Below are 124,338 nucleotides of genomic sequence, written 5' to 3'. Positions count from 1 at the left end.
CTTCTTTTCAAATGCAGCTCAAATTCCCAAGCTCTCTGAAATGGTGAGTCATTAGGAATGTCATTTCAAAGACTGTTTTTAATCTCTTTATCTTTTCCCACAACTGATTTACCCAAGGGCACAAGTAAAGCACATGTAACAGATTCCCCAAGGTCCAAAAAATCATCATTTCTGTCCTATCTAGCCTTATTTTATTCGCACTTTATTTAAAACCGCCCTAAAAAGACTCGTCGAGTTGGTAATTTTAACTATGAGGTAATGGGTGGCTTTTATCACCACATAGATGTAAGACGATAACTGGCTCTGAATTTTGTCTCCTCCGCTTCTCGTTTCCAACATCTGACCCGCAGCCTGGTCTCCTGGCTATTTCTGCTGGCTTTGGAGTACAGGCACATAAAGCTCTTTTCTTTTCTGTCATTATATTATTTTTTAAAGCCTTCTCCCTGTGAAACCATTGGCTAAGTATAGACAATGTGAGGTAAGGTGTTAATTCACTGAATTCGTTCAAAATAGATATTCAAGTCGGTGCTGAAATTCCAGCATAAAAATTATATACATGAATCAAAGATTTAACTGATTTCTATTCCTCATTTTAAGGTCATTTTTAAGAACATCAAGGATGCTCTATGTAAACTACTCAGAAATAACAAGAAAAGGGCAAACTTCTGTATTTCCAAGACGTGGTTAGAACGATGCTTATTCTTGCACTGTAGTCGAAATACATTTTTTCACCACCACATGAAAACTCTGATTAGCCTCTTCCATGGCCTTTTTTTGGCTTTGGAATGCCAACAAAAACCTTCCAAGGGCAACCAGTCTCCAGCTGTCCTTCTCACGGCTCCTGCCGGGCAGGGTTATCTCCCGTAACTGTTGATGGCTCCCACTTGGGAGCCTGGGGGCTCTGCCACCACCATGCTTATGCCTAAATGGCCACATGCCCGACCACCAGCACATCCTGAAGATATTCTAAAGAGGAGAGGCAAGCCTTCTGTACTAGGAAGTTGGAGAAAGAAGGCAATTGTAACCCACGAAGAATCTTGTCTTAATAGGACCCTCAAGGGAAGATTTGTCCATATTTATAGCACCCATCCTTTCAACCCTGGTGGTCCGAACGCACTGCGTATTTTTATACCACATCCTCGTTTTAAGTCTCAGTGCCCACCAAACCGTGAAGCTCAACCCAAGCAGTGCTGACACATCACTTTGTGACCAGTACCATAATTCACAGGACAACACTGTTCATATTGTCTGCAGCACATCATTTTCCATGGGCTGGATGCGTACAGGAACACAAACCGACCTCTAAGACTGCACACAAAGCACAGGCTAGAGAAACGAGGAATTCTGGGGAAAACGCTTTACATTTTTGGCTTTATCCAATTAAATTGTTCCACCTGGGCATGAAGCAGTCCTGGTCCATCTTGCACTGAGTGGATCTTTGGGCGTACTTCTGTGTTGTCTCACTCCTTCCCTTGGCTGTTCATGCTCATGCACAGAAAACACCCCTGTAAATGTTATGCTCATGCTGTGCTAGGACAGCACAGTGAATCACTTCAGACCGAGCAGTCTTTCTGCACTTACACATGGAAGGGAAAGGTATCATTAGTTCTTTCTCCCAAATTTTCCCCAGTTGAGCCATTTAAACTCAGCAAAGCCCTTCCTTCTTTGAGCATTGGGGCTGACGAGATCAAATTGACTTCAGCAGTCTTCCTAAAAAGAGCCCACAGATACCCCGGGATGCATCAACAGCAAGAACTGCACCAACCTCTTCTCCCTCTGCTCTTCCTCCACCTGTATTTTGCTCTCTTATGCTTTTTTTTTTTTTTTTTTGGACAGGATTCCTCATTAATCTACAGACAGACACCGTCTTCCTCCTGCTTCATTAGGGCTAAGCCATTCATCCTTTTCATCTGAGAACAGCAAAGTTCAAAAGCACAACTAATTAAAAGCAACTAATGACCGGGACGGCCTTGCAGGCAATGAAAGGAACCATTTGCCTGGGGACATTTTAACGATGCCTGACTTCTGTGCTCCAAGCAGCCCAAAAAACAGTTTATGATCAAAAGCTAACTTGTTTTTGGGCTCTCTCTTTGTGGATCAGGCAGATAGCGTTTCGGATGCACTGAAGTCAGCTGTTTGCTATCTTCATGGTTTTGGGAATGGCCTTAGGCACTGGCTTGAAAACTGGACCACTATCGGGCCCGTGGAAGTGTCTTAACATCACCCACGTGAATATGTGCTAGCAACTACTAATAACACAAGGGTGATGCTCTATGCTCCAGTACTACAGAAGAAACTGCTGGAAATACCAAGTGCTACCTTGGATCTAAGTTGAGAGAAGCTGACTTTCAGGAACCACTTCAACCTATTCCAACGGGGTTGGTTTTGACATCAAATGGATGGGTTTTTAGATGGGTTTTTAGCTCCCTGAGGATTGTTACTATGACAGACTCTTATCAACAGACGGGTGGTGCAGGTATGACCCAAGAGGCACTGCTATTCCAAGGTTCCCAGCTGGGTACCGATACCTGGATACACCTGAAGACAATCCCAACCCCCTTTTTCTTCCATTTCCTCTGGGCAAAAAATATGCATTATTACAAGATAAAAATATAGGTAAGCTATAACTAGAAATTAATACTAGAATTTACCACAAATAGAAAACTGTAAATGAATTTCTAACATTCGTCAGTTTTAGTTGTCATTTTGGTACACAGAAGTTGCTCAGACTTCTGTTATTTCTTTAGGAAATTCTCTCTTTGAAGGGGAAACCATGGTGTATCTCAGCTGTTGTTTCTATTTTTACTTCTAGATTATTTTTTTTATTATCTGATCTCATCAAGATGAAACTTGGTCTCAATAGTAAACATTTTTTTCCCCTGGCATTATTGCAGATGGACGAGAGATTAAATTTTTAAGGCAACTGAGCTCTTAAAACGTTGGTTAACTAGAGTGGAAAGGGCAGTTCTTACTCTTCTATGTGTAAAAGCAGTTCCTTACTGTCCTCTAGTGGAGTAGCACTATCCTCACGAACAACAATGGACTTTCAAAAAAAGAAGTATCGATAAAATATTCATTTCACTGTATGTTGTTCACTCTTCTGTACCCAAAACCTCCGCAAGCTGCCTTTTGTATTTCAGTTGAAATACTAGCGACCTTTGAAGTAAGTACAAGGTACTATCAAATGGCAGAGCCTAAATAATGGGTAATTTCTGCAAGCTTTACATCTGTGGATCTGTGGATACAGGGGATGTGATGCATATTTAGCAGTGTAACTCTGAAGCATAGCTCAGGAGGCAGACACAGACCGAAAGATGGGGTACAGCACATTTTCAAGGGGAAATGGCATCTCTAGTAAATACTCTGTGGAATTTTGGCAGTATCCTAAGTGTAACATGAACCTAAGTACAGCTATACTGAGGGGCACATACGGAGACAGATACTTCCCCTAGGATACTCTCCCAGTTTCCTGTAACCCAGACTTCAGGAATGCCTGAGGCAGCAGTAGTATCTTTAACACATTCCATCCTTGATGACTTTTTTCCACTTTATATTCTCTTTTTAACCTGCCCAGACTTTTTGTATCCATAATATCCTGCAGTGGTTCCATAGCCTAATCCAAAATTCAGCTGGATATGTAGAGAAATGGTCCCTTCTGCTTGCAATTGAGCCTGCTACCTGATGCCCCTGATGAGCAACTCTTCCTGTTTACAGATTCCACGCTTCAGGACTTCATTGGCATCTGTCATAGCCCTTGTTATGTATTTCCTGTTCAGATTAAGTCTTACCTTCTGCTTTGCAAAGTGTGCCCTCGCCCTTGTTTTTCTATATTCCAGTTCTACTGGTGTCCTCTTTCACAGCAAATAATTTAGTCGACTTTCTACTTTGCCTTTCTTTCCTTCTCAAAACACTTAGGCTGAATGCAAGAGGTTTTACAAAAACTCTTATAACCTCCTCCCTCTAAATGTGCATCAAACCTTCACAAACAGGTATAATCTATGAGGTAACTTCTCTTATACCTGCTGTGAGCAGAACTCTGTTTTGACACCTTCAAAGAGATAAAGACAGGTCAACTCTTTGCATATTTATCCATAGCTCTGCAAATCCTGCTCATCATATTTTTTCAATTAGCTCACTGTTTTCAATGAACCATAAAACTACTCATGCTGCATCTCCACTGATCTCTTGAGTCTTTAAAAATCTGGTGGCAGAACAGTCACTCTGTACTCCTCAAAGAGCAAAGCTGTTTTTACGCTACAAATTCCATGCTATAGCTAAGGGGTCAGCAGTTTCCTCGCTTTTGAGTCCACAGGAGTACTCCCCAGTGCCACCAACTTGCTGACACTCACTTTACTGATGTTTTCTGCCACTTCACTTTACAACAGCTCCTCTTACCTTTTCTGCAAAGAAAGTTCCTTAAGCACTTCTGTAATGAACATCGGTCAAAATAAAAAGAACATCACTGCAAAGAAAAAGAATCCAGCTGTCATCTTATCCTTTAAACGTTCATATTACAGTGTGATCATTTACTGACTCACCGTAAACTTCCCTGTCTGACAACTACTTATAAATATTGTTTTAAAGAAGAAACTTTTCATATAGCCAATTTTACAATGAATTTTAGGATTTGCTGTGTTATAATAAGTCTCCATTTCTGTTGTGGACGTAACTTCTTTCGCATGGATTCTACCAACTGCTCCAAGAAATGAATACTGTTTACAGTTGTGTAAACATCTGCTGTCAGCACGTGTTAGTAAACATAGAAATGACTAATGATTTTCATTGTTATTTGGCTTTCTGCCATTGCCATGCAATAGGACGTTCCTGTGTGATGCTAAGGCAACAAATCAATCAACCAGGCAGGTAGGATGGTGACAGTGCCTGGGGATACACTAGTCTATTTTTCTGTAAGGCCTACGTTGTCAACCTAAGAGGGTTCTGTGCTTCTTCATGCAGCCTAGATTTTTTTTTTCTCTTTTTAGGGATATGCCATAACCTCTCCACCAGCAGAACCTACAGCCACTCCTGTAATAACTGCATGAGGAATTACATGGTCCCATCCATCAAATATTTAAATACATTTTTTTATAAACACACAAACAAACGTCTAAATAAACTAAATACATGAATAAGAAGATATATTTATGTATACACACACTACATATAGTATATATGTATACAAATAAATGTATCTTCACTTCATACGAATATATAAAATCTATCTATACTTTCTATTCTTGTATTTTGGTTTAAGGAATATAAATATTTGCTTATTTTATGATCTCATTTTAAAAAAGTATTCTCTTTGGTTGAGCCTATCCTTGGTTGCATACTGCTTGCACATTTTATTCTTCTCTGTCCTAGAACACTACTTTATTCCTAAGTATCATCTTTGGCCTGTGTAATAGCATTACACCTTGCCTCTGTGATACCGTATGTTCTTACTCTCCCATAAAACACGTCTACAGAATCCTTCATAATCTAGTGGACAGCAATCATCATTGCCTAGTAGAACTCCGTGCATGGCTGTCATCCAAATTTAAAAGTAACAATCCTTATCTTCTTATCAGTAAAGCACAGAACTGAGTACAAGCAGATGCAAATTAAAAAGAGAAAAATTGGATACTCCAATTTAAACAACGTAGAAACATGATGCTATACATTTTGCCCCAACATTTTAAGTAAAACGCTTAGACTGTATGGATTTCTATACTTCCAAACTATTAACAGTAGATACCTTTCATATTTAATCCAGTTTTATTACAAGTAGATAAAACTATTATTGCAATAAGAAAAAGGTTATATAAAAAAATCCAGTGCAAAATGAAAGCACCCTACGAAATCTGCATTTCTGTTCCCATCGAGAGGCGTTTAAGACCTTGCAAGAACAACTGTGATCTCGGTGACTTCAAAGAAGTTACTTAATAACACAAAGATCAGACAGGATTTGCTGAAGTTGTAACCGTTGACTTCAAAGAAGAAAAAAAAAAAGGAGACTTGTTGTTTGACAGGTGCAAAAATTAATACAAAATGTATTAACACAATATGAAACAAACTTACATTAAATAGTTTTGTTTCCCGGTACATACTTCAGATTTTCAAATGAATTTTATAAAATTTACATATTTAATGAAATGATTTATCGTTGTGGAAAACACAGTTCTCTATTTCAAGTTTATATTAACTATAAATATCTAAGGACAGGAAAGATGCTCTTCCAGTTGCCCTACTTCCCCATCATTTATGTCTTCTGCTCTTTGGCTTTCGGAGAGAACATTACAGCATAAGGTTGCCGCCTTTTCGGACGTTGACAGGGAGCAAGATCCTCTTTAATATATCCTTAGAAGAATAAGAACAAAAATGAGGCAATCAATACAATATAACAACATACATAGCTTCTGTTTCATTGTTTGTTTACCCTGAAAAAAACCTGATTATGCCTCCCCCTACCCTCTCTCATAACTGGTTCTCACTTGAGAGAAAGTCGGAGATCCCAGGGTGCAGTATCATTAACGAAAACACTCAACTGCTTCCTGATAGATGACTGCACAGTAATGCTATACCAACAAGTAAGACTGAAGAGAAAAATGGAGGCTACAAACTGTTCATCTAAGTGCAAAACCACATTTTTAATTTTCTTCTGAAAAAGATTTTATATAACGTAAGAGTAACAAGTATATCTGTACTGCAAATTCAGTTGGCAAAAACAAACAAAAAGCACTTAAAAATGTATTCCCTAGTCACAAAGATGAAACTTTAAGCACATGCATTTCGTGGGTCTGAAGGGTACATGTGTCTGTTTTGAGAGCATTCTTTTTTATTAGACTTGTCAATCTGGAAGAAGCCAAGCAGTAACCTACAGATCAAACACCCTTTGAACAGCTCTCTGATAAGGGAAGCGTATAGGAAATTTCTGTAACATGCTCGACTTCGCTAGCACTGACAGTAAGCAGACACTTTATGCAGATCAGTTACAGCATCTGGCTTTTGTCAAACCCTTACTGTTTATCAGCAATAGCATCCGTTGAAGTAAGAGGAGTAGATTCTGACTTCATAGTTGGAAAATACTTTCTTTACAACCCTCAGTTATTTTAAAAAATCCAATTGGTTCAAGATACCACTAAGAAACAGAAAAAACACCCTACATCCCCCCTACTTCTGAGTGACAACTGCAATTGTTCGGTAGCCTCTCTAGTGTCCTTGCTGCACTCTTGTACAACATGTTTTTTACGAAGAAAGGGCAGATGTAAAGTCTGCCTTTAATATGCTGTCGAGGACCATTAACAACTAAACAGCTCTTATCCTAGCAGAACAAGAAGATTGCTCAGAAGCTCATTTTAACAAGCATGCATCAGATTCCAAATGGGTAGTAAAAGACAATTTCCCTAACACGGTACCTCGATTGCCTGATGTTATAAATTGACATGGCTTCGCATTTAGACCAGCTTCCTCACTGGCTGCAACAGGCACAAGGCAACCAAGATCGGAAGGACTACGATTTGTTCATCTTAAAAGATAGTGATCAAGAACCAAAGAAGGCTCTACAATGAAACTTCTATCTTGTTACCTAAGGCAAAAGAGGAACGGACAAGCCACAGCCAAGCCCTACCTAGCTGGACACAGAGGGAGGAGAGAGACAAAGCACAAAGGAAGCAGTGATTCAGCAGTGTTCCTGCTGGACTGATGGATTCACTCTCCCATATGCGATCCCAGAAAAAGATTTATGGGCGAGGGGAAACTTTCCTGAAGCCTAACCAAGCCCAAGGAAACTTAATGGCCTGCCAATTTGGTAACTCTCTTAACCCTTCACATTGGCTACATTTTCCTTCACCTGACCTGAAACTGTTAAGAGAATGGGTGAAGATAAGTGAAGATTAATGTTTCGCAACCAGCATGAATAACATAGCTCACAGACAGTTCCTACAGGACTCCGTATCTCAGACTTTCACCACTTCTGAAGAAACGTACATATAGTACAGTACAAATTCACCATGTTTTAAAGCCATTAGTGAAACTAATTTTTGTACCAAACTCCAGGATTTAAAAAAAATATTTAGGGAAGAACAATTTCTCTTGAGAAGTTAAAAAAAAGTTAAAAAAAAAAAAACACAAAAAACAGCTTTTGAGTTTCACTAATAACCAGGATATATGCATCTAATCACATCTGACCCTCAACTTCTCAGTTTTCATTTTGTGCTAAGGAGCTCTCAAGATACAGAGGAAGGAGATCAGTGGTGCTGCCTGTCTCTCCTCACTAAGTTCAGCCTTTGCCTCTGAAAATGTTGACCCTGTTCTTGCTTTGCTTCAAAGACAAGTAGAGCTTTAGTTCAAGTTCCATAACAATTCCAATTATTTCTGCCTTCTCTATCTAGGTTCTGAGAAAATTTCTCTATGTTCCCTTCTTCCTAGTAGTAAAGGTGCTGCTAAAGAGAGACAATATTCTTTCAAAATTATGGTTGCCGGTAAGGAAACAGCTCAGAAAGACTGGGTGAGAAAGGCTGCTGTATGAACTAGAGACAAATCCAGAAAACCATTTTAAAAAAATCAGCATTAAAAAGTGCTTTATAAGCCATTTTTCACACTAACCTCTTTCCACACAAGTTTGGGTGGAAGGAAATCCAACCTCCCAGAAATTTTCAGGTGTGTTTGGAGGAATGTAGCGAAATCTGTGTCTTGAACAGGCAGCTAGTTTCTTCTCTCTCTCTTCTTCTGGAATGTCTGCATAATACTGTGGGTTAGAAGAAGAAAACTCCAAGTTAACACATTTATACATACACAGCAACTGCTTTACATAATGACACTGTCAATCATTGTTCACCAACACAGTTACCTAAAAATAAGGGTGAGGATAGCCAAGAGTAAAGATTTGTTATCCCCATGACAAACATCTGGCCATTATCCTAAAACTTTACAGGATTTTCAGGTTAAGCATAGCCTTACAGTGGCATGTTTGTTAACTTCATATCTTTTAATATACCACAGGTACAAGGTTTTGCAGTGTCTATAGTTGCTTATGTCAACAGTATGACTGACTGATTTTGTGGAGCTGTGACACAGGTGTTGAATTAGATAGGAATTCTCTAATAAAGTTTCAGTTTACAGTTTCAAATAAAACAGAAAAAAAAGAAATACAATGCTAAAAATTCACGCTGCAAGATTATTTGCAGTATCTAAACTTACCGAGCTTTTAACAAATCAAAATGCTTCCTGCTTTATTACCCTCAAGTTAGGTGTGCATAAAGAGCCAGTTTAATGTATGGTGATGGACCTCTGGGACTCCAGAAGCTACCTGGACATTCTCTAGAGCATGCTGTAAATTGACTAGCTACTTCTCCCCCAAACACCTTATTTCTTTTTTTAAAAAAATCTGCGTCAGCAGAAAAGAGAAAAAGTATATATACCACCCTCCAAGCTTCTTTGCTGTGTGTTCCCTTAAGTAGCATCTTGAAAAAACAGATTTTTTTGGCGCAGTTCTTTAGCTTGGGATTTTAGTTTAGCATCTCCTAACACAGCAACCTGACACTTAGATACCACAGGGTACCGTGGTATTTTCAAAGCCAAAAGCATTGTTTGGTTCAAGTGGCAAGCCAACACTCAGAGTCAGGGTTGCACAAGAAACCTGGCCCTCCTAGAAGTGGGGAAACGATTCCACCAAAATGATAATGTTATGATTCAAAAAATGCAGAATTAAAACCTCATTCAGTCAGCTGGAAAGCAATCTAGAGTGGGAAACAGGAAAGGAACAGAATTTCTGTCAACAGAGATTACTTCCTGTCTCCACCTACTGGTAGTATTTCAGAAAAACCTATTTGGAATAGGAAAAACAACAGGAATTTATTAGTGTACTTTACTAACAGATAGCAGGTAAAGTAAAAAATCTTATTTTGTGGAGGAGGGCTTTTTATTCCTGAGATGTAACTATTGAAGATCATGTAGATAAGAGAGCAACCACAGGTCTGAAAATGCCAGTGACTACTGTACAAACCAGGAAAAGTAGCCTTGGTTCATCTTAGGATTCTATAGTCTGTGGGAATTGCAGCTTTTCCCCCAGTATCAGTTCAGATTTCTCACCTTTCTACAAAAAGAGTGACACCAGAACATATTCTGCTCTAATAGCCCTCATTAGTACAGGAAGCTGATCTAGTAACATGTGGGTTTCCTGAAGACAGCTTACTAAAAATCTGCAGTGTACTGCATTGGGAAAGGGAGGAGTTAAAAGTTTATGATTACAAGGGAATATTTGTGGATCGAACAATGAAAAATACAGCAGAGTTTCTGAGGAAAAGAAAATGAGAAAAACACAATCAAGCTAAGTGTGCATTCAAAATAAATTTGAAAGCAGGGTTTTTTTTGTTTTTTTTTTTTACTTCAGCTTGTAATGGGGTTGGCAAAGAATGAAAGTTACATATATGTCTGCTCTACAGAAAAGTCTGCTGTTTTCTAGATTGAGATCACTATTCACAGCATCTGCAGTCATCACAAAACATTTAAGCTAGGTTTTTCTACATGCGCAAAGTCTCATCCTGTGGTACCTTCACCATGGAAGAGTTCTTTACAGAGCTCCACCTTTATCTGCAGTCTCAAAAAGAGAGCAAATCCTTCAAACACTAGTCACTAGTTTAGTAGGTATTTACTCATTTGTGTAATCTAAACTTATATAAAAACATCTGACTCATTCTCCTGCTTAAAAGTGTAGCTAGACTTAATCACACTTACTAATGTTACTTTTACAAGCAGCGACTCCTCCATACAATTGTTCTCTGATCTCATCACAAAATCATTATAACAAGGCAAGACATCGTATCACATGTTTTACACTGTGAAGTGAATGAGATGCTTCCACCACGTTTTGTGATGAGGATTTAAAGGACTTAAGTAACTCTTTGCCAAGGCACAAAGAGAAGTGAAATCTCTCATATCAGCTCAGAAGGACAGGTAATCCCTCCCACTCTCACACTGCTTGTAGCACACGGCCGGAACAATTTACTGATTTTTACCCACTCCCTAAACATTTCCTTAGACTTCACACACTTCTCAAAACCTTATCACTAATAAGCCTAGACTTTTTTAAAGCATCATTTACGCTTCGTCTAACACTCCTTTTTTTCACAGGCATTTAATGCCAAGGTAGTTTTGTTATGGAGCAGTGATATAGCCAAGCATTACGCATGTTGTAAGACGTTCATCTTGAATGGCCTAGACTAAAAAAATATTTTCTGAAGTTTAAAGTAGAAACCTAATATTGTAAAAATCAAAGCTCTTACTGTTTGCAAAGTCACCATTCTAATTAAGATGCCAGGAAGTAACAAGACCTGGATAGACTGATCTATAGCTTACAGAAACAGGAAATTGAAACAGTTAACAGGTGTCTCTAAGCCCCCAAAATAGGCTAAAGTTGTTATTGTTGTTTTGTGGGTTTTTATTTTTTCCCCATCCCTTCAGCACCCTGTTTTCTTTCAAACTTTCTAAATTAAACACCTTTTTTTTTTTTTTTTCCTGAAAATGGTATTTATAAGTTGACTGTAAAACTTTATTTTTATTCAATGAGTTTTACCAAAGATATTTTTCAGGAACATATTTTTGTCCAAAATGCACTCCAATAAATTTCTTCAGCTAAGTAAATATAACTATAAAGTGAACAGCAGGAGAATCTATGAAAAATGTTGGTTCCATACAGGTGTGGAAATTATATGAAAAGACTCCGGGTATAAGTCACACTTGCAGCATGTTTACTTATTACATCATTGCCTAATTAACTCCAGCCCAAAAGTCTACTGTAACCAAATACAGTACCAAATAACCTTACTATACATGGAACTGTGTCAATATTTTATCTTTATACAAAGTATCTGAAAGCAGTTCAGTAATTTTAAAGGAAGGGAAAACTTACGAATGGAAAACCCTAAAATCTCACACTTTTTCCCTGCAGAGGCAAATATTTTTTTTAAAACATTTGTATGTATATTTACATTGGCACCTATGCTGGTTTAACTATCTGAAAACACAGACCCCTCAGAAAACAAGGAACAAAACAGAAATCAAGACACATGTGTATAACAGGAAACAGAACATACTTATTCCAGTACCTGTGAATTTCACTAGATTTTGTTGAAGTACAGAAACTTAAAATCATTCTTTGACTAGTTAATGTATCTTTTAGTAACAAAAACTGGTTCAACAGTATGGAACTATACTGTGAGAAGTTTCTAGCTTCATACAGGCATTAAAAAAAAAGTTATATGCAGTTGCTACAGTTAAAAAAACAACAAAACAACTTGATAAACAGCTTTGGTGGACAATTTTTTGCTCACTTATGCACTGAAGATGACAACCAGACTCATAATTTCAATATCACTTCCTAACTTAGATAGCAGAAGAGCTGGAAGACCAAAATTCAGAGCAGTACTTACTATTTCACATTCCTTACAAGTATGGCCAGGCAGTTTTCTTCTTTCTTCTTTCTTACGAATAACCTCAATATGAGGAAAATCTAACACAGTATTCTTTCTGAAAAGCAAAAATGTTTTCATATGATTGTACATTCATTTCCTCTGTACATCTGAGAAATTCCCCCCCCCCTTTTTTTTTTTTACAGTACAATAATGGATCGTTTCAAGAATGTATAGTTTCAAAAAAAGAAAAATCACAAAATATCTACAAAACCCAAACTTACTGCACTTCATACTTGAATAACATTATTTCTGTAAGGAAAACAGACCAAAGGTTTTTAAAATATACTATGATCCTTAACATACCCCCAGATGTGTCTCAGATTTTTATGGCTTTTCATAATATGAAAGTAAGTAACTTGATCTAAATTACTCAAAAAATACATCTTCTGAAGAATACATATTTTGTCTGGGACACTAAAGTTCTGACTCTGATTTCTGAAGGTGGAATATATGTTCTGGTTCAAGCACTGAACAGATTTACTTCTTTACATGTATTTTTAGCCAATGTGCTCTTTTTCAAAACCAGAACACACTAAACAAATCTTCCTCTACAAAGAAAACACGCTGAGGTGTTAAAAAAAAAAAAAAAAGAAAAAGCAAAGCCAGTAACTATTTAACTGATGGCCATCATATCATTATGAAATGAGGATTCAGACTACCAATGATGATTAGACAGAAAGGCAACAGAGGAAGCACTACGAGGTACAGTTGCTTACAATTCCTCATTTATTGCCTAGAGGAAGGGGAAGAAAATGCCAGAGATAAGGAAGTTTTTATTTGTACAAGCAACCCCTAGCCTCTTTGATGATAAACTCGTGCATGGCTACTTGCCTGTAAGAAACCGCATGGAGTACAAAATGCTTCATTCAACAGGGTTATAAAAAGCAGAAATACCATTCCTTTCATTTCAGCAATTAGGACAGAAATACCTCTCAATGTGTTCAGTCGTATCCCCCCCCTTCATCTTTTATCTAATTTACTGTGTTTTACCTGTGCATCTTCAGCTGCTAGTAAGCTACATACAAACAGCTTTGTTTTATGGAAGAACAAGTTCTCTATAGGGAGGAAATAAAGAACCTTAAAATTCCTGCTTTAAACAACCTATTTTTATTTCTATTTTTATTAGGCAAATTACCTTTCATCACTTTTGAAATATGGCTCCACAAAAGCTTTCTGTTTGGCTTTATCTTGTTTATCCTCATGTTCTGTAAATATATATGAAGAAAAAAAATTACACGTCACATAAGGTTAACAGACTGCCTAGAGAAATGTCTGCAAAATGATAAGCTGGAAATTATTAAGAACTATAAAAATGCCATGAGCACACTGCTCTGAGGCAGCAGATTCAAAGAAAAAGTAGAAATAATAGAATTGAACCAGTGATCAAAAAGCATTAGTGGAAGAGAAGGAAAAGAGCAATGGACAAGCAAAAAAGATGAGCAGAATAGCAAAGGAAAGGTTGCTTAAAATACAGAATATTGAGAAATCTCAGTGTAGGCAGGGGAACAAAGGAAGCAAGCAATTACAATCATAATTTACAGCCAAAAACTGGTGATTCCTTTAAGAGTTACCTCACCATACAGCTTCTATGTCAACTTCCATTACATCTCCCATATTTGTGTGCATGCAATGTAAACCAACCAACAAAATAATTTTCAGGTTGGTTGGTTATGCCATTACAATTCATGAACTTACAAAAAATGAACTCAGAGTTTAAGTGGCATATTTGTTCTCACAGAACAAAGCCTGACTTCAAATCAACTCTCGTAGTTTGATCAGTCTAACAAAGACAAAAAAAAATATATCCCACTCTTTAGTTTCTTGCTTGCTACTGTTATTCCTTTATCCTGCTCTTCTTCATGAAGAGTTTCTTTTTCATCACACGCAGAAGGACCATCTTCTGGTAAGCATGATTCATATTCTTCATCATTCGTCCGATCAAACATTTCTGTTATGGTATCATTCATTTTTTTTTCTCTTCCTATTATAAAAAAAAAAAACACAAAACAACAACATAATGAACATCCACATCAGTCTCTCAACAATTTAAGAAAGCATATTTTGACTGAATGGATATCAAGAATTAGCATCCACTTCCAACTCCAGGAGTGATTAACTTAACAATACTGATACATTTATTCTTTCTGCAACCTTTCCGTGAATCTTTTAAATGTGTACAAAACTCAAATTTTTCATGAAGATATCTTGATTCCATTTCTAAACTTTGATTAATTGCTGAATCTCTTTCATATACCTTTAACCTTAGAAGTACATAGATGAGATTGTTGTAGTTGCAATTCCGGCTTAAGCCAAGCAGAGGGAAATATTTTCTTTAGGTAGGAAATAAACTACATAAATGTGATCAAGCTGCAATGGCTTAAAATAGAAACAAAGAAAAAAAAAAAAAAGAAAATCCACCCCAAAAAACAATCCAAAACACTGTGGCCCACCCATGAAAAAATCCACAACCACTGTTGAAAGTCACTGCCCTGCAGCCATGATTCACCACTTACCATACATTATATGTGATATAAATACACCTGGACTTACTTGAAATGCACTAGTTCCACTTGTATACTATTAAAAATGAAACTGGTCTTAGAAATTGGTCATAGAAATCCTGATATGATTCCATGGTAAACTTTCCAAGCTCTTACTTGTAAGCATGTTCACTACAGGTCAGAACATGGAAAGTATTTAACGTCTTAAACAATATAAAAGTACGGTACTAGCTTTGTCTCAGAACAAACCTTATTTACACAAGGAAAGTTAAAACAAACAGACACCATTGATTCTATTAGGAAACAGACTTATCTTTGTGAACTGAAAAATAAATACGTGTCTTTTACTGTAAACCACTTCCTATAATCTAACCACACATGGGGAAAAATATCCTTTATTCTTTACTGCTTCACAAGAAGTGAACCAAAGAAGAAAAAAAAGTCTTACTTGGACTGCTTTCCTGGTTTTGCTCTTGATTTTTCATTTTTATTAGTACACTGTCACTAACATATGTATAATCCATATCAACTTCCCCTCCAATTCTTGACTGAGAACCATCCTGAATAAAAAAATAACGAAACAAGATAATTGGACTCAGAAGCAACTGGTATAGTCATTATCATTGCTATGTATATAAAATCCTTTCATAACCGTTACTGAAAACTTTTGGACACTGTGGTATTTTTTTCCTGCAGTAATGTATTTAAGATAAAGATGTAAAATAATAATAAGAGAATAACTTGTTTTGAAGTTGAAATGGGAAGTATATAGTGGGTGAATAACATTACTTGATACTTGATAGACAATAAATTCCTTGAAGTTTTCATGTTAAAATTCTACAAGGAAAAAAATAAGTAGCAATGAAACACTGACGATTTTCGAAATAGTCAATCTCAATTCAAAACTCTTTGATAGCTCTCAAGCTAGACAAAGCAAACAAAGTTCAGGAAAATTCTCAGCAATCCCATTAATTCTAATAACCAACGTGCGCCCAAATCAAAGAAGGATAGTAGTTGTGATCTGTACATCTTCCATTACTTAGCATGAAGATAAGTCACCAGGAATGCTTTCAATGGAAAAATTATGAGATTTAGAACATTTTGTCTTAACATAAACACCTAAATACCCTTAAGACCATCCATTTCATACTGAATACCACATGGCAAAGTTTACCAAGTACAAGACGGGTGAAATGTTTTAGGATAACTGTACTGTATGTACTATGCATAAACAAACGTTTTAGGAGTGCAAACAAATATCAAAGGAGCAAAGGATTTTTGTTAGCAAGTGGTTTTGAACTGCCCAGAATAAAGCTCATGATATTACAGAATCCCAGAATGGCTGAGGTTGGAAGGGACCCATCTGCAGAGCTGCTTTCCAGCAGGTCAGCCCCCAGCCTGTACACGACATGGGGTAAGTCCTCCCTAAGTGCAGGGCCCTACACTTGCCTTTGTTGAACTTCATGGGGTTCCTCACTGCCCAGCTCTCCAGGTCCCTCTGAATGGCCCCACAGCACTGTGGTGCATCAGCTACTCTTCCTGGTTTTGTGTCATCACTACTTCTAGAGGCTTTTTTTCCAATATTATGGAACATGCTGACTTGGTGCAAGAGATAGTTTACCTTTGTATCAATCACAGTAACGTCCATTTTGTACTGCGAAAGGTCAGCTCCTGGGTCTATGCTCCACTGAAGGTTTTCTAAGGAAGTTTTATCTTTCAGATCTGGACACAGAATATGACAAAAAAGACTAATGATTAGAATTAAACTCTGGAAACAGCGTCTGATAGTATCTAAAAACACAAGTTGGCTTTCTCTTCATTGATTCATCTTTGGTTTTAGGGACTGATTTTTCTCAAATAATAAACATACTCATTTGGTATAAATAATTTTATCTGAAGATTCAGAAATACATCTTAAGCTTTTTGCCATATTGAGGGAGGACATCATACCTTTGTGTTTGTATGTTGTATGTAATATTTAACAGATACTCTTGCAGGTAAAATCTCTGTACTGTGCAAATCAAGTGATATTAAAATTGGATAGAGCATTAGATCAGTAGGACCACGGAAATTAAGTCTTAGACCAAAAGTGTAGAGAAGTGTCTGGAACAATGGTTCCAGAGCTGGCTCCTCCTGATTTGTGAACCAGAGGCCTAGATTACAAGATACATGACAATACCAACTGCTTAAAGATTTTTAAGCTTATAATGCAAGTATTTCTACATAAAATATGCAGCATAACACTTTTAGCTAAGGAGTACTGAGACAATCCCAGTTATAAAAATACAAATTTTGAGGGAAAAAACTCAGGGAAAGAACATAACTTCTAAAGCAAGTATCTGTCAGAAATCTGTTCCTCACTAAAGGCACTAATAAGTCATTGGGAATCTTGAAAGACATGATGGTTCATTATTATACTTAAGGACAGTTTTCAAACATTTGATGTAGGCAGTTTAAACTCAAACTTCCTGAGATTTAATTTCAGTATGTTATTCACATGCTTCAGTAAGACACCGTGTGCAGCAATAACAACACCAAATAACTGAGGAAAAAAAGGTTTCCTAACTTGCCGAGTTTACAGCTGAATCCCTATGATATATTCATTATACAGGGGAGGAAGAAGGAAAACTTTACGAAGTACAGGAAATTATGATACAGGTTGAAAAGCCGAAGATGATCTTGAGAAGTGCTGAATAGAATGAGACTAAATTGAGAAAGTTATTAACGTGGGAGGAAAGAAGATACAAAGAACTCAGACACTATTCAGCCACAGCATAGGTTGGCAAGGTTAGGGAATAAAAGGAACATTTTTGTTAAGTTACCTTGTTCGTTTTGCAGTGCTTTGTTTTTTGATAGTCTACAAGGGTTTGGCTGAAGCACAGATGCTGGTTCAGACTCTCCATGTCCTATTCTTGCTTTCTTTCTGTTTGGTACATGGCCACTGGGAACCTAACAACATATTGCAATTTCACTATTTCCCAAAACTTAAAAATACCATTTCAAAGGAGAAGGAAAAAAAAGTCAGAAAACTATACCTTTACATCATCAAAAAGTTGCTCTGTGTCTACAGTACTCGGCAGCGGTGCAATTTTGAAGGGAGGGATTTCTTCTTTCATTTGGATCTGGTTTTTCTTATCTGGAAATGTTTTTCCCAGCATTGCCTCTTGTATGTAGGGTTCCTCTCGTAAGTCTCTGCCAAACGAAGAGCTCTCATTGTTGGCATTCTGAACAGAGGGTGGACCCTCAGGAAGGGGCTTCCTTAGCTGTGAAAAAACATCATGCAGAGTCACCTGTTTCAGTCTGTTTTTACAGGTCTCCTCACTCCCTTGTTTTTTCTCTTGACAACGAACTGCAGAGAAGCGATCAGACAGATCCAAGGGCTTATCAACCGTGTGTTCCCCGTTAACATGCTGAATATCTGATTGAAAGGGTACAGAGTTCTCTTTGTTGAAGGATGTTTTTTCACAGCTAAATGCATGCTCGTCTTCAACTTTCTTTCTCTTAGCACACCTGCCTTCTTGCTGCTTCTGGTGTACGAGAAGGAAATCACTCTTGATCACCTCACTTTTAGCTGCACAAGTGTTTCCAACACAAGTTACAGCCTCATTAGCATTCTTTTTCACAACCATTTGCCTGTTGATAGAGGCCTGGCTGATAACTGAGCTGATTTCAGTTCCAAGATTCAGTGGCGCAACAAAAGCAACATCTTCAGATTTTGATCTGCTTTTATGAGATCTAGAACTGGAAGGATTGTTGAAGAGGTTGGTTTTGACATTAGGCTTCAATCCTGAATCTAAAATACAAGGGGTATGACATGTACTTGAGTTGTTCTTCATGTTGCTAGAAGCTCCAAAAACAGGAGAAGCTACCTGAGAATCCCAGTCAACATGTGGTGGAGTATTCTGAGATGCATCTAAAAAACTGAATACAGTGAGACATTAAATAATTTTCTGGTGTATGCAGGGGGTTGGGGGAAGAAAGAGGGACATATAAAAACTATACATTTCCTATCAATGTTCTGCACTAAAGCTGTTAGAGTATTAACTGAAATTATTAACTAGCATTAACTGAAAACAGAAGGAAAAAGAAAAAGGGAAATTTTTGGTCTAGGAAGTAAATATTGTTGCACTTAATGATGTAAAAGGCAAGTAAAAACAGACCTTGTCCTTCATTTTAGCACGGTGAGAAATTCTATTCCACATTCAGCTGAGAACCAAGGACAGAATTAAGTCTACCCAGGAATCTCTCCTGTCAAAGGGCTGCCTACCTTTCAATGCAGTGAAATGGAGGAAAATGGGAATGGCTGTGAAAGCAGTCTATCTAGGCTCTTGTACAGATCTTATAACCATGACAACAGATTCTCAAAGCTTCTGCAAGTGAAGGAAAAATCTGCAAGGTATTTTTTTTTTAATACTCTTTTTTACTTGTGAACAATAAAACAAAAGAAATCATTCAGGGAGTGACTGCGTACATAGGAAGCCTGTATCAGAAGTTTGAGAGCAAAGTCCACAGTTTTGTATTTTATCAGTTCCAAATTACAACTTATTTACTTGAAAGAAACCCATATAATACGAAAATACTTAGTTCTGTGTCTGTAGCTTTAAAGCAAACTGCTGTTTAGAACAATATTATAATTGAGTGGAAACACACCCTAAACTGTTGTCATCATTTCTTGATTCAGAAGCTGGATGTTGTCTTGAGTCTTCAGACTGCATGCTCTCTGGAGCTTGGTTCACAACAGTACTAGTGCGGGGAGAATTCAGTACAGACTGGGACTCCTTGCGAGTGGTGAAGAAAAACAAAGAACAGAAGCATGAGAAGTTATTTGAGTTAGAATTTACAGGTATGCTAGGTTTGTACATAAATATTCCTAAGTCCCATTCAAACAGAACTATTCCAAACTTTGAAAAAGTAACAAATGAAAAGAGAAAATTTTCACCTGTGGCTTTTAAAGAAATTTTACAGAAATTCAAAAGTTCACTTATGCAGATGTGCACACAAAGACATTTTGTCTAAGAAAAAAATTGTCTGTATACCATCACCTTCCCTGTACTTACCAAGCAAAAATTATTAAATAATCTCACCTGAGTCACCAGTCTTATCACCAAGTAAACTTTTTTAGTGTGTTAGACGTCACTGCTGCACAGAGGCTAGCAGACCCAAGGATTTACTCCACTGTCCTTGTCAAATTTAAAAGATGTGTACATGGCAGGAACCATGAGCCTCCCATTTCCCTAGCTGCCAGACAGGTGAGCTCAGTTACATCTGCTCTTGCTACAGAAATTCTTAAGTAAGCAAAAGCAAACTAGAGTGAACTTACTGGAAACTTTGAATACTTTTTGCAGAATTTTAATGCAAAAGAGAAAAAAAGTGTTTTCAAACAACTGGCAATAGAAGTTGATTACATGAGAAATTTGGGAATATTACTTACAGATTCATCCTGAACAGCAAGTCCAATTGTTTCTGCAACAACTGCAGCCAAGTTAAAAGATGGCTTTGGAACAGGATAGCCTCCCATCCTTGATTTACCTTTATAAGTAGAGAGAAGATCACGTAATGAGTTAAATACAAGTTATACGATCTTATTCCACTTACACAGGCAGTATAAACTCAGAACTAAAAAGATCACAAATTAAAATCTGATCATTATGGAAATAGTTTGACCTGTATTAGATAAAATCGTACCTTGAAGCGGTGAGTGAAGCAGAGGGGTAAAAAATAGAATTTATGCCGAGGGCAAACTGCTGCATTTTTAAGGAGAAATATACTTCCTGTTTGGGTGTGGTACCCCAAAATTAAAATACAAAAGACAATTTTATGTAGAGGTTACATTTCAAATTCACAGTCCAGGGCAGGAGCAGTATGAGAGCAACATGTAGAATACTAAAACTGAATATTTATAGTAAAATGACTGTGCAGTATATTTCCAAGGCGACACTTTTTATTAAGAAAATAAAAGAGATGAATTTCCATTCTTTCAGGGGTTTAACATTATTCAGTTTACTTAAGTGGGGTGAAGTAATAATACAATATGAAATTACAGCAATTAGAGTATGACAACCCTGACCTACATGACCAATTCCAAAACATTGACTCTCTCTGTCATCTATAGTTAAATACTTCACAGGAAAAAAATAAAATAAGATCAGGGATATAGAAAGACTTTAATAAAGACTACATTAAACACTTATACCAATTTACAATTATAGAAAAGGGAGAAATTAACAGAATCACTTCCAAATTTTATATACTTGCTTCAGACTAAGTGCAATTCTCAGAGTATTTTAATCTTATTGTTGAAAAATCTGATATAAGACAATTGGATGAGTTGACCAAAACAAAAGAAATCAGCAGGAAGAGCCACACTGAGCTTCTTTTTATTTCTTGACTCTAAGCCCTAGCGCGATGCCACCAGATCACATATCTAGTGGCACAGAGACAGGATAGGCATCTCAGAAGCAGTTGTAATTAAACGTAACTTCCTTTTAATCTCAGTTGTTGATGACCCCTCAGTTTTACAATATTTTCTCCTCATTTTGAATAGAATTAGTACAAGATCTGTTAATATACTTACTTGGTATAGGGGACAGTTGTGGATCACAGGTGTCTGCCACTAGTATCTCTTCTCCATGGTGACTGTTCACTTGTGTGGAATAGAGAGGAATTTTTCCAAACTCTAGGAAAAGTTGTATAAACATTATCACACGGTGAAATTCGATATTCTGTTCTGACAGTTGTGTGTAGACATAGACCATGATCCTGATCTTAACAGCACTTAAAAATGAATTTTGGTACGTAAGTAGGTCCATTCATCTAAGCACATCTGCTTATTTTTATTTTAAGGTGACCAATTTGTCATAGTGATACAAATATTTCATATTAAAACTTTGTCTCACAGAGGTGTCCCCAGTCAGTCAGCTGTAACATACTGCTGCCACAATTACATCACTGTCTACACAAACTGCATAAGCACTAGGTATTTGATCTATAGTTCATCTGTTAACATAGCATCAAACTACTGAAGAGTAAATTGTCCAAGACAATAAATTTTTGCATCAGCTAAGGTAATGAAAAAGTGAAAAACATGAGATTTGAATCATGAACTATTTTGTTTTTGCCATGTCGTCCTTTCCATCCGGACACCAATAGTTTTCCTTAGCTATTCATTAACTGAGAAAGGTACTTACACCATTTCACACATTTTAATTTAGTAGCTCAAGTGTTGTTAGTGTTAGTTTTTGTGTGTGTGTGTGTTTTGTTTTTTACTCAAAAAGTACAGAAGTAGGCATGTTTAGAAAGGGTAAACTTCACAGCACCAAACTTAGATCCCTAAAATAAAAGGCATTAATAACCAATCCACCCTTTCCACCCCATAGTTGTACTACTTCTATTGTTGTGAAGCTTTTAGTCAAGGCTTATATTTAGATCTAATCACATATTTTAAAAAATACTTTATTATTATTATTATTATTATTTCAGAAGATAAATTAATACATTAAAAGCACATGGATTGTTTATTGTATCTGCTGTGTATCATTACAATACAAGCCATTCATTAAAATACTTCTTATGGTTAAAACACATTAAAAGCTACTTCTATGACATTAGAGAAGCAAGTCTGGAAATTAAATGTGCACAATACTTCTGGACTTAGACACAAAACAAATGCAAACAGCGTATCAGTACTAGAAAAAGAAAGATCACGTAGCTACTAGAATTAAATATCTGTCAGTTTCAGTAATATTCAATTGCAGGATAATTGCTGAATGTGCCAAAACATTTATTTCACTCTCCACTAGGTGGTGATGTAGCTTTGTACACACAAATCAAACCCTAAGTGATTTTTGGGTCAGTTTGGAGTTAAATAAGCATTATGGGCTTAAAAAACTCTGTTGTATTTACATGTGGATGTAGAATAATAAGAGGTTAAGACAAGCTCTGAGCATACTGCTGATAAAACAGATGCTGCTAAAGCCGTTCTTCCATTGTCTCATATTGCTGCATAAATGGAAAAAAAATAAAAAAGACATGCAAAAGAATTACTGAGACTTTTTTAAAAAAATGTTTTTACCCTTTGCAATCATGTGTAGGTGTCTTTTTTCCTTGAAAATAATTTTTTAAGCAATAAAATGTATTAAAAACCCAGTAATACTCTCTTACCACTGTTGCTCTCCTTAAGTTCCAAATCTGGATGCGTATGTTCTGTGTATCGGATATGCCTGTTCTCTTTTTTCCTTCTCATACGATTAACCATAGAAAATGAAGAAGTCAGAACTGGAGAATCTGGAATGACTCCTTCTTCTAATTCCAATGCTTGCTGTTTTTGCTCCCTGGAGTCCAAAGTAGGAGGTCAAACAAAACCCGAGTCAGTGAAATGAAGAGCTTTAGCAAGCAGGACAAGCATTTCATTTAAGAAAGCAACAATTTAGAAGATACAGCCATCCCAATAACATCTGTGCATAAGAAGTAATACTACAAGAGAGCTTTTAACAACAAATTCAAAATTGCTCCATCAAAACCAAGAATGGCCTGCAACCCTAGCTCTTCACAGTTGACACTACGTTACAGATTCAGTGTAGAAAAATCAGCTTAACCGTGTATTCTCTTTCCAAAAACTCTATCTAGACATAGCAAGAAAGCAAGAAAAAAATAATTTCAGTTTTTATATAAACTTTATAAATAGAGTTTGTTCAGTATTTAATGAGGGCATCGCTCCCTGCCATATGGTGGTGGTAGTGGAGAATGGAAGAGGCAGCAAAAGAAGCATGAGGAAATCCAACTCTGCCTGCGTGGTCATCTCTGGTAGCACTTTTCCCAATGACTCCCAAGAGAAAATATGGGCTGAAGAAAATTTCCTAACTATAAAGAGAAGGATGGAAGGTTTTCATCTAAGGGAAGAGGAGGCAATATAGATGTTTCTGTTTGCCTTGAAATGAACCACGGTATCTTGCATAAAATAAGTTAATCATGTCATGTTTAACTGTCAAAGGTATCTGGCTTGAGACAAGCACAATTCTTACAAAGTTCAGCCTTTTACTGAGACTGTGAACGTTAGTCAAATAAACATCGATGCATTTATTTGCTTCTCTGACATCTTGATGTATTCCATTGTGCAATTTTGTAATTCCTCTTTTCTAGCACAATTACACAGAAAATACCGTAACTGGAAGCTGTGCCATCTATTGAAAATATCTTAAGGAACAGATCAAAACACACAGAAAAGCAGTGAATTAGTCCAGTTACATCACAAATTTAAGTTAGCTGACAGAGTTCTCTTTAAATTTACTGGCACAGCCTTGTATGATATATTAGCCTGCCTAAAATTTTTTCGTGTAAGACAAGGGATAGTTCTTAAATGCCACCAGAAAACAAACAAACAAACAAAAAAACACTTGCCATATATACATCATAAATATGCATTAAATCGTTTCTGAATTATGGAAGCATTTGAGATTACAGAAAATGTTTTTGTAGAAGCCTTCTTGCTCTTTCCAACCATAGATAATGAAATTCTGATCTGATAAAGGAGCAGATAATGCAATTCTTCTGAAAGTTCACTTTTATACAGGTTTCTTAGATTTTATTTTAAAATATTAAGCCTTGGGAAAGGAACACACAGTATTGCAAAATCCTTATTTTGTGTCACACACTAGAAACAACCTTCTACCTCGCACCTATTTGATGGTTTTATCTTGCTTTATTTAGACTGAACAACTTAGATCAACAGGCCACAACCAAATGCGGTGGCTCTATTACAAACAGCAGAACCATCCTTGTTAAATCAATGAATCCACACAACTCTGTGCTCATTTAGATATCCACTGAACATGCTGACCAAATAATTTGGTGTTACGTTGATCATTCTCAGCTTTCCTACAGTGGCCAGAGATTTTTACTGGAAGCTAAATTGCAAGACTAGGGATCAAACTAATAAACTTGGATGGATCTGTTTGTCATCAATTAATATTTTTAATGCCACTTCCTAACTGCTTTGAAGCTACTTAGCAGACCCATTATTGAAAAGGAATCATAAAGTGAAAGCATACAGAAATTTGTTACTACTTGGTCTTGAAGAGGAATATTTCCAGTGTTATCAAGTATGTTCTGGAAAGATGAAATGCATACAGAAAAAGAGTAGGATGATTAAGGTGCAAGAGATGGGAGACAAACAGAGAAATACAAAAGGAATAGAACCACAGGCCTTTTAAACTATAATCTAACCTTGTTGTCTGAGTAAAACAACTTACTTTCTAATGAACATAAGAAGAAATTATAGGCCGAAAAAAACTTACCATACATAGCCCCTACATCCCATCCCACTCCCCCTGCCTGCATATGTGACTTCTTCACAGATAGCCGAAATTGAGATAAATTTCACATCAGACCACAGATAGACAAGAAAAGAATACAACCTCTGCCTTACAGAGTGTACAGTACTTGCTTACTAACTATAGCATTATACAGTACATTCTTGGTAGCATACCAGAGTACAATCTGACAGTCAATTATTTGTAGCTCACTATTTTTATGACTTTCTTTCAAAGTTTTTTCTTCTTTTTATAATTTTAAGATTATCAGAAGTTCATTTCAAAAATTTATTGAAAGATCCTGGGGCTCTGACTACTAGAGAAACTACTTTTCTAAAGCCTTACCCTAAGAGGAAACAACTGTTAAAAGGGTCTACAAAAAAAAAATAATAAAAGAATGAGAGGTAAGGTTTTCCTATGAACTGCAAACAAGCAGAATCATTTTGAGAAATTAAGTCAAACAGAATTTGTACAACAGATTTATCCACCTCTTTGCATTTACACAGTTAAAAAACAATTCTGCAACACAAAGATGCTAGTTTTACATTGTTAATACCAAGTGGCATTAGGCTATCTTTTCCCAGTCAATTAGAAAAGAGCAAAATGAAGTTTTAAAGACTTAAAAGCTACTATTTATATCCCCAGACATTACTAGCAAGATTAAAACCAAAACAATTCTCAAAACTTACTCCAATTCCTTCTGCAATTGCTGGAACTGTTCAGCTATCTTTTTATTTTCGTCCTGCAAGTTGTTCTTTTCATTCACTGCAATTAATGTATAACAAAATCAATTCACACGTGGTAACATCGTATCAGATCTCATTTTCTCAGGTCTTCTAAGGAAATAGAATCAGTTCTAAAACCCTAATAGCACATATCTTCTGCAGCTTTCCAAAATGAGTATTCAAGTTCATCACTAAAAATGTTATGATTGTTAACAATGGCAAAGGCATCATAGCTACTAGATCCCAACATTAGTTCCACACAATCATTAATTAATTTTGCCCACGTGCATGCAAGTGTTGTAAAGATGAATGAATTGTTCACTCAGCTCTACAGACAAAAATTGCCACAGGATACAAGCTTGACGCAGGTAATTTTTGTTTGAATTTGCTATTTTGTCATCACCAGTTACTTCTGAAGCCAGGGTTTCCTTAGAAAACCTAGCTGTCAGTCATTTTGTGTCTTGACTCTAGGAATAAACAGAAGCAGCCACATTTTAGGTCCAGTAACTACCTTACAGTGTAAGATTTTCCACGTAATACGATTTCAGTATTAGCACTTCAATCTAAGGTGGTTCAAATAACTAGTAATTGATCTGTGTTAAATTATTTTCAAACTGTAGAATTAAGTACCCCCTGACTGAACTTCTTGGACTTTTAGAAAAACATACCATGTATAAATTCTATCAAGTTACAGGAATTCATGAAGGATGAGTTCACAAAACATACTGTTTTGTCTTCAGCCTCATGGACAAAACTTACTAAGCTCAGTGATGAGTTTAAGGTTCTGCTGCCGGATATTTTCAAACTCCTGCTGTTTCTTTCTCATATGTTCTTCAGTTACAGCACAACGATCACATAATCCTGCTCTTAACCTACAATAAAATTAAGAGGGAAAAAAAGCTTTATAAAAATACTGCCATGTGCAAAACAGATATCCACGCTTAACTGGCCTTTTGAACAGTGAAAACTAGAAAATTTCTGACAACTCTGCAGAACACCACTTTGTTGTAAGTACTGCAGATTTATGCGGGGACACAGCTGTATCTACACGCACTCTCATTTGCATAAATGGCTGTAGGTACCAGTTACTTCTCAAACAACACATTTGTGGTACTTTCATGGAGTGGAGCATCCTGCACCTTGCTGCTGAAAGACTGTCAGGTAATACAGGTAAGCTAATACAAATTCGGTCAGATATAAATTAACATTCATTATAGGAAAAGTTAATTAAGCAAATACAAATAAGCAATTGTTTTTTTTCCTAAGAATTATGCACAAGAAGAATATATTGCTGCCATTAAGCAAAGAAATTAAGGACAAATTCACAGTTCAGTCTGTAACAAATACCAAGTAAACGTGAAGTCCTTTGTCTAGACACCAATACTTAGAACTGGATCCAAAAGGCTCTCTAGACTAGATCAGTTGTTTAAGACTCACCTGTGGTCAGAAAAGGACTCGTAACAATCAGTACATCTTACTCAACACATTCATTCATGCTGTGAAATGTGTGTTCATTTTACAGATGTTAACTAAACGGTATTTATTTGTGGTACACAGCAAGAAGTAATAGTATTGTCAAAGTGAAGGCCAGATTATTTGCCTGCTACGGCAAGATACCAGTTGGTTAAGAGTTCTGCTTTGCTGCTGTTAGCACATGAAACAAAAAATAGCTAAATGTCCAATTATGCAGTTTAATATTGGAAATAAAAGCCATCTTGATTTATGAGTATTTTAATATTGTGGAATTTGGGAAAAGGTAAAATACTGAGATGCCTCCTCATGTTAGCTTTTCTGATTGCATAATAAACACACTATTATCATCTCCCTGAATTAAGCAATTTTTAATACTACTTTTTTGTTTGTTTGTTTTCTAGTACGTATTTCATCTGCTAAGGGATTAGAAAATTCCAGCCACCGTGGAAATGTCTGTACCTGTTCACTGTGAAAGCTTATTACCTGCCTGGCTACAAGTTTATGCCTACTGCCTTTTACAGACAATCAGAGCTAAAAGCAAGTTTTGAGTATCACAGCTCTGATGTTTGTGGTAATGCAGGAATGTGAGAAAATAATTTCGTATGTAATGATCTCCAGTTCCCAGAAAGCTTTTAAGAGCCTAACAAAGGCAAGTTTAACAAACATTCGAAAACAAGTATCATTTTTTTAAAAGATGAAAAAATGCACTGTGATTTCACGTCAATTGGTTTTGGTTTGCTATACCAGATTAAACAGAAGCAGATAACGGAAAGGGAGAACAGGTCAAAAGGTGATCAGAATGGCTGAGTCAGTGGCAAGAGACAGAACCAATGATTAAATTTAATATAAAACAGACAAATGGAGTAAGACCCCAAAACTGAAAGTTTTCTTAGTGAATTATTTCATTTGTTTCAAAATGTATTGTGTAGTTCACCTTTGGGTTTTGTATTATTTCTTGACTGATACCAAATTTATGTCTAAAAAAATGAATGAAAAAGAATGCGTCTGTCTGCCTTCCAGGTTGATCTGCTTAACTTCCATTTGTCTTTACTGAACTAAATGCTAAGCACTTAGAAAATAGTAAAATAATAATTCAGTCAGAAGAATTCAATTTCTATACTTCTCTTTAAAACACACTATTTGGAGTGTATGCGAAATGGACTGGTTTACAAAAACCAAACATTCAAACCTGCAAAGCATACGGAGCTATTCTGGAAGAACAAAACACAACAAATCCCAAAGCTAAAAAACACTGGTTCACCTGTCTTCTAGAACCTTGATAGTGTCATGAAGCGCCTTTTGCTGTTCTCTGAGCTGTTGGTTCTTGGTGTAAAACTCTTCAAGCCTCTCTGCATCCCTAAAATCAAACAGAGAAAAAGCGTTACCTCTAACTTTAGGTTACAGCTTCTATTTTTTCCAATAAAGAATTCTTTCATTCTCTTGGGTAATTCAATTGATCATCAGCAAAAAATAGCAAGTTGAAGAAAAATGAAGCAAATGTTTCTGATGAATAGTAATTTAGAGATGCGTGAGCTAGAAAAGTAGCAGCTAGTTTCTAATTCCACAGCTAGAGTTGACCTTCTATAAATCTGATCTTTGCTCAGGACAAAAAAAAAATCAGTTGATGATAGCCAAGGCATAAAAGCTAATGGTATTCTAGTAACTTCAGGGAATGTAAGCTCAAGTGCTTCTTAAGTCACTGTCTTGCTGAGCTGTTGGGGAGCTAACTGGGGGCTTTTGCAGCTAGGTCATTTTGCTCTTTTTTCAAGCAGTGAGTGCAACTTGTAGCACGGCAAACCACATCAGGTTTGTAAAGCTGTAATAAATCTCAAGAGCCATTGAAGGTTTAATTCCTCAGGCAGCAATTGCCAGGCTACAGAACATGAATTCCCAGAACATGAATGGGAAGCAAACTCTCTTCCCAAACATCTCAGAAATAGAAGAACTTCGGTAAAATTTCTTCTCTACAAGACAGGAATGTTGAATTAATGAAAAACATCTCCTCCTCAGAATAGTTAAGAAAAACTAGCAACATTAAATTCTCAGCTTTAGCTCCTGTTACATATGGAGTGGTAATTTGTGTTGAGAAGATGGTTGATATTAATAAAGAAGGAGGAGTTGTGGGAGTGTGGCCATGGGGGTCGGCAAGCCCCATCGTTGATGAGAACATCAGACTCTTAATGACGAGGCCATCAGGAATGTAAAAGAGTTTAGAGGGAACAAAGAAGGGTAAATCAGGAGACTCCATGCAGTCTCCAGTTTCTTGTTCTCCAGTTGTTAAGGCATGGAAGTTTCTGGGTGTTTGCTGTTGCTATTATACACAAAGTTATTTGACCAATGAAGAGTTGTTTTGAAAAGAACTGCTGTGGGGAGAAGGGTATAAGAGGGGAGCCTGCCCTCAAGATAAAATAAAAAAAAAAAAAAAAAAAAAAAAGCAACGCGATGTGATGAAGTTATGTCATCAATAAAGAAGCAGGAAAAAGGAATGAATATGGACCGGCTGGCAGAATGGAGACCAGGGTGGGAACAGGCATTTCGATTGCCTCATGAAAATAGGTTTAGCCAAACTCAGCAAACTGCTCAGAGAAGCTCGTACTGAAAGTCGCTAGAAATGGCACACGGGAGCTGGGAAGAAGCTCAAGCAGAGAGAAGCGGACCTGTGCACACAACTGCCCCTCGCTGGTAAGCAGCTGTGCATTATGGGGAATCACACGTCCTTAGGAACAAAGACTGTCCTGGTAACCTTGCAGCTTATTCTCCTTATTAACAATCAGACAGTTTAGGGTCCTGAAATATGGGACCAAACTGAGGTCCAGGTGTTGCCTTTGCAACTAAAAACGACAAGGTTGTGGTGGGATTGCTCAGCACCTGGTGAGCAGTCTCTGAGGCCTTAAAGAGCCATGTGGGGCCACAGTCAGAAACGTGTGGTTTGCCAGACAGTGAGGGAGCTGCGGGCTCTTTACTGATCTGACTGCTATGCCATGGGCCCCTCTGCTGCTACAGCCATCGAAGGCTTTTGCTGTTTCGCTCCCTGGTGACCTGGACGTGCCTTTTGACCCAGGCCTCATTGGCCTTGAAAAGGAGATGGATATGCTTTTCTTCGATCCGGGAAGAACGGGATACGTAAGGCCCGAAGACCGAGTTGCTTAGCAACTTAAAGCAAGACATATTGTTCCCATGACTAGCCCTGGAACTCTCCAGTGTTTGTAATCAAGAAAAGGAATGAAAAATGGAGACTGTTATAAGTCATGGAAGATATGGGAGCACTTCAACCAGGCCAACTATGCTCCCCCAGTCACGGACATTGATAGTAATAAACTTAAAGGATTGTTTGTTACCTTTTCTGATTGTACATATGCATAGGTGTACTTGGGTTTAGTATGTAAAGCAATGTTCTGTATATTTAGAAAAAGTTTGATGTTCATGTGTGTGTGTTGGTGGAGCGTAGGCTCCCCGCACACCCAGCGCTGTTTACTTGCCTTTTATAAATATTCCTTTTATAAATATTACTAAATTCAGATTGAGTTGAGACTTCATTTATAACACTCCCCTTGACATTTATCATCTGACCACAATATCCCTTCAGGATGCAAACACAGTATAAGCAACAAGCACATGATATTTTTCTACAAATTAACTTTCAGAAGCCCAGCAGCTGAACCTATGCAACATGACAGTATCTAAGTTCTGAGAATTCATTCCTAGCTCTTCTTTTTACCACGAAAACCTTTGTATATTCCAAGAAAGTTGGTGTTTTCATCATGCCTGAGATGAATTATTTCAGAAAACCATGAAATTGGCTGACAAAAGACAGCCAAGGACAAACACAAGTAAAGAAAACACATTTACTAACTTGTTGATACAATTCTTTTACAAAAGATTTACTTTCACACTCCCTTTAAAATATATTAATCAAACATTTGCATATTGCTGGTATTGCATGATTATTATAGCAATACAGAAAAGTAATAATCATGGGCCATAAAGTGAATGGGACAGCTGGGAGGATCTGCAGCATACAATCCAGATGTATTTTATTAATTCTGAAATTTAGAAGTGGGTATTTTTTCTGCACTACCACCCAGTCCACTATTGTCCTTTTCAACTGCCTATAGAACATATAAAATGGTTAAATGTTAACAGCGTGCCGGACCATTTAAGGCTTACACTTTCACATGAGAACAAAGTGTTGAAGTTCTGTTACTTCAGTTCATTAACCATGTAAAGGCAGGCTTTGGTAAAATGTTAAGTCTGAAAAAAGCAGTCTGTATTTTTCTGATGCTTCTGACAAAAAATTCTAATGTTTTTCAGTTTACTAAAATTACAGAAGTCCTAATATTCAATACTAATGCTCCCACTCTATTTTAAAATCCTTTCTCAAGTTGCCTTTAAGACATACCTTATTCTGTGGCATTGATTTATTTGTAAAAAATACATAATATACACTAATACTCCATTCCTTCCACTTAAATCCTGCAAAATATCATCAAGATATTAAAATGACAGGAGAAACAAGGCTTTTTTTTTTTTTTTTTTAAAGCCAGTGCAGCCAATAAACCCAACAGACATTTTAGACTACGAGGCACTCTTCTTAATGAAGAGTCTCTGACCTAGCATTTACAAGTCATTAGCTCCAGTGCTGAAGTGGGGTACAATATAAGGCGCTCATTGTCAGCTGATTACAAAGTCTGAAACTTTAAACCTCAGGTATTCAGATGCATCCAGGAGAACAAGACCTACTACATAAAGAGTATTGTATTGACAGTGTGGTAATTGGAGAAAGATTCCAACAAAGAATAATTAAAACATTTGCTATGTGTTCAGTCACATCACTGATAACAGTCAGCATCTAGAAAATTAATCAAGTAATTTAAGATTTTTGGGATACAGAAGCATGTCATGACATAGCAGATCAAGTTAACAGTAAACAGCAAGAGATCTTTTCACCCTTTCAGTTTAGAAATGTAATAACTACTTGATTAGAGAATTGTACATTAAAAATAACAAGATGTTAAACTGACCCATTCTCCCTCCACCCCCCCGAAAATACATGTAACCTGTTAGTATAAAAACACAGCACCAAATATTTGCTATCAAAAGTAATCTAATAACCATGATGGCTCAGCCATCCATCCACAGTAACAGAGATGGATCTCCTGTGATACTGCATTATGAATCTCAATGTTCAGTAAGTTTCTTTAAAATATAGACAGGTATGCTGCTTGGTCTTTAATGAAGGATCTGACAAGATGCCATGATACATCCTGACATCTTGGTAAAGCCCATATCAATTAATAGTTCCAATTGACTAAAAATTTGCTGACAGACCAAATAAGCAGTTGGACTCTACTGCTACATTATTTATTTATTTTTAAATCACAGTTAAAGAGCAACTACAAAGAATATATACTGTAGTAGTAGCAGTCTAGTGCTTGATTGAACAAGCAATACAAAAGTTGACTAACCTTGATCCTTAGGAGCAGGTACATACTGGGGGTAGCTGGGAGTTAGTAATGCTAGTACCCTCAGGATCTGTAAAACCTGCTGTGGTGAATTGCTACAAAAATGCAGAGGATCCTCATGGTACCACAGTAAGATGGATGCTGTTGTGGAAGTGATTAATCAACACTTCCTTTTGTGATCCTGTCCTGAACTATTCCTTCAGCCGCCACTGCTATCGCCTAGCAGCTTCTCTGCAACATTTAGTCCTCAGAAAGTGCAGAGAAAACATTGTAGCATCTGCTTAAAGCATCAAATGACACCTTATGGACAAGTCAAAACCATAGGCAGGAAACCTACAGCCTTCACAGATTAGATCTTTATGAAAGCAGCTGAAATGTGAGAAGATGTGACAATCTGCAGCCTCAAAGCACTACTGCAGATTACCAAACACCAGCAGGATTGGCATCATTTTACTGAAGTACGCAAAACACACAAGCCTTGAGGAGGTTCAAACCTAGGGGAGCCTTATTTGTCACTTACACAATTCAAGAAACCAAAAAAAAAACACAACAAACAAAACAGAAAACAGACAACTAAGAAACCTAACAGGAACTAATAAATGACACGATAATATAAATGTCACTTACTTCTGTAAAAGCACAAACTGAACACAGCAAGACAAGCTTGCTGTCTCAAAACTAGGACTGCACCTCTTACTGCTTCAAATAGCCATGCTGGGAATGTCAATATGTAGTATTTTTTGTTTATTTTAAGAAGGGTTACATTTTATTTCTTTAATATATCTAAGACAATGATATTGTTTTCCAAAGTGGAAAGAGACAAAGCGATTTATTTTTATTCCTCTCATACAGCACTTTCGATTGCAACTCATCATATAGGACATTAATCTTGTAATCCACATTTTTTTCCCGAAACTGCTTCTAATGAACAGAACAGGATTAGCAGTAAATATTTACTGCAAAAAGAAGTCACATTTGCCTTAAAAGTATAAGAAGCGACTGAAAATTAGCGAATTTTATTTTTTTTAACCAGAATCCTAACTGAATGACTAAAAGCTGGGTTAAGGCACTTCAGCTGATATTAATGGCAAACATCTAATGAGGAGAAATATATTAAAAAGTTATCTGTAAAGAGATGTAAGTGGCAAGACAAGACTTGACCTCAATTTTAAAATGTTTCCCTAATCATCTTTTGTTTTAGAAATGCCAACAGTGTTGATGGGCATCCTAGAAATAGCATAGATAGGAAAACCTTTCCAGCCATTTGCTGAAGCAAGACAAACCTAGCGTTCAGGTGACACATCCTACAAAGAGTTATCTACATCTTTAAATGACTTCAGCTGAATTACTAAAATGAGCAGAACTTCCTACATATCTGAAAGGAGATATCCACAAGACGACCTTAATTGATTTTACAGGAATTCCCACTCATTAATCGTACTTAGACTCTCCTTTAATAAATCAGATCATAAGGGTGAGTACTTACAAGCATCTTTCCTTCTTTAACTTAGATATTTTCAGTTGTAAGCCTGAAAGAGGAAAGAAAAAAGATAATTGTTATACAATTCTGATTTAACAAAAGCAGTGGACATAATAAATAAATTCTCCTTTTGCCAATGATATCTGCAACAGAGAAAGAACAGTCACTAATTTGGAGAGGAAATGGTTCATTCTGGATTTCTTGGGTATGTTCTGCAGTATCCTGGAAACCAGTAAAGCTATTACAATCCCAAGGAAAAAGGGACTTGTTAAACAGTCAGATTTACACTTAGATATAAAAACACCCTCTTTGTAAAAAGGAAAAAAAAAAAACACAACAAAAACCCACACATGCTAATACCAAGTACTACCAATATATTTTCATTGACTATGCATATATAGAGCAAAATAAGTTGTGTACATATAAGTTGTGTATATATAAATCCATAATACTACACTTAATGAAGCATTAATCTAATAATGTATTAGATATGTATAAAGGAAAGTTATTTAAAACATTTTTTAAGGCTTTAAGTACAAAAGGACAACATGTTCTGTTGGAGGTACGCTACCAGAACCTCTCAGCCAAAGCTTTTTTGGAACCTCTTAAGGTAGACTGAGGAGAGATCATTTCATCTGTGGCCCTTCTCCCACTAAGGAATACACAATCCAAAATGTATGTTCCGTGCATGAGTAAAAAGGAACCCAAATCCAAATGATGCTCTCAGGCATGAGTGGCCAGCTGACAGCCTGATCTAGAGAGCAGCCCAGCCAATCTGCTTGCACTGTTTTGAGTATTGGATGAATGTGCACAGGTGCAGGAATACAAAGGTGATTTAAGTAGGGCCTGGCTTAGGTGGGATACAGTGAAATTTATGTGATATTAACCATATGCAAGCTGGACATACCTATTCTGAAAAAAAATGGTTGGAAATAATCAGAGTCCTACCGTATTTTCTTCAAACGGTGAAAAGTAGTGAGCAACCTGTGTCTGAACATGAGGTGTCTTGTGCGTTTTTGCAAAACCATTAGTCTTTTTTGGAGGATATAAACTTATGGCACCAGAACACTTTTAGACAAACTTCTGACAATTTTAAATTTAAACCAAAACACATATCCAATACATTTTTTAAATAGAAGATGCTGGCTAAGGCAGCTTGTAGACTTCTTTTACCTTCCACCTACCACACTTAACTGGGATCAGCTCAAAGGGCAAACTACTTGCTTGAGAAGGTTCATTGCTCAGGACACTTAAAATGCAATGGTCAGATCAGCCAGAGTCACTGAAACCATGCCACCGATGGCTACAAGGTGCCAGTGAGACAATGAACTAAGAATGCAACAATTGCTTAAAAAATGTAAGGGTTATTGGGAAATATAGCAAGACTTCTTTCATGTCTAGGTGTTCAACACCTGTGAGATGTTGTGTTCTATAACGCAAATCAGCGCAGAAAGAGGGTTTATTTTTTTTAAAGTAGTTGCTATTCATCAAGTCAATTAGGCATCTGCAATTAGAACCCCTATAAAGCATGCTTTAATGCTGCTCCACACCCATCGGAAGGAATGAAGCTGCGCAACAATGCATCTCCTGTATGAACAGGTAGTCTGTTCAGCGAGGATTCAGGATTGTAACACTGGCAACCTGAGCCACAAATTGCAGAGGCAGCACTCAAAAGGCGCAGCACTGTGCTGCAGGTAACACTATCTCCCCTCTCACCTGAATGCAGGAGCAACCTAACTGGTTATTTACAGGTTGTGTTTTTTCTTAATTCAAATGATTGCAATGAGAAGGCAGGAATCCAGTTTGTTACATTTATCTAAGAACACTGGATTACTACATTAGGTGTAATCTCTTCCTTTTGCTTTTCCAGAGCATGGGCAGACTTTAACCAAACTAATTAAGACAACTTTTCGTTTTCTTTTAAACAATGAGTTTTCAGATTTCCCCAGTTAAGGGTCTAGTAAACATATAAACATGTGCAACTACACTGTGTACATTCCCAAGTCAACTTCCTCTCTTACACAATAATTCTGTGAAATAGGCAAGCTACAGAGTACATGAATCTACATTATGTAAAGCTCATAAGCGTTCTAGTAAATGACACTGTCTCTATTAAGATGATGGAGGCTTTCTTTAAACTATCATTAGGCAGATTAAACACACAACACTATCTTAGGAAAATTGCAAATTGATTAAATTATGTCCTTGTAATATTTCAGTTAATAGATGTGACAATTACTGTGCTGATTTTTCAAATGCAGTAATCTTCTGAAAATCCACAGGGCTTGGGAAAACAGCAGAATCACTGAAGTTCTCTAGGAATTGGTTAGACAAGCTTCTGTCAGCAGTGACACAGACGAAATCCTACCTTGAGGGTACAGAAATGGATCGGATGGCCTCCTCACTTCCCTTCCAGCCCGTTTTTTTTTTTTTTTTTTTTTTTTTTTTTAACTTTTTGAAGAGTTTTCAACCATTTCCTTTCCTACAGCAATAATGAGATTGCTTTCCTCATGGTTTTCCCAGCTTCTAGGACTACTGTCTTTTTCACCCCTTTACCCTATTTCCCCCAATACCATTTTTAGAATCAAGGAATAATTGAAAAGAATTAAAGCTATTTCTTGCACACAAAATTCTCTTCTCTCATTTCTACACTGAAATATGGTTCTTTTTAGTTCTTTAGATGTGAATTTATCCTCAGGAACCACATTGATAGGACATGCATCCAGGAAGTATTCATATAATTATTTTGAGCTAGATTTAAATGTTAGCACCTGCAAAAATTAGTCGCTTTATAAAACAGCATTTTTAAATTCCTTTCTGACCTGCGTGAGCTATGTAAGTGTTTCACACATTCTACACGTAGGAAATGGAAGCAAGAGTATTTTTAATAACCATTAATCTGAGTTGCTAAGCATGCTTGAATCCCATGAAAAGTCAGCCAACATTGACCATGCCCAATCTCTTTGGAAACTGGGTTGTAGATTGTCACAATGAATTTGAGAGAAATGCTAGGCTAGCTATTTTGTCTAAAGAGAACCAAAATTTGGAGATTCAGCATTTTTTTGCAAACAGTCATGTTAAAAGAATAAAAAGCTTTCACTCTCTAATGAGGTTGCAGGACTGGGCGTGTTTAGATAACATGGAGAAAAAAAACACAACACTCTTTACAATACAGTAATTTAAAAAATTCAATGCAACCCATTTTGAAATGTGTGAGTTTATATACTTACAGAATACAGACTACAGAACACTTCAACTATTATAACTTGTATAATACATCTGATTGTTTCAAGCTTGCTCTTCATAAATTCTGCTTTTCATGGACTTGTAATGATTAGCAAGAATAATTCCACGATGGTAGCACCCTGTGCATTGTACTTGCAAAAGACTTTCTCTCCAACTACTAACTTTCCCCTAATCCAACTTCCACCATCTTTAAAATAATTTTTTGCTGACATTTAGATTGGAAACTCATGAGTCAATTTTAATTCTTATTTATAGACTTCAGAAACAAGCAAAGTCCAGGCAAGCCTGTGTTTGATGTTTCTAAAATATCTTCCAGTGCCATTTTCTATAAGAGGATCCCCACCTTTTGAAAAAATTAACTATCCTTCAGGCATGTCTTTGATGTTATCACGGAAGACCTAATTTTACCTAACACGGTGCGGGACATACTGACAAAGGGCTAGGCATGAAAAAGTCTGCCTAGTGGCAAAATTATCTGGCCCCACCCAGCACGCGTTCTGAAGAGTATCTTTACATGCATAAAGAAAACCAAAACGTTAGATCACGTGCTGCACATCCCAAGGAACTAGAGAAGGGGTCACTTAACATTACCCTCTACATTAGAGCTTTTTGGTTTTCAAGTTTTTGTTGTTCAGACATGCCACAGATTGCCAGATCCCATTCTGTCAGTAATTCTGCATGTTATCTGTAGCTGACATCACGCCCACTCTGAAAAGAAATATCAAGATTAAAAAAGTAATCCTCATGAAAATCATGAAAATACTTTTTTTGTGTGTTTTGAACACAATATAAAATTGTGTATTATATGGCTTAATGTTTCATTTTTAAATGTAACAATATCATACTAACTGGTACATCTCTCCTTTCAGCTACCAAACCAATGGAATTTTTTTTAAAAAAAGAAAAAAAATAGCTACTAACACAAAGAATCAAGGCTTGGCATTGCTAATTGTTGAGCTAATACTTCTATGGCTTTTAGCATGAAGTGTGAAGCATCCCTACAGCTCTTAACTCACAAAAAAAAAAATCACCTGCTTTTACTCCACATGAATAAAAATACTTTTTCATGCATAATAATGTGTTTGTTGAAGATGCTGACAAATATTACTCTAATCCATTCAAAAAAGATGGATTGTGTGCCTTAAGAAAACAAAGCAGCTTGCTTCCAAAGTATTTTAGCAAAACATTTTATGAATACTACTTCTGAAACAGTATTATAAGAACATAAATACTCAGTGCAATAATTCATCCTTGAGTGTTATTAGTTTCCTATACTGCTGAAGAATGGAAAGACACTAACAGCGAACCATAGTAAAATTAATAACATGCAGATCATAAAGTGTAGCATAAAAATAAACAACATTATTATAAATTCTGCTGAGAAATTGTTGACCACTAAAAACCGAAGAAATGTTTTTCACTTCAGTAATACAAATCTGCAATGGGATTTGGCATATGTCAGGGGACATAATGCAAATGCTTGTCCTGGCCTCCGTTTTAATATATCCCAAGTGACTAAACCCAAAGGAAAAAAATACATTTAATAACTTGATTTGGAAACTTAACCGTAACCATTAAAACTAAGCCAACATTTGAATATTTCCTACGCAAACACAGATCCCATGGAACATTGTGTTATTCGCCTCTCAAGTGACCTAGCAAATCATTTTATACCTGTAGTTTAAATCTGATCCTGTTAAGCCAGGCTTAGGTGGTCAGTCTATAAGGCTCACTCATAATCATTCAGTCTCTCATCTTGGCATAATATAAAACTTTAAAAATGTATTTAGTTCACATGGACAGAGTGGTATTCCGGTTCAAAGTTCTGCTGTGGCAAGAGACAGCTTTCTGTGAAATCAGACTTTACTTTTTACCTTGTACTTCTTTATCGTGACATTCTTTCAGCTTGGACCACAGCTCCTTGAAGAAATCTCCAGAAGATTCTGCAGAATTAGGGCTCCCACAAGTTCCTCCAGATGCATTCATCTTGTTTCTTCTGCTCTCGACTTACTTATTTGCAGAACTGGCTCGCTCTCACACTAAGTTTTAAATAACATAGTTATGAAGCTGTTCCTGAAGACAGGTGTATGCCTGCAATGACAGATCGACACCACTTATGTTTGCATTTATCAGAACATAACTCGCAGCCAGAGATGAAACACAAAGCACACTCATACTCTTGTCAGGTTGTACTTATTTACTGACAGCCACCCTGAAAGTATGGAAGATGGCAAGGATTTTGCTGCAAGTAATAATAAAATAACAGAAATTTGTCCACTTGTACTGTTCCCCCACCCCTTCAACAGCTATCGACTTACAAATAGATTAAAATACTTGACAGTCTTTAATATTCCTCCCTGTAAACTACCGTTACACAGAACTTGATTTCTAGAGTAACACGTGCTTCCAAAATTTTGCCGTCGGAAAAACTAATTTGTGAGAAGTTTTATCAAAGATAACATTTGTGTACATGCTTTCTTTACCTAGATGTGGATAAAAATGAGAGATTCTACAAAGAGAAGCCCCGATTTCCTTGAAGCCTTCCTGATTCTACAATGAATTTATTCCTACTCCATGATGCAAAGGAACTAAATCAATTTCAGAATTCCTAAGTCCCCAAAACGTCAGTATTTTAGGAGAACTCTATCAGAGTCAGACAGCTCTGCCTTAAAAATCAGACTGCCTATACAATTCAGATGGAACAACCTTACCTGTAATTCCTCTTTCTTTTGAAGGGTTTCTTAGCACAGATGATGCCCTCAGGTGATCTACAGGGGAAGCGTGGTACTCAGATCTGGGTTTGAGCCAAGGTGATTCAACTCTAATAGGTGCACTGAGTGTCCAATATAGAAATGCTCATGTAATCTCTGCCCTTTGGTTCCCTGGGTATGCAGCTACTGGTTTAACTGGTCACCACAATAAACTGTTTAGGCCACTGGTCAACGACCTTGTCTAGGATCTGGAGGCCTTGGTTCCTGTCTCCTTTCTCAAATCTCCACGTATAGTCTTAAGCAAGTCACTTTTATTTCAGAATGCCCATCTTTAAAATGTAATAAGAAAAAGGGAATTAAGCATTATTTTCAACAACACAGGAATACTCAAACTGTATGTTTTTTACTCTGTAGGAGTAAAAAACATTGGTAATCATTAGGTACCTAAAATTTTGCTTTACTATGCTACGTCTCTAGAAAATTCAGTGCCCATGTCAGCACCTGATTTCAACCTAGCTTATATCCTTATTTCGAGAATAGTCCTGAACAGAAAATTAATTTACCTTTTCAAACAGGAATGCCTACAGTTCTTCAGCTGAAGTTGAATGGCACTTCGCTTGCATCTTCAGGGCTGAAATGCTTCGCTTTGTGTGCTGTCACATTAAGCCATCTTACAACACTTCTTTGTGGAACCAATTGCCTAGTGACATTAGGAAGGTCTTTTAAACTCTTATTTTTCTACCTTCAACAACCACAGGCTGATATCTCAGAAAATATCTTTTTCTCTGTTGAGCGCTAGGGCAGTGAAACCAACAAACTTGCTCGTGCTTACTGCCTCAGGTTTGAGTATCACCAATCAATTACTCTTAAGGAAAGTGCACCTGACTCCAGAATTAATATGAATTAATCTCCAACGGTTTCGCTGTGCTTTTTTCCTCCCCACAAAAAAATATTGTAAGAAAGAAAAAAGGAAAAAGGTTGCTGGAAACGATCAGTACCGCTACAAACTGGTAAAAATTAAATGGATTTTCCCAAGCTTCACCTGCCTCAAGATCCCAAAGCGATACTTTGCTTTCTACAGGTGTTCCACCTGCCTTCAAAGAGAGGGCCCCCAACAAGTGTTCAAAGAGACCCCCTGACACTACTAACCCACTAACCACGTCCCCAAGCACCACGCCCAACCTCTCCGTCAACTCCCCCAGTGACGGTGCCTCCACCACCTCCCTGGGCAACCCGTCCCAGTGCCTGGCTGCTCTTTCTGAGGAGAAATGCCTCCTTATTTCCAACCTCAACCTCCCCTGGCACAACCAGCGCGCAATGAGGTCTCCCTGCACCTCCTCCTCCCCAGCCCAAACCCCCCCCCCACTCCCCCATCCTCCCCTCACAGGGTTGTGCCCCAGACCCCTCCCCAGCCCCACAGCCGTTCCCCAGACACGCTCCAGCCCCAGAGCCCAGCACCAGGGCTCGATCCCCTTTCCCTGTGCCCCACCCTGCCGGCCGCCACACCACCCACCCCTGCCACGAACCGGGCAGCCGTTGGCCCCAACGGCCCCCGCTCCATCTCGCCTCAGCCCCGGGGAGTTGGGGGGGGGGGGGGAGGGGGCGGGGCGCCGTTACCTGATTGGCTCCCGGCGGCTCCGCGCCAAACGGCGGGAAAAGGCAGCGCCGCCGGCCGCGGCCCAGGCGGCAGCGATCGCGGCAAGTCTCGCGAGAGCGGCGGGCTGAGGGGACGGGAGCCGCCCCCCCCCCTCCCCGTCCCCGGCTGGTGTGGGGCCGTTATGGCGCCCGGTGAGGGCAGCCTGAGGGGGCAGAGGGGTGCGCAAAGCGTTAAACGTTAAACATTAAACATTAAATCTTAAACCCGTCAGGCACGGAGCGACACGGAACAGCCAGCGTTACCGTGCTGCCTCGGCTGCTGGAGCCTGCTGTTTGTGTCACTTGGGATTTTCGCCAATGCGATTTTTTATCCTTCCCCCCCCCCCCCCCCCCCAAATTACAGATCAACGTTATTTAGTGCTTTGGGACCAACCCTCCTGTCTGCCATGAAGTAAAACCTCTTCACCTTTAGTTTGTAGCGTGCCTTAGTCATGAAGTAGAAGCAAAACGCTGCTCTCCAGAAATACTCTTCCTCCACATGCTGCTACTTTACCATAAAAACACATTCGCAGCTCACTGGCGTCCTGAGAGGACACACTGGTGTCCTCTGGCAAGGGCCAGTGCTGCAGGCATACACTTTCCACTCTTAATTGTGGTATTTAAAAGATAAGGTGTTCTGGTATTTAATAGATGTTAGTAGCTTCATCTTATTCTTGTCCTGTTACTCATACCACTCAAATCCCCGTAAAGTATCATTAATACAGAGCTACAGAATAAATGCAATTGTATCTGAAATAGAATTGTAATATTTCTAAAAAAAATAATGAAATTCTGTCAGAAAGGAGTCTGAACTGACCCATGATTAAGCAGGCTTTACATCTGTTGTTCAGCTTTGTCAAAAATACTCTGAGTTTCCCATTAACTGTATACCTTGGATTTTGAAATGTTTCAAAAATCTTTGTTAACTTTTCCACTAATTCCGTACCGTTGTTTAACCATTATTTTCCAACTGAAATAAAATAAATCCATTCTCAGCAGCATATTACTTACGCTGATAGTTTGGCATACCATAATATCAGTATACATACAGTAGAACTAAAAGTAGATGCATCTTATGGAGGAGACTGTCATCATAGGTTGCAATAGACACTCCACTATTCTTAAATAACCACTGCAAGAACTGTCTCATTGACAGCTTTTTATTCTACTTTTGAAGGTTCTGTAATCTAAAATGTGGGAAAGTAATTATTTCCTTGGGGTTAAGAGAAACGGATGTTTTAAATATGTGCATAGACCTGATAAGTAGCAATAAAATAGCCTTCTTTATTGTTCAGTTGTTTACCACAAGCCAGGCTTTTCTTTCTGCTTATAGGAAGCACTCTAGATAATAAGAATGTCACCAGTTTTATTTGCCAGTAAACTGCATGAGCAGCTTAATCTTGTATTTGCTCATGCTGAACTTTACAGCAATGTAATTCCACTGAGTTCTGCAGTGCTATCCTTATCTGCTTAACAGTAAGTGATAATAGATTAAGACCAGCAGTGGAACTTTGCCTTTATCTCCTTCCCAGATTTATTTATTTATTTATTTATTTTTGTATCCCATAATCACATATTTGAGCACCAATTATTGCATTGATCCTTGGCTCATTAAACATACTAGAAAACTACCAAAAAGTCTTGTATTCCACATCCGCTTAATATGTCTTAAGCTGACTAGTCTAACTGGAACTCATCTCATTCATCTCTTAAGAGTAAATGCCACACCTAGACAATAAAACTGTGGGAAAAAACAAACACCTCACCACTGTTCAGTTTGAACAGAGGCAATGCTTTTTGTAGAGTTATGGCTCATGTCCAGTTTTCAGAGTAGCCCTTAATATGACATATTAAGCTAGGTGACAGACTACTTACTTAGCCATGAACAACTCTGAAGAAGGAAATCTAATTTAGTCCCAGCCCATTTTAGACCTGGCTGGTCTGAAATGTTTATCTTTACTAATAATATGTGAAGCTCTTGATTTTCAACCACTATTTAGTGGTAATGCCTTCTTGTTGACCGGCCAATTCACCAGCATATCAACTAATGACTGAATTTCTATTTTAAGAGTACTACAGTGTTGCAACACAGATAAAACAAAAATTAAGAAAAGCCTTTATGCCTCACCCACTTCTTTTTTTGGTGATGGAGACTGCATCAGTGTTTCTAACCATGCAGATAACAGTAGGTGACCTAGCCCACTGCATATGCATACAAAATAAGATTAAGAGAGATTAGCAGATAGTTTTTTTTTTTTTTTTTTTTTTTTCTCCCATTACTTCAAATTTAGATACAAAGATTAAAACCAGCTTTGAATTACACTGGGAACTCTAATTTAAATATTTAATTGCTTTAAACACAATGATAAATATATCACTCTCTTCCTGTGTATATAAATATATATACAATAGTTAAGTCCTTATTTATTTATGTAAGATTTAGTAGGTTGCACATATACACACAAGGCCGGTGTGCTCACAGCCTCCCCGACTGGCAAATCTGCACGGAGGGATAAATATATTGCTCAATTTCTAGGCATGTGCATTTCCTGCACTTTATGTTGCAGTTGCCAGTAAGGGCATCAAAGGCATGCAGCTTCAGATGCAGCAAACAGGAGCATGTGGCAGCTCAGCTGCTGCCTCAATGGGCTTTAAATCGTGCAGGAACTGGCAGTCCTCCGACTGGTAGGTTTCTTACATCTGGGAATGCGCACAGAGCATACCATTGCTGTCTGGCACTGGTATTTGCTTTTTCTACCACTCCATCACCCCCCACTAGTTGAATTTCATTCTTCTTGAGCTGCTTGCGTAGCCACTTTTGAAACCCAGCCAAGATCAAATTCCCTGATGCCAGCAACAATGTTCACTTTAAGAGACCCTCTTCTTTGAAGTGCTTTCACTGCTCCTCATCTGTAGTCAGAAACAGCCAGGATTTGTTCAACTGAAACTCTCAGGTCTCTTAGAGATCCTTGATGGAGAAAAAAAAAAAAAAAGAAACCTGAGGGATGCTGTTTCAGGACTCCAGTGCAGCGTTGCTGGTCCTCAGACTAAGGTGCAGTACCTGTGTGTGTTATCTGCATGTAGGAATGTTTTGCTCTTACTGATGTTTCTTGGGTTGACATGAATAGTCTTGAGTACTTTTTTTGATATATATATATATATATCAGCCTTGGAAGGTTATTTCAGCTTGGAAGGCTGAAGTAAATGTTTACATGTCTGCGCACAAAATCATGCCACCTACCTTTTGGTGTAGCGAATGACAAGAATTCAGGACAGGAAAACAAGTGGAAGAGAAACAACAAACAGGAAACAGTATTTTACTTACCTTTTGAGGAAAAAATTCCCCAAACGATAGCCCCTGCCTGCCACCTCTAGCCCCCCCCAAAACCAAACAAACAAACAAACAAAAAAAACAGCAAAGGAAAACCCAAATAGAAAATCAAATTGCAGAAGCAGAAGATGGCAAGCAGTATTTTTTTTTTTATTTGCTTTGAATGTTATCTTTTTAAAAATGTACCGTGTTCCCATCTATAGCTTTAGAAATCAAAGCTCCCTTGTGGCATTTTATAGGTTCTACACAGTCTCTGCTCAAACCACATGGTTCAGCCAGTTACAATTTTGGCTTTTGAGAATCGCTTATTCCTTAGCAATTTGTCATTCTGTATTTGACAGGGAAACCAACTGCAATGATAAATTCTTTTTTATTTTTTCTGATGAACACTTGCAGCTTCTGTGGGAGTGCTAGACTTTCCCTATGTTATTTTCTGTGTATACCCCACACCTTAAAGAACAATTTTAACACAGAGATGCAATGCTGCTAATGAGAAGGTCTTTTCAATTTTCTGTTCATTGATTTTTTTTAGCTGCTCAGGAGGCCTTTTTATTGGCGCTCTACAAGAGGATAATGTTCATTTTCACATCAACCTGGAAATAGCAAGCAGTAAACACTTCCTTAACCCAACCTTCCTGTTATGTGACTACCATAAACTCTTACCTAATCCCATATAAATCTTTTTGTATCTAGTGGTTTATGTCCACTGGGGACACTGATTTATTTATTTATTTTTAACATCATGAAAGAGAACTTGTAATTGTTTCACTTCAAGACAGACTAAATTAAGATTTCCAAGGAGATGGAAGTACCTATGTGAGGGTTTTCAAAAATGTGGTTACACGGAGGGTGAGAAGATTCTCATTTACTTAAGTTAAAGAGTTATTTTGTCCTAACAGGCATGACAAAACCTGTCTTCATTCCTTTCTATTCAGCTCAGCAAGTACTTCTGTGCTCCGGTAGTTAATCAGTTACCAGATTCCACAGCTTTTGTTTTCACACTGTTTAATTTTTCTTATTTGACACCATACCTGTGAATGGATTCAGTTGCAGGTACGGGCGCAACCTTCAGGTCTGCCTGCTCTTTGTGACTAGGACTGCTTTTCGTTACCACTGCCACCACCGTTACTCATTATTTTCTAAAGAGGAATGTTTCTAAGAAGTATGCAGAAAGAAAGCAGTAAGAATGACAAGTACATTTCCTATCTTACCAAGAAGCCAGTTCCGAGCATGTAACTCTAGGTTTAATTAACTCACTTCATAAAACTGAATAATTAAAAAAAAGCCTAGGTAGAATTAGTAACCAGACGTCTTACTGGAGTGGCACTCTGCCTTGTCACAAGTGTTAGTGTCAGGCAGGGATTACAAAAACGCTGTATAAAAGAGAAGAGCAAGAGGCAGCACTTCAGTGGCATGCTCAATACACTAAGTCATTGGCAGGGAAGCTTCTCTCATTCCTGCGCTTAGCTCCTTAGCTGTCTCTCCAGTCAGTGCTCCTGCAGCCAGATGCTGAGCTGCACACAGCGGGGTCGGAGAGCCGCTCTCACGAAAATGCTGGCAGCGAGCACCGCAGAGACTGGCGGTACCCGGGCACGTTAAGGAGATAGCCATTATACCACTTCAAGCACAAGATACATTTTTGCTTAAGGTTATCTTAAACGAATTTTAAAGAAAGACTTTCAAAACTCACCCTTCTGTTTGAATTGTGAAAAGCTCAGTTCTTGATCGGGGTGATAAATATTTACTATTGACTCCCCCTCCGGCTATAAACCTCAAGTGTAAGTGAGATGCGGAAGCCACCGTGGACCACACTAGAGAGTGCCGAGCGGAGAGCTGCCGCGCCTGAGATATATACAATGTGCAATGGATAACCTAATCTGCCTCTCATTTAACTGGCCGGGCAGGTTCCTGCATCCTGGGGAGCGTGGAATCATACCAGAATTTGTTGGCACAACAGCCCCGTCCGACCGGTTCATGGGGCGCTGGGAACCCGTGCAACCAGTTCGCATCAAAGGCCGGGCCCAACATGCTGCGGCTCAGCTCACCGCCTCGCCTCGCCTCGCCTCGCCTCGCCTCCACGGGGAGGGAGGCTGCGTGTGCACCACACGGGGAATTATTCACGCCTCTGTCAGCTCCCCGCTCCGGGAGAATGATGTAGCCTGCAGCAAAATAATTCACTGCGGGGTGGGGGAGTGATCCATCCTCGGTACATGGAGCGAGATCGTATTGTTAGACGGCTTCTTTCATTTTAGGTGCTGATGCACTGGGCTAGAGGTCTTGCTCAGCATAAGTGCAGAGGGAAACGGGCAAGAAAATACCATTTTTAGAGTACTAACCTTGCACACTTCTTATAGTCAAATAACACCAAATCTCGAGTGTGACCAGCAAAGAAAACAACAGCAACAAGCACACAGACAAACAAAAGTCAGGCTCTAATTTCACCTAATTTCCAGTCCTGCTCTAAGTGTCTGAGCATACCTACTGCATGTGTAGGACTCAGCACGGCTTTGTTACGTGCGGGCGAAGGGAGCCGGGGAGCTTGGCGCGTGGAATGTGCACCTCGTGCCTTCGCTGGAGCTCTGGGTCAGTGGCAGCTCGCCCTGAATTACCGCACATGATATTTCAAGGTGAACCAGGTCGGAGAACATGAAGTGTCTGGGACATGCTTCCATAACCATGAGGAACTACTTGTGAGGCAACACCCTTCTCTGAAGGATACAGCAGCTGCCCTGTTACAATAGCACTCGGGCTGTAAGCAGCAGCTGCGCTGCTTCGTATTCATGGCTGGGGGGCAAGAATACTTGCACCGCAGTCCTGCATATAGCATATTTATTCAAGCTGTAGGCAGGATATGCCCCAACAGAACCCTGCATCTGTGCAAACTTATTACTTTCTTTCAAATACAAATATAGACCATAATTTTCAGATCTCCTGCTGTGATTGTTGGAGATGTTGACTAAAATCAGTAGGAGCCGCAGAAAGTTAGTACTTTTTTGGAAATGTGATCATACAATCAGTCTGCTAAACCTATGCTTAGGTAAATTCCTTAATCTTTTATTCATGCACTTAAATTTAAAAGCTCTATCTTGACACATTTGTCTCTACTTAATGTTGTCAGAGACTCTAAGTGACCTTTGAAACCTGTGTTTGTTCCTAAAATGATCCCACAGTGGTATAATTTATCCTTTTTTAGGTCTTCATCTCTTACTTACCCATTTCAATAATAGTTTCCAGACAACTAGTAAGTAGTCACAACAGGAAGTTACCATCAAACTCTACCGGTGTTGTGCAACATGGGGAGCTCTTTCATCATTGACCAGAATAGGTAAAAGAAAAAATGCTGATATTTATATACGCTCTACTCAGATTATTGCGCTACTATTGCACTATAGTTACCCTTCTTCTAAGACTGCATTTTCTGACAGCCTTGAAAAGGCTTAATTCTGAAGAAAGCAACTGGATTACTAACAGAGCTGAAATGACAGATGTACCCTGTTTGTGCTTGCAGTCACACCACCTTAGGGTATGATTTCATACAACCGAGCAGGGCTGGGCTTGGTCAGTATTGGAGAAGTGATTTACAGGAGAGTCCTTTGCAGGAAGTGGTTTTGGTGATTCAGTGGGCTATACTGAATGATTGGGCATCGGTGCCAACTGTGATGGAGATACTGGTTTCTAGATATGCGATACTTTTGGTGCCATGTGAAACTGAAGTTATTAAAGACTCCAACCCCTTTTCACAGCCACTACATTTGGAACTGCAAATTCACGTCCAGTATGGAAATACTACGTCTGGAAACACTGCCTTCAATTTGTTTTAATGGGTGTCCTGTAATTGGATAAACTGCCCAACTGATTAACATAGGTAAATTACAACCCCAAATAGCTGTTAGACTATACAATGTGGAAAAGGTTCTGCTTGCCCAATAGACTAAAGAAAAGCTGTTGTGCTTCAAAGTTGGTCTACTCCTTCCAGCTGTATCAGCTGGCTTCATAAAAGATGCCATCTGAAATTTTTCCTCTTGCATCCTGAGTTCATCACGCCAACAGCAGGACTGAGGGGAGAACATTTGGACCAATTTTAAGTGGATATAATAAATGGATAATAGTGGATATAATAAGTGCCAGCTTTCTCAATACCTTTTCTCTAGATTAAACCTGGTGCCTTACAGCAGATCCCATACCAGGCCTTTAAAACACATTTGGCCTGCGATTTAACTGCTTACTGGAGCCTGAAGGGTACAGGGACAAAAGTGATCTTTATTATTTGATTTGATTACTTGATCTGGTACCTTAAAAAAGAGTTAGAACACCTTTTCTCATTTCCAAATCTAAACCACCATGTACACACTTTACACAGTCAGTGGGGTCTTCTCATGTATGGTTGCTAGCAGGGCTGAGGCCCTAAATTATGCTTTTATGGCCTCACTTCCATGAGTTTCAGATTTTTTTATTTTTTAATTTTTTTTTTTCAGAATTAAAAATCAAAGGTATTAGGGATAAATGTAATTGTATGTATCAGTACAGCTTTGGATAAGCATCACTTGACCATTGTTCTCAGCCTTGTAACTCATGACAGTTCTAAAAATACATATACCATGGAGATAAATATTGTACTATCAGATTTGCTCAGAGTTGTCTGTGAAAGAGATTTCTTTTCCTCCTGAAGAAGTAAAGAAATCTAAATCCTTTCTTATTTCTAATATAATTTACCATAAGGGGATCTTTTTCAAATCAAACCTATTATTAAATGCTTTTACAATTGAGAATAAATTATATATTTTTTTCTCATCTGCAACTTCAGCTGAGAAAAGTCACATAATGCTTGTCTGTAAATTCTTCCAACTTATACAATGATCACATAAAATCTTCTTTGGGAGAAGAGACTCAGAGAGATGCAATTCTGAAAAGTAAGACAATCTAAATGGTGCAGGCTTGAACTTGTTCTTATAGTAAAGGTATGCACAAACATTCATGTCTACAAGTATTCATTACAGAGAGTTTACAACATACCTCCCTGTAGCTATCAAAAGCTGCTCAGTGCTTTCACAAACAAATTCAGATAACGCATATGCCCCCACACCCTATCAGAGTTAGGTAATATCTCTCTTCTTGACTGGTCGTGTAGCAGTGCAAGGACAGTGAGACCTTTGGTTCATAAACAGCAACCTGAAAAACAGACCAAGTCCTATCTTGGATGGAGCAGGCAGGCAGGTAGGTAGCAGCCAACTGTCTCTAAGTGGGCTGAAGGATGCAAATAAAAGTATTTTCTGATGCTTTTCTGAGCAAGAACAGTTTTAAAAGTTGTTACTACTGATTTCCTAATGACATGTTTGTTACAATGTCGAGAATTATAAAGCATGAAACAGAAGTGGCATTGCTGTATTTTTTTTTTTTTTGTCTAATTAATAAATACTTTTCTGTTATTTTTCTTCTTTTTCAGATGATACTGTCTTAAGCAGCAGGCTTCCTACGCAGAAGCGTGGGATATCAGGGACCTCAGAGTAAGCCTGTGAACCATAGATGCGCTTGGATCAGTTCAGCGCATTGCCCAAGAGATCACTAACCAGCTGTCACCATCTACTCTGGTGAATTTGGTTCTGTGGGAGAGGTGTAGCTGCGTCCTGTTGCAATAAGCAGGAAAGCACACTGCGTAGTAATGCCTTGTGCTCAGAGAAGCCTGTTAAGCGGCAGACTCCCCAGCTGCGTCACAGGTTTTCTCCATTGTGCCTCTTGCCTGCCAGGTAACACCATGTGTCAGACGTGTCCTTTTGCCTTGACAAGCGTTGAGGTACTGTGCTGCATGTCAGAAAAGAGGAATCATAAGAACATTTTTAAGGAAATGCAATTCATCATATTTAGTGGATTTGCTTCTGTACTGGTTGCTCTTCTAAGGTTAAATGACAGTAACTTGTTGAGAGCTATGACTGTATATATAGAATATACAGAATAAGACCAGTCTTCCTTCACCAGTCTGTCTCCAAAGTAGCTAATCTGCTTTTTCATCCTCTTCACAAGCTACAACATAATTAAGTTAAAAGGCACCGCAAAAAGGGATGCTGAATCTGGTTATCTGCTTTTGTTTCGAAAGTAGTCACTCTCAGATCAAATGAGTAACCTATAGAAAACCGATAAAAACTGGTGTGTATGTAGCTCATGTGTCTGATTCATTAACAATGTCCTCTGTTTCCCATGGATATCCATAATAAAAAACAAATGTGTTATGTTCTCACGTTCTCATTTTTTTTTTTTTTAATTTAATTTGTTCTTTATATAAAGAGGAAAGAACCTGTGTCTTGTGACAACCTTTCTTTGGTCCTATTTGTCACTGTTTCTTATATTAAGTTCAATACCTCTAACAGGTATCCACTGTCCCCAGGTGTCTGAGCAGTTCCTTAAGTCTTGGCTTAATCACACTGAACTAAATTAATTTGTGTTAAAGTTAATGGATCCCACAGGGAGATGAATTGGGTCTACTTGTTTCATCCAATCTCCTCTCTTCCAGTTGTCGTTCCTCAGCTTCTGTCATATGTGGTCAGTTGTATCTATTCTGCACCTACGAGAGTCATGTCACAGAATCAGAAGATAGCTGCAGTGCTGGCAAACCTGGACAGGGCAGGCAAAAGTGATGGGCCCACTGTTAAACAAAGTCTATGCTTCATTTTATTACAAAACCATCAGTGGTAGTGTGTCTGAGGGGCAAGTGCTCAGCCCTTTTCAATACATAAAAAGGATCAAAATTCTGGAACCTGGCACATACCTAAAACCTTATTCCTGTAACACTAATGTTGTTCAAGTCTTAATTTCATGGAGAAACTCTATACTGACTTACAGCTACCATGCTAGTGCATTGCTGGACTAATTCTGGAAATGATACAATACATTTTCTTCATTCCTAAACTGTTTATTGCTGAAGAGGTGGGATCAACTAAACAAACAAACAAGCATAGAAAATGTAATTGTGATTTAACAATGTCTTCTGTGTTAGATTTTCCTCCCTCGGGAGAGCTGTATGGCTAAAACACAAACTCTTCACCTGCACAGGAAAGATTTTTACTTTGAAGTGATTCTTCGTTACACGATGCCGGTCAAGTTTCTTTTTTTGCACTGTGGTTACGGTGCTGTGCATAACACCACTGTATTTTCTATGCTCTAGTGATCAAAAAAAAAAAGAAAAAAAAAGTCAAGTACAATACAGACACAATGCAAGTATTGTTGCTACCCTAAGTACTTTGAGCTTCTGAAAATTCCAGAGGAAGTGGGAATTTACCTTAAAGAAAGCATATTTTTTTCTGGGTCTACCATGAGCTCCTGCGAGAAGACAGCTGTGTCAGGACTGGCTGCTCAGATAGCCTTTGTCCAAGTCTCCACCTGAAGCAAAACCAGGATCTGGCCTGTAGTTCTTCAGGACTCTGAGTTGTGCTATCTGAGAAAAAAGATGCCACTGTATTTCATTGTAGAACAGCTTTTGGAATGCTTCAGTTAAGCTAAACTAATTTCATCTGCAGCCACTTGTGCTGATTTCCATCGGTAGTCAGCTCAGCTAAGCTAGGAAGTCTAGTCTGAATGCAAACTTCAGTGATCAGACAACTTTTTGGGTTTGTTCAGGGCTATCAGTTTAAAATCTCATCTTCAACAGTTTGTCTGACAGGAAAATTGGAGGGAAGTAAGCTAAGGTGTGAATTTACAGCTCTTTAGCTACTTTGCCCTAGTTCCTTCTGAACTAACACTTGTAATAAGCATAGTTTGTCTTACTTTCAACATGGACTGACTAGTGATCCTCGTGGCATTCCCTAGTCCACTCCACAGGAATTGCCTTGTATAGCTGAGACCTGAGTTACCTACTGAAACTTGCTCATATCCCATGTGTGAGATTCATTTGTATTCTTCCTGGGTTAGCACTAAGCGGGCAGAAATGTCATCAAGGCTGACCTGGAGCACCTCCTCTAGTATTGGTTCTTATAAAGCGTGTGAATTAGGTGCCATCTAATTCAGTTATCTAAAACGGATTTTCCTACCATGCCTTGTTCAAGTTCTCCCAGTAATTTCATCTTAAGGAACTAAATCATATTTTAACAAGTGTTTTATAGAAAGCAAAATGGTTGGAATTTGATCAGGAGTTATAGAAATGGACCCACCTGTACGGTTTGCAGCCGTGTGGTTTTCTTCTTATGTAAGCATCTAGAAATACAAAATCCAAACATGCTGGTAAAGCCATTCTTTGTTTGGCCCAACACTGCATAAAATAATTTTGATGCACCCTCTAGAATTAACATAACCACATCTATGAGGGGAAAAAACACCACCCTGACAATCTATTTCTAGCCAAAACTAACTGGGTAACCATCCCTCTCCTGAGCTGGCCCAAGCACAGGTTCTCCACCTACCTTCTTATAACTGGGCTGACTCATACACAGGCAGGACTAGGCAGTATGCTGCATAAAATGGTGGCAAATAGGAACCTAAAAGACAGCGAAGACTATTGCCTAACAAACTATTGAGCTAAGTAAACGAAAATGGGTAAGCTAAATAAAAATCTGAGAGAATACCTTCCCCCACCCCAGGCAATTCAAAATGTACACAGAATAGTGAACAAACAGTGTATAGGTACTGCCTGTCATATTTTCTTCTGACACTCATGTTCAAGCAAATACAGAAATATGATTAATTCTAAGAATAAATATCAGAGACTACATATTTCAGTTAAGCTTTATATGACACAGGAGGAAAAGCGTAAGGTATTAAACCACATCTGAGGTAGGATATAGGCTCTGTTACCTCTTAAGCAGATTTTCTTTGAATATATTAAGGTACAAAATATTCAACTAATGAAATGCATGTATTTATTTTTCTAGACTAAGGTGGATGATCTCAGTGTACGTATGGGAAGTATTTGCCCTGTTGTGCTTTCTGCTTTTGTTGATCTGTTGCTCTTTAGGTTTTATGTTTTAGGATTCCTCAGAAAATTGTCTCAAACTATTTTGTGGTGGCAGACAGAACTGAGGGATGAAACAGGTTTCATAAACTGGACTGGCGAGGGGCCTGCTAAGTCCCTACACTGGAAGAAACTGGAAGTGCTTGTTGCCCAAGAAGAAAATTTCTGTATCCCCTGTGCAGCCAGGTATCTAGCTGTTTCATCAGCAAAAAGGCCAAGGAAATAGATGGATGGTGGCTATTCTGGGGAGAAAACTTCTCTCCTTGTGGGGGCAAACACTACTTCCACTTTCTTCACTGCAGCAGCAGGGGTTAAACCATCAGCTACTGAGTGTTGTCGGCACAGGTAGCATACTGTGTCCTCCTTTTTAGGGTGCCAAAATCCGATCTTGCCTACATGCTGAGAAGCCCTGGGACAGCCCAGTGTCATCAATGCTGGTTTCTAAGAATTCGACGCACTTATATACTTACTGCTCGGATGATATCTTTGTTGTTTTTCCAATCGTGTCTGCCTCTTGTATTTTAATCAGAAAGCAGTACAAGGATTAATGTAAGTGGAATGTGCATATTGGAACATGGCCTATTTGTTACAGGAAACTATTGTCACGCGTTGCTGACAACCTGACATAGACTCAATTGTTTGAATTGCAGTGTAAAAAGGGAAACTTACATCTGAGGAAATATAAACCATTTATCAATGGCTAATCTCCAGGTTGTTTTCTTACTGTTAGTGGGAAACAATAATGCAGTGACAGAGAGAAGTTGTTTTTTTGTCATAGGTACTCTGCTTGGGTCACCAATAATACCAGGTGAATTTTCTTCAGAAAATAGTTTTTTTTTTTTAATTACTTTTTTGTTTGTTTGTTTGTTTGTTTTTCATCAGTCATAGCTATTTACAATGCTAGATAAGAGGAATAGCACCAACAACCAACAAAAGGCATTCTGGTCTCGATGAATCTCATGGCACAATGGTGTTGATTTCAGCTCATACTATAGTTGGTTTAAAAAACAAAAGCAGTCACTTCAGTTTCCCCTTTCATCTCTTTTTGGAAATTTCTAGGCTGTGTTTGGCCCATTCATGTACTCTGAAAGAAAGCAAAATCTCAGTTTTGCCCTGGCACCCTGCTACCTTGTTTGCTTAAAAATAAGGCAGGATCTGGCCCAGTCTCTTCCATTCGCATTAAGATGCCCTTTTTAACATAAAAATAATTTTATTTGGGGCACAGAAGTTACCACACTGGATTGCCTCACAAAGTTTCTTTTAAGGAACACCAGAATTACTGAGAATTCAAGTTACATTTATTTTTGGCAAAACCCTGAGAGTTTCTGGCTGCCATAGGCATGACAAAATGGTCAAACTGAGGCCCTGGGAGCAAGGGATATCAGGAGTGATCAGGTACAGAAAAGGTGGACAAGGCACTACGTTTTATGTTCTGCTTCAAGGCTCATAGCAGTCCTATTGCACCTCTTCTTGGAGGGCTGACATCCTCTCTTCTTCGGTTGACCTTAAGAAATAGTCCACCTTTCCTTTTGGGGTGTATAGGGATGTGTTGTAGGAACACAGGGAGCACCGTCAGTGCTGAAAATCTCACTGGGGATGAGAGAGCACACTCCAAAAACACTTGCCTGTATGGCAGCACTGTGTGCTGTGGTTTTTGGCAAGCGTTGTCAAGGCCAGGGTTGGAGAAGGGAGCAGCTGACACCGGTAGTAAGCATTTAGGGTGTGAATAGGAAGGAGTTCATGTGAACAGCAGGGATGACAGAGACACAGCACCTTCTGCTACGCATATTGCACTCCTCCAAGAAACCAGACAATTCCAGCACCTGGAAAACAGGAACAAGAATGCTTCCAGTCACCATCATTTACAGCAGGATCAATCCAGCAGCATGCTAAGAAATCAGGAAAACATCTTTATCCAAGCAACTTTTTCTCATTTCAGTTCAAGAGTTAAACCAGGCTGAATATGGCCCTTTTGTTTGTGGTATCTGTACTTTTTGTGCTCTAAAGCCCAGGGTGACACCTGATATTGTACTTAGTCAAAGCCTTTCAAGCAGTTCTCTCTGTATCAGATTAATGATGCTCTGAGTTACACAGGCAGCAAATCAACCAAATCAATACACAGACAATAGTTCAGGTGGCTTTTTGTCAGAAGAATGAAGGACTTGCTGTGACAACAACACCGGAAAGATAGAAATATGTGGGCAGATGGCAGTAGGGCCTCGTTAGGACAAGTGAACAGACTGAACCGGTGTCATCTCACCTGGCATGTGACCTGAATTTGGCTCTGAGTTCTTTCCTCCCTTTTGCTTGGCCCTTTGTTCATTGTCTCCCAGCAGTGACTGATGTTTGAAATCCATACGTTACTGCTGCTTACAGAGCCCTAGCACCAGAGGACAGCAACCTGAGCTTTAGGTACACTTCAAAAGCAAAAGGACATAATATCTATCTTGGGACAGCCACTTAGACTTTTTTTTTTTTTTTTTTTAATTAAAGGTCTGTTCCCGTTAACATGACAGTTGGCTAATTTTGAGCAACCATAACCTTCCCTTTATTTTGAGGAATTGCTTGGCTCAGCTGGAATCTTTGCACTTCCATTAGTGCACTTCCATTAAGCAGGCTAGCCATCTCAATACCTCAGGAAGTAAAAAATGAGGTGCAAAATACTTATAAAGATATCCCGATGCAAGGAGGAAAAAAAAGAGAGATGAAACTTCCATTACATTTTTTTTATTTAAATGTTTGGGTCAGAACAAGAGGAAGGATCCTGTCCTGTGCTGACAGCTTGAGGAGTTTGTCTGTCTCTGCAGGGACAGAGCACAAGCCTTTCATAGAAATTTGGAGGAGGTCATTGTCACAAATGCTAAATTTTGTTTCTTTTCTTTATTAGTTTTTGTTTGTTTGTTTGTTTTTAATGTAGAAAGATTTAAAGGCATAAAGCACCATGAAAGAAAACTAGGAGAAGGTGCAAGTGCAGAGAACCTGTTAAAAGTCTACCAGGTGACTGACCTCAGGCTTCTGTCTGGGTCTGGGATTCCAGGGCTAGATCACAGAATCAAAGAACCACAGAATGGTTTGGGTTGGAAGGGATCTTAAAGATCACCTGGTTATAACTCTCCTGCCATGGGCAGGGACACCTCCCACCAGACCAGGTTGCCCAAAGCCCCATCCAGCCTGGCCTTGAGCACCTCCAGGGATGGGGCATCCACAGCTTCTCTGGGCAGCCTGTGCCAGTGTCTCACCACCCTCACAGTGAAGAATTTCCTCCTAACCTTTAATCTAAATCTACCCTTTTGTAGTTTAAAGCCATTTTCCCTCATCCTGTCACTCTACTCCCTGACAAAGAGCTCCTTCCCAGCTTTCGTGTAGCTTCCCTGTTTAGGCACTGGAAGGCCGCTATAAGGTCTACCCAGAGCCGTCTCCAGGCTGAACAACCCCAACTCCCTCAGCTTGTCCTCACAGGAGATCAAGAGAATTACTTGAACTGGCCTCTTCGGAACAGCAGACAGACAACAAGTGGAATGTTGTTTCTGTGCTTATTGTCCTTGCACAACATATTAGAGACAGCTAACAGCATGGATGCTGTTTCCTCAGACGGAGCATGCGTGAGGACAGAAGCTGGCTTCCTCTCTGCAGTACTTTCCCTGATGAGCTGCACAGCGTGACAAACAGAGGAACACTTCCATGACTTTCATGCTTTATAATACATAAATACATGCTAACATTAGAATCAAGGCCAAGTGCCAAGACAGTTAATTAATCCCACTTTCCTGAATTGCACATCAGGTTTAGGTTATGTATGCCAATCATCTCCTTCATACTGTTAGGGGCGCAGAAAGTGGCTCTCATCTGCCATCTCCCTACCTCACCAGAGCTGCACTGTGGCAGGGGAAGCAAACCCTTCTGTGTGTGCCAGCGTGAGCACGGACAGGGCTGGCTTGCTCGTGTGGTGGCACCGCCATGCCGCGTGGTCCCGCTGTGCTGGGCGGTCTGTGTGGGGGCAGCTACCAGTACCTCCCTTCCTGCGGATTTGCCCTTCCAGGAGATGAGAAGAGGGAAGGTAAGATGCTGGTGTACCACCATCCTGGCCGGTGTACAGAGGAAGAGCAAAGAGAGAGCGAGATGAAGTGGCCCTGGGTCACCATGAAGAGCTGGGGTTGCTGCAAGGAACTGAATCCCCCATTTAACCCACGTCTCCATCCCAGGAGCTACCCACAGAGCTCTGGGTTAAATCACACAAATCTTGCGGTGGGCCCAGACTTCTTTTACAGTCTAATTTCCTCATGCTGCTAAAACAATGCCAGTCCCTGGCCATGCTTGCTTTATGTAACTTCAAGGGCTCCAGCAACTTAAGCAAACAAGGAAAACCACAATCAAAGGGCAAAACATGCTACTCCTTGCTTGGGCTTCTAGTCTTTTTTCTTTCTGCTGAAGGTGCCTGGTTGCTTTTTAATTATCTTAATGGGATTAGCCTTTGCTGGACCTGACGTATGATAATGAACTGGAACTTGAACCTAAGAGCCTGAGGCTGCTGTGTGACTGTGTAGGGGGGTAGCACCTTCAAGTCTCCTTGCAGGACGCATCAAAGAGCCTCTGTGCCAAAGCTAGTGGACTTCACTGGTTCTGGTATTTCATGCCAACAGATACCAGATATCCTGAAGTGTGTCCCACAGCCCTGACAGCTTGCTAAGCCATGTGTTCTGGCTTCACCACACAGGGCCAATGTACTTGTGAGACTCCTTTGGGCTGCCTGGTTTGCTTCAGTGGTTTATTCCTGGGTTCCTTGGCAGATTTCAAGACACAGCCAGCTCTCTGTCAGCTTACAAGATAAAGATAATGTATCGGGGCCATCTGTAATACCTAGACCATCATCCATCCCAGCAATTCAGAGTAAGTGGACAAACCCAGAGGAGAGTGTACAAGCAGGTGACGAATTTGAGCTCCTCAGGGCCAGGCAGCAAGGGGCAGGTATTCTCACAGGACCACAGACTGGCTGAGGTTGGAAGGGACCTCTGGAGGTCTCCTGGCCCAACACCATGCTCAGGCAGGACCACCTGGAGCCAGATGCTTAGGACCATATCCAGGTGGCTTTTGAAGGTCTCCAAGAATGCAGACTCCAAATTCTCCAGACCACAGCTTTCCCTGCTGGTTAGGACATACATGGCAAGGCGGAGCAGTAGAAATCCAGCTCAAAGCATTTAAAGCTGGGGTCGTTGGAGAGGGATGTAGCTATAAAAATGCATGCCCTAAGCCTACAAGGAAAATAAAATAGTTAATGGTGAAAAATTAGGGTGTTTTTACAATTGTATTTAAAACCCTAGGGGAGCCTATAATGGTCTAAATGGACTACTTAAGAGAAAAGCCTCATGTTTTCCTCTTTTTTGTGTGTGTTTTAATTTACTGTGTGTAGCTGCCATTATCCATAAACCAAAACTTACGACTCTGTTACAACAGGAGAAAAGAACACTTTATTGTCTGCTGTTGGCAGATCACCCAAAGTCCCCTCCCAACTTAACAAGCGTTAAGCTTCAATAAGACACAAGACACTTCAGAAAAAAAACATCGCCACAAGGCTAATGATGACAACAGCTGCCAGCAAACTTTCCATTGCAAGCAAGTAAAGACTTGAAACAAATTTTCGCTCAAGTTTTGTTTTAGTAGCATCAGTGACATGTCTGTGCCGGCAAAGGCTCAAATTGCATTCCTTAACACTAGGACTGTAGACCTATCTCCTGGAGTCATTACATTGCAACAGCCTGGTAGTCATGGGTAGAGTTGTGAAGCCTTTAACAAATCTGACCTTCCGTCTTTTAAGAAAAGGTATTTATACTCCAAAAGACCAGTGAGGCGAGTCATTGGATCATATAGATGAGAATTTCTGCATGCCAAAGAAAGTTCAGGTACCATTTATGTTTGGAGGAGGGCAAAAGGAAGAGGTTGTGGGTCTCAGCAAAGCTGGAGAATCAAGAACTTTGTAATTCTGTTTTCTATTCTGATATTATTTTTCTTTCTAGCAAGACATTTAAAACCCATTCTGCTTTGGAGGCTACATGAATAAGAGACCTGTACAGCATGCATAGAAGAAATCTGACCTCTAATTTTCCTCTTAATTTTTCTAATCCATAGTGCAGTGCCAATTTTATTTGTACACCTCTCCCAAGTGACAGGACCATGAGGTTGCTCTCAACAGAAACCCAGGAAGATAACTGGATGGAAACAACAACCCCAACCCTTGGTAAAAGTAAAATGTCTGAACAATATAACTGCAAGATGGTACAACACACATAGTGTTGTACCAACTGTTTAGCTGGAAGAAGAGTTCACACTGTCTGTTGTTGGTGCAGTCTCCCTTCTCAGAACAAGTGTTGCCATTTTGTTCAGCATCTTCAAGAACTGTGAAGAAATAATCAACAGCAGACTGGAAAGCTCTTCTGACATCCTGGCTATCTTTTCCATCTTAGGAAAAACATGATTTAAAATGGGAAGTGTCTTGCAGAGGTGGAGTTAACCATTGGGTAAAAATGGCACATATTTCACAAATCTGCTCCCTGTGCCACAATCATGAACTTTTACATACCATTTTTCTGACTGAAGTACATTTTTGGTGTGTATAAATGAACTCAGAGGTAGAGTTTGCTTTTGGTCTAAGAAGAATCAAGAAAATCTGGTAGGCTGCATCTCCCTTACTTGGTGGTAAACCAGAAAGCACAAGCCAGAAAACTGCCTGAAACTAAACACACTTTGTGTATCTGCCCTAAAGTATGGTTCTGGTCCTAAAGTATGGTTCAGCAGCCTCCATAACCTATAGTGTCTTGCTGCAGACACCAGCTTATTTAGCAGGCTCTTGGGCTGACTTGTTTGTGTTAAGATTGACAACATGTAATGTTGCTGTGAGCAGCAAACTTGTGCTGAGTTTACACAGGCATGTGCTTGAATCTGGGTTAAGGGATAGAGTGACTTCAAACCTCTGCTTGTGTGAAGCTCCTGCAGTTTGGGTGTTAATATTCAGAGACATGAAACAAATTGGAGTTCAAGCATGTGTTGGGACCTAAGCTTGAAATGCAGTCTAGAAGTAGCCATGGTGGTCATACCCATGCCAACTATGTTATTGAAGCTGCACAGGGGTATCAAGATCTGATCTTATGCTTTTTGTTTATTTATGTCACATGTAAACTACCAAGGTAATATAGCTTGGCCTTTATGCCCTATACCAAATTTGTACCATGTGAGGTTAGAAAAATAGTTTTTAAAGAAAATTTACACTAGAATATTAAGTCACTAAGTGATCATAAACGCCAAGCCCCATGTTACTATTGTTAGAGTAATTTTTCAGACCAGAAATGTACTATAGAGATCAATTTTGCATCTGGCCAACAAACAGAACAGTATTTGAGAAATTGGCATATTTACCATGTAAAACATTTACCCTACCAAAAATACAGTCCTTCTAAGGGGCTTCCACAGACCTTCTAAGGGGCGTCTACAATGATCATTTATATTTATGGTCCTATCAGCAGCATGCAAAGAATGGTTCAGGAAAAAGGAGTGTGTTGTAGAGGGGCTTATACTGACTAAAGTAAAAAATAATGCTGACTTTAGAAAGTAAAGAAAAATATTGGATTTGAGATTTTCTGAGCGTTGTATATAGAAATCTGTATATTAAATCTGCACAGAGTTCTCCTCTGTATTTCAGGGATGTAGTCCTGGTTACTTATACACAAAACATTTGTCTGTCTTGATTATTTAGGATATATTTCTTAAATTAATTTATTTTAGAACAGAACAAGACCAAATTCCTATGTTTTTTCTTCAAGGCAAAACTCCCACATTTGGCCTAAATGAAACAGACTTGGCTTGATTTAGCTTTTATTTATTTTCTATGGGACATGTTGTGGTATTAATTTAGGCGGGACACTCCTTATTGTTTTCATTGGGGAGTTCTGCTTAAAACATGGCTCCACATTGCACCATTCTAATGATGAACTTGGAGTGAGTAATCAGGTCTGAAAGAAGAGACAACCTGATCTTGGAAATCTGTTACTTTTTATGCATGCTCAACATAAACAATAAAAAAGGGGGGGAAAAAAAAGAAGAAAGAGAAAAAGTTTGGTTTGAATTCTGCCACACAAAAGGCTCAGTCCTTCCTATTTTCTGAGAAGGGAGGCTCATGTGGAAAAAAAAAGGGGGGAAAGAAAAAAGAAGAAGAAGAAGAAGAAAAAAAAACGAATTGCATCCTCCCACGAGGACATTTAATTTAATAAAGCAGCCTCCTTGGGATTGCTCCACTGTTGCTCAGGCGCCTCGGGGGGAGGATTCTTCCTCATGAGGGGGAGGATCTTGGCCAGGCATGAGGGAGACGCTGAGGCTGGGTGTTAGGGAGTGGATTTGTCCCTGAGGGCAACGTTCCCCTTTCCAAACAGCTGTATGGATTTCTGATGCAAATTCTGCCTTCATTATGCGCGCGAGGTGATTCAGTTTTTAGGTAGATCAACAGTTTCACGCTCGGTTCTGAATTTCCCTGGTGAGCATATTCAGCCTGGCGGTTTGCAGAGCTGCCCACCCCACGTCCCGGTGCCTACCTGCTACCCACCTCCAGCCTTGTCCCCAGGCAGCGGTGTGGCCAATGATAACAACTTGAAGGAACTGTTGGCAAGATACCAAGGGTCATCAAAACTCTGGTGCGCCACTGAGGGTAATCCCAGGGGGGATAATTTAGTCTTTCCTTCTTTCAGCATGAGTGGAGGTCCCAGCTCTATTCATAGCTGGCGTCTGGAGTGGTTTTGCTGGCTGCTGCCCCATCACCAGCCACCCACCCACCAGCTCTGGGGGCCAGAGCTGCTCCTCCTTGTCACATCACTATGGCCAGAACCTATTTCACCATCTGTTAACGTTCTCAGAAGCAAAAGTCATCCCTAGAGAAGTTAAAGCCCATTGAGACTGACATCTTGTGTGTCAGCCTCAGCACGAGCAAGACTGAGATGAACCCGATGAACCCCCCCAGTCTTCCCAGTTGTGTGAAAGCCTTTCAAAATGTGCAATGGATGCCTGCTTTTGAGAAGATTGCTGCTTACCTGTTACACAGTGCCTCTAACCCAGAAAGGGCAGCTGTTCAGGAAATGGCAAAGCATTATCTTTAGTTTTACATACACAAATAATGCCCTTTTCTATCTAGGGGGACTATGTTATGGAAGTAAAATAAGACATTATTTGTTAGTGAAACATTCAGACCAAACAAATCGAGAATGGAATCTGGAAGGAGGACACTTGCAAACAAATTACATGGACAAAAAACCTTGCTAGGTTGTCTGTGTTCTTGTGCAGCATCCTAAACATTTTCCTGACTTTGGGGAATAATATGGAGGACAACTCTTTTGCTATTTTTTTTTCCTTTTGCTTTGTCTTGTTTTTGTTTTGGTGGTGTGGGAGAATATATGGGTATGTGATTTGGATTATTTGATCTTCTCTGTGACTCCCATCTTCTTTTCCAGTCACTTTTCTGTGACTCTCTGGTTTGTCCTACTTGATTCAGGTTTCAGAAGGCAGCACAAATACAAAGCCAAATTGCTGTGGAGAAAAGGACAGAAAATCTCTCTCACATCCAGCAATAGGATTCATTTAGCATTATGTGCGTGCCTTTCTCTAAGCCAAATTTTCTCCGCTTAAATATTTTTGGCCCCAAGTCAGAATTGATAAAGACACTGCGTATTGAACTCTTTTCAAAAAGTATAATGAGAAAGGAGGGAGAATACTATTTAGATTAGAAAATCTCAATGGCATTTTAATATGCAACTGCATATTGTAGTTATCTGTACTTATTCGAAAGTGGGATTGCTGTTGAGTGTCAGGGTCACATAAGACTCCGACAGAAAAAGCAGCTAATACCGCCAGATGGCGCCGAAAGCACTAAATAACAGCAAACCCCCCCAAAACTCAGTCCTTCCAGTGCCACCTAGTGCCCTCAGGCAGGCTCCTGCTGGAGCCAGGCGCATCCTGACCCGAGGGCTGAGTTTTGGAGGAGAGGAGCACTTTATGCTGCATCTGCTGGGATGGGGAGTGCTCCTGGAGGAAGGATTACCTTGCGGTAATGTTCTGCTATATTGTATATCTGTAACATTCTGAAATGTTAATGTTCTGGTATATTATATATCCATAATATTCTGTCTCTGTTCTTGCCCTCCTCTTAAAGCATCCCACTTGCATGGGCAGGATGCTGCTCTTGTGGCACTTTTGGTAAAAAAGGAAAAAGTATCAGTGCAGAGAGGTGGGCTGTGAGAAAATAAATCTCTTCATTATCCTTTTCAGAGTGATACGTTGTATCCTTATAAGCCTCCAATAAAAGTTTTACAAATCTTAATGAGTTTTTGTTATAGCTGTAGCCATCACATTGTTTACTACCCCTCACCCTGTACCAGTGAAGCAAGGGAATGACTGTGGGCAGTAATTTTTGAGGATTCGTTTCAAGTAGCAAATCCCCAGTTCCTCCTGCCTTGCTGCTGAGCTTGCAAATACTGGCAATCTCCGTTGTTCATCACAGGGGGAAAATTTTAAAGCAAATGAACATCAAAGAAGTAGTGAGAGGAGAAGGGTTGGCAGTTTCCACATTAGACTATCCTGTGTTAAAAAAAAAAAAGAAAGAAAGAAAGAAAAAAAAAGTTGTTTTATCTCTGAATGGATGGGACTTACTCATCTCTCCCCAGCTGCCTACTTTATACAGTCCTCCAGCTTGCCTGAGCATGCATGTTCTGAGTGGGAAACGTCCTGTCCTGTCAGCTCCTTTTCTCCTGAAAAAGGAGAGCTAACACTAACACTCTTCTCTTTTAGACCTATGATTTTCTGGGCTATGATTTTCCGCCTTTAGTGGCTTTATTGCATGCTGAATACTTGCCATTTCTAAGAGAATGAAAATCTTCCTAATGGTTGAAGCAGGTTAATTGCAATTAATTAATACAACAAATGCTTACAGGCATTGCCTATTAAGTCATTATTTTGCGCAGCAACCTGTTGGTCTTATGATGTTGTTCTCCTACCCATGCCAGTTCTCTGTTCCTCCCATGGATCACAATCATTTACCCACAAGCAATAGGCAAATACGGGCGTTGGTTGCATTTTCAGGCATTTTTTTTTCACCTCTGGGTGGTTGCGGTATGCTTTCTCTGTAAAGGACACCTGAGCCACCTAGAGGGCTGAGGGCAAGGAGCCTTCCCCGGGGCAAGGTCAGCGAGGAAGAAGAGGTTTTTACATCCAACGTGAGTGCCCCAGAGGCTCACTGGGACAGCCAGGGTCAGGAGGACACAGGGACACAGGAGTCTCCTGAGCCATGTTGAGTATCTCTTGCTCTGAGTTTTGAGTGTATAACTAAGGGAAGAAGAAAATTCCTCATTAGGTCATCTTGAAAATTATGACCTCCTAGCGGGAGGTAGTAAGTCTTTCTTGCCATCATACCATATTTTTCCTTTGCCCCCTCCCCCCCCCCCCCCCTTTTTTTCTTTTCCCTCTCTCTCTATATATGAAAGGCTCTATTTGCTCTGTAATTTATATGCATTTTTTTAGCTCTTGGTGTCAAAGTTAAGTGCTATATAGGAGTCTCAGGTTGCTCTGGTTTAGAAGACAGTGACAAACACAGAGGTTCCTCTAGCTTCAGTGCATGCATATTAATTCTCAAAATTAATTGCATGCTGGAGAGTTTGGGGTTTAAGCACTTCTGTACAATGAGGTCTCCGCTTCAGTATTTTTCTGAGTTGAGGCCTGGGACACATGTGGACCCGGCCTTGCATGTAAGGCAAGGACACCCACTAGAACACAGGCACAACTAAGAATGTATTCCCTCGAAGACACTTGGAACAGCTACTTGTGCCTGCAGTTAAGATTGTCTGATGCTTCCCAGTGAGAAAATGGGGGCAGGGTAAGTGGGAACAGATGTGGGGATGGAGAGAGAAGCCAGGGAGAACAAGAAGAGCGGAGTTTCCAGCAAGAAAATAAATTTTTCTTCTGTGATGGAACTGTGCTTTCCCAACTTTCATCTTTCATTTGCTGTCTAACAAATAGCTTTGAAATGTACTCACTAAAAATCTGTCTCATCTCCCTCCCGTGGCTGGGCATAGACAATAGTCTTCCACTGTGTCACCAAATACCCAAGTAGATCAGGACAATCGTAGGCTGTGCTGTGGATCTAAGTTTTTGGGACCTGATGACTACCCATGAAGTTTTCCAGTACTGTCTCACTTTTTTTGTTTGTTTGTTTTCATCCTTTAAGGGAATTGCGTATAAAAACTACATTATTTAACTTGCAAGTCAAGCACAACAAAGTTACAAAATATCAGAAATAATTTGTGTCACATTAATTTGTCTCTTCCTTCTGTGTCCATGACATTTACATGATTTTTTCCCACATTGACCCAGCTACATAGGATGGGCTCTGTTCTCAGAACAAATCATATTTTTGTCTGTCTGATCTTTGGGAAACTGCAGAGGATGGACCCAAAGCTATGGTATGAGCTGCTAAATGGCTGTAGTTCGCTTGAGTAGTTCTGTTTAAATCCAGCTACAAGAGAAATTCGTATATGCTGGAAGCAAAAGTAATCAAATGCTCACTGGTTTTCATCTCCCTTCTGTTCTGAAACCTATAAAAAATGTGGTTTTGTTTATAGGTTTTTAGCCAGGCAGGTGGTGAATTCCCAAGTTGATTGTGTGTTGTCTGAGCCCTCTGCTGTTTGATTTAGCTGGTAATTAAAATCTTGGTTAAATTACATGGAAATTTTGTGCTGACTCATTCCTCTCATGGCTTGGGTAGTCCAGGTGGATCAAGCAGTGGAAAAGAAGCAGGGGCTTCCCGTCAGATGGGAACCATTAAAACCCATGGAGGTTGGTACTGGTGCTTACTGGTTCTTTGCAAACAGCACATAAAAAGCAGAGCCCCTCAGGTGCTCATTTCCAATAAGTGGTTTTAAAACCTCAACAGGAACAATGCGAATTGTATTTAATTCTTTAGTCTTGACCTTTCTGGGCCAGTGGGGCCAACTAGGTGTTAGGCAGGTGACAGTTAAAAGATCCCATTTGGCCTTCCCTGTTTTACATTTTTTGGAGACACTTGGAGTGGTTATCTCAGAAAGATCAAACAGCTAATCTTCAGGGGTTCCTGCATGGGAAGCCAGGTGCCATCTGAGATTCCTCAGAGACTGGGAAGGACAGCATGTCTAAATTCAACTGCCTCTAATAGTCAGGAACAAAGTCCAACTTTGAGACCCTGGGTTTCGATCTTGTCAGGGCGGACTTTCATTAAGTCTTTTGATACCTTTTTCTCAAAGAAAGCTGGAAGGAAAAACATTGTCAACAGTGTTGAGCTGATGACTGGAGCTTTTTTTTTTTTTTTTTTTTTTTTTTTTTTTTTTTTTTCTGGTCAACCTCTGCATCTCTGTGCAAGCTAATTCTCACTTAAGATTTCATCTTAAGAGCTTCCAAATATATCCCTAGCTCCCAGCCAGATGCCATGAGCCAACAGTAGAGGAAGAAATGGCCTCCCTAGGAAAGAAATAAAGAAAGGGTTATGGAAGATAATTGGTTTTACTGACTGAGGTAAACCATAGTTGCAATATGCATGATCTCTAGTGCCTTTTTTTTTGTTTGTTTGTTTTCTGACATAGTCAAGATCTGTTAAACTCACATAGTTGTGGAAACTCCTGTGGCAAAGAGATATTCTTACGGGTTTGGTAATCCTTCCCCATTATAAAAGTTTGTTTTACCAGATGAAATACTTTGAATTCATTAGATGACTTTAATTTTTGGAGTATATACTAAATTATTGTTTGAGTAGGCAAATAGGACCCTGGTGTTGCCTTGGCATGTCCTGGAAGGTCTTTGAGGCCTCATCCACTCTTAACAAGGTTTGGCTGTACAGCCTTTACCACTGCTGTACTGATGTTTTATGAAAGCACTTTTTGAAGCAAATATAGCTGCTCCTCTCTTCTTAAAAGTCGATGTAGCTACATTTTGGGTAAAAGATGAGCAAGGACACAATTTTTCTGAGACAAAAATGCTGAAGTGTTGTCTGTCTACTAGAATGTAGACATAGCACAAGAAGTACATGGGCCTATTAGAATGAGTACAGAGAAGGGCTGTGAAGACGATCAATGGGTTGGAGCACCTCTCCTGTGAAGAGAGGTTGAAGGAGTTCTTTTTTAACTGTTTTATGATTCTATGATAGACTCCATCAGCAAAAATAAGAACTAAACTAAATAAATTGCAAACTCTTCAGGGATTCTCTCATGCTCTATGTGAACGCTGTTTCTTTAAGTGGAAAACAAGGGATCTAGGGCAATGTCAGGGATACAGGGGGATGCATTTTCTGCTGCAGTCTTCCCTATATAATCATAGAATCACAGAATGGTTTCAGTTAGAAGGGATCTTAAAGATCATCTAGTTTCAAACCCCCTGCCATGGGCAGGGACACCTCCCACCAGACCAGGTTGCCCAAAGCCCCATCCAGCCTGGCCTTGAGCACCTCCAGGGATGGGGCAGCCACAGCTTCTCTGGTCAACCTGTGCCACTGCCTCACTACCCTCTGAGTGAAGAATTTCCTCTTAACCTTTAATCTAAATCTCCCCCTTTTTAGTTTAAAACCATTCCTCCTTGCCTATCCCTATGCTCCCTGACAGAACCCCTCTCCAGCTGTCCTGTAGGCCCCCTTTAGGTAAGTCCTCCACAGAGCCTTCTCTTCTCCAGGCTGAACAACCCAAACTCCTTCAGCCTGTCTTCGTAGGAGAGGTGCTCCAACCCCCTGATCATCTGTGTGGCCCTCCTTTGGGCTCACTCCAACAGGTCCATGTCCTGTGCTGACAGCCCCAGAGCTGAACGCAGTGCTCCAGGTGGGGTCTCACAAGAGCAGAGGGGAAGAAATACCTCCCTCAGTGTGCTAGCCACACTTCTTTTGATGGATACAGTTGGGTTTCTGGGCAGCAAGTGCACGTTGCTGGCTCATGGTGAGATTTTCTTGTCAACGTATACCCCCAGGTCCTTCTCATCAGGACTGCTCTCAGTATCCCAGGCTATTCACTGAATAGGAGGGCTAGAAATTTTGTGGTGCAGAGGTGATTAGCTCAATCAGACCTCAGTGTTCATGTAGGAAAAGCAAAAACTTTCCTATTGTGCATAAGACATCAGCGCTCTGCTCTTCCACTTCCCTCAGACCACTGTTTTCCTGCTGCCAATCCAAGAACATCAGCATATCTTGAAAAAATGGCTGCTTAAGCTAGCTACAGGAATTGTCTGTAGTGAATACCAGTTTCACAGACCTTCTGCTCTCCTCTCTTCATATGCCTGTGCTGGATTCCCTTTCTCCACTGTTATCATAGTTGTTCTTATAAAAAGAAGACACAGCTTGTCTACACATATAGCATCTCATATGCAAATCTGCACAAGGGAAAACTTGGTCTGAGACAAAAGCAAGTGCACCCAACATATTTGGACTTCTAACCTACTTTCATACAGAAATGCATATTATTATAATGCTGCCTGTGTCTTTGTCTTTCAGTCCTCCAAAACTTTTGAATTTTCAGATTAATCTGTTTATATGTTTTTTAAAAAAATTGCCCCATTAATTTATCCTGTGTGTAGTGAAAGCTGGTAGCTGAGCAGAGTTGATGGGCCTGCCTTATTTTTCTGCTGAGGGAAAAACTTTGTTACAAGCAAAACATTATTACTGGACATCAGAAAATCCACATGGGAGAGAAAAAGAGCTGATAGATGCCTCAACCACAGGAAAAGTTTCAATCTGAGCTTGCATCTTATTAGACTCAGGATAATTCAACCACAAAACACAAAGCCACAGGAAACTGGACTTCATTTTCTGCAGCAACTTGTTTTCTTAAATCAGATTGTTTGGGGTTTTCCTCTCTCTTCACTTCCAGAGAATTATTACTGCACTGTGATCCTGGACTTTGAACTTCCATAATCTTTATTTTTTTTAATTGTAATTCCCTTTCTATTATTTTTAATACCCTATCAATACAAAAGCTAATTGCATAAAATGTGGATAGTTAGCCTGAATATGAAAAATGTATTTGTGAGGTCTATCTGCTGATTAACTGTAGAGTGTCACAGTGTTTAAAAATGGTAAGTTAAAGTACTTTTCCCACAACTGATTCCATTTTCTGAACAATAATGTGTGTGCAAATTGTTTGGAGTAAATGCTATAGTTATCATTACATCAAGATTTCACTGTGGCTCTCAGTTTTCAATTCCCTGTGAAGACAATTACACTTGTGAGTTAAATTGCCTATATTTGTTCAAAGCCCCAAGTATTAATTTACTTTTTGGACAATGTTTTTGCTTATTAAATTATTTATTTGGTTATTGCGTTATTTATTTAGCAATATCTGTTTTCACTGTTGGCTTACGAAAGGAAGAAAGAGTGTCATTTTGAAAACAGAAACAGATGAGATTAAAAATCCTTTGGATGTATTTCTTCATTTTGCTATCTATGTCATTTCCTAAAAGAGGCAAGAAGGAAAAAGGTAAGACTTCTTCCCAAGCTACTACCCATGGAAATTGCTTGATTTACTCTCTCTCTCTTTTTTTTTTTTAATTATCATTATTTTTTATTTTTTCTTTGCTGCCAGTAGATTGGTGCATGGCATGCCTCTTAGCACAGTAAATGCAGTTCAGTCCAGTTCAAATCACTGGCCATTTCAGTACTGCCATTTAATACTTAAGAAGCAAATTCCTAGTCATCCCCAGAGGAAGCAATGTAGTCAAACGAAGCTGTTCTCAGCCTGAGGAATTATTGTGAAATAATGGATATTCCATAATCAGGAAATGGTGGAGTGGAGAAGGCAAATACTCGAAGCCTTGTGAAGTTTTGAAATTAACATTTGTATCAAAATCTAATTAATACTTCCTTTCTAAACTCATTTTCCATTTAATTGGCCAAGCTTTGATTGGGAACTGGAAATGTCATCTGAAAATATTTCCTCTTATGAGACTACTCTAAACAGAGTGCTCATGGCCTGTAATTGTATTCTCTGGTTTAAGTTTCCCCGTCGAAGGATTTTCAGCCATTGTCTCTCTATTGAAGCAGCTTCATCTGAGCAAATAGAAATAGAATGCAATAAAATGTAACAGAAATTCAATGGAAATGAGCTTTATTTTGTGTCAACAAGACAAAATAAATCCTGCCTGGTGCTGACTGTCAGTGCTGTGTGCCCAGGTGAAGGGCCGAGGCTGGAGGAATTGAGGTCCCTGCCCACAGTGCAGACAAAGCCGCAGTTCAGCTCCCAGTGTCAGTGAACCATAAACCAGGGACAACCTTGTTTAACATATCACTGCATCTGATTGATATGTTAATATCATCCAAGTTCAAAGCAACACGTCCTGGCAAGATAAATGCTATTTTTTCTTGTAATTTACCATTTCCTTCTTCCGTAAATCCAGCAGACGAAATAACAATGGAGAGGGGGAAGGGGGCTGGGTCGCCCCGATCATTTTAAAAACTAAGAATGCTTTGGCAAAGTCCCCCTAACCTGTTACTGTAAACATCAGCAGTCCTGTCACTGTCTCGGCCCGTACAAATACGTTGGTGGCGCCCCACCTAAACCGGTGAAATATGTACATAGTTCAGACATACAAGTTAAATCCCAGGCAGCAACAATAAGGAGTAGGAACCCGAGGTCTTTTCCCAGGTTTTATCTTTTGCAGGCATCAGTGCTGAGAGCGTAGTAATGCGGTTACTAAATCCTTCTCAGCCCGAATTCTGCTTCCTCTGTTTGTGTGGCACTTCCTCCAAGTGTTGTGGCTGGGGCAGTGGAGCTTGGCTGAACACAATAGTCCTGGGCCAAGATTGTTGTCACCTGTCCCTTTCTGTCTGTTAATTTTTGACCTGCTACACCTACGTTTGAGTAGGAAAGCCTGTGGGCTACAGCTTCTTTAAAAAAAAAAAAAAAAAAAAAAAAAAAAAAAGATAAATCACATTTAATTTACATTTTTTTTTTTTTCCTTGTGTGGTCAGACCCATGCTTTTTCTTCCATTAAAATCTTTGGCAAAATTCGTCTTCCATTGTATTTATTTATTTATTTGTGTACTGAGATGTGACCAGCGAATGCTGTGTGGCTTGCGAAGCCACATGCTCATTTGACGCTTGCTGTACCAGTGAATATTTTTGAACTGTGGGAGAGAAGCGTTTAACATAACGTCTTCAGTGACTTCAGATATGCTGCTGGCATGATTCAGGGCTAACACACATAAAGACTGTTCCTCGAACTGGATTTGCAGTCTGAGGGATGAGAACCAGGATGAGAAGCCAGGCTGTAGCTCAGTCCTTTTAGGCTGCTTGAGAGGGCTGAGAAGTAGCTCTTACTCGGCCAGATGATGTTTTATGCTGATAGATTTCCAGCTGATTAGGAGACAGGAAAAGATTAGTCAACACTTCTCCAGAGCACCCACTTAGGTTTTGTTGTGAGGCGTTGCAAATAATCCAGGGGCTCCGCGGCACTGCTCAAGTTTCCTGCTGTCCAGATTTCAGCTGGGTTTTTGGAGTGTAAGGAAGGAGTATTAGGTGACCAGCACAACGAATTGACAGGCTTGAATAAGCTGTAAGGCAGCGTGAGGTGCCAAACTGGTGCTTTGGACAGTATTAAGGGATGGACTTAACCATACACCAGTAAGTCCCAGCTATGGACACTTCTCCAGCTGCACGAGGAGGCGTGAGCCAGCCCCCAGCAGGGCTGCTCCAATCTGCACCAGATAAGGCTCTTCCTGGCTGAGCTGGTGGCATCTCCAGGGCTTTTGTGGGGCCTTCTTCCAGTCAGGGAAGTGGCTGGGGGATTCTCATTGACCAGTGGTGTCCTGGGCTGAACTCTGGCTGAGAGGCACCCAGGGTACTGAGCCGTGCCTCATCCTCTCACTCAGGGGCAAGGGGTTCATTGTGGGGGGGGCAGAGGGCAGCTCTGCTGAGCGATGGTCCATATTAATGCTGAGGTGGTTGTTTGTGGTGCTTGCAGCGGGAGGGGGCACCCTCCTTTCTCGGAGAGAACTGCTGGCAGTTGGTGCTGCTGGGGGAAAATGTAAATAATGACAAATTTCCATCCTACCATCCAAGAAAGACAGCATCTTGTTGTACATTTGGTTTGGTGCACTGCAATTATAGTTGCTATTCTGGAATGTTATTGGAAAAATTATTGTTCTTTCTAAAATGTTAAGTCATTTTAACGACTAAAAAGTTAATAAGGGTCTTGTTGTTCTTATTATTCATTTATTATCCAATTACTTCATAAAATTGGATCTGAAAATGTAAAATGTATTTTTATGGAATAACAAATGCTACAATTAAGTTTCAGAGAGTAGATTGTTTTTAAATTCCTGTGGAGGATATTAAAACTGAATTAAAAATATTAAAAATGGAATCTGAAAATGAACAACAGCATTAGAAGGGAATGAAAACAAGAAAAGAATGAAAACAAGTTAATGACATTGTTGATAGTACACGGGCATGGAAATGTTAACCCTTTCACCACTCCAATTTAAAAAGTTACCTGCCCCCACCTCCCCAAGGACCTGGCTTGACCCCTGTAGGCGTCCAGCTCACCTCTTGCTCAGGGTTACCCACTTAGTGTCTGCAGGACACTGCAGAGTTACAGCAGTCCACATCTGGTCCTGGTCCTGCACAGCCGTAAACCTGAAACAACCATCATCATCAGTGGAGCTGCACTGGTGGAGATCTGGGTTTAGCGTACGTGGTCATTACTTTGAAATGTAATGCACTTTACTGTTATTCGCCTTTCTTTGATGCACGCAATAAATTCCTAGTTAAAAGGATCCAATACCATATGTAGACGATACTTTGTTGACTGGCCAGTCTGTAAGAAATGAAATAAAATAAACATAGAGACGTTTCTATGATGAAATGGAGTCAATTCATTTTTCTTGAAGTGACTGTGAACTGACGTCAAGACCCTGCTGCAAGAAGGTTGGTGTCTTTTACACCTTGTACAACAAGACTTGGTCCTGTTAGGCTCAATCAGCCAATGTATCTTTCTTGGTTGACAGCTCTGTCATCTCGATTATTAAGGAAAAAAAAAAAGAAAAAAAAAAGTGACAGGAAACCTGATATAGAAAGCATAGTGCTCAGTTTTAATAATCTGAAAGCTCCACAATGTATCTGAGCAAATAATTTGAGAAAACTCATTTGATGAGATTGACATTTCCTGCTATGAAATGTTTGTGAAAAGATGGACTAGTTTTTTTCCATCATTTGAAATGAGTTGTTTTTGAAGTTGTTGAGCTTCTGCATGAAACTGTCTGATTAATAAACAGCTTGCAAACAATGAATGGTCTATAGCCGATACTGGAAATCTGCATCCAATCAGTGTCAGATAATTATATATTAGGGTTGGTAGAAAGGGTACAAATATGTAACCACAAAAGAGAGCATGGCTTTCAAGCCATGAATTTTAGTTGACAGTCCATGCCCTTTGTTTGCCAGCAGCATATTCAGATTTAATATTTATTTTTCATATATTCAATATTCAGAAAAAGAGGAAAAAAAGAGGGTAGTGTTATACAAAATGAAATGCAACACATAACTGTGAAAACATTTGAAATTAAATTTGACTTTGGATTCAAATATGAGTGTTTTCTGAGTTCATTCTCCTAATAGGGTTTCTAAGACTTCACGAAGTAGTTCAAACTGAGGGAGTGAAACTTGCTCAAGAGCCTGTTCACAGCCTTACATACCTTAAATATTTGCATTAGAGGGCAAGGTGATTTTTTTCTGCATATGAATATGTTTATTAAATCTTTCAATATTAATGGAAATTCATAGTTACAAAAGGGAGTACACAGATTTACATGTGTAAAGGGTTGCAAGTATTTGTACTCCAAATGTATTGCTTTTACAATTAATATGCTCATTAATAACAGAGGTTACTCTACTACTTTGCCAAGCTCATTTCTCTCTCACTTTTTTTTTATTTCTTCCCTTCAAATATTACTGGTACAGGAATGAATGCACATGAAAATAAAGTTTCACATGATTAGGCCTATATCTGGAAACAGGTTAAAAGTTTCTTTGCCATACATCATAAATAATAGCTCTTTATTGTTCCATGCTCTGGTGGCAGCTGAGTGATTGTATGACAAAACATATAGCCTTATCTTCTCCGGAGGCCATCAGCACTGTAATGTTGTCCCCATGAAGAGAAACTTTCCATTGGCATACTGGTATTTCATTCCCTCAGCATATGGGTGTGTAGACTTAGACATTTCCTAATAGGACAGGAGATAAAAGGTCCCAGGAAAAAAAAAGACAAGGAACTCAAGGGACGATCTTGTCTTTTGACTCATTAAAAGTTTTTTTTTTTTTTTTTTAAAAAGGATGCCTTGCACACTGATTTATCAAACCCATTGCCAACTAATAAATCGCAGTAGCATACAGTTTGCTACAGAACTTGCTATAAATAGGTTAGGTAGATTTTTGTTGAAAATTCTGAGCTCAATCCAAACGTAAAACATAATTTATCCATTCTCTGCAGCTGTTTTCACATACTTCTGGTAAACTATACGAAAAATGTGCCATTCTGTGACCTTGACCTGCTTTTCCCTGGTATTTCCTCTTGTCTCTTGGTGAAAACGGAGGCTAATGTTTTGCAGTCTGTATTCAGGATGACAACTGGCTTTTAGTTTCTCCTATCCCACCCACCAAATCTTTTTCCTCTTTTATTAAAAAGACTTTGTGAAAGAATGATCCTAATGAGCCTGTACATAAGGGATCGCTGAGAAATTACAAAGAATACCAGAGAGAAGGGGAGAACAAGAGATGAATTAATGAGTGGTTTGAAACCCCTTTAATCACCATGGATGAATCCAGAAATGTCAATGTGCTACCAATGAAGCAGTAACTTCAATTTCCAGTAATGCTAAACACGGGTTTTTCTCTTTTCCTTATGGGACTTCAGCAATGCCCTGACTAGGGAGGCCATGTTACACACTCTCAGCTTATTACTGTGATTTTTCCATTCACCTGTGATGAGCAGCTGCCCGGTATTCTCCTAGGAAATGGATTATTTCAAAAAGATTGTCATGAAACCTCCTGCAATCCCCTGGCATCACATGGCAAGAAATAGCTTCAAATTATTGAACTCTGTTGTCATTAGATCTTCATTAGACGACTTTGCTGGTTGCTGTTACTCAGTAATTTAAGTACTCTATGAACAGTTGCCAAAATGCTAATAAATACCTGCAAAAACCTCTTTCCTCAGCTCTTTGTCGTGATGGCCATGGATGATGGTCCATCATGCTAGAACAGAAATCTGCTAGCAATGCAGATTGTACTGCCTCGCTCACTGGTAATGGAAGTGGACAGCATATAAACCTACCTGCTTGAAAATAGTCTGGCCTGGTGAGCCCAGATGATCTTTCAGGTGCTCTGGGATCCCTGAGAGCCATCTCAAGGACACAGACCTCTTTCCTGGATTCCCTCTAGCCCATGCTTGAGAAGTTTTCCAGGCACTGACAGTGTTCATTCAGGACAGACAGTGTAATGTTCAGACTTATGCAAACCCTTCTCAGTTACTACAGCTCAAATATTCTCTTTATAAAACTTTTTTTTTCTTTTTCTTTTCCTTTTTTTTTTTTTTTTTTTTCCTTGGTTCTTTCAAAAAGTACTGAAATTAGAAAAAATAAAACTGTTCTTCAGCTGGCGGGTCTGCCCTATCCTCAGCCTGACTGCTCACTTCTTCTGTCTGATCCTGAGCCACATCTTGGACTTATCCGTCACCCTCTTCTTTTTGGTCCTTTCAAGGTTTTTCCTCTCCTGACCCACTGCTAACTCTTTCCTCTGAAATGTTCTCTCCCTCATGTGCTTTGTGCACAATGCAAAGTGTCTGTTACTGGTTATAGGGTCCCTGGTGTGTTGGTTTTCCTCATCTCATAGCTAATTCTGAAATGCTCATAAGGACCATGAGCAAAATAATTGGGGTGCTCAGACTCTGAGGACAGGACACCCCTAAATATAGTGGAAGGAAATTGAAGAACATACCTGGAGATTTTTAGTGGTAATTTTAAATATATTATGAACCTAACTCTATGATAAACTTTAACAACAATCTGCAATGTCTAGTTCAGCCCCATCAAAAAGACATAGCATGAAACATGCAGTTTGCTGCTGCCTTTCATGCAGAATAAAAAAAAAATCACAACCATCTAAAGGCTGGAGGAAAGAAATGGCTACAATATAATGCTTTCTGCGGCTGGTTTATTAATTCTGTATTATTTTCAGAAAAATTCCGTTTTGCAATACAAATTGATCCTCAGCAGGAAATACCATCTGGGGACATTTTTGCATGTCTACTGCCTCTACACTTAATTCTGCTCATCTGTGAGGCTGTATCGCATTATTTTTACCATGATAATTCATTCGGAAACCAGTAGATAGGAACAAACACCTCAAACCCTTCCATATTTCAATCTTTCAGATGCTCACCACCACAGCAATGTCCACTCCCACAGCAGTGGGGAGGTTTTGTGGTGTTGAGGACATTGAGTAGAAGCGCCCATCAGAGTCAAATACCTTTCTGCATAAGAACTTTAATTAAGGTAGCCTAGCTTCACCTCAGTTTTTGTCCTGGGATGGTTGCACTGGTTGGTTTAAGGTCTGGGTTGCAGCTGAAACTGAGCAGTGTGTTTTTTCTGGGCAGACCTTCTGGCTTCTAGCAAGGCTGCAAAAACCTTTCTGATGCTGCAATCTTAGCCAGAGGGCATCACAAAAATAAAGTGCTTATTCCTTTTGGAGAAGACACACTTCCTATTGCAGTTCCCTTCACCCTAAACCCTTTCCTAATTTCTAACATCACCCCGAGCTTGGGTTCTTCACTCAAGTTACCTTTGGACAGGGGGCTCAAACCAAGAGCGAAATTTGCAGCAGCAGTCAATAAAGCAGCTGAGTCCTGTCAGAGGGTCCATCTGTCTTTTCAGAATAACTTTTGTATCACAGTTTAAATAAACTCCCTGGAGGAATTGGGTCTCCTCCAGCCTCACCATCAACTTGACAGGAAATAGAAAAGAGCATTTTCTCCCACTCACACACTCTCTCTCTCTCTCTCTCACATTTTCATTTCTATAGTACTACTCAGTCCCTGATGGAGCTGTTTTCCCATATTGTTCGGCAGGTCAGAGTTTTCATCCAACAAATAAGAGGGAAGGGGTATAAACACACTCTATTAATCAAATGGCTAAAATAGAAGCAAAACATCATTAGCTCCAAACAACCCACTATGATTCAAGAAATCTCCAGCCCAGGCTTGACCAGGATTACACTTTTAAAGCAAGCTGAAGGCACTCTATTTTGCTGTAAAACATACCCTGGTCAGGAAGGCACTGACTAAACAAGATTTACTCTGTTTTACTCCAGAATTATCTCCCATTAACACAAAAAGTAATTCTTGTTCAGACAAACCAATGAATCTAGACACAAATTATTCCCTTCACCTGGCATCAAAATTGTTCTAGCTTTTTGCCATTAAGAAGAAAAAGCTAAAAACCCAGTGCATAGCCCTTTTTTTTTTTTTTTTTTTTTTTTTTTTTGATACAGCTAATGTCTCTGAGAACACTCAACAATAGTAATGGGGTCAAAACCCAAAAGTTCATGTTTTGAATATTTCTTGTACACATCAAATGAAATTTGCTGAAATTTGCATGAAAATGTTGTTTATATTCCCTGACCACCAGGTAAGGATTCAGAGGAAGTTTCAAGTACAAAGAAGTCACATGAGATACTAAATAGGAACCTACCAAGGGAGATTGATACACAGAGGAGGTACCTAAGGAACAAAACAAATCTTTGCCTCTTTTTTTCAGCCCTATAGAAATGCTATCAACTAAAATGACATTTGACTTTTGTCAGTAGTATTATTATTAGTTGCCAGAAAAATGAGTCGAAATCAAAGCCTTTCAGTTTTAAATGAACAAAGCCAAAGGAAGTTGTAGTCCCACTTCTGTACAATTTGCAGTAAAAGGAATTAGCAATGGCCCTGCTTTCCTAGCAGAACAGTAGGCAGCTTTGAAATATGTTAGATTACCTGCCACAAAAATTCAAATTACACTGTAGTCAATTTCATTGACTGCTCTATTTGAGCAGTCAAATACCCAGCTCCACCTTTGTCATCCTCTGAGAAAACTGCTTTGCATTGTCAATATTATGTACAAGGCACAGGTTGTCTGCTTTGTGTTCACAGATTTTGTAAGCTGTGGTGGTGACGTTATGAGGTTGGCAAATGTGGGAAGAAGTACAGACTTCACAGTACTTACTGAACAGCCATAAGGCTGGGTGACAATCAGAAAGGACTGAGCTGGCCATGAAAAAAACAACCAACCAACCAACCAACCAACCAAAAAACTCTTCCATAGTTTCTGTGTTAAAGATAGCATGAACTGGGCTGTTGATGCATGATTTGATAGGAGAAGATTTTGGATCTCTGGGAGATACAGCAACTTTCATGGTTTTACTGTAGTGGTTTATGTGTGTGTGTGTGAGTGGTATCCTGCCTGGGATCTATGCTTAAGCAGAAGTGGGTTTGCCCCAGCTGCTGTCTGCTGACAGTAACAGTCGCTGGATGTGGCCCTAATAATGCAGCTTACTGAATCAAAATCTTGGTGAGTGTTTAACAGAACTACAGACTGAAAGCCAGAGAAGCTAGGCATACAAAGAATATAAAATACAGCCAGTAAACCTTGCAAAATGCACAGATATCAGTCAATATATTAAATTCTTTGTCCTTGAGGTCCTAGGCCTTCATAGTTAGCAGAGTAGACAGATGTCCGTTCTCAACAGAGATAGGACAAGCTGCTTTTAAGCACTATTATTTTTGGCTATATGGAGCTCAGTTAATTAATTGGCAGGTTTTTATGGTAATCCAGCTAGCAGTCTCTATTTCAATGACACAACTATCCCTGATGATTAAAAAACATCTGCTTTGTACTGAAGAAGAGAAGAGCTGGAATGAATCACCTTCTCCTTTCTTAATACAGTTAATGGATTTGAATGAATAATAGTTTTTTTGGTTTTTTTTTCCTCTCTCTCTCTCTCTCTCTTTTTTTTTTTTTTTTTTTCCACCAGAATATGCTATTACCCAACTTATTGCTTTTTGCTGTATTCAGCATTTCCATAGTAAGAGAGGTTGGAGACATCACTACTCCATTTCAAATAATAATCCTCCCAGGTGGGAGTCACTTATATGACGTTTTAAATCAGTGATGCTCCCCAACTACATATTTCTCTGTCTGTTTACACTGGCACTGAAGTTGACCCTGTCTTCCTCAGCAGATAAGGTAGGGGCAAGAAAGTTTTCTGCCTTTGGGGTCTTAGGTGAATGCTCTGCTCTAAAGTACACTGATGTTATTGGAAACTCCCATTTGCCTGGGCAGGTTTTTGGATCCTTTTGAATGACCAAAATACAGAGGTCACACATTAAACTGACTTGAGGACTGACTGACTTCAAGATCGTATAATTGTCCCTACATATGCGTTTCCAAATTGGATCAATATACATTTACCTTGACCTTGACCTTTCCCTTTGGAAAGACATCGTTTAGAGTTAGAAGTCCTGTCCCTGTGAGGGATTTATTAATGACGTTGTCTCAGTCTATAAAAATTCCTGATTTGGAAATCCCATTGGGAGACTGGGACCCTGAGCAATGTCCGCTGCTCAATCTGTCTCCTGCCAAATGAGACAGGACAAGGCATCTCCAGAGTCTCTGATGACAAGACTCATCTAAGTTTCCTTATCTTGGCTGTGTTTCAGTTTAGGTGAGACTTACTTAAATATTGTTAAATAAATAGAATCTGGCTGCAAATTTCTAAAGTCAAGATTTGCAAAATTTGTCTGCAGCAAGACAATGTTTTACACAGAATAGACTCCTAAAATCAGTGGTGTTACATCTAGATGCAAGGAGCTACCTCACACTTGGGACAAAATAGGGACAAAATAGTATGTTTTGTATACATAATCATTTTTTTCTTGATCCAATGGAAAGACCACCTTTCTGTGCCTCAGATAATTTGCAGATAATATTATAAGTCCAGGGAACCTTCCTCCCCAACAACCGTAACTTGTACTACTCACTAATGACATTTCAGGAAACGTTACATTAAATAGAGCAAAGCAACATGGTTGTGCAATTCACTTGATTGAATGCACAGGGATAGGAATCCAAGCCAACCCCCCCTTTGGTCTGAAATCCGCAGAGCAGACAGAACTCCCTCTCCATGCAGTGTCTCCAGATTCCCAGGCCTGGTTGAAACCCTTCTTCTGATTTATGAGTAATGAGCCTGCTGGTGATTCCTAAGAAGTCAGCTTCCAAACAGAAGTGCTGATGGGCACTGCACTGTATCACATAAGCTAGACAACACCTAGGCAGACTCTCAAAGGATGCTTTCATTGGGATGAGAAACTATACGGTGATTGAGTGCTCTCCTGTCATTGTCTTCTCTTCTCTCGCTTCGCACAGTATTTAACCTTCAGATTTAGGCTTTCTTAAGTTTTTGTTTTAAAGAACTTGTCGACGCTCAGAGCGCACAAATGTATGAAGCCTTGTGGTGAAGGTGCTGGTGAGACTGATTGATGCAAAAGTCTGGTTTTGAGGAGGGGAGGGGGGGAGAGAGATTCCTTTAGTTGTGCTTAAAAGAACGAAACTTAAAAACAAGACAGGAGAGTTGAGTGGAAGTTGAGAGGTTGAATGCAAGCTGTGCCAAGATTTGAAAAGTTACAAGCTAATGCTGGTACTGCATGTTTTCTTAATGACTGAGGAATCAATCGTTTTTTTTTACATGGAGCTCCCAGCATAGAGACAGTATAAGTTAATAGTGTATTATAAAGTCAATGAAGTGATTAAAAATGAATCAATATTGGTCTTTTAACCAAAGAAAAATGTCCCGAGGCATGTCTTTACTGAATCATTCTTTGTCAAAGGTCTTTCTTAATTGAACTTCAAAAGATGTCTGGTTAATTTCTGCCTACTGTCCTCTGAATTTTATTTCTGAACTTTATTTGAGTGTAAGACTGAAATTTAGGTTGGAGCTCTACTACCTAGCTGCATCCTGCACTTGTATGTACATGTGAGCATGTCTTGGCCATCTGATGAACATGCTGTTAGAGCTTGCTCCCATCAAATCTGTTTGCCTCAGTGGGCTTTCATGCTTGCACCCACTTGGATTCTAAAGCAGCTCCCACAAATGGGTGCCCATCCAAAAGGAAATAAGAGGCTTCAAGTTAAATAATTGCTAGTCTGACAGTTGTGCACTTCACAGGTGTTGCTGTTCAGAAACAACTAGGTAGGCTCTGACAAAGCTGAGATATCTCCAACACATCTCAGAGATGTACCTTATGGAGGTGCTACCTGATGGCCAGGATTGCCCAGATCCAGCAGCAGAAGACATGTGACTGATGCCCTCTGCCTCCATGACAGGGCTCAGAGCAGGCACCCACCTGAACTGCAGTTTACAGCAGTTTCAGAAACCTGTGCAAGGCACTGTTTATTTTGGAGCACAGTATTGTGCTGTCCCAATCAATGCTTGTCCAAGCAGCACTAGGGCAGTTAGCTTGAGATGTTAAAGCAGCTATATTTTTTAAGAAACAGGAATTTTTATGCTAGACTTGGGGAAGATTTTAATTTTTTGTGCTGCTAATGGAGTATCAGAGTTGCCTTTTGGTATGCTTTATTCATAAACTGGTCTGGAGACAATTTTTTTCTTCAAAGTATTTTTAAAAAATGAATTGTTTGTAGTTCACATGAAGTTATTCCTCCTCCAGGCTATACATCAGTGCCTCACTATGCACCAGTTACTCCCTTAATTTACAAGCTGTGGTAGTCATTGTGTGTTACTATGTTTTTAATTTATTTATCTGGGAAAGATCCACTCAGTGTCAATGTCTTTCCTCCCTTGCTTCTTACTAAGGTCCTGATTTTTGTACATATTACAACTGGAATATAAAGTAGTCAGAGTGATTTGCCCAGATTTTGAAAGCACTTGTCTTACACAGAAAATTTGCCTAGAAGAGGGACTGAAGGAATTGCTTGAAACACTGTGTTGCAAGACACAATTTTATAGTTAACCGGGGCAGGAACAACTTCATGTTGACTGATCTGAGTTAACCCTATGATTCTGACAGAGTTTGATATTCTCCATTCAACTTTCCTTGAATATGTCTTCCTCCATCTATACAGATCTGCATTTCTGCATGGAGGGGGCTGACCCATGCCAAGTCTCATTCTGATTTCAGGCACACAATGTGCCCTTTGATGTGCACTTACTGTGCACCGTGCGAGGTAAAGCTGACCGACCTCTTGTTTTGTGCATAGGTAATTTATGCACTGCCTCTGGGAGCACACAAATGACAGGACTTACATGTGTGAACCCTATTTGCGCATGAAATCAAGTGCAAATTTAGAGCAGATGGGTTTTTGACTTATAAGTGGTAGAATTTATGGCCAAGATTTAAGAAAAAAATAATAATAAAAAAATAAAAAGAAGCTTGAAGGTAGTTTCCCAAGTCTACTCTTAGGTACCCATTCTAAGACCTGATTTATATGTAAGATAAGACCCTCATCCCTACACACCTTACTAGTGCTTGAAAAGGAGGCTGCTTATTTGGGTGCTAGTTACATGCCTAACTAATTCATGGTCTTCTTTAAAAATAAAACATGGCTGCATGGCAACAAAAAGCCCAACAAAAGGTGCCTGGTTTGATTATCTCATCAGTGAACTGATGCTTCTCATGTGAAGGGAGAGGTCAGCTGAGGAGAGAGGTAGGTGTGAACGCCTGCCCAAAATGAATGGTGGGGAGCCCCAAGGGGTGCAATGAGGAAGGGGTTAGCACCATTCTACTGTGTGTGATGAGTTGGGATTTGTGCTTCAGGGCTGCCCATTTCCACTCTAAATGGAGGTTGTATAGATGAACTGCTCCTCTCTTCTCTTCAGACTCATGTTTGCTGGACTCTCCTTGGCTGAGGGCTCACTGGTGTGAGCGCAATCCTCCTCCCAGATCCAAAACAGTTCTGGAGTATTTATACTTGTGTGTGATGAGAGTTTAGCCTAACCCTTTGCATGTCCAAAATCAGAAGGGCAAGGCAGTCATCCTTGGAAGTTGTGGCTGCCCCTTCTAGCTCACTTGGTGGGTTGTACACACTTGCTGCCCTTTGGTCTCATGTGCAATCGTCAATACAGTGTAGCAGTATTGGCAGGAGAGGTGAGCCACCCTTAGCTACTGCAGGTCCTGGCTAGAGGCTCTTCAGGGTTGCAGGTTTGTCCTTTTTTTTGCATTTTCCTTCAACTTATTTGGTGAATAATTCCATAAGCTTTGGACACAAATTTTGTTGTATTGTCAGCACTATACATAGGGTGTTTTCCCAAAGTAAGTATGTAGAGAGCACGGCAAGTTTTGATTTTCACACTCTTCCCCTTTGGCTTCTGGTTCTCTTTCTTTCTCTCCTATCCATTCACAATCGGGCAAGGTGCTCTGCTGCTGCCTTTCATTGCTGGGCTCTTGTGCTGCTAGCCACTCTCCAGGACCTGTTCACAAAGAACAGTAAAGCTGTCCAGGACAGCTTTGTGAATCCTATTCCTCCTAAGTAGTTTATGACTTCCCTCAAGCCTGTGGAAATGCTGGTCTGCAGAGACAGCATCCATGGCATGCTGGGATGTCCATTCACTGTGGGAGCCCTGTCATGGTTATTGATGATTCTTTATTTGTAAAATAAAATAATATAAAATAAAATAACATAAAATAAAATCAAATAAAATGAAATAAAATTAAAAATCCATCATAAGGGCAGAAAAAAGATCTACTGGAACAGGGCAGCCCTGCTTGTTCCGCTGACTCACAAACATTTGGTACATATAAACTCAAATTGGTACATAATAAAATCTTCATAACTGAACACTGTGTGAACAAGTATGTTTGGTATTCCTAAAGGCCAGTCTTTTCTTTGAGTTCCTATCCATCAGTCTTTTTGTTTGACTGTGGTCTCTATCAGCAACTAAGAAAATTTTAACCTATTTTGAAACTATCATGCCTTAAAAACAGGACATAACGTGACTCCCTGCTGGGCTAAGCACTCACTGAAGTGAGCAGAGGGTTCAGAAGGTTATAGATACCCTATAAGTGCTAAAAAAGCTTAAAAAAAAAAAAAAAAAGTAAAAAAAAAGTGCAACGTCTTTTATTTCTCATCCACCCCTCTGTAAGTCTGACTACCCTACTACTATTTGAAAATCCCAGCCTGAAGGATTCACAGCCATAAAGCCCAGCACATAACAAGTTGACGTGTTACCCTGCTGCTGTTATTTCTGCGGCTACCTCCCTTTGCGTAAGAGCAATTTGATATATTTTGCATTAAGTTACAGCAAGTTCTGTGTGCCGGGGCTGGGTCCTACTATGCAACACTCAGAAGAATTGTTTGGCTTTAACAAATGCACTGCTGGCACTCATAGCACTGCTGTGAGTATTCTGGAAAGAGACCAGTCATCAGAAAGGATGCCCTTCCCAGAACTGACATGTGGTTTGCACCTTTCTCCTGAGCACTTGCTTGACTCAGTGTTATAAATGACGTAATTCCCTGCTGAGGCTACTAAGGCTGCTTTTCGTCCTCCTCTCTAGCTGTATGCACTGCTGGGACAGAGAGCAAATTCATGGCGAGATGTGATGATACATCACCACAGATGAACACAGAAAGTACAGCCTGCCTGCCCAGTGCATGGTGTGGACGCAGCCATGTGCATAAATGATTCAGCCCCTTCTTTTCCCAATAATAAAAATTTTCTGAATAATGAAAATGTTCCCCAGTAGTTGAAAATTCTACCTTAATGCCAAGACTTCTTGTAATTTAGCTATGGGCACTCTGATGACAATCTGGGCAGAGGAACCCTGTTTTATGTGTTGTGGTGAGGGTTCAGCTGCTGCCTGCCTCTGTAGGCTGGCAAGCAGTAAGTCTGAAAGGAAAAAAATGAGTTAAACTTGCCAACCAGCACCTGATTTCAGCTGGTATGCTAAGCTAAATCAAGGCTATTACAAACAGAGGGACAGAGTATGCATAGTTTCATGTCCCCCTCCCTTCTCTTCCAGATAACGTCCTCACCAGCACATAGAAATTCAGAAATCATAAGCCAAAATCAGAGGAGTGACATAAAAATTTGCTGAAATCAAACAAAAGATCTAGGTTTTCCTTGCCATCTAGCATGCAAACAGATTTCAGTTATTGTTTTGTTACTGTTCTCTACAGTCTCAGGGGATAGAATTATTGGTTTTTATTTCGTTATAGAGCTGAAATTCTCACATGGTCAAATCAAGACATTGCAAGAACCAGAGCTTTAAGGAAAGCACCAAATGTTAGTGAAGCTTGTGATAAAATCGCAAGAACTGGAAACCTTACAGAATCTCAGCCCAGAAGAGAGTTTGACTTAAAAACTGAATAAACGACAAAGGCCTATACCACCTAATGTGTATGAAAAGGTGCAATAATATTGTGAGCCATTTCTGTTCTTTTGTTAGCAATAGAGCCACATAGCAATTTCCGGGACTGTAAAAACATCCTAATAAATTTTCAGTGTTTCCTTGTGTTGGATGAATCACAGAAATGCCGCTAGCCTTGAATAGGTTTAGCATTCAGATCAACTGTTCGAGAGAAATTCAGCCGAATTGGTGCGTAACTAAAAACGGGCTGTAAATCACGGTCACAGACCATACAGGATGGAGGGCTGTTTAACAATTTCACCCACAGTAACTTCCCTTCAGGATGGAAGCATGGCCTTCATCCACAATGGGAAATGAATGTCTCAACCAAAGGGAAGACTGCACCCTCTCGCTGAGCTGGCTGGACGTGGTCAGTGTGTGAGTAAGAGGAGTGTAGGAAACAAGAAGTAACGTTAGGGACCCAGCAGGTCTTTCTGGTGCCACTCATTGACTTTAGCAGCAAAATTGCAGTACGCCATTGCCCCACGCAGGAAGCACAAGGTCTGGCTGTCCTACAACCAGCAGTAATGGGGAGCTTCTACCTCTCATTAAGACTGCCAGTTCACCTGAACTGCCCATCATCAAGTTCCTGTCTGGCAGCAGCTGACCGTGCTCAGGTTGGCACTGAAAATGTGTCCTTGCAACATCTTCAACAGCTGTGGAATGTGCTGGGGCTCTAGCAACAGAAACAAACCCCAGCAGTAATTCAGCTCACTGTTATCAGCAAGGACATACTGGTATAACTGGGATGCCCAGGAGGTCTAATTTGGCTTTGCAGTATTTGAGGCCAGTCTTGGAGGCTCCTTGGGAGAGTTGTCCTTTTTATATAGATGGTAAGAAGAAGATAAATGCTTTTTGGCAAGAACATCACGTCTTCTTGGTACTTCCTTTTAAACACTCTAATGACGCAGGGTGGACTTTGGGAGAAGTTGTAGGTTGAGCCTTTTGCTGTTTCAGCTAAAAAGGGACAATGGTGGGACACAAAGTTCCTGCGGGTGATGGGAATGGGTGGAGGAAGTCCTTCGCTGGGTAAGAGGCAGTCCTTTCCTCCGAGGCCAAAGCGGGAGCGTGTGTCGTGAGGCAGGAAGCAACGCCAGTGGTCATTTGCTTTTCTGAGAGGCCTGCCAGGCCCAGGTCAAGGCAGGCAGAACTGAAGGAGGAAAAACTGCTACAGAGGGATCCAAGAGGAAGGCCAGGAAGGAGGGGACCACAGGTAGGGATGCCAGCTGGAGCAGGCAAGCAGCAGAGGCTTGCCCTGAGGCCTTCTGGTGAGAGAGGGTGGAGGACAAGATGGAGGGGGCAGGCTGCAAGAGACACCGAAATGAAAACAGTGAAAATTGCACTAAGCCGGAAGGACTTTCAAATAACCAGGAAAAAAAAAAAGAAAAAAAAAAAAAAGAAAAAAAAAAAGTATTCCAGGTATTTCATGGGCTGAATGCATGTGTGTCTGTGAATCCTGGCCTCTTTACTCAGCCACCTCCTGCATGCTCCCCACTAGGTGCCAGTATAGGAGCACATCACTCCACAAGCGCACCAACACTGCAAACGGGCTGTGTAGTGAAGACTTTGCAAATATATTTATCTCTATACATACACACACTGCGTTCTGGGTTTACATTACTCTCTGAATATACAATATGCACAGAATTGCCAGTAGCATCTATAGCTATGTCCAGGGGCAGTATTGCAGTTAAATGGTTATACATGGGACACTGGGCTGCCTTGGCCTTCGTGGAGTGCCCACTGCACCTGGGCACTGCGAGCCCCATCAGCCAGAAAACAACTGCACTGCATTGCTACTTATTGCCAGAAAATATGTCTTTGTCATAGTGTGACTTTTACCCAGAAAGCAACAGCCAGATTTGGGTTGTTGATCTTTGGTTTGATTTGGGGATTTTTTTTTTTTTAAATCCATATGGCAACAGGCATAGGTAAATAATTTTGCAAATTGCTTCCATGCTTTAAAGTGTGTGCATTTGCAGTGCAAAGTGGTATATCACTCTGCATGGAGGTGCCTGATAGGTACCTGACAGAGCCTCCAAATTGAGCCACGGGGGAAAAAGAAATCCATGCTTCAGATACTTTTCAAGTCCCTCCAGGAGAAAACTGTCATTACATACCCTGCACAATCCCATATCCGCAGCAGACTCAGGCAGAAAATTAAGGGAACAAACACTGACTAAAGTCATAAAGAGGACAATACTGTGTCACAGACCACCATGGGAACAAGCAGTTCCACGAAGCTCTGGTGCTTGTCAAGTCTTAAATCTTTCCAAAAAGAGGTTAAGTCTCTTGCCTTGGTTTCTCTGCTACCTGTGCCAAAATAAATAGAATGTGCTCAACTCAAGAAAACAAATACTTGAAAATAACGAAAAATCAATAGTACCCTTGTTATTCAGTAGCAGGTATACAGATCTAATCTGACAGACTGTATTGAAAGTGTAAACTGAATGCTCGCAAACATGTATTAGTAATGTCAAGATGAAATGTTAGCTTGAATCTTATCAATTCAGTTTATAGAATAGGGAGGCATTACCAAAGTATAATTTACCTGTTTTAGAAAGAGTTGTTCTCAGTACAGTGAGCGTGTGTTTAGAAACGTTTGGATTTCAGGTACCCTTCTTCATTACCAAGGAGCTTTTAGTATTGCCTCAACCTGTCAGCCTCCCGAGTTGGGAAGAAATATGAATGGCAAACCAATGTGCATGGAGACACTTAAAGGAGTCTTTCATTCTTGGCCTGGTGTCATTATTCCCATGGGCAGAAGACAAAGAAATATACAGCTAAGGAACAATTTCACATAAAAAATACATCCCTTTGTCCAAAAGCCCTGAGATGTGTCATGTTGTTATGGAGCACATACAGGAACTGGCTGTGCCCTTTTGTACACAGCTGGCCTTTAGGCTCCGTGCAGTCTGCAGCCACGGACCCCACTCGTCTGAGGGAACTATGAATTTAACGAGATGCTCAGCTTTCATTTTCCAAATGTGGGTATATTCAGCCCTTTTCCTCAGCAAATGGAAATAGCTAAAGGAAGGTTATATTTTTTCTTTCTTTTTTTCTTTTTCCTTTTTTTTTTTTTTTTTTTTTTTTTTCCCTAGAGTTTTAAAAACAAGAGTAAGATGTAGTCTTCCATGGTTGCAACATGGATGAGGAAGAATGTAGTGTCAGAGGGATGGAGAAAAGTCTTTCCATGGTAAATGCGGTATGCCCTCAGCCCAGGAGGCCTCCAGCAGTGGTCAGTATAATCTGCTTTGTGGGGAAAGTACAGGATGAACACATTTTTACTGCTCCTCTGTTTAAACTGGGGAAATAGCATGCAGGATTGCAAATATTAGAGGAGGAATCTGTCCTATTATTTTTGGAGCAGCATCCTCTCTGAAATGTGTAAGTCATCAGAACAGAATGAATCCAGTGACTCAAGTGCAACTTAGACGAGTATTTTCAGCAAGGGAAAGAAAATGACTCACCAGGAGATTTGGGTTAGGGGGAGTCACGACAAGGGACTGGGCCTTATTTCTGAGTGGAGAACTGAATGTAGGCTGTGTCCTGCATTCTCTTCTTGTTATGGCTGAGACTGGGTCCTCACCTGGAAATAGGTTGCTTAGTATCATATGCCAATGGCGAGAAAGTCAGAGGGAGTTGAATGTGTCATCTACATTTCAGAGGTGGTCCTCTGCTGGTGTTGGCAGCAAGGCAGAGCTCCCAGAGGTCTCCCTAGTGTCTGGGAAATACAGAAATAACTGTGCCATCCCTTGGCATCACACAGGACAGGTCTTCTGTGTCTCCTGGTGAAAGGTGGCCTGGGCCCGTTGGTGCTCTGTTCAACCCAGAGCCAGCACTGCCAACACTTCAACGAGACCCTTTGCTTGCACTGTTTGCTGAGCATCAAAACCAGGTCTTAAACAGGGAAGATGCAGATGACAGGTATGCACATTGCTTCACTGCGGGCACTTCATTTGAGTGGCTAAATCAAGATTGTTGTCCTTGATTAGGGAGGGCTTTTCTCCCAAGGCTCCCCATCTCATCATGTTGTGGGGTTAAATTATATGCTCTGAAGGACAACACACCCTGTCTTGAGTACTCAGGGATCATAAGGAGTGTCACCATCACAGTTACCTCTTCTTCCTCATCTCCACAAAAACAGGAGCTCACAGGGCATACTTCCCATTTTATAAACAGGACAGGAAAGTTTCTGGACTTTCTGTAACCAGGCTTATCTGATTTGGATCCTCTGTTTCAGTGAAGGTTAGTAAATTATTAGTTTTACTTGTAGAAATTATTCTCTAATGGAGAACTGCTTTGAAAGCCAGGGAGTCATCTTTTATTTTGTGAAGACCGGAGGTTATTGGAGTCTCCAGCTTTGCTTCATGGAAACAAAATGCATCGTGGGTGCAGTTTAGCTCATGGTACCTATAACTACCTGTCAGTACAAAGAGACACCTAAGTTAGATGTGAATATTAACACTACTGTATCTGCTGCTATTTCTGACAGACAACATGGACTTTGACACTTTTTCCATCTCCTTGGGTGTGTCTTGCCCTCCTTGGGATGCTGTGGTGGAACATGCTCTGTTCTTGGTGGCTGACTTTGTTCTGTACTCCTGCAATGGGCCAGGCACAGGCCCTCCCTCTAATCCTGTCTTGGGAAATTGCATGACCCTTGGAGTGTGCATGCATGTGAGAATGTGAACACCCTGCCCTGGAATTTTCATAGGACAGAAAACGGGCTAAATCAATTAGAGCAACAAAAATGCAATTGGTTTTGTGCGAATGTATTTGCAAGATAAGAATTATCTTCACTCTTTCCCCATGAACAATAACTGACAACATTATACTTCTCCTCAAATGCTTTTTGATAGGTTAATGGGCCCATTTTGAGAGCTTATAATTGCAACAGCTTCGGTTCAAGAGCTGATGTGATGGATTAAGTCCCTCTTGATGCCTGGAGTTGGGATACAATACAGGGATACAGCCTGGACCCTCTGGTGCCAGAGGGCTTAACACAGTATTGACAGGGCTGTGCATATTAAATCCAGATCAACCTTCTGAATGAACACAGGCACATCTGAACTTACAAGGCTGGAAATCTCCTTCCACAGTCTTAAAGGAGTTATTTTTAGTAAAGATCATTGAAAAAAAAAAAAAAGAAAGAAAGAAAGAAAAAAGCTCATACCCCTACTTACTGCTGAGATATGAGCTGAAGGAAACTCTCCTGTCAGATCTGTTTCATATATGTTATGAGAACAGCAAAACAGAAAAGTTCAGTAGGGCAGTAGGGCATTATTTTATTTTTATTTTTTTTCCTTTTTTTTTTTTCCTTTTTTTTTTTTTTCTTTTTAAAAATCTTTTAAATTTATGGGATCTGACAAAATAGTCTTGAGGGTGCCAAGTCGAAATGAATCTAGAGGTATCCCTCAACATCTGGTGATAGCCGCTGATTAGTTTGGCAGAAGCGGTTTCCCGATGCTCTGCAAATGAAAATTAACACACTTTGGGGCTGCCTTGGAAAAATGCTGCAAGTTTTCCCATTTCAGAAGTCTGTGTTGGGCAGCACTGTGCTCCCAGGGTCAGTCCATGCTTGGGTGGGTAAAGCTGCACTCGCTGACTCTTCCCTTTGGAATGAGCCAGGCTCTTCCCACAGCCAGGTACGAAGCAATGCGAGGTGGGGCAGGCACTGCTTTCTCCTTCTTGCTGGTTTCCAAAGAAACTCACTTTTTTTTTTTTTTTTCCCTTCCTTAGCTGTAAACCGTGATTTTAAAATGCATTCTAAAGTAAAAAGCAAATGACAGCACATAAACAATTCTCTCATCTTGCAAACCCACTTGTCTTTGTGTAGTAAAGAGATTCTTGCTAGAACCAAGTTTATTTTCTAATGGCACTGTTCTCTCTTGAAAAAAGTCTTGATTCAGGTGGCCCAAAGTATTTTGCAGACAAGTGTCCTTTTCAAAAACTTTTTTTGCCAAGAGTCCAGATCAAGTTTTCCTTAGGTCCCTCTCCTAGAAGCTGAGAGAAACGGGTTGAAGACATCAAGAAACCTGCTGTAGGTCAGGTTTTGGAATGTGGGTCTCTCTCAGCCCCAAGTTCAGCTCCTTTAACTCTTGGCAGTTTAGGGGTAGGTGACTGTCTCAGCACATCTTCAAGGCCCTGCTTCTATTCCATGCCAGAAGTCCATATTTCAGATCTTCAGAATTACCCATAAAATTACATCAGGGTTTTCCAGTGACTTGTAACACATTATCGTTAATCAGCATTGAGAAGGAGGTTATTCTGGGGCCTTGCAGTGGGCTAGCCCAAACCATGATGATATTCATGATTCATAATTTATTTATACTTTTTAATCAAATGCACACAGATATTTGGGGGAATAAAAAAAGAAAGGTCAGTTTCAGGAAGGGGAAAACACTGAGGCCAGTGTTTCAAGGCTACAAAAACGAAGCTGTTAGCAATTCCCCTGAAAATTAATTCCCCTGTTCACCTAGTGGGACTTCCCAGCTTACAAAATCTTGGAGTGTGCATACTGGTGAGAGCCATGCACCCTCTTGGTCTCTAAAACTTCTGTGAATAGTCAAAAGTAGGGAATTCTTAAAATGTTTATGAAAAGCTTTGTTTCACTTCTTTATGGTTCTTTTCCATCCAAACCTTCTAGCATTAACACAGGTGTTTCACTTCTCTCTAACCTGATCTGCTGCTGTTTGCACTCTCCAAGGCGACACATGAAGATATTAATGATACTGCAAATGCCAGCTGTGTGATCTAGGTTAGTACAAAGGTTTGCTCGGCTATTTACACTGACATTAAAAGGTGCAAGTCCTCTCTGGAAGACATGGGAAATAGTACTCCATAATGGAGAGACCAGATACAGTAAGATAGTCTTTTCTGCTGTTTGGTTTAAAAAAATAGGTCAGCAATAGGTAACAATGGCTTCTGGTATGGCATCATGGTTCAGATCTGCAATATATATATATGGTTAGAGTTTGATGTCTTAAAGCATTGTTTCCCTTAACATGTCCTTGGATTGTTCTGTACCTTGTGGGGTGGGACATATTGTCATGGATGAAGCACTGTATGGTACACATCTAATTAAAAATGAACCTTTTTTTTTGGTTGCTTTCCATGTTAAGGTGGGAAGAATGTGCTGCTAATTATTATTTTGCCACTCTCTGCAAGATCTCGCCCCTCCAGGATTTTGCAGTAGATCTACTGTGTGCTATTTTATTTTGATTGAAAACCAGGGTTGTCACCTGAAAGCTTGGCTGACAGAACTTTGCTTCTGTTTTGCAGAGTTGTGAGGTTTGAAGGCAAAATGAGTAGTCCATTGCTGACAGATGCTGTCTAACTTGAGAGAGCTCTACTGACTGAGACCTTACAGACTCTCCCAGAAGTCTATTCCTGTTGTCACTATCCTACCTCGTGCCTGTTTTGAATCTTCCTGGTGACAGTTTAAGCTCATTACTTGTCTTGTGTCTTTTTGGGACATGGCTAATAGAGTATTACCTTCCTCTTTGCAGCCGCTTTTTTTATATATACGTATTTGAAGATTATTGTCATTTCTCCTCTCCTTCCTAGTCTTTTTTCCCCTCGATTCATGCAGCTTTACTTTGCTGATCATATTTTCAGGATCTCTGATCATTCGTGTTCCTGTGCTCTCCAGTGTTGCTCCACATTTTACTTTGTGTAATTCCCCAAGCTCAGCATACTACTCCTGGCAGGCCCTTCCAATGTCTTTTAGGCGATAATTCTCCTTATATATCACAGAGCAGTGCTTGGATTTTTTTTGTGATAGGCCTGCCCTTTATTCTCTTAGTTTGTTTGGTAGGGTATTTTTTTTTTTAAACATACGTAACATTTATTTCTCAGCTTGCATTTTACAAAATACCTGGCATCCAGTTTCAGTTTGGGTAACCATATGCCGACAGGACACGCTTGCTAGCTCTTTGATTCTGTATCTACAGAAACCAGGGGCGATAAAGGGCCATTGCTCTGGAGATTTTAGTATTTGTTGAGTTAAACATTGCAGAGCAGCCTAGCATCCCCACCCTCGTCATGAATGAATCTGGCAGGAATGAGTTTGAAGTCTTGCTCTGGTTGACTATAAACCTTTATTACACGTGGGATGTTCCTTGTGGAGAGGGGGAGGCGGTTGCCTCCCAGATGAAATAAGCAGAGTTCATCGGCTTACTCACTGCCCTGCCGAGCGGGGTTTGATGGGAGTTGCGCAGGGTGCCTGGCACCTGCTGGAGCAGGGAGGCTGGCTGGCAACCATAAACCCACAGGCAACCCTGATGACTGCCCTCGGCGCAGACTGTAAATAACAAAGGCATTTATTTTATTTTTTCTATGGGGATGGGAGCAGTGGTGAGAGTAAACAGGAGGAATTAAAACCACCATCTTGCTGCAGACGGGTGGTGGCGTGTCCTGGGCTTTCACCACCGCCGAGCTGTTTCTGAGCCCTCCATAACAATTTGTATTCAAGGAAAGTTGGCTTGTGTCTTCTGCCCTTATCTTGTCCTCACCGCAATGAGTATATGAGCAAATCTCTACAAAAAAAAAAAAAAAAAAAAAAAAAAGCACACAGAAAATAGAGACAACAATAACCACTGGAGTGCTGCTGACTGCCTAAGACCACTTCTTGCTCCTTCCTATTTACTTTCTAGCCCCTTTTCTCAGCTAAATCAAGGGATACAGCCATGGATCTCTTCCAGTTTCATTGGAGTTTTACTTTAACTTTGTTTTTATGACACTTTCTAGTAACTGCAGTTCAGCCTATTAGCCAGGATCTATGATGTCTTTTTTTTATTTTTCAGCCATAAGGGTATGTGTGCTTGACCTATGGGCAAGTAATCCTCAGTCATGTTGCTACTGACTGCAAAGGATATCAAGAAATGCTCACCAAAGAAGTCAATCGTGATGTCATCATCACAATCAGAAATTCCTTGTCCTTTCCATGTGCCAGCCACAGAAATGGGTCCCACAGCTGCAAGAGAGGGCCCTTGCAATAGGAGGACAAGAGGGGCTCAGGCTGTGTCGCTGCCCCTAGTGAGAGATTTGTTCATCTGGCAATACAGGGCTGAATCCCCTCACCTTTTCTGAACTTGGAAGCAAGCTGAGTGGTCAATTTTGCTCCTTGTGAGGACAGTGGTTAGAAATCCCAGCTGCTATAGAGGCAAGCCAAAGAGTCAGGGTCATGGACTGTGGAAATCCTGGACCAGAGAAACCCAGGGGCTCTAGGAACAGACTCCATCAGCACTGCAGACGAGCACTAAAGGTTTCAAATTGTTTGTGCACTTTGTTTCCAGAGCTGATATTCTGGGACATTTCCAGCACTGAGTTGAGTTCAAAGCAGTTGGATGGACAAAACAAGGGAGTCTTTACCTCTGAGGCTGTTAATTTTACATTTTTATTCACAGTACCTTGTATCTGATGGGCAATTGCAGAACTGTAAATTATCACACAACTGTCCAGGTCCCAACAGGAGTGAGTATCTGACGGCTAAAGGGGAGGTCAGGAGGACAGGGCCAGAGGGCAGAAAATTAAGGCTTCAATTAATTGGACTTGCTTTCCCTCAATTAGGTTTTGAACAGTGATTTGTAACCCTCCTCTTTCTTGCCTGGGTGTGACCAGACCCGCACTGCAAACTCAGCTCTTCTGCTAAATGCTCCTGCTCCTACAGTGTTTGGAGTTTGTACTGTTGAATGCAGTAAAAAGCATGATTCATGTTACAACTGAAGAAGAAAACAACAAGGAAATGTATATAAAATGTGACTGTTTGTAACGGCAGAATTCGCGTTTACAAGTGCTTTCATGGAGAAGCATTTATCGTCCTGTAAAAGAGAGGTGCTAGGTGGGTGTACAATCAGCTCTAAATTATCCACGAGCAGCTTATCCAGGTCGTGGATTAACTGTGCCGTGGAGTCCCTGACACTTTGCTGGCACTGTGCAGGGGGGTCCGTCTGCACTCAGGAGCTCCAGCACGGCGTTCCAGGACCGAGTCCAAAGCTTTACTGATGGCTGTGTGGCAACACCGAAGTATGTCCCGGCTCCAGCAACATTTATCCTTGTGGTTGCAGTGTTGCAAACATACCTTGGGTTGCACATTAGCTAATACACCCTCTTGGAGAGGAGCGCAGAAATACCTAAGAGATTGTGAAAAAGCCAGGTTGTGTCTGGCAAAGCCAGAGCTGAATTAGAGCTAATAAGTCTGGCTAAACTTAAGTTGACTCTATCTGGAGTCAATCACAAAACTGACCAGTCTTCACTTTCAATATAGGCAACGTGCTAAAAGATATGCAGGCCGTGTCCCAGCTGTGTTGCTGGGAGTGACTCTGAGCTTCCAGCTCTGGATGCCTCCCAGAGTTTGTCCCAGGCACCTACTGAGCTGAAGGCTGGGAATGTAGCTGTCCTTTTCTCCCTCTCCTCTTCCTCTGTGCAGAAAAATGGCCTTGATCCCCAGGTGGGGTCCAGTAAGCACTCCAAATGCTGGCGTGGCTTTACATGATACACCACAGAAAGTAAAGCTACACGGGAAATACGTGGACGATGTGGAACACTTGAAGTGTGCTTGTCACACACGGGGAGTTTTCTGTTTTCTGGAAATTAGCTTCCACTGGGATGGTCTGGAAATGACCATGTAGCGCAAGTGTTATCTGTTGTGTCAGCATGATCCTGGGCATTCCATCATGAAGTCCATGGCATTCGAGTGGGGGAGCGTTTGGCCCAACATACTGCTAAAGCTAAAAATGCTCATGTTTATCCCACTGCCTTGACTTTGCACTTTCCCACCTTTTCTGCTTAAACTCCCCATCTTTTTTTTCCGCCTAAACTCCCCATCTTTATATGGTAATGAAGAAAGTGGATATGCCATAAAAACACTGGAGGAGAAAAAGCCATAAATGAGTCACTGAAAATATTGATAAGATCGCTGATATGGAGCTGATCCATAGCTTCCAGCCTTCCTGTTTTTCTGTGCCCACTCCTCTTGCAGCTTCTCAGGCCCAGCTATGCCCCTCCTTGATGGTCGGAGGGGGACCAGAGGGATTTCTTCACCTCCCCGTAGCGAGGACATATGCCAGAGTCACAGAGCTCCTTCCTCACCGTGCCAGGATGTCACAAAGTCTATTTAGCACCTACAGCAACCCCTGACAATTCTCAGAGCTACTTATAGCAGCAACCAAAATGTCTTATCACACCCCTGTCTTGGTGACAAATTAAAACTGCAATTTGATTATTACCATCTTTCCAAATAAAGGGCTGGGCCTTGCTTCCCCTGACGCTGATTGCAAAACTGGACTTGACTTCAGTGGAAGCAAAGCTTGCCTCGGGATATATTTAGAGAAAGTAAGTAGCAGCTATTTTCCGAGTGTTTATTTTACATTTCAGGTTTAGGCATTTGCAAGAGCGGTTTCTGACGGACTTTGTATAGCTGGGGTTGTGACTAACAATAATAACAGGCAAAGCTGTGACTTTGCCCTAGCCCCGGAACAAGAGGCCACTCCGTCCCCGGAGTCATGCAGAAGGCACATGGTGACTCACACCCTCGTAATCCCTCTTCTGGGTTTCCCCTCGCTCCACGGGAAAGGAACTTTTTTTCCTGTTCTATTCTTGCCGATGTGCGTGGTCCCAGCCACGCCGATCCCACAGCTGCAAAACATGCCGAGAGACCACCAGCACCAAGACCCACACGTCAGGGGGTTTAGCACCCAAGGGAAGGTGAGCACTGGTATTTAGCATTAAACAAAACTCTATTTCATTCTGCCTGGAGCACGAAACAACTTGCTTCATGGTGGAAAGCAGTACAATGGCATACAAAAGGGCTCCATCTGCCTCATTCCCCTGCACAGCTCCCCACAAAATACATTGCCTGAGCAGTGATTTCAAGGTGCACCACAGATGTAGCCTCTGGCTTCCAGGTGACAGTGCAAGTCCGGGATGTTGGTTAACCAACCACACAAGGTGTCACTGTGGCAGCCTCATACATCACTTTTAGTCATTTGTTAATTAAGCTACCTCCTTCCTCACAGAGGTACCATCTGCAGGTGACGCTGTCCAATGATCCAACACATGCACGTGTTGGCCTCTTGTGAGATTATGGTTCTGGAGCATTCATCCTGACCTGTGTGCAGTGGAGACCTGGAGAGTCACCTGGAGATTAGTGAGCGTGAGAGGCTTTGAAAATTGATGGATTCGTATTTAGGGAACTGACTTCTCCACTGATTTGATTCCTTCCAAAGCTGGCACCTCTGTGCTAATGGATGGCCGGATTTGAGTATCACTTGTATTTTGAGCACATTAAAGTTCCATGTTTTCTCACTAAAATATACCTGGGCCCATCAAATTACACAGTCTTGAAGGGCCAGCCAAATGCAGGTTTTTCTCCATGCAAAACACACTTCAAGATGGCACAGGACTTGGAGCCAAATTTAATGAAATATGTGGCAGGTAGAAGAAAGTTTTTTTGAAGATCACAGAATCACAGAATCACAGAATTTCTAGGTTGGAAGAGACCTCAAGATCATCGAGTCCAACCTCTGACCTAACGCTAACAGTTCCCACTAAACCATGTCCCTAAGCTCTACATCTAAACGTCTTTCAAAGACCTCCAGGGATGGGGACTCCACCACTTCCCTGGGCAGCCTGTTCCAGTGCCTAACAACCCTTTCAGTAAAGAAGTTAAAGATGTTTAGCTGAGGTCTCCTCAGATAATAATTTTGAGCATTTTGACCCTTTTGGCTTATATTCTCAGATTTTTTATTTATACTAAGGTCTCGCCATCGCATCATTCAGAAATAAAGCTTCTACCACTGCAGGTCAGCTAGGAGCCTGTAACCCGCTGACCAGAGGATATCTCTACCATTCAATCACCTGCATATGAGAAGGAAAACCCATCTTTACATGGCTACCCAACCCCTCACTGCCTCCTTAGACTGCTTCCAGGATCCAACTAATTGAAAACTGCCTCCAAAAGCCCTACTCCTTACCCTCACTCATTAGGTACACGCAAAGGCCTGGGCTTGGTTCATATACTGGTGGTCTGGGCTGCAGCTCAGCAGTGAGTACCCAGCCATTATGGTTCCAGCATGAAAGATTCACCCCCTAGCACAGCTTACACTTGTCTTTCCTCAGCCTTACTACATGTGTAGGAATGCATTGCCCCCTTTGCTGGCTTCCCACACAGCTTCTACTCAGGATGCAGTACAGACAGCGCAGTCTCCGAAACAAAGTGTGCTGACTCTGCTCTTAGGGCAAGGGCATGCTTCTTTCATCTTCTCTAAAAAAAAAAAAAAAGAGCAATGCACATATTTGGGAAAATACCTATAACGTGAAGCTCTAGGATGAGTTAATTCAGTGTAGTGGATCATACAGACATTCCTTGAAAGTCCTGAAACACCACTTATGTGAGAACTGTCTGGGGAACTGGTCTAGTGCCGGCACCCTGAGTAGGTGTAGGATATTTTTCCATCTAAAAAAATTTAGCTACGCAGCCTGTCAGAGCTGGGATTAGGTTTCAAGCAAAAAAAAAAAAAAAAAAAAAAGCTTCCACGGTCTGTGGTTAACTCTCACGGGAAGCCAATGGTGCTGCGTTCTTAAGTCACTTTTTCAAAAGAGGCTAAGGTCCCAAATAAATGTCCACGAATTCAACGTGACTTTGTGTGAAACTGTTCTACCGCTCAGGCATCCTCATCTCCCCCTTCAGTGCTCAGTCTGCTTCTTCACCCAGCTTCAGAGCCACCCTCAGGTCCCCTCTGCCCGCTGGGAACACGGGGATTGCTCCGTCACGGGCGGCCCTACAGCACTGTGAGAGCGGTCCGGGCTCCGCTGCTGAGGGCAGTGTTGGCTCATGGCGCGTTTTATCTTCTTTCTGAGCTCCTTGTCCCAGTACATAAACAAATTTGTTTTTGTTTAAAGACTTTCCCACACAAGCGTCTGCCAAGTTCAGAGGACTGCTCTTTGAGATTGATCTTGAATTTTTTTGGAACAAGAGATGAGATTATATAATAAATTCAGTTAGTCTCGGCGAGGCGGTTGGGAGATGCTGTTTCAGACTGCTTCGTAACAGCCAAAAGGATTAAGGAAAAATAAAAGAATCCTCAGAGTGTAAGTGGGGAAGGAGTTGGATTTTCAATTTAGTAAGTCTAATTTGGAAACAAACTCACAGAGAAGTCATCCTGATAGCAGACGACGGATGAAACATTTGCAGTAAACTGAATAGATTAATTTCTCGTAGAATAACCAGCATTCTCTGTTTAGCCTCTTCTTTAATATACATCTTGTCATACATCTTCAGTTATATCTATGATGCATTGGTTTTCACATAATAGTCCACTGGTGATTTAGAGAATGATCGCTGGTCCTATTGCATAGGGCAGTGCCAAAATTCCTGTTGTTTGCCAGGCAGCTAGACATCCTGATGCTTGTTGTCTGCTTCAGGTCTTGTTCTTCTGAATATCCATCCTCCTCCCCCTTAATGCAATGGTTAAAAGGAAAAATGAAAGAAATAGATATTTCTTTGTCCTGTCAGAAAAAAATACCTATTTCCTCACAGTGCATTTTTTTTTTTTTTTAGTTTGAGCTCAGGAATGCAAAATCTTGAGAGAAACTGAAGTTTGAAGGCAGTACACAACCAAGGAGCTGGCCTAGCATCAGGACAGCACGGTGGCAAGCAGGCTGAGTACTGGCAGCCCACCTTGGTTTCTCCTATAGTGGAATTGATGCTGCTGGCTTAGCTAGCATTTTCTAATGGAAAAGCTGGCAGTGAGGCTGCAACAGGAGGGAAAGCTGTCAGAACAGCATCCCTGGGAGAGAGGAAGTTGCTCACATACTTGCCATCACACACCTTCCTGAGTAACGTCTTTGGTCTCTGGTGAGTACTGCTCTGGAGTGAGCGAAACTATGACAAAATGTGCAGATGGTACCAAACCAATGGCCTGTCTTTGATGGCTTTGCATTTCTTGGGCATCCTCATGTTTTTTCCATGCTGCCTCAGTGCCTGTCCCAGAGCCAATTTGTCCCCTCTTCTGTGAAACACACTGAATATCAGTACACTGGCAGAGATGATGGGAGGGGATTTCAATGTCAGACAGTAGTCCCCTATAAAAAAGTAGAATAAAACGGTACAATTATCATGAAGGTACCCCCTAAGAGGCCCATGGGAAAATAATTTCATGTTGTATTTTGAAAATTTAATAAACAGTGTTTTTGTACTGGACAGGAAACTACAAAAGTTTTACAGTTGCTTCACAGTTAGATATTTTTTAAAACAGCACTAAACCCTGACTGCAGGACCACAGAGACCCCTGGGAGATCTTTCAAAAACAATTTATGGACCATACACCAAGTGGTCTTCATCAAGTGTGTAGCTCAAAGTTGTAGAGAGAGATTTTCAAGATCTTCTATCTTTCCTATACAACTAAGCATATTTTCATTTATGTGTAGTCTTTAATTCTTACTGCTGGTACAGGCTAGGAAGTGTTCAGGGCATGTTTATTTAATTACTTAGCTTCTCCCATTAAATTTGAAATTTTCCAAATAAACCTAAAAAATATCCAGCTGCAGTCTGAAAGACAAAACCAAGGTCACGTTCATTATATGAAACTCCCATTTACTGTGGTTTTCTTTAGTGGGAGAAATTTAGTGTGGCATAACTGTGACATTGAGACCCGCTTTTTTTTTTTCTTATTTTTTTTTTTTCTTCTGGCCACCAGGTATCCTAATAGTCATGAGATTACCAGAGAAGAAGGAAGCAAGAAGAAAGAAAAGGAAGGCAATCAGACTGAGAAGAAGATGGTGTCAGTGCTGGATTTGACAATGCCCATAGGTCCCTTCCAGCTCAGGATATTCCATGTTTCTATGACTGTAACACCCGTGCTATCACTGTGGCAAATCCTGTCTCCTCAGACTTCTTTTTCCCCAGGGTCATGCTGGGACCCACCTCTTCCATGGTTAAAACCCTGACTTCAGACTGTGCCAGCTGCCTTTGGCTATTTGACTTCAGAACTTTCTAAGGTGTAAGGAAACTTACGGTCCTTGTTCACCGGTGCTCCCACCCAGGGACTAGGAGCCACTTGCCACTCCTGACCCATTGCTGGGCCACCACCGAAGCAATAGGGTTTGCTGTGGTCGCCACTGTAGGATGTGGAGTTGATTACCCAGTAGGTGATTTTTCTTTGTACAGAGTCAGTGCTGAACAAATAACTGGTCGGGCATATCATTAGGAGGGACTGTGGTGCTCTGGTGCTGCCTTCTGCATGAGCCTTCAATTGGAGGTCCTGGCCACTTTTTTTTTAGGCGACACTGGTCTGATCCTGAGAAACTGAGGCCAACTACTGCAGCCAATCATACACAGTTTCACTTGGTTACGTTAGCCATACCTTGTCTTTATCTGTTCTGTGGTATTGTCCAGCATTTTAAAGAGGAGTGACAAATTTCATTTGGGAATAGGGTGTCCCAGTCCCAGTCCCAGAGTCTGTAGATAACTCTTCTGGCTGTTCTCAGGCTGACTTAAGTCAATCAACACCTTTGACACTCTTGGGTGGGGGCTTATAGCAGATGAATGCAATGTCAAAATCATCATTAGTGTTAGGGAGGATGGGTATGTGTCATTCTGCAAAACTCTGGGGAACAATTTATGCTCTGTCACTTCATAAAGGGGGAAAAAAAAAAACACTTTCTCCAGTTATTAGATATGACTTATACCTAAAGGCCAGAGCAGGTGGCCCTGTGATTACTTCTTTTTGTAATGAGAGAATTCTGCTTCCTTTAGATGCATTAATTTATTTGGAGGCTGCTAAGAAGTACTTGGAAAATTTGAAAAACAAGACAGGCGATGAACTCCTTTCCACTTTTGCCTTTTTTTTGTGTGGTTAGAGAAAGTATTTTAGAGCATCTGTTTCACAAATTGTAAGCCAATCTGCTCCAGTTGTAAAAACTTACTGTGCTATGCATCATCCCCTGGAATCAGAGCTAATGAAACTTGACACAATAATACAGTCAAATAGAGCCCCAATGAATAAAGCTGTTGCTTTTCTAATAATGGTTATTCCAAGAAAACAAAGCCTAGGAGTTCATGCCCCAGTTTTCTTTTGGAGCCTATATAGAAGAAATGTTCAGAAGATGCCTTTAAATATCATTCCTACTTTCTGAACAGCACTCCTGCTGTAAACCCACAGTGAGGATAATAAGATCATAGCATCATGAAAAGGCAAATTCCAGAAAAATTTACATCCTCTTGCTTCTAATTGCCTTTAGCTTAGCGTTTTTTAGTTAACAGATCATCACTTCCATTGCTTCTGGAAATTTTGTTCTTTTGACCATGCCATCATGTTCCTGGAATGCACAGGAAGAAAGAAGTTCGGCATGCCTGCTCAGTTTGGTGGGCACAAGAATCCTAAAGTGATCCAATCCAAACCGTTCATCAGTTTTGGCCTGCTCACTGTGAAAGAGACTTGTTGCTCAGTTAAATGGTACCTGTATTAGATTCAAGGCACTGGGTCTAGCTCTCAGACCCCAGCAATATATCTCAGAAGTGACATGATGGAAGTCAATGGGTCTGATTCTCCTACTCCTCTGGTGTCCCGGTCACAGGATCATAGGTCAATGGAATCATAGAATGGCTTGGGCTGGATGGGACCTTAAAGATCACCCAGTTCCAACCCCCGTACCATGGGCAGGGATGCCACCCACTAGACGAGGTTGCCCAAAGCCCCCTTCAGCCTGGTCTTGAACACCTCCAGGGATGGGGCACCCACAGCTTCTCTAGGCAACCTACGCCAGGGCCTCACCACCCTGTGAGTAAAGAATTTCTTCCTAATGTCTTATCTAAATATACCCTCTTTTAGTTTAAAAACACTATCCCGTGTCCTATCACTACACTCCTTAATAGAGTTCCTTCCCATCTTTCCCATAGCCTCCCTTTAAGTACTAGAAGACACTGAGTTACTTCTAATCTGTTTGAATGAAAAAAGAGGTATCCATCTTTGCTTTGACTTGAGGCTAATATTTAGCCCCAAGAAACACAGATTTAGCTAATAGCAAGTATCCTTCCTGCTCAGATCTGTCTGTCTTGCTTGTTGGCGATGCACTCCCTGTCCCCATGGGCCAGAGAAGTGGATGTTAAAGGTATGGTTGCTGAGAAGATCGCCACATCACTCCCCTTGTCCTTGAAATACTGAGAAGAATCAAGACTAAAAAGAAAAGTTGTTTCTCTTGGAGAGTTTTAAAGTGCTTGTGAATTGCCAAAAAAAGAGTGAAAATGTTGCCAATGCAATAAATGTCTTTCTAATATGTTGTGACCCGGCCAGAGCTCTTGCATCACAGTCCCTGTCAGAGCATATAAATCTGCAGTTCCTCTTAAAAACCTACCACCACCACAACATCCTCAACCAGATTTCTCCTCAGCACCAGGCTTAATATAAACAATTACTAGGGGAAGCTGAAGATGGAATGAGAGGCAGGGAAGTTTTCTTCTTTTATTTGAAGTGGTATTACTATGTTTTGATAGATGGAGTCTGAAAACTTTTTGGATTAGGAGTAGAAAACACGATTTTGTGTGTCAGGATGCTTTGCTGGTTTATACAGTGGCACCCTGATATGTTGTTTTCTAGACTTTTTCACAAGCAGGGTAACTTTTTATTTGCTTTTATATCCAATTCCCACTGAATGGAAGTTTTGCACGTGCTGTCACCCCCTCCCTCCACTCCACCCCTCCAGTTCATGAGCAAGTTTACTGAGCTCACCAGCAGCTCATGTTTATTTTCTTATCTTAAGTTAGAGTGCGAAATTAAAACACTTGATTTGTCCTTGGCAAGTTTAAATGAGTATTATTTATGCAGCACCATAGGGGTCTATAGCTCTTTGCGAGCAAAGAGAAACTGAAATACCATGGCATGGGGCGATGCATTGCCAGGGGCTTGCCAACACTCAGAGTGGGCACAATGGAGCACGTAGGGGCAGAGATTGCTTAGCTTGACTTGGTGCTTTGTGGGTCTGTGTTTTGCTCCTCACAGCTGGTCTGTCAAACCAGGGCATTTCACTAGAAAGACATCAGTACCTTTGTGTTATTTGGGGCATGGCCACTGATGAGACTTTGCAGAACATCTTAGTGCTGGGTATAATTCTGGCACCATCTCTCACAAATGTTGCCAGCCAAGTTTTATGACACTTTGTTGGGCTATTGCCAGCAGTCAGGTCACAGCGTTATGGAGCTCCAGGTAGAAAAACTGCCTTTACACACCTCTGGAGGTAAGTTTTTCTGGTCTGCACAAAACCTTTTTTTTTTTTTTTTTAATTATTATTATTATTATTTTTGTTGTTGTTGTTTATTTTTTAGCAAAATAGCAAAAGGCGCCAAAATGGCAAATAGCACCAAAAAAGTTCACCACACCAATGATTCAACTCAGTTATCATAGAGTTTAAATATGTTATTTAAAATGTGGTTATGTATTTTAAACATTTTCGTATAGCTTAGTTAGTCATTAGTTAAAAACTAAATCAATTTCAAAAATTCCTTATATATATAACAGTAATTAGTTTTAGCTTGAAGTTGAGGATGAAAGCACACATTCAACAGGCGTCTGCAGTCTCTCCTAGTCTGGTAACAGGGGAAAAAAATCCTTCGCACTGCTGAATTTAAGGTGGGAATGGGCATAATAAATTGTGGAAGTTTTAAGAAACTAAGACAAGTAGGAAGCGAAAACAGAACATTGCACTATTTCTTTATGCACAGCTCCTAGGGTATGTACACAAGTACTCGTGAATGTCTCAATACAAAATATTCATAATAAAAATAATTTGTACCCAGCTTGTTGTCAAGTTTCACCCCTTTATTAATGCCTGCAATTTCCTGAAAATTCAACACTGTTTCCAAAGAATCAAGTCTAAATCAAGTTACAGCAATTTTGTGAAGGTGCTGTGTAGTCAGATAGTTTAAAGCTAAAGCATAACTGTGAATGAAATTCTTTCCCATTTTACTCCTTTGCTATGATACCAGATAAGAGTTATATTTATGAACAAGCAATTTGCCATCAGTTGTTATAACTTACCCTTTAGTTTTATGCCATAAACTTTAGCACGTCCAAAATCAGACTGTTCCAGTTAAGCTTGTCATAAAAACATTAAAAGTATTTTGCTGGAGATGTGGAAGAAGTATTCAGTCACTTAAATATCTCTCCATTCTCCCCAAACATAAAAAAGGGCAAGTAGGAAATGCTCACCTCATATACAAAAGTAATGTCTAATAGCTGGAAAAGGTCTGAAGATCCTTTCAACTGCAGGTTATAGAGATGGTTATCTCTGGGAGGACATTCCTCATCTTTTCCATATGTTCAAAATAAGCTTTCTTCTGTGATTCTGAAGCTCCCTTGGCAGGAACGGAGAAGTGTTGAAATATTGTGTTTCACAATTTTCCAGACAAAATACTAACTTATCTAAACGATACATTGCTGTATTGTGCAGTACATAAGCTCCCCAGTTTTCTGGAAATAGATAATCATTTTAATTTTTCATTACTTCATAACCAGAGAGGTATCTCACAGTTATCATAAGCATTGTTGAGCAAACAGTGATATGGAGCCAAGGATTGGTGTGATTATAACACATTTTTTGCTTGTGTGGAATATTTTAATGCAGTTTCAGTGACTCATTGAAAGCAGTCTAGGAGACAACGTATTATTTCCTTCTCATCTGTGTAGCACACAACAACTAATTGAATCACTTTAATATTACAATGGCAGAGATATCATTGGCCATGAGTAAAATCCATTCTTTTTACCAAAACTTTAACTTTTCTATTATTTGAAAAAAACAACATGAGTGGCTGCGTTTGATGTTTGTCCTACCAAATTTTCTTGATCCTGTCCACAAAATTTTAGTGGTTTTAGCTCTGAGTAACTTCTGGAGAATCACAACATCTAATTTGCACCATTTCTTTGCGCACAACTCTTAGACTGTGTACACAAATACTCGTAAATATCTCAGTACAAAATACCCCTAAAAAATCCAAACTGTTCACAATCAGTTTATCTCCATAAGTGAGCATGTATAACATTTTGGTACATATTTGTTGCTTCTTTAGCGGTCATCATCTTTTCTGTGATTTCACACATTTTAACAAACAAGAACATTCAAGAGCTTTATTCTTAGAAACCATGTTAGATCTTTTTCATGATTTATGTTCTTTACATGCTCTCTTATCATGAGCAGTTCAGAAACTTCGGCAGAAGTGACCATGAGCTGTCTGGCACTCATTGCCTTCTTTACTGCTCCAAACCAGATAATTTCTACACTTATTTGGGAGAGCTGACAACCGCTTCTTTTTATTTTTATTTTTTTTTATCTTCTTTTTTTATTTTTTTCCTTTTTTTAAATTTTTTTTTCTTTGAGGGAGAGGTTTTCTTGACATTTTGATGGAACAGTATCAGCTTAGTTGTTGTCACAGTCCTGATCCATGAAGGGGTGTAACTTGAGCAAATAAAAGTATGTAAGTAAAACTTAAACTAGCTTTTAAATCATGATGGTTCTGTCAGCTTCGAAAACCCTGTGTAGTAGGCTGACTGATCCCACAGTCTGCACACACTACAGACAGTATTTGGTCCATGATATATATACAAGATAAAATCGCTATAAATACCAAAAATTTTTCCTATCTAGATTCACTGTAGCAACAGTTCTTTTGGTAGGAAGGTGACTTTGAAAATTATTTTCAAGCACCTTCTTGCTCTCCATTCACAATGGAATTCATTATTGCACAAAGTTTTAAACAAAATCTAGGACTCATTATTGCTAGAAGTGCTGCATAAATATATTATTTAAAAAAAATCAGGAATGAAATACTTTATCTAAAAAAGACAGTGTGGAAAAGCCTGGGGAGGTTCTCACACTGGGATCTTAACTTATGAGGGACCCATCAGAGGACCTGTCTCTTAGTGAAGTGCTGGTGGAAGAGGTTATGGGCTCCATATACACAACGAACAATGCCAAGTCATCAGGAGCACATGCTATTTACCTAATGGTTGTAGAGGAATCCAAGAATGAAATAATTAAACTGTGACATTTAATCTCACATTTAAAACTAATGTGGTGTCTGAAGATAGGAAATTGGCAAAATAACACTGGTATTTTATCGTGTTAACAAAAACACCCCAAACCTTTGTTCAAGGCAATTTGGGGGGAAATACAGTCCAGTAATGCTGACATCTACACTTGGGTAAAGCTGTAGAACCAATAATGGGGAATGTAACAGATAAACATGGATAAATATGTCATATTGAGAAGTCAACGTGATGTTTGTAAAGAAAGGTCTAGCATTAACTTCTATTGAAATCTTAATTATTAAATCTTGTATCTCTGAAGGAGTCAATTAATATATAGATAACATATTTAGTCTCTAAATTCAGTCTACTGAAATCTTAAAAGTCTTTCAGCAACACCAACAACTCTAAGAGAAACTGAAAAATAGCTGGGATACAAGGTCTTTGTATGGAAAAATAATGGCTGAAAAGATGGGAAGCGGAGAACAGAAAACATGACCTACTTTCACAGTGGAGTGTCATCACTGGAGCTGCAGATAATCTGTTCAAAAATCCATGATCAAAACATTTATAGAGGATCTGCAAAAGGACTTAATAGTGAAATAACATTGGTTATGTTAATAGGTTATTCAGAGTAGTAATTTATGGCTGAACAATTGCAAAGGGTTTTGCAAGACAATGATAAAATGCCAGATGAAATATAATGTAAATAAACATAATGTGGCAAACATTGGAGAAGAAATTTGAAAAATTAAGGTAAAATGCTAAAGAACAGGTTGTTATCACTTGTGAACAAGATGTCAGGGTTATGAAAGTTGTGTGAAAAAGTCTTCCTCGTGCTCAGTAGCAATCAAAAGAGGAAATCATAGTTATGAAGTATTAAGAAAAAAGTATATAAACAACACAGTCGCTATCATGGTACGACCCCAGCATAGACCAGTGGTTCCCCTACACTTAGGTCTGCATCTTCTCTTCATCTCTGTAGTAGAGGAGAAGTAGGTCCCAAGAAGGTAACCAAAGGGGTGGAAGAGACTTTCATGTATGCAGTGAATTTCGGAAGCAAGGCTCTTCAGCTTGGAAAGGAAACCATAAAGGTAAGGTTACAGCAGGGGTTTTGCATGATGCTGGATGACAGGGCCAAAGGGAACAGGGACAGACCGGTCATTGTCCCTCCCAGCTTGACACCTAATGTCCAATGAATCTAGCAAGTAACAAGTTCAAATAAAAGACTGTATTTTTTAATTCTCTATCTTCAACTCAGTTTGATCCTTAGTCTCAACCATTGGTCTGAAGCTGTGTTACCCACAAACCCTGCTTAGCATCTTGGAGGATACCAGTGACATGGTATGGAGACACCTCCCACATCTCAGCTCCTCCTCTAACAACAGACGTTTGAGGCTGGATGAAAATTACCAGCAAGAGATCTCCACTTAAAAACTTCTGAGCTTTGCCAGAAAGATAGGGTCTGATACAATGCTTCAAAGGAGTATCCCTCACAAAGCGCCTACTGAACCTTTTCCAAAAGCATATTATGGCATATATGTAGGAAACATTTGCTGTTTACACAACCGCTGCTTAACATTTTCTGATGGTTTCATATTTATTTACCAGGGTCACAAATGCAAAAAGCAAAGGCCTGAGGTAATTTCATGTTTAATAGATAAAGTCTGAAACACAAAGACATAGCCATGATTTGTTTTGTTCTGTTTTTATTTCAGATGTATGAAACCTTTTTTCTTCCCCTGACATTAGACTGATTATTTACTTAAAGATAAGGATGAATCCTATGAGAAAAAGGTGATCGCCTGTATGGCAGACTCATTCACTCTTTCTTTGAGTCTTCAGCTTTCTTGGGTGACCCGTGAATGAAATAAGGGGTAGGTTGGGCACCCCAAGTTAACAGGTAAAGAGAAGGTAGCTGAGGGTGCAGAAAGGACAGAGAGGAGACAATACACATGGAGGAAAAGGCAAAGAGTAGCTCATGAGAATAAAAAGCCTCTAAGGTAACTAAATTGGCAGAGCATAGCTGTAGGTGTATTTCTACACCATATGCCCATCAGAGTCTTAGGTATGATTTATACTGGTGTACTCAACTTTAATGTTGTATAGATCTAGTTGCTACTTCACTTTTTTTTAACCCCCCCACAAAAAAAGTGTTTAAGCAGTACATGGTACCGAGTGTCCCTGACCCCAAAGCAGTGATGTGCTTCTGCAAATAAAAAATAAGAGAGGGTTATTAGAGATGAAACCCTGAAATCAGGCCTTGATGCTCAGAAAAGATGTTTCTGTGGTATTTGTTTCTGTTATTATTAGTCTTCACTTGAGTAAACAAAAGCGTTAGTTCACCTCATTAAAATCAAAGAGAAAAATCTGAGAAATGTAGCTCAGCAGCCAAAGTCTCAAAATCCACCTTGAAATCTTATTGGCTATCTTCTCAAGGGAGGTGTAAATCTTCCTTTAGTTGGCTTTCATTTCTGATTTTGGCTCTGCTCCTGGAAATCTTCCCTGAGAGGCCTCCACTTGCTATAAATGTTGCAAAAGGAGCCTTGCTATTTGCAATGCCGTTATAATTATTTTTCTGACAGGCCAAGAGCTGCCTTGTGGCCATCTCGAGAGAGCCTTGGTGCTGTATTTCTAATTCATCATTTGGAGTCATTCCGGACATCAGTCTCAGGCTGCCAATCAAAACAACTGTGTATCTCAGGGTCAGGCCTTTCGTCTGTCCACGTCCCTGCAAACTGAACTGAAGTTTTCCATCTGATGGCTGTGATGCAACATGGCAGATTCTTTGCTGGGAAGACAACAGGAAAAAGAGACTTAAAAAAAAAAGAGAAATGGAGAAGAAGAGAGGCTTTGGCATGGGAATCCAGGAAGAGATGTTGTAGTTGATCTTTGCCTCATGCTCTTGTTTTAGGATCCCAGTCTAAGAGGTGTCTGCACACTCATTTTGGAAGAAGACCCGTCTGTCCACTGCACACTTTTTTACACAGCTGTGGAAGGATCCAGGATGAAATGCAGTGCCTTTTTAATGGGTGTCTAGCTTGGATAAGTGAAGGCCTCAGGGTGCTTTTGAGAAAGAAATGCTGTCAGGAAAACACCCTGAGGGTTCTGTCTGACAGTGGATCAGATCATTTTTACAGCAACAAGGCAGGAAGTTCAAGCTAGACAAGAAGTCATCCAGGAGGAAAAAAAAAAAATAGAAAGAAAGAAAAAAAAAAAAAAAAAAAGGAAAGAACCCCATGGAGCTCAAATGTAATTGTTTGTTTTGCTCTGAGGTCTGTGCTTAGCACAATCCAACTTGCAGGCACCACTGAGGTGCTCAGAGTGAGGAGGCTGATAAATGAATGAATTTCAGGGGGCAGGAAATGCTGATGCCAACTTTACTGGGAGCAGTTTGAAGACTCCACTGTAACCTTTGAGCTCTGACTGCAAAGAAATGTTATACAGCCCTGTGCAACATGACCACAACACTTACCAGCTGGAGGGGAAGAGAAGGGAAAGAAAGAGAAAGGGGACAAACAACATCATGACTTGCTTTGTTTTTAGTTCAACATTTATCTTTATTTTTTTTTTTCCCTCTGAATTAGTTTCAATAAAACCTGCATCGCTCGTGGAACTCCTTCAATAAAAAAGTCACTGTTTGTTATACGATAACACTGAACAGACTCCAGGCACTCCATTTTCTTATCTTAGATATACAGTGGAGCATAACTCAAGCAAAGGGGAGAAGTTAATGCATCTGTAACACTAGGTAACAGAAGCAACAGTAGCATGTTAGTGTAGTAATAACTCTCACATGTGGAATATCTGAAGATGGGTTTTATTGAATTCAGTTTATTTAACCAGGATAAACCCTTGAGATATGGATCTCATTTACAAGATGGTGTTGGCAAGAAGGCAGATTATTACAAGCACATGTGGAAGATAAGTATAAAGCAAAAAGTGAAAGACCTGTTTATATTTTTAATTAGAATCCTTTTATCGCACACACACAAAAAAAGTTAAGTGAAAAGGAAGGCATTAGATATAACTATTACTTGTTGATATTTATAGCAATGGTATTTCCTACTTCTGTAGCGCCTTTCTTCCCTGGGCATCTTAATGGTGAACAAAACAAAGGCAAAACCTTCTCCCTTGGTGCACACCAGGCCTGGCTAAGCCAATTCTGCTTGGGAGGCTTTCAGAGATCCCCGTGAAGCAGCACTCCGGGACAAGGCACACGTGGCAGAGGGACTGCGGGCAGAGCCGAGAGAGCTCCGTGACGGAGCGTGCTGCCACCGTGCAGCCCTACCTCGGGAACGTGGACACGCCAGGGCAAAAGCCAAGGAGAACACAATGTACAGTGGAAATTTCAGGAGAATTAAAGTAGGCAGAGTGCAAGTGTTCAAAGTGGAATTTGACCAGGATTAACCCCTTTTATCTTGCTAGGAATACTACAGGATCTTTCACGCGCGCTGGCATTTGGGACTTGGCTTCTGCATTTCACACAAAAGGCATTAAAACTTATGTTTATATGAATACATTTTTTGAAATAGTTACCTTTTAAGTGACCTCCAAACAGATACCAACCACATTAAAGTTATATGTGGTATGCTGGCACTCGAGGCTGTGAGGTGATGGAGTGCTTTTCTTTTCACAAGGCAATTTTGCTTGATAATCAAATGTCTCTGGTAGGTAAATACAAAACCTCTCTCCTCTATTAGAGAGTTATTATGTTGTGTTTACAATGTATTCTTTTGGTCTGTAGTTAACATACTTTAAATACTCTTAAAGGTAAATGGCTGCCTCCCAGCCAATGACATTTTTGGACTATCGAGTTGCATATTTTGCTCAGAAGTGTGGTTCTGGGTCTGCTTTGCACCTCAGGCTTCCCTCTCCCTGTGCAGACAGCTTCAAGCAGCAAAACCCAACGTGTATTCCCCCTATGGGACAGAGAGAAGACCAGGCTTGTCCAGCCATTCTGGGGTATGGCAACAGCTGGGATAAATGTAACAGAATGTGAAATTATTATGAAAGAATGTAGGCCAAAGAAAGAAAATAAAAATAAAAATAAAAAGACTTTTTTGAATAGGAGGTGCCAAAGTTTGCTCTTGAATATTCACCTAAGCAGTAAGATGATCAGCTAGGGCCTCCATAGCAAAAACTTTTAGCTTTGTAGGACACCCACAATGGAAACTGCCTGTGAGGTTACCTTTGCAAAAGCATCTATAGGTTACAGGGTATTCGTGGGTCACATGTTGCTAACGTTTTTTATGCAGTAGTGCTGTAAGTTTATTTGTGTTGGAATAGCAGGCACTGATGTTTCAAAAGAGAAATTTTGCCATCAACCTTGACACAGAAAAGGCCAACACAACTGTCTTTATCACAGAATCATAGAATCATAGAACAGTTTGGGTTGGAAAAGATCTTAAATATCACCTTGTTCCAACCCCCTGCCATGGGCAGGGACACCTCCCACCAGACCAGGTTGCCCATCCACCAGGCCATCCAGCCTGACCTTGAACACCTCCAGGGATGGGGCATCCACAGCTTCTCTGGGCAGCCTGTGCCACTGCCTCACTACACGCTGAGTGAAGAATTTTCTCCAAATATCTAATCTAAATCTCCCCTTTTTTTACTTTAAAACCATCCCCCCTTGTCCTATCCCTACACTCCCTGACAAGTCCCTCCCCAGCTTTCCTGTAGGCCCCCTTTAGGCACTGGCAGGCCACTGTAAGGTCTCTCCAGAGCCTTCTCTTCTCCAGGCTGAACAACCCCAACGCCCTCAGCCTGTCTTCACAGAAGAGGTGCTCCAACCTTCTGATCATCCTTATGACCCTCCTCTGGACTCATACTAATACTTCTGTGTCCTTCTTGTGCTGGGGCCCTCAAAGCTGAACATAGTACTCCTCCCAGGTGGGGTTTCATGAGAGCAGAGTAGAAGGGAAGAATCACCTCAACCTGCTGGCCATGCTTCTTTTGATGCAGCCCAGGGTAAGGTTTGATTTGCTCCATGAGGCTACAGGAAGGAGATTATTAAAGAAATGTAGGAAGAATTGGGAGATCAGGGTGTGTGGGCTATTTCACTGATTCACTATATGAACATGGGTGATATCTCCGGAGAGCAGTTTCACACAGAGAGAGCTCAGCTTCTTTGCTTGCCCATTGGGATTTGCCCCTGGCTTTCAGTCCTTGTCCCAGCTATATAAGCAGGGACGTCCAGGTGGCTTCTTCCTACCCAAAGTGCATGCACAAGCAAGAAATGAAAAGGTAAACCCCTCTAATTTGCACGACAGATTTATCTGTGTGTGGTAACCATCAAGAACACGCTTTCCTCTGTAGGTGTACCCCATAGCCTCCTTTTCACCTGAGCTTCTCTGGGTACTTGAGGCCAAGTGTCATATCTTGCTGCTGGTGGTGGAATGGCTGTGCAGGGCTCCCCAGGTTCCTTCAGCTCTTGGAAATGTTCTCACCATGTAACTTGCAGAAAGGGTTCCCTCCCAGTCACTGCCAGCAACCATTTGGTTGCAGAACAAAATGTCACCTAGCAGTATTCGCTCAAATTAATTTGCTTTGGCTGTATTTGCACATTAGTGTATTCATTTCCTGTTTGAGCAGTGACATTGTTTGCCACAAATGTGCTGTGGAAAGCTGATTTGGGGGAAAAAAGTCAATATTTGCTCTGAAGAACAACCAGACCCAATTCAAAAACATACTTAATGATTTGAAGTACATGGATGTATCTCAATGACTTTGTTGAATGAAACCTGATGCTGGGAACAGAAGCAATGCCATGAGCTTTCACTGCCCAATTAAGACAAATTGGTCATTGTCTAGCCTGAGTCAAGATTGTTCAGGATCTGTCCTCACTGTACTGAATCTGAAGAGATAAAACATATGCTGGGGATCTGCACACATTTGGGGAAAGCACAGCTCTACCATGAATGCACAGGAAAAAAAAAGAGGTAATGTGGACATTAGGAGTAATTGCCACAAAATTAGTCTCTGCAAAAGACAAGATAAAAAGGGAGCCTAAAAAGAACATAACTGTTACAAATATGCTAGAAATATTGTTGACAAGTCATGCTTGGGGATCATGTCCCCTACTAGGCCTTCATAGGTATGTGACAGACCAGGACTATCAGGACAAAACCACGGCTTTTAATAATCTGCAGTTTTCTAAACATATCCACTCCAATAATTTTTGGCTGCAAAAATGGTTGGAGCCTTGCAGTCCTTGCTATAGGTAGATTATGATTTTTTTTCTGATACTTACTATGTGAATTATAATATCTGTGGGGAAATGTAGTTGCTTGTGGCTCCTGTCCTATAAGAACAACTCTAAAGAAACAGCATGAGGCTGAAACAATTATGTCAAATTAAACCATAACAATAAAGAGTTAATGTACAAAGACCAATAAAGTTGCCTAACATTTCTCATTATAAAAAAATTCCCATCATTTTTCTTTTGCAGAGTTTTAACGTAGCTTGCAATAAGCAAATTATGAAATTTGGCAAGAGGTAGGAAGCTTGCTGTCTCTGCAAAATATATTGTTCAGAGTTGCCTGTACTCTACAATAATAAAAAAAAATCCTGTTCATTTTGTTGTAATCTGTAGAATTTGCTTGACATTTCTGGACATACAAAGCCTGCTGACCACACCCGAACCCCTTCAAGGATTCTCTCAGAGGGAATGGTCCACCTGGGTCTCTTTACTAGGGATAAATCCTGGAGATATGTAGTAGGGGGAGTGATGTGGTGGGGAGATTGCAGAACCAGGTGTGAAATTTCCTAGGCATGATGAACCATGGCTCAGGTTGTGGTTTAAGTTCCTGATCCAGCCCACTGAGATCTCTTGCTGAATTCAGGCTCAGCTGCAGACTGTCCCTAAGCACTTCTGCTGGCAAAGTTTTACTGCTGTGTTGCTGGGAACAGGTGCGGCGTCTGAAAGGGATGTCTTGGGTGACTCCATGCCTTGTTTAGCTGTGTGAAGCCCCCCCACCCCGGGGAAGCTGTTCCAAGCAGGACAGCCTGTCCAAGCTCACTTCACCTCTCATTTTGGACGTGGGTTGAATCACATTCTCCATCTTCGTTTTCAGCTGGAATGTGACTTCCTTGCTGTTTCATGAAATACGACATCCCCCTTCCCCTCTTCTCCCCCTGCTCCTGAACATGTAGAACTGAATATCATGTAGTTCAGATTTACCCATATGGCCAAGTTCAACAAATTAGCGGCCAGAAATTTTAATCAGATATTTAATCTTTCAACCATGTAAGTGAGATTTTGTGTTTACAGTGGCAGTAGGCCAGCTTAACCTCAGAGAAGAAAGATTGTTAGCAGTGTCCTTGAAGCTGGGGAGCCAGAGAGCAGTGACTCCACTGAGCAGGTCTGTCTGACCCACGGCTCAAAGGCAGCTGTAATCACTACAGCAATATCAACAGGTTTGTATGCTTTTTAAGTACTGGAAAGTCAAGAAAGACATTCTCTTCTTTGGCATATTGCTGGTAACTGTTCTGTGCATTCAAAATAATTCAGAAAAGTAAGGAAAAGAACAAAGTGTTGGTGGCAGAAAACTGCTGCAGATGAACTTGCAACACACCCTATTCCTGAATTTACCATTTTTTTAATAATTTATTTTTTTTACAAAGGGGAGCATCTTCACAGATCACAAAAATACCAACAGCAAATTTGATGAAATCTTCCAGTTTCACTACTGGCCTGCACAGATGCATGCCTAAGTGTAGGCATATGCACACAGTTCATTCCCCGTGTTCGGTTTGTAAGGGTTTCACCTGCTGTTCAAAGCAATATATGAAAAAGTTGGGTCTTGTATTGTTAACCCTGGAAACTGTGCTGCAAAGTAGCATAAGAGAACAGCATTATCACTAAAAGCCAATTATGATTTTTCTGTGTATTTTTGCTGAAGATTTATATTCCAGATATTCTTAAGTCAGAGTCAAGGGCTGAACACTTTAGAAGTCTGGGAGCATTTGGTTGTCACTAAGGTCTGCCTGGGGTGGCGCAGTATCATTTTTTGATTTGACCTGTGTAAAAACCTGAGTTCCCTGGAGTTTGAGCAATCTTAGATTAGGATTGGAATCTTGACTTCTCTATTCAGACATCTCATGTACAAATGCAAAACTCTTTGGGGGAAGAAAAGCCTATTTACTCAGGGCAGATGTGTTTAAAATCAGTAATTCAAGTCAGCCCATCAATACTCCCAGTGATGAAAGAATCGTTTGGGAGGCATTACAGTTCTGAACACCAAGTCTCAAAATTAGTTAACTTGGTAATTTGGTGGGCATTTTTCTGGTAGCCATGTGAGAAGTGGATGCTAGGAGATACGTTTGGACTGTTTATACTTCATTAGACTCTGGGGATGCTATATCACTGTGTACCAGGGTCAACTTTTTAGTACCTTGTGAACTCTCTGACTTTTTGCCGGAGATGCAGACAAATTCTGCCTGAGATAGGGCTACATTTTAGGAAGGATGTGTATATAGTTCCTGTCTTAGAGACTGACACAACCTTTGTGATTTCTAAGTAAAACATACCACTTTATGGTCTCCCAAAATGTAAATGCTTCCTACATCTTTGATTGCTACAGTTTAATTGCGGTTGTTGTTCACATGCCTTGTTTAATATGATTAATGTCATAACAGGTCTGCGGACATTCCTCAGTTCTTTACCTTGACAGTGGAACAACACTGGTGACAAAATGCAGGTTAGGGCATAATGGATCTCTCTTTTTTTTAAGGAATTACCTAAGAGTGCTTGCAAAGATATCAGTCTTGGCATTCACTTATTGGGTAATTTTATTTGTCTTTATTTCCAACAGGGTATTTCTATTTCATCCTAGAACTGTGAGAAATGCTGTGTCTGAATTAAGCTGTGTTAGTACATCTGCTCTATCAAAAACTAGCCATGCAACAGGGAGAAACAAGTGTAGAGTATACAGTGACTGTAGGCATACTATATATCAGAATAGATGTCCTTTTGCTCAGTCTAGTATCTGATGGGAAGATGAAATATGGCTTCTACATTTATATGAGGCAAGGATATTCATTAGCATGAGAGATGGTGCTATTTGGATTGAGGCCAGAGCACTGAACTGAAGCCACTTTAGTGGCATTGATGGATGATCTCTCCCTGTCAATAGACAGAAAACAGCCATCCATTTTCATCCTCCTGGACCTTTCTTCAATGTTTTACACTCTTGACCTGAAGATACTCCTGTTTCACTTGAGTGTTAACAGGGTCCACGGAAAAATGGCTGTGTCCCTCTTGGAGGGATGCCAGTGACTAATAGATGCAGAAAGCTATGCTCCTGTTGTGGGACCTTGTATTTGTCTAGTCCTTCAGAGATCAATTGTCTCTCCTCTGCTATTCAATGCCTACCTGCCAGTTCGATGACATGCATTTTTGGCAGATAGTTCTGATCATCCTTGCTGTAATGGTTCTACCAGTTGGCTAACGTGACCAAGAAGAGCTTATCTGGATGAGAGCAATGAAGACTATCTGCTGAAGGAAAAAAACATCGATAACACAGGAGTTACAGATGAAAGAAAAGATTTTTGATGAGTTGACATCAGATGTAGTACCCGTGGTGGGAGGTAGACACCAGAATTGGTCAGTCACATCCATGGATTAAAGGTGCTCTTGGATTCCTCATTGCCTGCAGAACTGTAGGGACCACTGAACTTTAGGTCATCTTTGAGGTTTGCCTGCAAGACAGGATCAGTAACAGCCAAATCATTCCTGACCAGCAGTAGTCCACAGTAGTTTTATCAATCTATACCAGTGCTTAACTGCCCTTATCATCAGAAAATTTAAATCGTATGTTTGACAGAAATGTTCCACTCTGTAATTTGATCTCATGTTTTCTTACTCTATCTGCAGTGGACACAGAGAACTTTTTAAAAACTCTTTTCTTTGCAGCTGTATTTTATATATTTGAAAAATACTGTCATATCTCCCCTCTGAACAAAATAACCCCACTTTTTTTCATTCTTTCTTTTTAAGTCATGTTGTGTAAGCCTCTGGTTATTCTTAACTTTCCCTGGTTGCTCCAAGTCTTTTGTGAAATGTTTGTTCAGTATGGACACAGTTCTTCGTGCTTCTAGGTGCTGAGCAGAGCAGGATTACTTTGAGTCTTACATAAAGTATTCCCTTTTCAATATCCCCATAGTTGTTGGTTTTTTTTTTTGTTTTTTTTTTTTTTTTTTCCGTTAGTATTGTAAAATTGTCTCACCCTCTATGTGTGGTCACTCACAAACCCTAGTCATTTCTGGAAGAAATGTTCCCTATTCAGTTTCCCCACTTTTCCTTGCATTTGGACAGCTGAGAAAGTATTTCTAGCTGCAGCATTTTAGTCCTGTCCTTATCAATAATATTGTATTTTAATAGCAATTCTTCAATGTACAACTGTCTTGAATTCTAATCTAGTCTCCTAAAATGTTTCCAGTCTCTTCTAAGAAGTGAGAAATCCCTTCTGACATTTACCAAGTATTTAATAAAAATGTTGACCTAAGACAGACCCCCATAGAACTGCAGGCAAAGAAACTTTCTAGTCGGGCAATGACCTATTTCAAGCTGCTTTCTGAGTAGTTTTCCAATTTGCTGAGCACCTGCCTTACAGTAGCTTTGACTAGTTTATGCTTTCTTATAATTTGCTTAGGAAAGTATCATACATGGCAGTGTCAAAAGCTTTACTAGCATCTAGGTACATGACATCAACTCACAAACACCCATATCCTGCTGGAGAGGAAAATTTAGTCAGGCTTAACAAGGCTGGTGTTTGACAAAGCCATGTTCCTCTGCACCTGCTATGTCCTAAGCAGTTTGATTATCATCTGATGATTTGGCTACCGTATTTTTTCAATCTTTTTTTTCTAGAAATAAAATTCAGGAAGGTCAGCTATGGTTCATGGACTTCTCCTTGCAAAGTAAACACTAAAAGATTAAGTACTGTATTTGCTCTTTTCTGGTAATCTACAACAGTCATTTAGTAGTTTTCAGATCACTAAGATTGACTCTTCAAATTTGTCGGATTGAATTCCATTAGGTGAAACCCATTTGACAATATCTAACTGTGTAGGGGGTGACAATATGCCATTTTTTACTTGTCCCCTGTCTAGTTGTTACTAATGACTCTTGGTCATACTAGTGATTTTCAACCAATGACTTTGCTTTCAGTGTTAACTGTGTTAGACATTTGATCACAGTTGACTTTTTTAGTGAAGACTGAAATATGAAAAAAAAAAAAGCAAAATAACAACAACAACAACAGTTTGGATCAATTATTTCCTTTGTTGTCTTATTACTAACATACTTGCAGAAGAATGTTTCATTATTGTTTTTCATTCCTTGAAATTTATGCTTTGCCTTAGCATTTCTGATTTTCTCTCTATGGCATGTGATAGTCCTTATAGCTATCCTCAGTGATGTGCCCTGTTTTCTGTTTTATTCTTGAAATTCTTGCTATTGGAGAGATTTAATAATAATAATTCTCACTTCTATTTGCAGCTGGTCAAGATATTCCCCCATGCTGGCAACCAGTGCTCAGTCTCCTGTTATTCATGCCTATGCCATTTCCTGGCCAGGCTACAGCCATACCATATGTAGAAAGCCCTTGGAAAATCATTGTGAGCAGAAAGTGATCCTGCATTTTCTCAACAGCTGAGACTATTCCAGATTTGTCATATCTGTCCTCTACACTTTTGACTGGCCTCCCATCAGAGTTTCAGTCAAATTTATAGTCTTATTAATGATCTCCGTGTTTTCCTGGCCTGTGTGGAGAACCTAAAATGCTGGTGTTAAAACTATGGGATTAAATATGTGGTAAAAGATCCTCTACTCCTTTACTAAGAAAGCAAAAATTGTCTGCACAGAAAGTGGGAACTTCTCAGGCTTTGATCAAAAGCATGGAATGATATAAGCTCTCCAAGAGCCAAGCTTACTGCTCTCCATGGATGGTACTGATGAGAAACTTTCTGTAACACATCTGTGTTTGTATCTAATTCTAGAATGCCTTCCCCTGCACGCTTTCTGCTGCTAAAAGAGGGAGACACTTCTTAATACATCACTGCAAGAAGCTCAGATACTCCCATGACAAATACGATTTTGGAGTGCATACAAAATCAAATAGGATAAATAAAACATAAGCCAAGCATTTTAGCATGTGTGTGACTGTTTTGTTATATACAGTAATTGTCAAATTGTGAATAATTTGGGGAAAGTGGAAAAATTCTCAGATTGTTAGTTTGATCTTGGTACTTTGCCACAAGACTGCTGGGAATTTGGGAGTTTTGTTCTGGGAATGGGGATGTTGGGAGGGAGTAGGAGGGTATTATGAAGAATACAGAATTTACTGGGTGAAGAGAGAGAATTTAAGATTAGAGCTTGATGATTGTCAGCCATGCTTGGATTTCTATTTTATTCTTTTTGACACTTTCAATATGGCAAGTGCACCAACAGCTTCATTATGTGACTGTCAAATTCTTCGCACCCCTGCAACAGGACTTATGCAGAGGGCTGGTGTATCTCTGTAGCCACTTACTGATTTCTGTGCTTGCATGCATCCAGCTGCCTGAGATGCTGGGATAGAGCACACAGCATCATTGTCATTCCTGAATGTGCTTTAGGGGCTACAAAGCCCTGCCAGAAGCCTGGCCAGCCAGCTCCATATGGGCAACAGCCCTGAGCACCACTGATGCCTTGGGGAGGGTGCTGAACTTCTGGTGTATGACCAAGACTAATTGCATTCTACATTGTCTACTTATTGCATAGTGCCCACCAAGCTGGCACTGCTATCTGAAGACCTCCCTGGAAAAAGAAAAGAGGACAAATTGTACTGAGGACAAGAAAACGTCTTAGGGAACTTTTTCCCTAATGCAATGCCTGTCCTTTGATTCAGTTGCTCTGTGACCAGTAACATCTCTCTTGTGTTCATTGCTGCCAGACAAAAGAGCAGAAGCTCTAAAGATTTTCAAGGCATTTTTTTGAGAATAAGCCGGACACAGGACCCAAGTAATCATCTTTAGAGGTTTACGTCATCCTCTGGTATTTTGCCCATCAAAATAGAGCCTGCTTCAAAGAAATGACATAGCCCCCTTGATGGCAAAGTGCAAGCACTGAGAGAGAGCTCTTGGATTTCTGACTGCTTCACAGCACAAGTCCTTGCCTCAGAGAAATTCAAGTTTACCAGAAGCCCTTCAATTATTTTTTGTTTCGTTTCCCCAATACCCACCAGATTAGAACACAGCTTGGCAATGTCACTAGAAGAAAGAGAGAGAAAAGAAAACAACAAAACCCCAGCTGCCAGTGTTTCAACTACAAATGCTATTGGGAGGGTTTGTGATACTTGCCTTAAAAGTACTTCAGACAGAAATGTTATTTTCTTTCTATGATTTTTGGAAAGCTTCAGATTTCTGCTGGTACTTCATGTAAAATCAACAGGTCTACCTATGCAAATACAACTGGGTAAGATTGACAAGTGGAGAAAGTTGACAGGCTCCCATCAGAGCCAAAGCGGTCTCTGCTCTGTGTGCTGATGGAGGAACTCCTGCCCTTCCTTGATGAAGATAAGGGTCTTTTATAGTAAAATGAAAACAAGGAATCAAAGGGTGACAATCAGTCTTCCAGTATCTCATCCTCTCTGTGACTTGATCAAGGGATATTCATTGCTCCCAACATCATAGGCAAGATGGGAAGATGTGGGTTGCTGAGTTTGTTCCATTGAAGCTGCCTGTAAGCAGTAGGAGATGAACTTTCATGGATATTCCTTATTTAACAGAAAATGTTGCTATGTACCATTTTGTATTTCTAGCCTAAAATTATGACACTCCCAAAGATAAGAGTTTTTTAAATATTGTAAGAATGGATCTGTTCCCTTGCATCCCGATGTAGTAGCCCATAGGCACATTTTCAAGATTTCCATTGCAAACATGTCTGTAGAAAAGCTGATTATAGAAGGAAAGGCTGTATGAAGAAAAAGCAGCAGATTTAATTTTAAAAAATGGAGTTTTGATTTAACTGGAAGAATGGACAATGTTAGCACTGTTCATTTTCAGTAACATTTATACTGCCTGTGTCTTGGACACACAGAGGTCTAGATATACACTCACATATACTTTAGCTACACCATTGACCTGAGATGTTAGTTAGCTTCTAAATTTCATTGTAAAACCTTCAGGTATATTTAAATGCATGCAAACAGCTATGTAAGCTAGGCAAGGTTATTAGCTCTTTTCTGATTCTATTTCTAAATTATGTGTATCTAGTGCTTGTAAAGCTATGTCCTATACATAACATTGTGTTTATGACTCTGCAGTGATTTTTGGCATAAGAAAGACTGGCAGGAGAACAGTGTGATGTTCAGCGAGAAAACAAAGAGCCATTTTGCTATCTTTTCTGGAGTTTCAAGAAAGGAGCACCCAAATGACTCTTGTTCAAACTCAGCTGTATGTGATTAAGTCTGTTCTTTGATGCATACTGGTGGTTTCCAGAGGGAAACACGTATCCATGTCTGCTTGGTCTACAAACTGATCATTTCCTTCTATTTCTGTTCTGGCTCTGGGTGTCCATTGCCCTCTG

General features: G+C 40.0%; 1 protein-coding gene across 6 annotated transcripts; it reads right to left on the bottom strand.

The window, feature by feature from the left end:
• Positions 1-5,738: 5,738 nt before the first annotated feature.
• RBBP8 (RB binding protein 8, endonuclease) lies at positions 5,739-47,154 on the bottom strand. Of its 6 annotated transcripts, none has more exons than XM_072034785.1 (21): positions 41,871-41,955; positions 40,921-41,057; positions 40,358-40,686; positions 39,521-39,737; positions 34,407-34,449; positions 28,720-28,815; positions 26,745-26,857; positions 25,950-26,025; positions 23,114-23,283; positions 21,528-21,629; positions 20,385-20,482; positions 19,604-19,731; positions 17,989-18,874; positions 17,776-17,902; positions 16,575-16,675; positions 15,402-15,513; positions 14,263-14,433; positions 13,588-13,657; positions 12,411-12,507; positions 8,587-8,728; positions 5,739-6,339 (listed from the first exon to the last, which is right to left on the bottom strand). In XM_072034785.1, the coding sequence occupies exons 4-21, from the start codon at positions 39,630-39,632 to the stop codon at positions 6,242-6,244; spliced, it is 2,742 nt and encodes a 913-aa protein (XP_071890886.1). In that variant the 5' UTR covers positions 39,633-39,737; positions 40,358-40,686; positions 40,921-41,057; positions 41,871-41,955; the 3' UTR covers positions 5,739-6,241. The 6 variants fall into 6 exon arrangements, with proteins under 6 accessions (XP_071890886.1, XP_071890887.1, XP_027307753.1 ...); XM_072034786.1 differs by having other exon boundaries at positions 41,884-41,953; XM_027451952.3 differs by lacking the exon at positions 40,358-40,686 and having other exon boundaries at positions 6,103-6,339.
• Between the last annotated feature and the right edge of the window lie 77,184 nt (positions 47,155-124,338).

The sequence above is a fragment of the Anas platyrhynchos genome, chromosome 2 (assembly GCF_047663525.1).
Source record: "Anas platyrhynchos isolate ZD024472 breed Pekin duck chromosome 2, IASCAAS_PekinDuck_T2T, whole genome shotgun sequence".
Taxonomy (NCBI): Eukaryota; Metazoa; Chordata; class Aves; order Anseriformes; family Anatidae; genus Anas; species Anas platyrhynchos.
This window is presented reverse-complemented; position numbering and strand designations above follow the sequence as displayed.

Coding starts and splice junctions, on each gene's coding strand:
- RBBP8 (XM_005009402.6), bottom strand. CDS start 39,632: ATGAATGCATCTGGAGGAACTTGTGGGAGCCCTAATTCTGCAGAATCT. Junction 21,630..23,113: donor ACTTAAGGAGAGCAACAGTG/GTAAGAGAGTAT, acceptor AACTTTTCCTAG/AGTTTGGAAAAATTCCTCTC. Junction 15,514..16,574: donor TTACTGTGATTGATACAAAG/GTAAACTATCTC, acceptor TTTTTTATTCAG/GATGGTTCTCAGTCAAGAAT.